Consider the following 144,179-nt stretch of genomic DNA (forward strand, 5'->3'; position numbering starts at 1 on the left):
ATTTTAAAGTAATGCTCCACATAGCTGAGACAGATCAAGACTATCTGAGACCAGGGATTATATTAAAAACCTTAGTATCTTAGCCAGCACTGTAAAGTATTTATAATGATTTTATCACACATTAGTAACAGAGTTGGAAGGTGATATTTTGCTCTTAAGCTGAAATGAAACTTACTAAGAGATAGAATTAAAGCTGGTAGCTGAATCTAGAGGAAAATAATATCCAAAGTAAGCAGGTTTTTTCCCATTTAGAAACAGCATGTAAGTGTAGCATTTCAGAAAGAAGCCAGTGCAACGTCTCCAGAAAAACCAAGACTTCAAGCCATAAAGCATTGCCTTCAAATCTCAGTACAATTGCTAAATGCATTCTTAAGAGAGGAAGACATTTCCCGGCTTTTCAATTAATGGATTCTGAAAGTGTTGTAGCATACATTTTTCCAGACTCATCCTCACACCACCAACTACACCAACAACCATTGCAAAAAGTCCTACAGAAAAATGCCTTTCCCCTCCATTTCTGATATTGCTTTTTTTCTTTTTTTTAAATTTTTTTTTTTTTTCCCCTATTACAACCCGGAATAGAAAGCCCCATAAGCCCATTGCATGATAAAGCTATTTTCTAGTGCTACCTATATGTATGATTTTAAATGCTCTCTGCCATTATTCTTCTTGCACAGAAATATTTCTAGAAAACTGCCACTTGCTCAGTCTGTATTGCACTTTTTGGGAAATGCCAATAGTATCACTCTCTTCCTGTGGGTTATCCTACATAACAGCATTCCCACAGATCAGCACAAGACCAGGCGACTGAATGTGAATGTTTTCAAAAAGAACTTTAGTGTTATTTCTGTGAGAAGGCTTCAGGAAATGGCTGTAATGACTGAGGTTTATGTTCTCAAACTTTGTTTTGCAATCAGGAGACTGTTCAGAGCAACAGGCTTTGCAAAGAGAGAATTGCATTTAAATAAAAAATCCACAGTGCTGATTAGCAGAACATCAGGTTGATGATCCAATACCTTTTCATTTTAATTAAATGTGTGGCTTATCAATAGCCGATCTTTTCACATCTCACTTAATTGTTCTACTGTAACACACATGCTGTGCTATATCTATTATATGGGAATCTACCATAAAACGGGTCAGTAATTAACAAATACCCCTCTCTTCATAATTAAATGTCTTTATAGAAAACATCAATATGGAGATAACAGAGGCAAATAACAGACTTTATGTCCCTCAAGTTCAAACATAACACGCAGATAGAAATTTTATATACCAAAAGTCTGGAACAAGGCCAAGCTTTTTAATGGTCAAACATAGGTGGATGTAAAAACACATTTGCGCCAGACGCTGCGAATGCCTGGGACATCACAGATCTTGCCATCTGTTTAAGTGGATGAGCCACAGATGTTCAGGCCTTCATGTGAGTTGAATCCAAAAGCCGTATAGAGCATTCAGACACTGAAAAGTAGAAAGATTAAAAATCCAGCCCTTGATTTAATTTAAGAGTGGTTACACATCTAATTTGGATTTTATAGCTTTCCTGCATGTGGTGATTATTTATACATGTAAGGGTCACCGCACCACAGCAGTTTTATGTCCACATACGTATCACAGAAAAAAGAAAGTAGAAAAGGCATTTTCATACAAATTTATTTCCTCTTCTGTATTGCTTTACTCAGGAGGCAGGTAAGAAGAGGCATAAGGATAGAGATTAATACAGATTTGTTGCCTGTAAATTAATGAATCTTCATCTCTTACCACCAAAATCCAAACTTCAAACTGCTTAAGAAGGATCAAATCTCTTCATAGCAAGACAAAAAATAGAAAGACTACATTTACAATTTGCTTAATATACATTTTAAACGCTAATACTAAAAGCATTACAGTGCAAATTGAATGAACTCTTACATCTACAATTTAAAAACAGCACATAAATTTAGCAAAAAAGTAAGATTTTTATCTGTAACTGTGTATTTTTATATGCATACAACACACACATAACTCAAAACTTTGTTTTGAGGTTATATCATTATAAATAATACCTGCAAAAATCCACTTATTTTTATGCTATAGAAATGATGATGCTAGGGAGATTTATGTTAAGTGAAGGCCTATACTTTAGTCTAAGACAGAATAAGCAAAAGGGAAGTACAACTATTGTGATGAACCTCTTGACTCACAGTCTGAAAATCTTGAATAGTAAGAGCAAATGACTTCCTCACTCCTCTTGTCTCAGATATCTACATACAGTGATCAATTGCAATTTAAAAACAAACAAATAAACAAAAACGGTAGAAAGATATAAAGCTTCAGGCAAAGGCATAAGGTATAAAGCTTCTTTCAGGCTCTGCCAGCTCAGTTTATGCATCAAACTGTCCTGCAACTATGCAGGACCTACAGCATCTCCATCTGGAATCTTTTCTGTCAGAGGCCATGGAGTCATCTTACTTTTCATCCTCCACTTCAGATTTTAACTTTCCCTCTGGCAACTTCCAAACACACATCAAGCAGAAAGAATACAGATAATACCAAGACACACATTGCTATTTCTCTCCTTTTATCATCTTTCAAACCTATTACTGAACTGGATTGATTTTAGATTTGACCCTGGTAGGGTTCATACAGTATACTTGCAGCCTTCACTGAGAACCTCTCATGATGAAAATTCAAGAACATTTTTGGTCTTCATGGGCTTAGCAGCACTGGAGAGAAACATGAGATCATATATAGGATATGATGCATCAAACGAAAGCTAACGGACTGTGAGTGTGCTTTAACTCAAATCCCAGGCTAATACAGACGTGAGCTTTGCTGGATCTCTGAGTCACTGAGGCAGGTAAAGTCTCTCAGCAGACTTTTTAATGCAGAAGACAGTATCGTTTCTAATACAGAGAACAGCAAGTTCCAGCGAGACCCTGAAGGAACAGTGAGTTCTCTGCACAGCAGCCAGCAGCTCTGCTACTTGGGGAGAGAATGTGTTACTGCCTGAAAAGCAAAACGCATCTGTATTCTCCTTTGTGCAGCAGCACTTACTTTCACTCAGGCACACAAGAACAGTTTGTAACTTCTTCAGATGTACAAAATGAAACCAAAGCAATCCTATGCTTGACCCTGAGACTGTGAATACATTCAAACAACCTGCACTGTTTTTGCTGGAGATTTCCTTAATGTACACAAACATTAATGCTCACCTGAGATGAATGACAACACGTACAACTTTGAAGTCACTCACCATATTACCTTTCTCAGAAAGTCAGTGTAGCAGCATTACACAAGCATGCCATAGCTGCCTCATTAGTAATGCTACCTGAATATTTTTCTTTTACCCTCAGGGCAAAGATGTGTCACATGCTTTGTTTAAAAGTATAAAACAATATTTTCAAGATGCTTTGAAGATACTCATTTGAACAGATAATTTTAGCTTCAACATTCCCATTTCTTTCCTTTGATTTCCTCCTATTGCCAAATAAAATTGGAACTTTTTTTTTCCCTGCAGACTTTCTTCTCCTCTCCCCTCCTCTCTCTACAAACTCAACAGCTTTGAATCTGATGAGTGCTCTGCCAGAACACATATATCACAGATACATCTATGCTGTCTTAAGAGGATATAATGTGTTATTGTTCTGATGTGGTTACGTTCTTTTTCCAAGGCTGTTTTAACTCCTAACAGTCAGCAAGGAAGAAAGCAACACTTCTCTCATTTAAAAAGAATATTTATTTTTTTTTTTAATTTATCTTCAGCTACTTATTTTCCAACTCTGATATAATCTTTGCATTGCACAGAGCTAATTTAGGAATGTAAACTGATTGCTGTAAAATAATAATAATAATAATAATAATAATAATAATAAATAAGAGAGAGAGAAGTAAAAATTCAGTTCACTTTAGGCAAAGTTCACTTTTTTGCGTGTGTGAACTCTGAATTTCTTGTTATGAGCCCTTTATGCTTTTTGTGAAAGATAGATGGTAACATAAAACCACAGCAACCCAAACGTTTTGATACATTATTCCATGAAGCCAAAGCATTTTGAATTTGTAAAACCAAGGTGCACAAGAAGATTTCCAAGATAAAACAGTGATGTTCTCTAAGTTACTTTCTGCTATAATTCAAGTAATTACATTGCAAAAGCAGTGGAAGACCCTTGCAGGTCCTCTACGTGTTTGAATATGTGCTTAATTCCCAGCACTTGGGACTTAAGTCTGCAGGGCTTGCACCGTTATGTGGCTTTGTAGGACCGCTTTTGGCAGTTGTCTGCATGAAGGGCAGGGCCAAAGATAGGCACATTTTTTTCTGAAGAAGAAGGAGGTGGTTTTGTTTGCCTGTTTGTTGTTTGTCTGCTTTCAGTTTTGGGATGAAAGCTTCTTCCCAGGGCTGACATCTGGCACTATGAAGCACAAACGGAAAAAAAATGTTTTACTGGCTGCAAATGGTTTACAGTTAACTGCCATCAGGAGCCCCTAACACAGACACAAAGCAGGATTCATTGTGTGCTGGACTGAGCAGACAGTTCTGAAAATTCGTAAGCTAAATGTTTACGGAAGAATTTTCCAAAGCACATTGGAGATTTTGCATAAATCGTCTTTCTGGATTGGACACGTGAGCTTACACTGATAACTCAATAGCACAGCAGTGCAGCAAACTTCAGTTTAAAGGGGACTTTAGTTCTTTCCATAAGCTCTTCCAAAAAACATACAAAACCATTTCTTCATCTGTACCTTGCATTCAGTCAGTAGGGCTCAGGGTACTGGTTATACCCAAGCTATAATGAGTATTTTTTCCTTGAATTTACACAGAAAAGTTTCTGGCACGTCCTAAACAAGAACACAAGTCTGAGACTCTCTACTAAGCAACTGGGAAAAACTTTTGGAAGAGTTCTGAAAAACATAGCTCTTTGGGCTTCCTAAAGTGGATGTAAAATGCTCACTTAACAAATCAGGGGACAAAGTTTCCCTCAAGAGCAGAGTGTATAGTCCAGCAGGCACCAAACTCAGAATTAGGAAAACAAATATACATTAAATGGCACAAGATTCATTGCATATAAATTCTGCCTTAGTCCTGAGAAAAGACTTGATTATGTTGCTTACAACATATCCATGCTGCTTCTAGGATTGAGCAGATGCCCTAATGTGGAACACCAATACCCCACTTCTTTTTCTTTTTCTTTATATGTCAAATACAATGTTATTGAGCAGATATATCCCAGGATTTCATTCCTCCTTGAGCTGCTGACCTGCCATGACTTGCCCAAGGTTATGTTTAAACCGTGCGTACTTCCATCCTGTGCCTACCATCATGTTTGGTTTATAATCTCGTAAGGGCAGGGACTGCCTTTTACTACTTGTTTGAACAGCATCCAGCACAAAAGGGCTTTGATCCAGCCTGTAGGCACTGCTTGCAGTATGTTAGATTTCAAATCTTACCTAGAGAATTCTGTATCAGTAAAGGTCTGGTACTGAAACAGTGCATGTACTCAGCTCCATGTACTCAATTTTCCACGCCACCCCTTTTGACATCGCAGCACGCATATTGCCTTAAAAAACTAACCTAAAATATTAATGATTTTTTTCCATAAGTTAGTGTATCTCATTTCTGTTGACCTCAAGTAGCATAGCCCAATTCAGACTTAAATAACACGACTACATTAAATGAATAACATTCATTTAATGGAGAAGTGACATGTGACTTGACTGTTCAGCCCACACCACCACACTGTCCAAGTTTTGCATATGTCACCGAGTAACAATGCTAAAACAAACTTTTCACATCTTATGATTTCTTATTTCAGAAATATTCATAGAAAGAGCAGTTTTTACATCAGCTCACTGATTGCATACCTTCCTAGTATAATGAATTTCTCTATGGCTTAGGTTTTGTAGTACATTTATAAACAGTATAGCTATTTACTATACCCGACCACTAAGGTAAAGCTGACAGAAGTTATCACAAATACTACCTGTGCAAGCAAAACATTTTTTTGTTCAACTTCATGAAGTGATTCAGAGGAATTTGTTTTGCTGAGCCACATCCAATGCTAGTACTTTCAACAGTGTCACTACAGAATTGACTTTCATTCTGTGGCCTGCTAGATTCTCAGAATTGCAATGCAAGATGTGCAACAGCAGCATTGCGTTTGCTGCAGGACGGTGTGACTGACCTTTTGAAGAAATATACACACACATCTTCCTTACAAACAGATCAATAAGCATAAGGCTACCAATACAAAACTGTTCTACTTCAATAGTGATCATAAACTCAAGAGTTAACTAAAATGTAACCAAACACTATGTGAAATTAGAATTGTACAGTAAGGGATAACTGAATTGCCAATGCTGCATTCTTATTCTTCTCTTACAGAAGAGCAAGGTTTGCTTACAAAATGGACTTTACAGAAGTTTTGCAAAAGCATTTTAAGCCCCTGGAAGCTATCATACTCACTACACTGAGTGAGTCAGCTCTCTGAAGAACTTCTGCTGTTTTAGAATTATCTGCTCACACAAATCCAACTGAAAAACTGAAAAGTTACAGCTTCAAGAAGGAAAGCTGATAAGAAATAACGAAGGCTGCTGTCCTGCCAGCAGAAAGTATGCAGTTCTTAGCAGAACCTAAGCTGTTTACCCACAGATGCTGGCTTTACTGCACCGCACAATGAAATGATGTTTCCAGTAGAAAAAACAAGCAGTGTGGAAAGTCCTTTAGGTGAACTAATGCATTTATAGCAATGGATATGACCTCGCAGCATTTACAGGAGAGGTGTAGAGCACTAGATTGGTAGCTTTCTAGTTTCTGATTTCAATCTACTGCTCCATTGTTTTAAGCCCCAGTCACACAGGAAACCAACCAGGGAGTCACTGTGATAACTCCATCAGATTAAACTACAGATCCTGAACAGCATTTCCCACTGGTTTCTAATTCACTGTGCGGAGATTCTGTTTTTAAATGTGTGAACACCAACATGCTGGCATTCAGCTTACTACAGAAACAACCCGAACAGCTTAAGAAAAGCACTACAGCACCACATGAAAAAGAGAAAAGAAAAAAAAAAGGGGGGGGGGAGGCTAATTAAGCTATATAGTTGTTTTAAATACCAGATGTTAACACCACTGCTTTACTGTTTATTTGTTTCTGTTTCACTGTTTTGTTTTTTATCTCTGCTCTTATGTAGAGAAGACGGGGGGGGGGGGGGGGGGGGGGGAGGGGGAGAGGAGGGAAATGTTTGTTCTTTATAATAGAGTACATGAGGAATTTTGTGCATTCCTTCAATAGCTCAACCACAATTACTAGTATACAGTGTACAAACAGTACAAAAGCATAAAACACACCATACGCCTTGATTAGGTACAAGCAAGCTGTAATGCAGCATCACTGTGTTTTACTGTAGAAGCACAAATACTGTGAGGAACAAACACAGCCCGTTTCATAAATGAATGAACCCCAACTGCACTGACCACATGCAACATGTTGAAACAATGTTAACCCTAGCAAGAGGAAAGCTACAAAGATAACTGTACATGAGATGATACAGTACAGAAGTGCAATTCTTAGTTGCTAATGAACTACATTCTAAACACAAGCATTCTTGTTTACAATATATAATTATCGAAGTTGAAAAAGTCAAAATTACTCACAGAGTCCTGAAGATGCAATAGCAAACTATCTAAGACAGGAAATTCCAGGGCAATATTACAAAACAAGTAGGAATAAACACGCATGAAGTCAGGAACTGACAGGCCTCTGGATTACTGCAACTGTAGGAATCATGCTCATGCATGCTGGCTATAATTTATGAAACGGAGCCCAGGAAACAACCAATCGGTTAGCTCCTCCTAACAAGTCCAACTGGCTACGAAAAGCTGGAAGTGCGGCACAGAACAATGTAGAGGAGCTATCCCACGTATTAATCTGCTTATCCGGGATTGCTTTCTGTGTGGAGAAGGAAACACTAAACAAGGAGGGAAAAGGAAAATCACAGCTCCACAGCTGAAATAAACAGGATAAATTTCAATCAACAGGCAGATCTTCCATTGTGTTCAGATACATAGAATTATATTCAAATACTTTGGTATCAGACAAAACATTTCAGAAGAGAACTGCCCTTCTCAGGAGGTGATTTTTATTTTTATTTTTTCTTACATGTTGTTGGCAGAAACATATGCAGACCGGATTTATATTTCCTATGCAATTGTTCCAGTGCTATCCTGCTCTTAATTTAAATGTAACGTTACTGCTAAATGTGAAAAGCCCTTCCATAAAATCTGATGAGAGTGAGATTTTTTTTTTTCCCCTTTTCTGACCACAGGTGGCTGCTCAGTGCATTAATGAGCAGCCCTTACCAAAAAGCCATCTGTATGGTCCATTACATTTCAAAGTAACACAGAGTTTCAGATTTAAAGTACCATTATTTTCCAACGAGATAAGGAAAGGAACAAGAAGATGTCTTCAAAAATAATTAAATAAAGAAACACTTTAATGAGCATTTCTAGGACAGAACAGGATTTATACTCTGAAGCATATGGAACCCAAATTTTCCTTCTTAGGAAATTCCACGGTTTTGAAATGTAGGTTTGACCAGTTTGAAGCAAACACATGCAAGAAACATTTTCTACTAAGTAACTTCTTTCAAGTGTTTCAAATGTATATGAAATGTTTTTAATTCCGATCCTAAAGAAATTATAAAATAAAATTTGTAGTATCACCTAAGAAAAAGTCCATAAGGATCTAACAAGATGAGAATCAGATTTTGGCCTTGCAGAATAATCTCCGTGTACATGAGCCCACTGAATTCTCTAAGTTGATAAATTTCTATTTACTCTTAATGAAGCATGAGACTTTAACACAAGGAAAACTTATGGTTATTGAAAACAGCTGTTAGACTGTTTATGCAGAAATCCTAATAATACTGAAGGAAAACAAAGGTCCTAATTTTGAAAGAACACAAGTCCTGTATGTTTGTTGGTTTTGTTGTTATCTTTTCATTTTGCATGCAGTTATTCTTCAAATTTCTCCCTGTTTCTCCTTCCTCTTGGAATCCATGCTTTACCACAGTTTCAGAAGTTTCCTTGGCAAAGCATCTTTTATAAAATTCACTCTACTCCTTGCAGTCACAACACTCATATTTGACAGCTTCTATGGGTATTTTGCTGCTTTAGGTATTTACTCAGAAAACAGTTAGTAGCCGAGATGACCATCTGGACCACCTTGTCCTGCTGGGCGTCATTACTCGAATTAGAGAAACTGAAGCTTTTAATCTCATGAATAAGGTCTTTTTGCATAACTAAGCAGTCTCCTCCCCAGGTCTCCAGCCTATCACTACATATAATAATCATGAGCCATTTCAGCACTATATTCTTTTCAACTGCTCTTGATGAAAAATTACCGTACAAAAACCAAACTCCAACAAGGTGAAATTTAGCAATTAACTAATGAAGCAAACATTCAAAGTGATTTCCAAGTAATCATTAAAAGGAAAAGCTTTCTGAAAAGATTCAATTCCAGAGAGACTTTGGAGCACCCACTTCCAAAGAAGAGCATATGGAGTATGTAGAAAAGGTGTTTTACAGAAAAATATATTTTAAAGCAGGGGTAATATTAATCAACTGAACCAAGAAAATTGAAAATATTCTAGTTGTAGTAACAGGATAGGTAGAAAATCATCAGTTGTTCATACACACACACACTAGTAAGCTTGTCTCCAGCCTGAAGATGCGAGTACTAGAAAAAGTTACAATAGCTTCTCAGACTTTCAACTTGAGATAACCACTTTTGCAAGCCTCATCTCCAGTTTAAAACAAAAACCAACAGCAACAACAAAACACACGAAAAAGAAACCAATCAACCGACCAACCAACCAAAACAAAACAAAACAAAACAAAACAAAACAAAACAAAAACAAAAACAAAAAAAAACCCTATAAATTTCAATTTTACCTTTCTGGTGCCACAGCAAGAGCAAAATATAACAATTATGGGCTGGTTTCTTTTCACAGTGCCTGAGGAACAGCTTCCACTGAAGAAAAACATTTGTTAACCAAAGAGATAGGTGAATATATTTATACAAATATACAAATGCTATGCATTTGTATACTAACTCAAACAGCTCTACTTTTCCACTACATACCCTAGGTATAAGCTCTGCAGTCCTCCCACAACAGCCTCCAAGTCTGTGGTAGGCTCTGAAGGTAGGAAGGGCAATGCTTTCCCCACCTCTCGGCCAAAAGCATCCCTCTTAAACCTTCTGATTTTATTATGGCTCTAGCAGATTCAAAATCAAAGGCACTATCTCTAGTTCTCTAAGTGAAGAAATCAAAAGCACGTTTTCACTTATACCTCCAGAGAGTGGCATCTTTGTCTTCTCTTCTCAAGGTCACAAAAGGTATTAATTCCATCTGTTTCCACCAGTGCAGGAGATGTACAACCTGACATCCGCACTTGGTGTTTTGAAAACAAAATCCACTGCAGTACTAAAATAAATTGGTGCTGATCCCTTATTTACTGTATAACTCTGGATAGCATCCCATTGCTAGTTTATTGGAGTTACATTTGTAACCAAATAATTTACTGAAATGAAATCCACATTAAAGAAAAAATTCCACTGAATAACTGGAATGTATGAGCTAAGGCAGTAAAGTTAATCCTTCAGTACTTAAGATATCATATCCACAGCATTTCATTTTTTCCTATCTTGTTAAATTATTCACCTTCATAATAGGAGCTTTCTGTGCATAATTCTTTCTCTCTGTCAGAACTCCCTGACTTACTGGGCTTCTGGGCCTGCTATAGAGATATCAATGTCATATCTGCTCAGAAAATCAGCAGCCTTAGCAGTAATGCGTTCCTCCGCCAATTTTTGTGTGGTTTTCTATGTTGCTTTTTGGGGGGGGGAGGGGAGAGGAGAGAAAAGACAGTTAATGGTTCACCCACAAAACATTTATCTTTGTCAACATTCTAAATTCTCCTGTTAGTTGAAAGCCTTGTAGGCATAACTGCTTACAGCCTAGAAGGAAAGCATATCATGTAGAAGCTTCCACTCTTATCTGCCTGGAGGTTATTCTTTCTGGCAGACTGAAGGGTAATCTTATTTTCATATGTGGAATCATCCAGGCACCGTAGACTCTGAACATTTAACTGACTGGAAAAGTCAGGCACACCTAGGTATGAGTGAGGCAGCTTGGCACTGGCAGTTGGCTCTACAGGAAAGTGCTAACAGAGTATGCATCTCTCCTCCGCTAAGTCAGAACCCATGAAAAAAAGGCTACTCATGTCAGTGGCAATTGGGTTGTCCAGACTGCAAAACTGTATTCCAAAATATTTTAATTTTCTGAGCAAGCTTTCAACCCCAGTGTGGATTGTGCTGCTTATCTCTTAGGTTTCGTGTTTCTTTATTTCTGCAGTAGTAAGCGTGTATTACATGACCAGATATACAGAAACTGAAATATTCACAGTATTTGCTTGGTCCCACAGAAACTATTTGTGCTTAGCTTTACTAGGATTACTTGCAATTCATGAAGTTCATACAGAAGTAATGGTTATCATTTCTCTGTATAGACTAGCTATATAAACATGAAGTATATATAAAGAGTGACTATAAAATCATCCCTTGCCTTTCAAATTCACAAAATACATTGAAAGAAATACACAATGCTATTACACCCAGTTCTAATAATGGCAAGGAAACAGACTAGGACAGGATTGGAAATTGAAGTTTGGAACAATAAAGGCAAAGAATTACAGCAAATTTACAAAGTAAATTCTGTTTACTCATCTGATTAATCAGCAGGTATAATCCACTAGAGAATGTTTCATGAAGAATAATATTTCTCTGACAGTATTAGGGAATAGAGGGTCTTCAGTGACTTGAGATATACAGACATACAACAGTTTAACAAGAGTTTTTCACGTCTCCAGATGCTTGTTTTACTTCATACAGTAACAATGCCAACAAATATTAGACCATGAAAGATAATTGTACTCTATATGGTAGTTTTGTGAGGAAATCTTTTGAACAGCACAAAATAAACATGGAAAATATGCAAGGAATGGAACATATGATCCATGAATACACTTCCTACGTCAGAAGCAGAAGGACTTCATCCAACATGTAATGGTGATGATTTAGTAAAACATTATGTAAAAGAATTTGAACCTCATGCTTACAGTAAACAAAAGTAACCTCTAGTTAAGGTTACAGTGTAGCTACCAAAACAAGCAAAAGAAACAGAGAATACACAGAGCAGATATTTTTGAAAAAATTCCTGTGTACACACAATCACTCAGTATCCCAGGGAATCATTTGTATTAGCAGTTCAGACAAACATGGACAGACTTGGTCTGTACTGACTTCGCCATTGAATTCATAGTTAACTGACAGCTTCAGTACAGAAATAATACAAGAAGTTTTCTTAGCTAATCATCTCTCCGTGTGGGGCACAATAGTGCTGTATGTCTGTACAGCTTGCAGACCTTAGTACAGGGGTTGATCCGAAACTACTGCCTCCAATTTTGTTACATTGGCCCACAGATTCAGAGGGCAATGTTGATGGTTTGGCCATAGAGGCTGAAGCTTCTTGCCAGTATTCCATTACTCTGTGTTGCCATGTGACAGATGGCAGCAGAGGGGCAGTCTGGCAGAATGGCAACTGATGTGGAAGCATGTATGAAGTTAAGGTGTATCACTACACAGCTCCGTGAGGAGAAAATTACAGCACTCCAACAGTGGTGACAGTGATGTGAAGGACATGCCATACTCTAGATGGTTGTGCACAACTGTCACCACAGAATGAAGAAAGTGTCCCTCCATTAATTGGCAGCTTATGACCAGAGAATTGTGAATGGAGCTGAATATCTGTTTCAGTGCACTGGAAAAAAATGATGCAACTTTAGAATGTTGCACACTGCACACCAGGTGGGTCACATCAGTGTTCAGACATCGTAGACAAGTTTGTCAGAACCCACTGAACCCATACAAGGCTGAAGGTGGCAGTTTCCTGGATCACATTATTACTATTGACAAGATGTTGTCATCACTATGAGGCAGAGTCAAAACAGGGGTGCACGGAGTGGTGACATGTGGATTTCCTATTGAAGAAAAAGCTCAAGATGCAGCCTTGAGTGAGTAAAGTGATGTGCACTGTCATATGGGATGGGAAAGAGGTGATCCTTCTGGACTTCCTGGAATTTGGACAAACTATCAACCCTGACAACTACATTGGGAGTGATGGTTGATGCTCAGCTGAGCATGAGCCGACAGTGTGCACAGGTGGCCAAGAAGGCCAACAGCATCCTGGCCTCCACTAGAAATAGTGTGGCCAGCAGGAGCAGAGAGGTAACCATCCCTCTGTACTCAGCTCTGGTGAGGCTGCATCTTGAGTGCTGTGTTCAGTTTTGGGCCCCTCACTACAAGAAAGACACTGAGGCCTGAAACATGTCCAGAGAAGGGCAACAAAACTTGTGAAGGGTCTGGAGCACAAGTCTTATGAGGAGAGGCTCGAGGTGCTGGGATTGCTTAGCCTGGAGAGGAGGGGGCTTAGGGGAGATCTCATTGCACTCAACAACTTCTTGAATTGAGGTTGTGACGAGGAGTGGCTTGGCCTCTTCTCCCAGGCAACAAACAGGACCTGAGGAAATGACCACAAGTTGTATCAGATGAGGTTTAGACTGGAAATAAGAAGGAACTTTTTCTCACAGAAAGCGGTCAGGCACTGGAATGGCTGCCCAGGGAGGTGGTGGAGTTGCCATCCCTGGCAGTGTTCAAGAGGCATCTGGATAAGGAGCTAGGAGATATGGTTTAGTGGTTTTCTGTAGGTATAGTAAAGGGAGGGTGGTTGGACTAGATGATCTTGTAGGCCATTTCCAACCTTGAGATTCTATGATTCTACGATTTGATGATTGTGACAGTGGCTGAGATGAAGACTGGAACTTCCAGAGTCAGGCCAGAGAAGAAGACAACAAGAGAAATCTTGCAACATGATAACAACTGTTCCCATACCAGCTGAAAACCACTGAGCACACTGCCAGTCTTAGCTAGACTGTCCTACAACACCTGCCGCATAGTCCAGATTCAGTGCCTTCTGACTTCTATCTGTCAAGCTGTTGAAAGATGGACTGCATGGACAACATTTTTCTAGCAATGATGCCATTGTAGAAGCTGTGAAACAATGGTTTAGTTCCACTAGCGCAGATTATTGGAAGTGTGGCATGCAGGTTATTGTTCATTGCTGGATAAATGCATAGTTAATGGTGGTGACTGTGTTGAAAGAGTGTTGTGTAGCTGAGAATTTTCTCTATCAAGTAGTGTTATTGTGTTCTTTGTATCTATTGCATTTTCCATGTAGATAAATAAAGGCATTACTTTCAGAGCAATCTTTTAGGTAAGCTTGCATACCATTACGCTGTCTGACATGGAATTTCTTGTACTGTGCTGATGCAGGTGCTTCAAGAAACCAACAAACTTCTAAAGCACTTTGATATTTAGTTGATTTTTATTTTTTTTAACTCTTAGAATACCTATCTAACAGTTATTTTTTTTAATAGAACTCTTGTATCTGGTCAGGCTAAAAATTAATTCAGCCCAGTATCCCAGATTTTGAGATATTTGGGATATTGGATGCTCAGTGAAAAACACACCCAGTACTACCACAAAAACAAAGGGGAAAAAAAGAGAAGAGTGTAAAGCTTCCTTATTATAATCTTTTATCTACTTGTAACATCAAAACTTTGACACAGATTTGAGATATTTTTGTATACAAAGAAAGCAGACCTCTTTATGGCACTTATTAATAAACATGGAAGTATAGAATTGCTCTTTGTTTCCCACATACCAAGGGATAAACAATATTGAGCAACTTTCCTAAGACCACTGACAATGGACTGGAATCCATTTCTTCTATGTCTCATCCCAATTAAAGCCACAAGAGGTTCATTTCCATCATTATTACTGTAGTAAGTTGCAGCTTATGAACTACCTGTGAGGCTGTGAAGTTACTTAAGCTGCTACAGTATGACTGAGCATCCTACATCTGTACTATCAACTTAATGCAAAGTTGTACTGCCTACTTCCCAGACTAGTAATGAGGGAGAATTGTTAAATCTCACTGGTCCTCTAGAAAGAAGAGTCACGTTCAGACTAAGGAATGGATGAAGCCAGGGGAAATCAGTCCACCCACACTGGCTGGTCCATGAAAAGAGAAATGCATTATAATTATTCCAGAAACAGAGCAAGATGGTAGGAGTTTCAATAAAAAAAGATACATACACAGGAAACTTGTTCCAGGGGAGAGGATCACAGGTGGCAAACTTATCAAAAATGCTTTTCTTGTACATCTTCTCTCTCCCAGAGGAGTAAGACACACAGGTGAATAGTGGAAAGAGAGACTCCTTGATCTGGAGAAGAGGTTTTCATAAGGGGCACCTTTTCTCCATAGGAACTACTGGATCTGGTCAGGAATAATGAGATCTTAAGAAATAGAATCTTTAAAACAACGACAAACCTGATGCCTAAGACACATGCCAGATAAGCTAAAAAGAAGCCCAGAAGTTCGGCTAGAAAACTCAATGCATTCAAAATCTAATCAATAAACCTTTCCTTAAAGTTGGGTAAGTCTTAAAAAAAACTCTCAGTTTCCTTCCTAGAAAAATCTGATTGTATTAATAAAAACAAACAAGTAAACAAAGCAAAACAAAAAAACCCTAAAGAATTAGAGATTTTAAAATGCTGGCTCAATAGTTGCAGACAGAAGTGATGCATTCAGTCTCAGCAGTAAGAAAGTTTACAGTTCTTTGAGAATAGATAGCAACTGTGTTAGAAACTAGCTATAAAACAAGGCATTTCCAACATAAGAGTACTACATTTCAGAGCTGCTATAATATTTTGCAGAGGATCTGTGGAGGTGGCTTTTCCAGGGGGAGAAAATGGTGACAGAGGTGAATATTGAGGAGAAATAATAATAATAATAATAATAATAATAATAATAATAATAATAATAATAATAATAATATTTACAACTCTAAACTTTAATATCTACAACTCTAAACTTTAGGTGTCATGGGGGGAAACTGATACATGTTGGTCTACAGAATAGACTAACCACAACATCATAATTACCATTTAAATACATTACTGACAAGCCCATGATCTTGGTGTGGATCACTGTAGCCAAGCACTGGCCCACAGTGAGCAAGAATGAGTGTTGAAGACATGGATCCTCCTTTTACCTCTCTCTCCATCCTGACTTGGGAACATCAGGCCCTTCCTTTGCTGCTCCCATTTAGGAAAAATAGAAATGTTCTAAGTATTTATTGGAACTTGGTCTCTTATAAATAGAATCAGGTACAAAACAGAGTGGGAAAGAATAAACATGTTTCCTACCTAGTGTAATTCCCAGAGGTTCTGTTAGTCAAGAGATCCAAGCATAGTGATATTAACAGCAGGAAAAATAAAAGCACTTTGTGAGACCCCCACCAAGTCACTGGGAAAGGGAGAAACACAAGGCAGCTAGGAAGAAAATTAAAGTTAAAACAGAGGAAAAGGAGAAAGGAGAGAGGGGGGTGGGAACCAGAGCCTACACTTTACCTTTTTTGGGGAGCCCTATAAGTTTAATGGTAGTGATGGATCTGTGTGGGGCTGGACTCCTGCCACGATCTTTCCTCTCACCCCCTCTGGCAGTCTCAGATGTTCTTAGCAAAGCAGCAGCTGTCACTCTGGCAGCAGCAGTGTGAGCCCAGCTGAGTTCATATGTGCAGCTATTTTAGCACATTGCCATTTTCTTTCTTCTCAGGAAAAAAATAAAAAATAATTTAAAAAAAAAAATAAATTGCAATTTAATACTTTGGATAGCTCAGCCAGACCTAGGAAGGATTTCACCCAGTAGAGAAAAAAAAAAAACAAAAAGCCCTGAACAAGACAGTACTTTCAGCTCTGGTATTCTTTTTCTCAAACTACTGTTGCAAACAAAGGTGCAAGAGATTTAAGAGGAAGACTCTTCTTTCTGGTGGAAATGTTAAGCAACCAAGTTAGAGCAGAACTGGTCACAATTTTGATTGCAAAAGGCCAACTGAAATAGTTTTATGAACATGAAATAGTTTTTCGAGAACTATCAGCTCTGTCAGTGTCATCTGTAGACCACAATCAACTTTTATAAAGCTGAAAAAGGGAAAACTGCTGGATCTTCCTCTCACCCTCTATTCTTCATTTCTCTGCTCATACCAGCAATAGCCTGGAAGATGAGCTATTGTCTGAGTCATATTTCTGTCCAGTTCTCCCTTTTTTAATGTCACAGTCTATTGCAACTAGTAATACAGTAAGCACTGCACCTCCTAGACACAGGCTGCTCACAGCTTTTCCTGTTCAAAGGTTTTCAAATCTTGATGGAATACAAACAACTTCAAGTGGGCACTTGAATGTTTCATGTATTCTTTCCTCTGTTCCAAACAGGGACCATACCTTTCTGTCTTCATGAGTCAGAAAAAAATCATAAATATCATTGTGCTGCACTGAAACATCACCAGCAACAGGCAACCACATGGTTAGGAATGACCACACAAATTAAGCATCACAAAGTCTAGGACACTGTCTCACACTGACAAGCAGTGGGTGAAAATCAAAGAGCAAATACATAAAAAGTGCCTCTCCAGAATGCAATTGCAAACTTCAGTGAGACACATATTGGCAGCATACTGTGACTAAGTTGTCACCTTTTTTATAACAACTCCCAGCTAATTATTTTCTTCCGTTAATTTCTCCAGTCACTTTTCAACCTGTATAAGCCTTCAGTATTGGTAGAAATGTGCTAGAAAGAAATCCACAGCTCAACAATAGAGCCTGTAAAAAACACATCCTTATTTCCAAACTTGAAAACTCCCCTAGGTCCATATGAACATTTTTAATGAGAAAATACAACAGATAACTGTTCCCCATTCTTTTCTCTCATTACATTCAAGACATTAGTTTTATCATCCATCACATTTTCTCCAAGCTTTACATTCCTAGTCTATATAATAATCAATTTAATGTGGAAGCCCTTCCAGTATTCTCTATATGGCTACAATACCAATTCCTACACTGGTATAAAAATGTTACCTTTATAATAAGTTGCTATATATCCCATAGTGTCAGCAAGAGCCCTACCTGTCAGACAACTGTCACTTCTTGTACTTGGACCTACTCTGTGCAGAACTGGAAATGTTCCTTGCCCTGGTCAGTCTTCTTTTCCATCTCACTGCAGAGGCAGGTAGCCTCAAGCTCCTTCTAATGTACTGTAATAATGGAAAAACCTCTTGTTGCATTGTATGACTGAAAGGTTTTTTTCTGCAGTAGAAGACAAAAAATATGAAACACGGATGCAAGGACTTTTCCAGTTCAACTGACGATCACTTTCAATAATTTCTTTTATTGTTTGATTTGCTCGTTTTAAGCTGGCATTTGTTAAGTCATTTAAAAACTACATCATGTTGTCAATACTGTTGCTGAATCTGATCTTCTAGTAGTTACTAATTTCCAGAATTTTTATTATTTTTTTTCCTATTAGCAAAAGTTGTTCTGGCAGGCAAGGCAGTGGACATAATAATTATCTTCCTTGTGCTATCTGTCTTCTCAACAAATCGTGCACAGTTTTGTTTGTGTTATTGAAGTTATCAAAGGTTATTAGCTCTTGGCTCCAGTATTCTTCATTCTGAGAGATATTGCACTTGCTAAACTCCTAAAAAAGTGTTATATTCTCTGAGATTTACTTACCTCACTGTTGGAAATGAAATTTGTTCATGCCATTTGAGACACAGAGTAATGACCAGTTTTGTTTTATTGTCACGTACAATGAAAATTGACCTTTGCTTTGAAGCACCTGTTGAGCGGGAGAAATTATTCTTCAGGGCACCTGTGTAATCAAGACCTTCATTAAACCTAAAGCTTTAGAAGGAAGGGAGTCTATTGTCCAAATCTAGTGCTAAACATTTAACCCCATTTCACATCCATTTGCATGATAAGTCCTTTGGCAACAGGCATTAAATGAACAATGGTTTGACTTTTACAGGGTGGGACAAATGAAAGAATTACTAGTTTTCTCTTTACATTCCAGTAACAGACTCTAAACAGATTGAGACGATGGAAACTAAGATAATTTATGAAAACACCAAAAACCCATACACATTCATTTAAAAAACTAAGGTGGTTTTTAAGAACAAATTATCACTTAAATAGTTTTTTGCTCTTTAAGAAGGTTGACATTTTTTATATGGCATCTCTCCGTTGCAAGTTCTCTCCTGTGGGTAACATGCTTAAATTGTTTTTGTTCCTCAAGAAAATGATGACACTTTTGCAATTGGTACAATTTCCTCACGCACATCTTTTAGCTTCATGCAATAAAAGTGCTTGAGAAATTCCTCTGAGATTGCTTTTCATTAAGCTCTAACAGATCTGTGAAGCAGATCAAAGTGATCAAAAACACTGGAATACCAGTACAAGACAAAAGTAGGCATCTGAATTTAATCATGTCATGTTTGCCTGCTATATTGTTATAGCTGGAGAAAATTAAATTTATTATCATGTATTATCATGATACTAATATGTGTATTTTTAAAATGATTTCATAATGGGGCAGTCCTTTCAACATGATTCTTATCTAAAGAACAGAGGATGAAAACAATAAATACTGTATTGGAAAAGTATAACGGCCTGAATTTCTAGGCAGAAACTACATTTCAGAGTCAAATCAAGCATCTAAGATTTAAAAGCAGCTCCACAGAGTCCTGCATATGTCATTTACATATAGCTATTTAGTCAGTGAATGTGGAGAAGCCATCAGCTGAAATCCGACCCAGTGTGAAGCTGCAAAGTAGGCTAAAGTGGTCTTTAAGTGAAGAAAAGTTTCTGGAGAACTATATAAAGCAACAAAGGGGGAAGATTATGCACATGAGCTGAAAAACAGCCTTAGGGTCTTGCTACAAAAGACTGGTTCCTATTCTTCCCTCCTAAGAGAGACACCACTGTGCCACAACCACACAGACACAGAAATATTAAAAGTCACTGTAATTTCTATCTTAATATGAGCAGAAATATTCATACTGTTTTATTAATGTTATCATGTTCTACTAAAACATCAATTCAAGTAATCACCAAAGCGATAAAACATCTTTCTATGGCTTCTTTATATCATAACAAGAGAAAACAGAAGAGCATTACTACAGTTTCCTTAAAAATAAATGAGTGCAGTATGTGGAATGGCACCCGGCTACCCCTGGGCAGTACCTCAAGCACTTCAGCTACAATATCTACAATATCTCTGTGACTACATAAAAAAGTAAGAGCTCTTCCTAGCCTGACTACTCAAAATAAAAAACTTAAATTAAATACAGAATTTGTAACAGTTTTTACTCAGTGTCTACAACAATTAAAGCTACTGAAATTTGGAGCATGAGTTCAAAAGCCCAAGCAGTATTTTCTTCCTGTTTCCAGGCACTCATATTTTTGTATCTATGAATCAAACAGGTTCAACTTGCTCCTAAGAAATGGATTTCTGTCATCTGGTAATTATTTATTCATCTTTCTTTCTTTCCATCAACCTGTTTGTGCAACATAGTGCAGATATAGCACACCACTTGCAAACAGCTAGAGGATTATTTACATTGACTATATGCATCGGGCTGCATAAAGTCTGGTGTCTTTTACACCACTAGCAAACAGTATCTAGATTCTGGGGAAGAAGGTCACTGGGGAGGGCTGGAGTGGAAAAATGTAAGAGAAGAGTCAGACTATGAAAGTTTAGTATCCAAAAAAATAAAAAATTAAAAAATTAAAAAATTGCAGGTTCTAGAATTCTAAGCAGATTCACGTCATGCAGATTTGTTTGAATAGCCAAGAAGTGATAAATTGATAGCCTTAACAACCAGTTTCCATCAAAGCCATATATTTAAAATAATAAAAAAAAAATATTAAGGGTGGTTAAGAAATGCAGTCTCCCATTAAAGAAAATGAATTCACTGATGTGTGTTTCTAAGAAAGCTGTATTTCCACAGCACCAAAATGGTATAAATGGAACACTGCAAGCCAGATTAGGTTTTGCATGTTTGTCTGTAAATAAACTATCACACACACACACATAACAACAACAAAAATGGGATTCAAGTAGTCTGATGAATTTCATGTTAAGAGTTAAAATGGTTCACACTTCACTCAGGTTCACGTTGTACATGCAGTACACTACAAGCTACAGGTGAGAACCTGCAAAACAGCCACAGAGATGTCCCAGCTTATTTTCCCAGCATGGAAAGTTAGCAAGATCACCTCATCCCAGTGGAGAACAGTATGTTACTATGCCAGCTACATTCACACGCTCAAATTGTCATGAACCAAAAAAAGCTCACGGTCACACCTGTGTATAGTCAAAAGCTAACATTGTGAGAGCTTAATGAAGTAATTGGCAAAAACTGTGTAAGCTGTCAAGTGTCAGAAAGAATGTTAAGTTGCTTTTGGAAAAGAGTAAGAACTGAAAATGCTGTTGACGTTATGTTTACTCATCTCCTCGATTCTGTTCACCTCATATCCAAGCGGGTACAATAAGGATAGGAAATAGGAAAGGCTTGTTAAAGTGTTCAGAACTGAAAAACATGTCTATAAAAAGTGATACAAAGAAATCACAGCAGCTCTTTTTAGGAAAACAAAAGGCATACTTTCTGTCTCAAAAAAAAATCCCGAACAAATCCAAAATATGTATGATATGTAGCATTGGGTTTCTCACTGGTGCTACCGATTCTCTTAAAAAAAAATAAATAAATAAATAAAGTGTACACAGGAGCAGCAACATTTAATCTCTGTCTGGGTATTTACTTGAAATGAATACTGTAACCTTCTCAGGTGTTGCAATGAAACAGCACTAACTCTTTTCCTCTTAAAAATAAATAAATAAGTAAATAAAATGTTCAAGTTACTTGACCAAAAAAATAAAAAAGCTGGACAGTCTGTATTTCAGCCAGCTGACCTTTATAACGTATTTGTTTGACAATCAAGCAGTTTTTAAATAGTGTGGATCTGGCACTAGTCACATTCTTGCATAGTTCCTGTTTTCGTAATACAAATGATGGAGTTCAAAGAGCTATTGAGGAGGAAAAAAAAAAAAAAAACAATAAAGAAAATTAAAAAAAAAAAAAAAGAAAGAAAGAAAGAAAGAAAGAAACCCTTACAGAGTAGCTTTTGTTAGTAGCTGAACCATACCCTTCCAGGTACAGAGTTTCCTGCACCTCATCTTAGTGCCAGCAAATATCAGCACAAAGGAGTCCTTTATTTTCTCAGGCTAACAATGAGCTAGTACCACCCTTCTGGTCCTGCTATGTTTTTGCCCTCAAATGGATTTAAAAGCTCAAACTTGTCTTGCCTTACAAATCCAGTGTGAGAATATGTGTTGGATAGAGACTCTGGGAAACTAGTAACAAAGAGATTAATACTGTAGGTGGTCTAAATAAGGAGCTACTTACTTAATCCTTTTCCTAAATAAAAACATTCTCTGAAAATGATTACCCGCAAACTTTGTAAACACAAATAAATGCTTACATCAAGTATACTTATCTATGTACCTATTACTGCAGAGTCTAATGAGCCTAATATGGAATATCTCTCATACTGGATCTTTGATTGCTAATGATCCATGCAAAATGCTACAAGATAGATAGTCCTGTACAGAAATCATTACATGGGGTAAAGTGAAACATTTCTCACTTTAAATGAAGATTTACAATTGTAAACCACCTTCTGAGTAAGACGAGCTTCAGGATTGAAGACTGTAAGTTTACAGAATTTTCAGATACTATTCAATGCTCATTTAAAGATTCTGACTGAAAATGCAAGACCTTTGTAAGTCATTTTTATATTTTTCTAGTATAATAAATAATTGCTCCTGATTTCTATTCCTTCTTTGTCTGAATTCATTTTCTAGTTGCTTTTGTTAGCTGTGTTTTATCGAATGAAGTTTCTACTAATAACATTTCTCTCTTCATACTGACAGAGCAAGCTTTTAAATCCATCTTAATGTTATGCAGATCTTTTGTTAGGGAAACCAGTTCTACCTGTAACAGTAAATTAAAATATGCTTCCAATAGGAAGCTGTGACAATTAAGTATAGGAAATGAAAATTCACAATACTTATATTATACCAGAAAAAAAGTTATTTTTGATTTTTCTGTTGAAAGAACTCTGAGAGATTCTGGACAAGACATTAAGGTTGAAATCATAGAACCTGAAACACCATAAATATGAGAGTTGAGATTTGTAAGGCTGCTTGCCAAAAAAAAAAAAAAAAAAAAAAAAAAAAAAAAAAAAAAAAAAAAAAAAAAAAAAAAGAGCTAAACAAGGCAACAGTTAGGAAACAGCTATCATGAAATACAGTTGCTGTCTTTACAGGAAAACAGGAAGGATGAAATAATTCAGAAGTTGCAGTCACAACAGTAAAGATGTTCTTGGCTTTTAAGATTAGGGAGTCAATGTATTCGTAGGCTCGCAAATGAATGGTAGACTTGTGAGGAAAGTCATTTGGCACACAAAAGTTGATACTGAATAGCTGCACCTGATACAATTTACGATGCCTAAATATTAAGCTTGAATAAGTTCAGACCTTACTGAATTTAAGGCTCAGGTGCAAAGTTCACCTACTAACTCAAGGAGTTATAGGGGAAAATAGAAACAGGAAGCATGTCCTAGTGGTTTTCAAGAGGTGTGGCTAATTGGCAATCTTGTCACATACTGGAGTGTTGGCAGCCCTGCAAAGGTGATTGCAGCTTGTAGCACTGTGCCAATTTAGTAAGATTCATGGCAACTGCTGCAAGCAAAGAAAAACTAATTTCTCAGTGGAAATCCAAAGGATGATTAACATGAGGCTTTTCAAGCCTTACTAGTAATATGTATTAGATAAAAACATTGTTCTTTACTACCTGGGGTAATACCTATGAAGAACTTCCTGCAGCATAACAACAGTTTGCAGTGCAGCAAAGTAGTATTTTCCCTAGCCCTATCTCCAGGCTTTCTAGATGCAGTATAGTATCTTCAAAGCTACCATAATAGAAGACAGAGCAAAAGGGAATACCAAACATAGTCTGTTCCAGCTGCATCAAAGAAACTAGAACTGCACCAGACATCACAAGCTTCTATGATTCTCCTTCAGAGCGCAGATGGTGAAATCGACTCACTGATAGAAGCAATATCATAGTCTGAGAGGGAAAGAGTAGGTGCAGAAGGGTTTGCTTAAGAAAAAAAAGAAAGTACAACACTAACAGATTACACTAATGTTAATGCAGCATGCTTTAGAAAAATGAAAGAAGTACTCAAGTATATATACAGTAAACATACAATTTATTATACATTTGCAGACTGCTCTAGTGATACTTTTTCCATTGAAAAATAATAATAATTACAATATAGTGTGAACTCATAACTGTAAATAACATCTTTCTCATGTTAACTTCAAAGGAATGTCAGTCAGGGATTCATTTATATATATCTGCATATATATACTTTTCTTTTTCATCTGTAATCATCAGTGACAATTAGAGGTCTCAACACCTTAAAACTTTTTGAACTATAATGCATTTGATTAGAAATCAGGAAAGTGCTTTGTGCTGTCTGCACTGCTGGAGGATCTGGGCTTCATATTTTTGAAGCTCTATGCAATAACAACAAAATAAGCCCATCAGCATGCTCTCCATAGACACCAATGGAGAAACATGAGTAGTTATGCAAATAATGAAGAAGATTCTAATTTAACCTGCTATTTGTTACCAACCAAGGATATAATCAAAAAATAAACATACTAAACATTAAGATTCACTAAATAAATAACCCTAAGATTACATTAACAGCTGTTAAGTTTTTGAGGCAATCTAAAGAGAGATCAGTACTACTAGACAGTCCTTTGTTTATCAGGGACTGAGATAAAAGAGTATTTCTGCCTGTGGAGGCATTACAGATGTAGAATTTCATTGATTAGACTCTTTCTTGAAACCCATCACAGTTAACCACAATCTAAACGACAGCATATTAGCGTGAAGCATGCATGTATATGGAAAAAAATGTTGTCTGGAACACACTGCACAGGAAAAACTAACAAGGCTACAAATATTCTTGATGACTGTGCCACTGGTGAGATCAAAGCAAGGCTGCAATAGTAGAGATATACCTCTCATTCTAAGAGACAGTACAGAACCATTCACAGTTTTGTCTTTGCTCCTAAAGCTGCTCAGTGGTATTTCTATTTCTCTCTTCCAGTGAACTTGAAAGGAGTTTTCTGAATACAAGAATACCATGGTTTTGTTACTGCTTGTTGCGAATTAACAGTCTTCTAAAAAGCTGTCTGAAAGATCCAATCCTGACTCCTGAGCATACACAAGCTTTCAACATTTTTTCTCAGAGAACTGTGGAACATCATTTTCCTCCCATGGGTTTATATTTCATTTTAATGAAGACAGAAAAATGTTCTCAATGGAAAACAACTCAGACAACTACAAGTCTCCAGACTGGTCTATGGAAAGTACAAAGGAGGGGTTTTTCTTTTCCCTTGTAAATCCCTGTCTACTAAAATGCAACCATTTCTAGTTTCTAAGTTTCCTCTTAGTTCAATTTTCCAAAGTGAGTATCAGATTAACCCTAGACTCATTACTGAATCCTTTTGTTTACACTTTTCTGCGTTACTTTAATTTCTGTTGTTAATTTTTTTGTGTGCATAAATCTGAATGGCACCATATTAATGCATGCATTCATAGATACAGTAAGCATCTTGATAGCCAGAGAAGGTTCCACCTCATTCCAATAACATCACTGCACAGATTATGTCCAAACAGTGTCTTATATCATGGCTCACCTTTCCTAATTTACCTACTCTTTGCAACATCCTGTAATTGTTCTACACTCTACAGATCAACTTTTCTTGTTTTGCCAAACTTGCATACTTCTCTTGCATAGTGTTTCAGGCTAACAATAGTAAAGTCGTGCTACTTTTGTATGTAATTACAAGTACTGTCATGACTGTTACTGGAGATCAGGCTTCACTCACAAAAGCTAGACTCATAGGGTTCACATGGAAAATCTGATCCTTTGGTAACAGAGCACATCTAAATGATATTTAATAGATCAGAAAAATATGCTCAAAAAAGATGATATTCTGAGTGTGCTAAAACAAAGATAAAAGATACCCGAATCTGAAGGCTGTGACATTTTCTTGCTTAATGTTTTCATTCTCATAGAAAATTAACTGGCAGAATCTTGTATTAATAGTGGCTGTTCTTCCCTGAATAAAAGTAGTTACATATATATATATACAGAAAAGCCTTTGTCACTGTAAGCAAATATTTTGGACAACAAGTATATAAATAAAACCACCTTTCATAAAGTGGGATTATTCACAGTATACAATTTCTTCTCCATCTGATGGAGGTGAGATCTAAATGTGCATGGCATTAATTCTCAAGTTTGCTCAACGCTTATCTCAAAACAGACTCTACTTTGTGCAGTAGAAGAGTCTTCAGAATGGTGTTATGGGGCAACTTAAGCACACTCCTACCTTGCCATCAAGACAACTTTCCAGTGCTGACACTGATAAGCCCATGACATGCTGCAGTGTCATTATCAAAACAACATACCCCACAGGCATTAGGCTATTCATTTATCCAGGCTGGATGGCAGTGGACTTTACTTTCTAAATAAAACAAAGTATGACAAAAATTCCTCGATAATACACCAGAGTAAATGCTAGCAACATATACATGTCATTTTCTTATCCATTTAATGCCTATAAGTGGCATTAAAAATTGAAGTTCTTACCACGTCATTGTCTTCTTGGAGTAATTTATCCCTGTGCTCTCAGGGTAACTTGTCTGTCTTTGACCTGCAGATTGATTCATCATTCAAACACCTTCAAACAGATGTCTCTTCTGTCTTTCTGACTATTTAATGCCTACTATTTGAACAGTGAGATAATATATTTATCCTCTTCTTTTAAATTACTTTTTGAACCTCCTTTGATTGGAATTTCTTGGCTGTGTACCTCTCTGGTTATTCTGTGCCAAGTTGTTTTCTCCATACTTATCCTACAGAAAATACATGTTTGTCATAGCCACCTTTTCGTAGATAAATATTGATAATCAGGAAAGAAAAACTAGCTTACATGACTGCTTTTCAAGCTTTTCATTTTCTCTGGTTACATTTTTAAGGCTATCACTCTCTGTATCTTTTGTAATTTCCATGGATGTAAAAGGGATGCATTTCTTTCAGAGTGATCTATGCTTATCCCAAACATCTAGGATGAGAACAGTCACAGCTTTGTGCTACGCTGACACTAATAACAATTCTAAGGTAGGGCACGAGACCAAAGACTTCTGAGTAGGCCAGAAATCTGAGTACACAACAGCTACTGGCAGGTTTTTAAGATACGCTACAAGCTCCTTTCCATGAAAGTAGTAATAAAAGCGATCAAGTTGGGATTTATCCTTTATTTGGCTGAAATTACACATAACGACTTTGTCTTACAAAATAATAAGCCTGCAAAGCTTACTTAATCACTCTCCATCTTTGAATGTGAATTTCACTTTCAGCTCTGAAGCAACAATTTATTTCACCATCAGGACTCTGAAAAAATTATTGTCAAAATCTGGTGAATAATACAAAAATTAAATAAATAAATAAATAAATGCAATATTTGTTATTGAATCTGGTCTGATGTGGAAAGTTTGACTTCCAACCAAATCTTGAGGTAGGGAAAAAAATAAATTTAAAAAGAAAAAAAAAAAAATTTTTGGTGACAATATTACAGAATTGATTTTATACCTAAAAATGTGTTATTCCAACTGAAATTGAAGTGTCCAAACAAAAGTGTTTTCCTAATGGAAGACAGATAATCAGTGTCTCAATCCTGCAGTGTTTTTCAAAACAAAATTTTTTAAAAGTTGGATGAAATAAAGCTTTCTAGATAGGAAATAAAACCTCTTCACAGGTTATAAATCAAATTTATTCTTGCCTTTCCTTGCAAATTTAGCACTGAAGGCTACAAAACTTTCTCACTTTCCTGCCTACAGGAAGCTACTACAACAATCAAAACTTATTAAAAAATATATATTTATAGTTTTAGATGCCTTTATGGGATAAACAAATATCTTCTTTACAATAAACAACTAGTTATTTCATATCACTTCATATTTTGCAAATATTTTGTGTTCAAATACAAGACCAATGATACATTCAGAACAGCTCAGGAAATCATGTAGTAAAATAGGGTGCCCAGAACAAATCTTGACTCCTTTCTTTGCAAGAAAGTTGAGCTATGAAAATTTGAGCCTTTTTTACTCTTAAGCAAGAAAAAAATCTTCCTGGTTGCCTGTTCTGTAGGCCTTAATTAAAGTAACGAACATGTCTGTTTCCCAGATGATCCTGTTCAGAGATTTCAGAGGAATTTAACCCTGATTTGCCTAGTCCATTCTATTTACCTAGTAATTTGTTTTTTGGGTTGCTTTTTTTTTTTTTTTTTAATAAATAAAAAATAAAATTCCAGAGCTTTTATAAAATTTCAAATGTACACTAGTTATATATCACAGAGTATTCTTCCAGTCAGAGCAGAATGAATATTTACTGTCTTTTGCTTAAATGCACACAGTACAACTTTTTCCATGCGGATTTATATACTTATGCAGTTTCTGAAGCTACGTAAGCCTCTCTACACCCCTACTTTGGAAAAAGAGAAAATAAATCTTTACAGAATTTATTATGTTGTTTTTTGTTTTTTATATTCATTTTTTTCCGTTTGCTTCATAATCTACCATCCCTAGTTTGAAAGGACAGAAATTGATTGTTTATTCCTGTTTAATCTTGATGTTTAGGATTTCAGGGGTAGTACACACTGGGTAAAAACATTTACATCAACTGAAGACATATGAGAAACTTTGTATACAACATCCCAGAAGAACCCATGAATTCAACCAAATTACTAGACTGAAATAAGTTTATTCATGAGGTAAACCAACAGATGCACAGGTCTAACATTTGAAGAGGGTAACTGAGTACCTGTGTGAGATCTTGAAATGCAAGCTTCTCTGGCAAAATCAGAATCAGATCAGGCTTTTCTGTGCTGTTTTCTCAAAGCAGGAATTGTGCAGAGCACAGTACAAACATCCCAATGATTTTCCATTTAAGATAGTCTACATTCAGTTTGATTTATTAATTTCAGCACACACTGACCCAAGCTGATTCAATCCAGAGAACCTGTTTTTTTGCATCTACTTTTGTTTTTCTGAGCTTAAGAAAGACTAAATTGAATAGAATAGTTGTTTACAAATCTGCATTTTCTACATAACAAAGTGCCTGGCAAAAGCTGATGCACTGAGGTCAAAATAGGCTTTCAAATGAAAGATTCTTAAGACAGTAGAGTCAAGAAGTACTCAAGAGCTGGAAAGCACTATATAATGGTAGTTACTCATGCACATTAACAATATACTTCCATTAGGTTAGAGCCTAATTACATAAGCACATACTACCCAAGGCATCCAATACTGTTTCATTTCCATGGAATGAGTGGACAGGAACAACAGCAACATCGTACATTGCTGCTCATAAACAATAAAGAGGGTTCTTCACCTTAAGATCTTGGCTTTGCTATTTTCGAGCAAATAATAAACATTAAGTTGTTCTCAGTAATAAGTACAAAAAGGGCACGCTGTGACATTTCCTTAACAGCATATGAGCAAAACGCTTTGATTTCAGGAAATCTTCCATTTTAACAATATTCTTATTTTATTTGTCTAATTGGATATTTTTATAAGATTATGTTCTCTGGAGGCCAGAATTAGGGTTGTTTTTTTTTGTTTGTTTGTTTGTCTGTCTTGGTTTTTTGTTGTTGTTGTTTTGCTTTTTGGATGTTTGTAATCATCTCTTGCAAAAGGTAAACTTAATAGCTGCTGTTGCTTCAAGCTTATTTTGCCTCCTTTAAGGGAAATAGAAATAAATAAATAAAGAACATCAGGGGGAGAAATGGAAAGCATTAAAAACCAGTCTCTGTTTCTGAGGCGGATTTTTGCCTTGCAGACCTGCAGTTGAAAAGAGGCACAAAATATATTTCTATTATCTACTCCAAAACCTCAGAATACTGTTCTCATCTCAGTCTTCTTAATGTTTAAAAGACATATTCGCAGTATCTGCAGTCTCCTGTTTCATAGACAGAAAAACAAACTAACAGTAAGGGAGTGAAATGATTTTGTGAAGTTTAGAAAACAAACTGGCTGAATGAAAAAGACAGTATCTTCTTCTCAGTTTCAAGTGTCATCCTTTAGTCACTCATGCAAGCACCATAGCAGAAGACTCAGTAGAAGATTTGACAGTGTTATTATTGAATATTCACATCTCCTGTCTAAGTTGATAGAACTACTAGGGGGCTGGTTATTATTACACAGAAAATTGTGTTCAAACAAGGCAAATACAATAAACAATCCTACTACGTAGAGAGAAGTGACACTGAGATATTTAAGAAATCATACCTATCTTCAACACAATATTTCCCAACTCTAATTAGCAGAAACATATCTTATAAAATAAAATTTCAAGGGCTTTAAAAAGAACTTTACTCCTGTGATCATGTGCCTTGAAAAATGTCACAAGGCTGACCTCTGCTGGGTCATACATTACCAAGCATCTAAAGGTTAGTAACTCTAAATAGTTAACAAACAGAAGGAAAGAATTTTTCACAGATTCCCTGTGAAAATACTTTGCATATATGCCAGCATCTAAAGGCCATTTACTGCACACAGTTTCTTGGAACAATAAAGCTAATATTCTGAGTGTCATTGTAGTAGATGAGAAACTGGTAAACCCACTACTCATTATCTCACAACTGTCTCAGTGCAAAATCAGTTTCAGAATATAACAACTGCTTTTGGTGAGATCAAATTTATAAACTAGTGCTGCACATCAGATTTGAAATCACATAGCATATCTCAGTTATGCACAAGGCCATATCCTCGTGCAAATAAGCACTTAAGAGTCTTAAGTTAGACAGGGAAACATAAACAAATTTGCAAATATATAAATATATTACATATATTATTACATATTATGCCTTTTATTCACCTTCAGAGTCTGTCTAGAAGTGCCAAGGTCAGTCCTTCCTCTCTTCAGCAGGCAAGCTCAGGAAACACTGCTTCTCTCACAGTCATTATTAGTTTTAGAAAGCTTTGCAGTTATTTCAAACCATAATCATAGAAAAAAAAAAAAAAAACATTCACAAGAACTAGCTATAGACAGTTTTATGTTAGTGCTAAGACAAGAAACACTTCTAGTTGTTTTGGATGTTACGACCTGTATTTCCTAGATGTGAACTTGATCAATTCAGCATCACATAATTCCAGGCTGAAAAATACAAGACTAAGATGTAAATTTTAGAATGCTCACATAGATAACAAAGCAACTCTTACTAGAATTCATACCAGCCATCAGATCATATTTTGATGGATTCTATCCTCTCTCTAATTCCCAGGCAGAACATCTGCAGTACATATAGACATACCTCACCCTCCCTGACCAGAGTGTTGGGTTTTCATTATCCCCAGATGCAGCTGTGCCATCACAATATAGGAGGCGATCCCACTTTGCCTATATTCATTAGTTTTGTCTGGAAAAGGAAAAAAAAAAAAAAGAAAGAAAGAAAAGAAAGAAAAGAAAGAAAAGAAAGAAAAGAAAGAAAGAAAAGAAAGAAAAGAAAGAAAAGAAAGAAAAGAAAGAAAAGAAAGAAAAGAAAGAAAAGAAAGAAAGAAAGAAAGAAAGAAAGAAAGAAAGAAAGAAAGAAAGAAAGAAAGAAAGAAAGAAAAAAGTTAAAGATACTATTTTCTTTAATTGCTTTAAATAAAATTAATAAATCCACAGAGAAATGACAAATAAGTCTTTCACATCACCTACAGAATATAAAATATCTTAGTAAAGCCAATCTATATGAACAGATGGGCAACTTTTGTTAAAATCCAGAGCGTGCAGACTGAGGAGATTTTGTCCAGTCTCTTGTACCTCAAGTCATCATGCTGCTTCTCTGCTCACTCTGCTCTGAGCTCAGTGACCTTGGTTTCAGCAAACATCCAAATATCCGCCAGAAAAAAAGACGCTTCTGAAGACATCAAGAAAAGATAAAATTCACAACATTCCCATCAATGACATTTAAAAAAAACAACAAACCTCTATATTTAAACATATCCAGCTCCACCTTCCAGCTACAGCGTAATACTCCCATCTCAACTCACATCGTTATTGCTTACCAAAATAAGTACTTCTTTATGTAAACGTACTTCCACGAGCTAATCAAGTGACTTTCTGTTCTTGTTTCTCATAAATGAAAAGACTGAAGTAATGCAAACCCTGAGTTTAAGGAATGTAATTTTGAATTCTCATATTCCATCATCCATAGTTTTATAAAAATCTGCAAATCCTGCAATGTTTCAGTATAAGTCACTGAGTACTGAACACAGAGGTCACACAAGAGATGAGTCAGCTGATTTTATGTAACCACCTCCAATTTAGACCTTCAAGAATCACATTAGCCCTCTGCCTCAGCATAATATTGGGAAACCTTGTTCACAGTAGGAGAAAACTCTTACAACTGTAGTTTTCCAGAGCACAGTCTTTCCTCCTCTCTTTCCTTTTTTGAAATGACCTACTTTCCCCACTCTCTGATGTAAGTTTTGATGTGACCATGTTTGAATTCATTTTTAACCTGCACAGTTCCTTTTTTATGTCTTGATTATTACTTAGTATTCTGAAAAACAAGAAGGCAACCGAATCATACCGACAGTCATGATTTTGTTTTAAATATTCATTTTCACATCCTCAGTGGAAATGTTGACAGGAAAATGCAGCACAGAATTTCTGGGAAAATCCATAAAGTGCATCTCCATCAGTTACAGTGCCCTTGTACTTACATTTATGCAGTACTTAATCACTTAACCATTACTGACTAATGCCTATATTCTGTCAGATCCACTAAAAGTAATACCATAAAAAGCCTAATATAGCCACAATTTTCAACCATACATGTTACATATAAGCTAAGTACATTATTAGTTTATCTAAACATACCACACAGCTGTCTTTTCCACGGCAAAACTTTCAGGGTTAAAAACTAAAACACACTTTGAAATACAATTATAATCTTCATCACTAACAAAACCATGTTTACCATACAAGTGTACATTCAATGAGAAAATAAAACCAATGTACTGAATAATAATTAGCTATGTTATTTTTCATCACTTTTTTCCCATTAAATTCTGCACCAGGTTTTCTACCCTTCTGCAAGGGTTTGCAATTAGAATCATATGTTATTACTTAATTGGTATTAACATACACACACAAGACAAAATGACAGAGATTTCTACTAAAAGTTTCTGATTCTTTTCCAAAAAGCCCAAGAGCTACAAATAATGGCATTGCAATAGAAACTTCAGTAGTAAGGAATTAAATTTAGACTATGATGTTGAGAAATAGCTTCTGCTTACATATGAGCTTGAAGTTAGATATCTAAGATATAACTCATCTGCCTTCATTGAGTTTTACACCTGCTGTGTTTAAAAACAATGTCAGCTAACTCTTAAATTAGTTAACACCTTCAGTAACAACTACTTGCATAAGCAGAGGAATATCACAGTTCACAGGAAATAAAGCCCAACTGATTCAAGGTTGTTCATTTCTGGCAATATCAAGACACTACACAGTATTCATAGAGGAGTTAAATTCCTGAGAAAGTTAATAAGAAAACTGAGGTTTCTATTGATTACATGTTAGGAAAACAGAAACATTTTTATTCTTTACCAAGACCACACTCTTCTCTATACTATTTTCCTAGCAATCTTCTTTTTCCAGCCTCCATTATGAAAGAATACCACATTTGCTTTGTATGTGCACAATTAGTACAGTTATGAGACAAGGAAGAGCTGTAATAGCAGCTATAGCTAAATATCCTCTATTTCCAAGATAGTTTTTGTCAGCCTTAAAGATGAGACAACAGTTAAAATTCAGTCTCGCAAAACTATGATTTCAGCTTCAGTTCTCTTCCTATAGTCCCCCTGAGGTTTTGGAGAATTTTTTATGACAGCATTTTTTGGCAGACTAGGGAATTGTCAGTAAATGGATTTGCTTGGTTTGTTTTTATTGCAGACAAAAAAGAATTATTTGTAACATGACTGTAATTGACCCACAGAAACACTGTGTCTTCAACTGCTACTACCAGAAACTAACGAGGAAATACAAACTGCTGTTAAAAACTGGCTACATGAACAGAAGAAACTGAGGAAACAATTCAATGCGATGCTAGAAGGCTCATATATTAGTATTGATATTATTTTCAGTGCCTAATAGATTGAATTCAACCTCTCCTCTGCAGTTAAGAACAAATGTCAGAGGTGAGTTCAGGTGGGTTTCCTCATTTCTATGGAAAATACTAGCCTTATTAGCTCTTACACATTATAGATCACTGCTGCAAGCAAATGTTTATATTATGAGTAATCAGTCTGAATGTACATAAGAATATGCAGAATACTATGACAAAAGTGAGAGGACACATCACCACCAGAGACCTAGTAAAAAAGTTAAGCGGCCTCAGACTACTTTAATATTAATTTTAATGTGTTCTTAATATTTGATAAGTGTATCTTTAGCACCACATTTACTTACACAATGATTACTGATAAGAAGTGCAAGGGTGAAGACAGACCATGAAAATATATACTGTTCATAAAAAGCACAATACCTGAGAAATATTCCAGTCGGTTAAACCAACAGCCTCACAACACAGATCTTCAAGCTTATTGACATGTTAGGGAGTTAGCAAAGTCAGTGTTGCAGATGAGTCAGCATGTTGTTTATTAGAATCTCAGACAAACAGGTTGAGATACCTGCTGCCTTCCCTTCCTGCATAGCCTTCGACATTCAGTGACATATGAAAAACCTTTCTTTAAAATGCTGATTGATAAACTAAAAGTACCACCAGTACCAAAGCAGTAAAAGTCTGCAAACAGTGTTTTAATAGATCAAAAAAGTTGCCAGAATCAAGTTATTCTCCCAGTCAAGTTACATGTACAGTAGTTTTCATTATGCAAAACAAACAAAATCATTAAAGGTACTCAATAATTAAAATCAAGTCAATATTTGTATTTCCAGAAGAAAAGCAAGGCTTCAAATTTTCCTGATAAAATGAGTTCTCGAAGACAGGTATCCCATTTTGTACAGCACTATTTCATAACAGATTTTGGAAAAGGCTTTTAAGTCCAGATTGCTTGAAAGACCGAGTCTATACTAAAGAAAGAAATGGCTCTTCAACAGTTGTAATGCATCATCAAAATCAAAGTTAAGAATGAGTTTTTACAGTATTACGAAATAAATTTTATATAAGAACAGCACACACAATAGGAAAACAAAATCCAGTGTTACATACTTGTTCATGCACTTACAGATTAAGAATTACTCAAGCTACACATGAACAAATGGTCTAGTTTATACAATAGGAAAAAAATGCTCTTGATTAACTAACAGTACATTGCACACAAGTTTTGACCTTAAAATGATGGTCAATTACAGCAAGTGTGCCTTATCCCCAATGCAAGTTAATCATCTTGCTTTTAAAAACTACAAAAAAAGACATTAAAAAATTATGATTTATAAAAATACTGATATTGGTTCACATTTCTATGCCCTCAACACTTCACTTTTGACATTCTTTACAGTCTGCAGTATTTTTTCTGAGCAAATCACACGCTGCTCAGACTCCTTTTGTATAAGATCCATTGAAAGTCTGCTTTGACTCAGTTTGTTGATGTATTACATGCAAACTCTTTACATCCGAAAGCTTCTGGTCCTGTGAAATGGTTGAAAAGGCTTTCTTAAAGCCCACATCAGAAGTGGTTGCTTCTGTTTCGATTTTTCTGGAAATAGCACTGCTTCAGTTTCAGGGGTAGGAAATCGTACTCTATACACTTCAGGGTAAGATTTCTGAAACTAGAAAAATAAATCAGTTTAAGTGAAGAATTCACTCATATTTAGCATTTTAAAATATGAATTGTCATATCCATGAACAGAGCAAGAAAATTCTTCGAACACTCTCTACATCTCTGTATAGAAAATTAAGTGATGTTTTCCAGTATGGCTTATCCACCACAGCACCTCTATCCAAAATGATTAAAAGTTATAAATGACCAATATTATCTATTGCTTTAAGAGTCATTGTTTTCTTAGAGGACCATACATGTAAAAACTCATACAGCTTTTAAAAATTAAATAAATACTAGAGAAATTTTTACTTACTTGTTTAAGCTTCTTTTTCTTGTCTTTCATAGATATTTCTTTATTCATTGCGATTTCTTCCAATAAAGCCACCAGCGGTTCCTGAGAGCCAGTTACCCTTTGGTATTCAAATTCATCTGTGCTGATTTGATGGCAAAATGACGGAGCAGGAAAAACTGCATCAGTGTCAGCTCCAGCATATTTTATCTGAAGAAAGAATAAAAAGAAAAGTTATTCTCTGCAACAAATTTGAGGGGAAAAAAAAAAAATACAACTTCACCAAGTTGACTACCATGTCGTTAAAATCATTAAATGTTACTCAATGTCATTCAACAGAAAAAGAGAGAAAACCATAAATTCTACCTCCTACTTCTTGCACAAATAGATTGAAGTTCCAGTAAGTCAAGAAGCATGAAACAAACGAAGCTTGTATAATTCTTGGAAAAAGAAATGACTAAGTACTTCAGTGGAAATCAGTAAATGTTGAACTAAAAATGAAAAATACAATATTGGAAAAAGGAAATAAAGTTCTGAAAAGGTTGAGTACATATGGATGCCTCTAAAACATTGTGACCCCATTCCTGGAAAAGATGGAGTTGACCAAGATGGGAACATGTTTGTCTCTGAGCCATCCAAGATTTGTTTAGTTTCATTTCATATAGTTATGATTAAATATCAGTAGCCGAAATAAATTAGCTTTTAATATGCTAGCAGAGACAGACCAAAGTCTAAGATTTGTCAATCTCAGGAACAGAAAGCATGGTTTTGCTAGTGAAGCAGAGTGACACAAAGTATTTTTTTTCCCACTAGACACCTACCTGAACTCTTTGGACATGTACAACATGTTCCTCTATAGAAGATTTTAAGGAAGACGGAACACTTAGTATCTCCTGATAATTGTCCATCAGGAAAGATACTAACTTAGCAGCAAGCAGTTCATCCAAGTCCATTTCATCCTTAGAGCAGAGAATACAACGGGAAAATGCTTGAACCATCTGAGGAAAAAAAAAATAAAATAAGGTTATTTTCTACTTACAGAGAAAAAATAGTCTGTATTAAAATCTTTCCTAAAAGATCCCTTAACAACAAAAAACTCACCATACTTTCAAAGCATCATTAAAAAAAAAAATAAATGGAAGAGCGTTGTGTACCATGACACTGAATGGACTGAAGATGGCTCTTGTTTCAAACAATCTGATGCTGACCTAAGGCATAGAATGGCTACACTTCATTTTACTTTCAGAACCTCCACAAACAAGCCTTTCCAATTGGACTTTCCAGTCAAATAGGTCATAAATGTTTCAAAGCTTTTAAAAACAACACAGCAATTGAATAGAAGTCAAGCGGCAGAAGGAAAACTTAATGCCATTACTTTCTAATCCTTCAAATAAAATTTCAGGTGCAGCTCACTACATGTAACTGAACATTTGAAACGAGACTATAATTTTTCTAGCTGTGTACCAGTCACTATTAACAGCTCTAGCACAGGGAGCAAACAAGATTTTCTGCTTTGTGTTGTAAATTACTCAGCTGAAACAAAACATAATGCAAAGTATTTGGATTGTATAGGATTCACTTCAAAAAGATAACATTTATCTTATAACTACTTTATGTTATTTTTGTAAAAAAATATATCATTTATAGTTAATTAGATTATAAGTATCAGCCAATAAATTAATTACTTTAATAAAATATCATTCATAGTTAATTAAAATGTTCATTGTTATGCAACAAATTTAGATACAGACATCCTAGGATTTCTATGGAATGGCTGTAGAGCTGAGCTTTCCAATGCTCTAGTCCTTGCAGAGAACTTGAATGTTAACAAAAAGAAATAGTCAGCCGGAATATCTAAATTTCACCTAACAAAACCAATACAAATATGACTGCGATAACATGTCATTGATAACAATGATAAATATATAAATAGCCCTACAAAATGATATTAGCATACACCAGGGGTTTGTCAAAATATGAATAAAAATGATATGTAGAGTGTTTCTGTAGTTAAGTGAAGAACAAAAATGAGCACAGAAATAATCTGGCAAGATTTCTAAAAACAAGCAGACAAAAATTCAGATACATATTTTTAACTGTAATTGAATCAGGCAGTCTGTTTTTCTCACACTTTTTGTAATGACAAAGACCAGAGACCTCATCTTTTATTATTCTGGGTTTTTTATTCCCACTCAATAGTCAGTCTATTTAAGCCTGTGTGGTAACTTAAATTTAAGTTTGTGGTGGTGACTTAAATTTAAGATGGGGGAAACCTTCAAGTCCTGAGCAAGTTCTGAATTTGCTCACAAGTTCAAAAGCAACTTGTTCAAATTCAGAGTTGTTTTTGCACAGTAGGAATACAAAAACTATACATCAAATAAGTAAGCCTATTTTACATAAGCTCTCCAGTAAGAATCTTATCTGTCCTACTCCAAAAGGCCTGTGAGATCTTCTACCTTATTACTATACATACCAAGACTCTGGTCCTCACTGATTCAGAAAGAGGTGGCAAATCCTTGTTAAAGCTAATTCTTGCCATCATTCTCACCAACAGCTGTAGTTTTCTCCGATTTTCTGGTGGCAGCAGGAGGCAAGATATTTGAAGAGCTTCTATAGCCTCACTGTGTTTTTGCAGCAGACCTGGTTTATTATTAAAACAAAAATTTAAAAAAATCAAGAAACGTAGAAATATTTCTTAATTGTATATTTCCACAAATATTTTAAATATCTTAAGAATCCATCTCCCCAGATTTCTTTTCTGGGAAGGAACTGTATTCTTCTCATTTTATCTGTCCTGACTTGTATCATCTGTAGGTTTTCTTTTTGTGTTTCAGTTTGGCCAGGAGTTCCTTGTTCACTCCTACAAGATTCCTGATATTTTTGTCACTTTCTCTGTGCTGAGATACATTGCTCCTGAGCTTGGAGGTGATCTTTGAATGTGCCTTCTTCCCAGCAGGGCTTTATCCCACTCTGCTGAAAAGATGCTAAAGTCTGCTCTCCTGGGGTTGAAAGCCTGTTGTGAACCTGTCTGATTCCATTCCACCATTTCAAGGTCATTTCAGCCAAGACTTCCCTGGACCTTCACATTACCCACAGGCCCCTTCTTGCTTATGAATTACATAGCACATTTCCTCATTTGCTTTTCTGTCCTTTGGAGAAGGAAGTCATGATACATTTGTTTCAGGAATCTTCCAGATTATTTAGGTCCTGCTGTGTTGTCCCTCCAATAGATATCATGGTGCCCAAAGGCCCTCCAAAGAACAAGCCTTGTGAAAGTGAAACTTCTCCTGAGTAGAAAGCCTCATATACATATTCTTCCTATTCAGACAGGCTACAGAAAATCACCATCATGTGACCTCTCCTTTCCCTCCTTTAATCCATAGAGTTATCTGCTCCTCATCTACTCCTAGGCAGAGCTCCATGCTCCATCTGGTCACTGACCAGAGAGTGACGTCACCTCACCTATACATTGCTCTTAAAGAACCTGTGCCATCCCATCTATGATACCAGTAAGATCCTAGACCTACAGGCATACACAATTAGTTCTTCATTTATTCCCCAGGTCATTTGCATGTGCATAGTTACGCCCCTTACTTGCTTTCTTACTGTTAGTAAGAACTATTGTTTTTGTACAAAAAGGAGAGTCAGGCATCACAACAGGAACATGAGTTGTTTTCATAAACTTCTTAAACTAGCTAAATAAGGAAACTAATCATTGAATCATAAAGTAAAACAGTGTGGAAAAAACACCTGGGAATGCTCTAGTCCAACCACGCTCATCCTTACTGAAGTAACTGAATGTACCTAAATCAAGTATCCCAAGACATTCCATTACAGACAAGTGCAACTTTTTAGACATTTTAATGTTTGTAAATTGGTGCCCAGAGTAGGATGTCTAAATAAACCTAGAACGATCCGACATTTCCAAACATATACTGAGGGTATTTTTAAGCAAACTGGCAAAGTAGGAAAATTGAAAACAAAGTAGTTCTTAAAAGTCTACATTCTCATGACTTGTTGTATATAAGCATTTTTGTTTTAAGGAAAAATTCCGTATGGAATACATCATTTTTTGTGAAGTGAGTGGCTTCACACTTATTTGAAACGCTGCAGAATTTCTTTTCACTTGCACATAACTGTTGATATGAACACCTAAATCTCATTTTTACATCTGAAATACTGTGAAATAAAACTCAGTCCTGAAAGATACTAAATATAATAGAAAAAAAAAAAAAAAAGAAAAAAAAAAGCACAAAAGGGTAGGAAGGACTTAAAGATATTGTCAAGAACACTTGTTGCATCAGAAGAAAAATTCAACAAAGGAATTTTATTCAATTTGAAGTAAGACAGTGAACTAGATACTGACAAAGTAGAAAAATACTAGATTCCTAAAAAATGTCAGTAACTGATAGGTCCCTTTACTAGCTGAAGAACAGCTATACAACCTTGGAAATTACTGAATGTAATTGTTCTGAAATCTTTTTTCAGTTCCAAAAACTATAAAATGTAATGTTACATCTTTTAACAAAAGGGGTCAAAAAACAGCATGCCGCAAAGCAAGTTTACTATTAAACCCAGAATTCTTTCTTTCACTATGTGTTCATATTTTCAATCTCTATAATTTCAGTCTCTGTAATTGCTATCTATACCTGCGTGGTAAGTTAATTTGTTTTTGTCAACACTTTAAAAACTATAGATAAAAATTAAACTACTATTTCTTTAAAGCACTAGGAATACCTTTCTTGTTACATCCCAGACCACTTACCTAACACACTAACAAAAACATCAAAAAAATTAAATGTAAGAAGTGGCTCTTTCATCTGGCCAAAGTAGTCCACTATCGTTTTGAAGACATCTCTTTCAAATCCTGAATATGTAGGCTGCTTCAAATCTGAGCAGATGGGCCCTACAAAAAAAAAAAAAAAATAGAGAAAAAGTTAATTTGCAGCTAATCAACTTGATCAGTGTTTGCTGTTCCAGCCAATATAAGTGCAAATTCATGAAGGTTAGATACACTATTAAAAACATTTTATTTGTATTTCCAACAGATTCAGTGAAAACAAACATAACTGAGGGAAAAATATAAATAACTTAACCTTACTAAACTGCAGTGGCAGAAGAACATATGCTGACTGACTGATCTTTTTCAACATTGTTTTCAAAGCCATAATCAGGAAAAATATAGACTATGATTACCACTGGTATTCGGTGAAATGTTGATGCAGTTGTTAAAGGCATAGTCAATTTAGGTGATTTTTTTTCTTAGGTGAAGTTTTAGGTTTTATTCCAAGTTTACTTACAGTTTGCTAGGCATTTCATTGCTGACAATATCCAGTGAGGTAAGTCCTCTGCGCAAGGGAAAAGTAAAAAATGAATAAATAGATAAATAAATGAAAAGAGTAACTCAGATGTTTTTTCTTTCTTGTTTTTGTTGTTGTTGTTGTTGTTGTTGTTGTTGTTTTAATAACAAATTCTAAGATTATAGGGAGCTAAAAATTCTTAAAGAAGTTCCTCTCATAAAGTAGACTGAAAGAAAAACATCAGATTACTTACTGTAAAAACAAATAACTTCTGTAAGATTAAAATTATAGTATATTCAGTGCTTCAGTATCAACCAATTACAATTCCTGCAGCTTAATGGATAGTAGATCCTTACTCTGCCTTGTAAAATTTAACCAAAATTATTCAAATTTTTGTAAAGGAGTTGTGACTATACAAAATGGTTACTTTGTAATGATGATGAAAAGCATTCATACGTTCAGTTCTGTCATTTCTGAAAAGAACGCAATATCCTGAAGTCTTCCAGCTGACTGGAGAAAGAACACGTACATGCTCTAAAGGTAGTTACTTTCATAAACCAAATCAGATTCCTACTTGATGTTTCACTTCTCTATAGATCTTGTGGAAAACATTGTTACAATATTAAATAATCTCTCAGATCATACTTAATGTTTCCCTAGTGAGAAAAGCAATTTTACATGGTGCTTCTTTCAAACTATAGACTAAAAATACAAAAGTGAAAAGTTCTAAGCCTTTCGGTCTATATTTTGATCCTTTCTTGTTTTGTTTTTTTTTTTACTACATGTTGCTCTCATATATATGCTCCAGGCCCAGATACACTGACCAAGGCAGCTTCAAAAGAAATATATCGCCGCCGTTTTAACTGAAAAATGTCAGTTCTTTCACCTTTGTTCAGTACTGCTTTGATGGTTTCACACTAGTTAGTAGGCTAAGCTTCACCACAAAGTTCTCATTCCCTTTCAGTCTCCCAGGGAGTTAAAATACAATGAAAAAAATTTGCAAGTTGAGATGGGACAGATCACTCACCAAACACTGTTACAGACAAAACAAACTCAACATAAAGGAAATTAATATGTATTGCCTACTGACAATAATAAACTAAAGCAGTGAAACTAAAAGCAAACTACAAACATCCCTCCAATTCCCAGTCATCTAGAATGGGACGCCTAGTACCTAGATGTGGTTTTGTGTGGGCTTCCCACAGGTTACATCTCTCTAATAACTGCTCCAATGTGAGTCAATATCACAGGATCCACCCTTTCAGGAGTTAAATGTTGAAGTATGGGTTCTCCGTAGCTCCAACACAGGGCCTGCTCCAACAAAGGCATTCCATGAACTGCAGCATCCTCCAGGCCACACCTACTGCTGCACCATGGACTCATCCACAGAATGCAAGTGGAGATACGCTCTGTGCCTGGAGTGCCTCCTAGACTCTGCCCTCCTCTTACACTGAGCTTGGTGTCTGTGTCATTTCTCCCATTTTTCTTCTCACTCCCTCTCTCCCACCTGCAGCTGTGAAGCATTTTTTCCCCTTTCTTAAATATGCTCTCACAGGATCATTCACTGGATTAGATTTGGCTAGCATTGGGTCTTTTTTGGAGCCAGCTGGCACTGGCTCTGCTCTGACATGGGGCAGCTGCTGGGCTCTTCCTACAGAGAATATCGCAGCATCCTTCTTGCTGCCTAAGCTTTCTCATGTATACTTAATACATGTGCTGAAGCAGGGATACTAAAATGTAAGTATGGAAAAAAGAACACTGATTCTTGCTGTTGGGGTGCACAACAATAGTACATTCCATAAAAATTCTAGTATAATGTGGTTATACAAGTATGAAGTTACGATGTTTCTATAGATTAGTTAACGTTGCTTTTCTTTTTTAAAAATAATAAAATACAAGAAGTTAAACAAGAACTTCTAAAATACTCACTTGATTTGTCTTCTAAAGTGACAATGCCTTGCTTATTGACATTGTATGCATTTTGGACAATATGCTTTGAATTCACAAGCTTTGTATCTATCACTTCATCCAGGCAATCCAAACCCAAGACTTTTTGTAGTCTGCATAAATATGTAAAACACAATAAATACATCATCTAATTTGCAAGTAAATACATAGCATTAGGACAGATACAGTTCTGAAAGAGACCCTTTATATTTAATGTTTAAGTCATAAGCATGCAAAGGAGGATTAGAGCAGACTGACACTACTCTCTCATCATACAAATTCCTATGCTAAACTGCACTAGATCATAAAGATAGTAAGCCAGGCTTAGATGAAAAGAAATCATAATGTTAAATTATCTAAAGCATATTTTTGCAGGACAAAAAAAATGCTCTAAAATAAGGTACTTAGTTTTGCATAGGATATTCCTTATGAAAAATGTAAGGAATTTCTCAAAGCCTTCTGGACATAGCTATTTCTTCCCTTATATTAAGTTCTGTACTTCTCATTAAAAGGCTTAGTTGTATCATACTTCTACATGACTTCTATGATTTCATAACAGGAAAAAAGAAAGACTGAGGGAAAAATGTGATTAAACAAAACAAGGCCCAACACAATAGATTTATATAGTACAAGAGAAAAAAGTTAAAAAGAACTGAAGTTTTCTTGTAAACTCGATCTGCTGATTTTGCAGGATAGTTAGTATCACTGATATGGCAACACTGCCAGAGAAAACAGGCAAGATTGTTGTCTATTATATAGTTTTACTATGCCAGAAGAAGCCTACTAACATGCACACTCACCGTGACAAAGTCATTGATTTCCATATCTCTTCTATATTTTCTTGTGTTAACTCTCTGCGGAAAACAAGTTTGCATGCCGGTACTTCCCCTATAGCTATACTGTGACGCTTGTACCACATTTCAGAATTCTAAAATCAGGAAAAAGAAAGCAGCACTGCTCATTAACAAGTGATTTTTCAAATACTAAACAGCGTAACACATTTGTGGTACATGCAAAGGTTTTAAGATGTCTTAAAATCTAGCTAAATATCCAAGACGTAATAATTTTTAGCTTTCATATGCAGAGCATATTTTCTCTGTTACTTAACATCTCCAGAGCTGAAAAATGATGTGAGAAGATGTGATAATTCAATAGTAGACTCCTTAGCAAGTTAAAAACAGCAATAAAAAGAAAGCACACAGTTACAGATAAGGACATCCACCATATCTAATCTACCATTATAAAAGAGGAGTAAAGAGAGAATACAAGTTTATGTGACTATTATCCTTTACTCAGTCTTCACATCCCAGTTCGGTACTTGAAAACTATCATCATTGTGCTGATGTGTGCACATACAATACAGGTTGTGTTCACAGTGTACTAAAGCAAAGTTCTGGATCATTTCCAGTTACTGTGCAATGATTTGCACCGCAGCAGTCCTAGATCACATTAACAGCATTCCTTGTGGTCACCTAAACCATGAAATGCACTTCAGGAATGCACCCAATCACTCCAGCAGCTGTCACTTCATGACACTAGACTGGAGTTAATTTAAAATTAAAAAAAAAAATCCTCTGCAATTAATATCTGACTTTCCACATCAGTATTTCACTACCCAGATCCATGTCTATCAATTCACACATAGCCAATAAGTGCTCTATTTGATGCTGTAGCAATTTAAGCTTTGGTTAAACCACTTTAAGTTACCTGTCCACTTCACTCTTCCAATAGAAGCTACAACATTTTTTTTAAAAGGCAGCTAGCCTTAAAGAAAAACAAAAAAAACAAAAAAATTAAACCAAACCAAACAAAGAAAAAACCCACCACTTTCTTCCTTTGCATCATTTGTTTCAAGTTATTAACCATGTCAATGAACATGTTTTTCAGTTATGCCAGACTGCATACTGGCACATCTGAGACAGTTGTACATAAACAGACCTTTGATAATATTTTTCAGGGCAGGATGCTTGGATGGAAGTTTAGAGCATACAGCTAGAAGCTGTAATGTATTAAAACTAAAATGCTCTATTTTTACATGCCTTTTGTACTACCTTTTCTTTCCTCCTTATATATCTTTCACCTACAATTGCAGTTCTAAGGACTGTGCCTCCCCCCAGAGCCTGCTACACATGAAAGGAACATTCAGCCTTCATGTAAATAAATGCATTAGAAATGTGGAATAGCTGTTTGTTCAGATTCTTTTGATGTTCAGCAGAACAGTAGGAACTGCTTTTCCAAACAGACTATTATTCGCCAAGAAACCCAAAGCAAAACTCCTGCACTGAACAGCATTAATAAAAAGGCTAAAGTTCTAAAAGAAGTCCCAGCAGTATATAAAAAGGATGAGAACACAATTTAAACTGAAGGAAAGGTTTAAAACAAAGGAAACTCAAAAGGCCTAGGCTTTTACAATATAAAATTGGAGATAAGTGACAGAAATTTTTTTAATAATAAAAGCCGTATTTTTTCTGAACTTTGTAAAAGCTGGAGCACAGAGCAGGATGATTCTCTAAGCTCACCAAGCATAGCAACAGAAGGAGGACAAGTTCTTCTTCACCACAATGTACTCCTTGTAGAAAAAGAAATGTAATAACCAGCAACTTTACAGTATATAGCATGTTCTGTATATATGCATGTTCTGCAACATGAAGAGCCTGGATAGAAGTTATGTTGTAAGCAACAATAACTATTCTGACAAATATGATAAGAAATGTGTCATTGTAAACAGAGTACAATGAAATACAAATATACTGGCAGATACATCCATGCTGAACTTAGGATGCTAAGTACAATACAGTCTGTAACAGGAAGAATACCCAGAGCCAAAAGCTTCAGCAAACCATTAACTTTGCTCCACACAATTAGAAGTATTTTACATTTAATTCTCTAACCAAGTAATCTGTGGCACAGTGAAGAATTCCTGACTGAATCTTGCTTTCCAAATGTGTATAGGTCTGGAGAAAGTAACTGGATATCTTACCATCACGATTGATTTCACAGGAATGTGTTCTTGGGAAGTGCCAGCCTTTGGATCATTCCAATCTGGAAATTTAATTACTTCCTTTCCATACATAGGTTTCTTTGGATATGGCTTCAGTGGCGAGGAAGGAGGAAATCTATAATTGGAAAACACTTTTAAAGCTTCTGAATTTCACACTATTCCATATTTATCAAAGGAAAACTATGCAAGTAAGCCTTCACATGCATAAGTACAGCAAAAGACTTGGACATTCACGAAGCACCTTAGTTGGCTGAAGTTAGGTGTTAAGTAAAAGGTCACACATTCTAAGATGTGTCATTTGGCCTTCATAAGATGTTCTAGACCAGCTTAAGTCCTTTGCATATCCTATGACGTAACTGAAAGCCTTGGGTGGATGTTCTTGATACTCTCGTGCATCTCAAGGAGCGCCACCTGGCTTTCCTTCTCTAGAAGATGGTGCTTTTGCTGAAAAAGCTGTAGGTATGTTTTTCCCTATGTGTGCAACTGCTAGCATGCATCTCCTAAAGCAAAGATACATAATTAAGTCACATGACCAACAGTTGCATTCAATTAGCATGCATACAAGTCAGTGACTGCATAACGTCCTCTCCACATTACTGTATTATTTTTGTCTACATACTTTCTACACTAAGATCATATCTTGCAGTTTTGGAGTCTTTTTTCCAGCTGGTTATGAAGGAAACTTTCATCTTTTAAGGCATTTCAAGAAGTGCCTTGAAGAAATTGTTAGAAATAAACCCTAAGCTAGACCTTGTATGTATTGGAAACCAAACAATCCTCACCTAGCTAGAAGTATATATAAAGAAATTAATGACAGCACATTAGAAAGAAATCTGTTTGATGATAATCTTCCATCAGTCTGGCTCAGATCAAATCTCATTTACCCACACTTCCAGTTTTAGATGCTAAGATTCCTAATGCTCCAAGAAATTGCTTCTGCCTCCCTCATCCCCTTTATGAGCATGTGAAGGTCATTTATAGCTGTGCCTAAGCAACAAGAATTTGTACACGACTAGATATCACTCCCAGAAAGCCCCTCATGCTCAGGAATTGCTCAAGTTCTCTAAAATTTGTCCATCTTTTCAATCCCAACATCTAATTAGCTTTCGTCTTACTTTTATTTTCTAGTTTTATTGGGTTAAACATCTTATTTTTCTTTTGTTTTACTATATTCTCAGTAGTTTCCCATTTCCCTTCCAGCTCATCCTAACATCTAAATTTGTCAGTTTCCTGATTCTCAACCCAAGCAGAAAAGGAGTTCTTGAAACCAGAAGTAGGTGCATTCCCCTCTCTTCAAGTAACATGTCATGGTTTTATGACTTTTTTTAATCAGTATATCAGATAGATATAGATAGATAGATAGATAGATAGATAGATAGATAGATAGATAGATAGATAGATAGATAGATAGAGATATATCTGTGATAGCACTACAGCAAGATTCAGATAGTCAAACTTTTGGACAGACAGCGAAAAGCCTCTGTTTTGTGTACAAAAATAACCCAAGAGTTAAATTGAAACTGAGGAGCATTCCGAAGTTGGTATGTCAAGATTTACATTGTTTTCTACAAACAGCACTAGTTTTAACAGTTTAGACAAGCAGGTAGTAAAGATACGTTTTTGTGTCAATTAACACTGGATCAATGGTGTAACAAATGGCACAGATGAATTCCCAGACATTTGAAGTCAACAGGGAGGCTGAAGGCAATCACTTGAAGGTAATTAAGTTATCCTGCAAGAAGACAGCAAGGCCAGTTGCACAGCTGAAGTGCCTCCACACCAATACATGCAGCTTGGGAAACAAACAGGAGATGGAAGCCACCATGCTACTGGAAAACAGCTACATAGTTGCCATCACTGAAACCTTGTGGGATGATTCCCATGACTGGAATGTGGATACTGACGCAAGCTGTTCAGAAAGGACAGGTGAAGAAGGAAGGGAGGAGACATTTCCCCCTACAACAAGGAATAAGTAGTGCATGAAGAGCTGTCCCTGAAAAATGGCCATGAGGAAGTTAAAAGCCTACAGGTGAGAGACAGAGGCAACAAAAGAAGCCTTGTGGTTGGCGTCTGCTGCAGGAAACCTGATTAAGCAGAGCCTGTTGATGAAACTTTTCTCCAGCTACAGGAGACATCACAATCACAGGTTCTCACCTTGCTGAGAGACTTCAGCTACCCTGACAACTGCTGGAAAAGTAGCACAGTGAGCTACAGGCAGTCCAGGGGGCTCCTGAATTGCATCAAGGGTAATTTCCTGAGCAAAGTAATAGATAGCCCCACCAGCAGGATGCAGTACTGGACCTGTTGCTCACCAACACAACTGGAGACTACCTGAGCTGCAGTGATAATGCAGTGGTGGAATTCACACACTCTTGAGGGATGCTGGATAGGCAGAGAGTAAAATCAGGAAGCTTAACATTAGGAAAGCCAAATTCCAGCTCTTCGGGGAGCTAGATAACAAAACTGCAATAGAAACAGCACACAAGGACAAGACTGTGGAGCAGAGCTGAAAGATATTTAAGGAACCTTTCCTTAGTTCTCAAGAGCTCTTCATCCCCAGGTTGAGGAAGTTAGGGAAAAGGAAGACGTGAGACAGTCATGTCTGAACCAGGAAACCTTCATCAGCTACATCAAAAGTGGGACTGAATGCAAACTCAGCAAGTCTGGGGACAGCAACAAGTTGTGTGTTGCAATTGACATGCCTGAGGAATAGGGTGCTATTCAGAGAGACCTAGATAGACTAAAGCAGCAGATCCAGGTGAACTTCGCAAGGTCCAACAAAGCCAAGTGCAAGGTCTTGCACCTGGCTCACAGCAACTCCCACTGCCAGTACAAACTAAGGGACAAAGCATAGCCCTGCCGAAAAGGTCTTGGAGGTATTGGTGGATGTTAAGATGGACGTGTGCTCTCACAGCCCAGGAATCTTATCATGTCCCAGGCTGCAATAAAATAAGCAGGGCCAGCAGAGTGAGGGAGGTGATCCTGCCCCCTCTGCTCTGCACTGGTGAGACCTCTCCTTGAATACTGCATCCAGATGAGGAGTCCTCAGTGCAGGAGAAGCATGGAGCTGTTGGAGCACATTCAGAGGAGGGCCGCAAAAATAATCCAGAAGATGAAATACCTCTCCTACGAGGACAGGCTGAGTGAGCTGGAGCTGCTCTGCTTAGAGAAGAAAAGGTCTGCAATTAGGTCATCTTGCATCTTTGTTTTTAGAGTGGAGCTTTAAGAAGAAAGGAGATTCTTCATTGGGGCCTGTTGTGACGGGACAAGGGGAAATGGTTTTGTACTAAAAAAAAGGGACATTTAGACTGAATATAAGGAAAAAGGGTTTTTCGTTGGTGGTGGCAGTTTTTTGTTTGTATTTTAAATAAGAGTGGTATGGCACTAGAAAAGATTGCCCAAAGAGATGGTAAAAGCCTCACCCCTGGCAAAGATCACAGGTTCAACCAGGTTCTGAGCAACCTGATCTAGCTGTAGGTGTCCCTGTTCATTGCAAGAAGCTGGACTCGTTGACCTTTTAAGGGTCCCATCCAATTGAAAAGATCCTATGATTCTATACTAGTAGTTCATGTGCCCTTTTAATACAATTGCTCAGGTTCCAAGAAGCATAAAGCCTGAAAGCTTCAAACACTGGAACACGTCATTTATTGTTTTAGATTACATTGAGCTACTAGGTCAGGAATCACAGACACAGTCATCACTCTTTTGCAAAAAGCATACTATTTTTCATACTCGCAATTAACATTTTCAGGCAAAACAACACTTGACAGCACATGTTCTATATGCTTTATAGAATTAATAGGAGTACCACAGTCATACAAAAAATTAAGGAAATATCTAACTGCCAACTCTGCATCAGAGTATTCAGTTGCACTTACAGTCCAATAACATGGGCATTTATAGGCAAGATACGAGGCAAGTCAAGATTTCCAGAGTAAGTATTATCAATGGAAGTAAAAGCGACTTGTGTTTCAATTTATATTAGCATTGTAAGACATGTACCTAAAATTGTTAAGTCCACCAGAGGGAGCTGCCAGGACATTAAATATGTGAGCAAAGGCAGGCCAGAAAACTAATGATTGTCAGCACCCTATAAGTGTGGGAAAAAAAGGGAATCAAACATTAAAATTCTGTGCTACCATTTCTACACCCAAAGTTGCTTTAACACAAGCACTCCACAGTTCTTCAAAAGTATTTTGTAAAACCTGCATCTTACACTCTACCCCCTCATCTTCTCCTGTTTCTCCAAGATCCCCACCTCCCTCTGTGTTGCTCCTGAAATATATGCATGAAATTATCCCTAAAACCAAGTACATAGCCCTTCCATTCCAGTCATTAACATAACCCCTAGAAACATCAAACTAGGAGTACACTTGTTAGGATTATTAATTATTCTGTCTTCTGTCATTCTCAGTATATTTTTATGCCAGAATCCTCTGGTAGCCTTCCCCATAGAAGGTAATTTTCAGCTGTATAAACCAGCTCAAACCACATCATTCCAATTATACTTAACGTTTTACTCAGTTTAAAATTGAGATGCAAGAGCCCCTCATCTTCCCCCATGAACTACCCAATGATTCAGCAAGCTATCTCAGTATCTGCTCCCTTCTCCCACCCCACACAGCAGCCATAAGCAGATGGCCAGAAAAGTTTAAGAACAGGACAACAAATTCAACTTCTTAGAATTCTTTCCCAGACTTCAGTCATTCCCAGCTAATAGACTGCATGAGCCATATATTGCATGCAGCTATTTAGCAAGAGACTTTCTTCAGTGAAGTCTTCAAAATATCTTCTTTCTACAAGACCCTGTGTCCTTAGAATTTGACTCTCAAGTTTCAGAAATTGACATTTCCTTGCTTAATGATTGCATGAAATTCCCCCTGTGAGGCTAAATTTGGAGAATACATTCAATTTATTTAAAGTTTCTTCTAGAAAGATGGATTAAGATTCGTTCAAATATTTAACTTACTTGGCTAAGAAGTCATAACACTCAGGTATGATTTTTTGTTGTTGTTGTTTTGTTTTTTCTTCAGAATATTAAGCCAAGAACTTGCAGCCACTAGCTGAAAGATGGCATGCAGCAGCAAAGAAATTTGAGTCAGTATTAATTTGTTAGTTGAATTGATTACAAATCCAATTGATTACAAATCATCTGCACAAGTTTATAGACAAAAAATGTGATTATCTTCTGAGAAAAATATCTCAGCTGTATTCTGAAACACACCACAAATACCTTTTACTTAAATACTTAGAATACTTAAAGTATTCTAAGTTAATAGATAAAATGAGGAGTAGTGAAAAGCAGCACTTAGAGCATAGATGTATGGATTAGACAGCCAAAAAAAGCTAAGACATCAGTTTAGAGACCATGAAAAATTATTCAGCAAATTGAAAAAACTAACTTCATATCAAGTGGAAATTCAACATTACACTTGTAATGATTACTTAGTATTTTCCACGGAAAAACAAAAATAAAAATACAAAAAAAAAAATAATGCTTTATGAAAAATACTCAGAAGCAGAAATGTGTTATTACTGTTTCCATTTCATCACAATGTAAGGTCCCAATTCATGCTCAGGATAATGCTTACTTTTACATTATTAAACTGGACAATAAAGAACGTAAGAATTCAGAACCGGCAACTTCTTGATACCCAAGCCTTAACTGATGCCACAAGAGGTGAAATAACCTCTCCAAAGATGCTAAGCTTTTGACTCAAATAGAGTTGCTTATCTCTCTTAAAAAGTACAAGAGGTTAAGCAAGGATAAACAAACAATTATCCTTGATGTACATAAGAATTTCTTCCTTTCAGGAAACTTTCTTAACTAGAGGATATATCTATTGATGATCCAGGGTGTAAAGAAAAGTGTTGTTACAGGCAATACTTGAATTCAAACAGCCTCTCTTTTCTGAGAAGGAATGGAAACATCACCCAAGGCAATTGGGAGTGGAGTCAGAAGAGAATTGGACCTGGATGCTCAACATCATACCTACTTTCATCATCACTTTTCAGTACACTTTCAGCTATGGACAAGCCTGAGGTCTTGTCAGTAGAGCAACATAAAGACTCTGCTACCTTGTAAAATCTAAAAAAGACTTCATTTCTAATTGTAGCTTGAAATCAAGTAAAAAGTTCTTCTAAAATATATTTTAAAATAATAAAAATCAAGCATTAAGTCATGCTACATGACGCTAGGAGAAGTGCCTTTAACAGGAAGGAAAGGAGAAAATGCACACTGATACCTCTGCAACAGAATTTTTCAGAAATATCTGTAAGACCAGTACATAAAAGCCAATAATGTTTACATAAAACTTATGTTTTCCACAGTTATGGTACATAGCATTACCTATACAAATGGCCATCATCTTGAAAGTCCTCTTTGCCCCATCTTCCTTTAATATCTTCAATAACGTGATTTTTCAGGAATTTTTTAAGCAGCTTAACCGTCTGACTGCGAGTCACCTCTGGGCCAAAGTTTTGGTTAGAGCCAAGTAGTTCATGCAAACAGTCCACTGCCTCCGAAGCTTTGAAGCAACGCTCATAGCTTTTGAAGCGGCATCGATGCTTCCGTAGAGGCATTCCAGCACGGAAGAGTTCGATTATCTCATTCCACTAGGAAGGAGACACAAATCAAACTGTTATGAGAAATATTCCACGGGAAATGTTTTAGTTACATGGAATCAGTTCAGCGTTCATGCAAGTCTGAAGAGATTGGGTTAGATTTCTCTCACCTGTGCAACACGCACACTGAAACACGAGACTGGCATTTAAACATTAGAGATGCGAGGACACACGAGTGTGGCAACAAGACCCCCACAGCCCCCTGAACTCCTGACGGCTCAGCGGCTCCATAGGGAAGCTCGGCCGCCCCTCGGCTGTTAATAAAGCAGAGGATCGGTCCACGGGGGCCGACTGCCCTGCATAGGCTCACCTGAGGTATTGCCAGCACCTGGAAGGTGCGCGCCTCACGTCTCTGCCACCGGGAAACAGCCGCCCGGACAGGCCGAGGCCCAGAGCAGCAGCACTCGGCCCTCAAAGACTCAGGTCTACAGACCCCCCGTGAGGAAGAAGCTCCCCACCAGGACTAGGTAAGGGCACACAGGGCCCCCAGGAGGGATAGGGGCGCTCACTCACCAGCCTTGTGGCGCGGTACGGCCCAGGCCCCACGATCCCCGGCTCCATGGCGGCGGCCAGGCCTCCCCGTCTCCACGGAAACCAGCAGCCGCACGCGCCGCGCCCGCCGACCGTTTGAATCAGAGCCCGCGAGGCGTCGCCTTCACCCATTGGGCGCGAACCACAGCACGTAATGGGCCCATCGCAGGTTTTGATTGGTGGAGGGAACAGCTGTCCCGCCCCCTGCATGACGCCATTGGTTCGGGGCGGGCCACGGCTCTGTCCATCATCCGCGCGGAGGGGCCCCGCCGCCATAAGCCTACAGAGGGCGCAGCCCCAACCCTTGTCCCCTCATTACCATCGCATGTTCATGAAATGGCTCCAGGAGCACTCAGGTCTACCATGCAATGACAGAGGATTGTGAGATAGGAAACAAAAACATAACTGTCCATGTGCAGACTGTATGATTCTCACAGGGAACAGCCCATTATGATTAATGACATTTTGTAATGAAGCACTTAACTGTTCTGAATGCAGCTTCTGATAGAATTCCCATACAACACACAGGAACGAGAACAGTCTGCAAGGAAATACGTAGCAGGACGCCAAAGTGGCCTTTGCAGACAACCTGTGGACTGACCAGTATCTCCTGCTTAATTAAATCTTAATTAAGCAACTGGCTGCAGAGGCTGCTGTGCAACTGCTGGACTTGGGAGATTTCCCTGGCTCCTTACAGGAATCTAGAGACGCTTGGTTTTGAGCTCAGTTTTGACCATGCATAGTCACAGACTCAGTGTGTAGAAGGAATCGGGTACTGGTGTAGGCTGCAGACCAACAAAACAGCACACAGCCCCTCACAGTCAGCTGTAGGCCACATTCCACTTAAACTGCAACTGTGTGTGCCATCTCTTTCTTCTGGTAAAACTTCCAGCTGGTTATGATCCCTGCACATTTATGCATTTGTATTTTGTAACACACTAGGTCCCAGTTCTGAGGAGATAACCCCCTGCTTCAGAAGCCGAGGGAACATATACAGTCCGGTATGGTTTGAGACTTGGTGTCAGCGATGGTGTTTCCCCACTCAGCACCCTGGCTAGTAAGAGTTCTGTGCAAAATCTCTGTGTTCTGCCAGCGAAATGAAACTCAGCAGTAAGGATTCCAGGATTAAACACCTAAATGAAGGTCATGATATACAACACGCACCAACCAAATCCTAATCTAACTCTAATCTGCCATGAGAGTTGAGAGCTGCAGAAAATAAGTCACAAATGTAAAATATAAATTATTTTTATTTGTTTTATAAAGAAGACTCATAGGCAATTTTGTAAGAAATTATTTGCAACATATGTCCAAGATAAACTCTTTTCGCATTAACAGTACATCAATGTTGCTATCCCCATAAAAGTATCTAGGTTACAAAACTTATTTTCTTGGAATTGTACAACAGGGAGGCAATTAAAACCTGCACCAATGTTTTGTGTATTTGAAAACTCCACAGATCAGATACAGCACAAAGCAAAAACAAATTAAAAAAATCACAAGCTTATTTTTTGTTAGCAGTGATCATAATAGAAAACAGTACATTGAAAGGTAACACTAATTTAAACATATCCATCTCCTCATTTACAGGCCTGTTGCATGAGCCATTTCTTTAATGAACTCACACACTACAAATGCAACTTGAATACAAGTAGGAATGTCCTTTAATTTCTGTGTACGTGTGGACCTAACAACCTGCCTAGTCATGGAAAACACCATACCAGTCAATCCCATATCTGGACTGAAGGCATGTCCTACCACCTCTGCCTGCCCTACCCTCAGGAATTCAGAAAATGGCTCACAGTCTGTTTTCCCAGTCTGAGGGAACAGAGACAAGGTAACCAGTCCTGTTAATACAGAAACTTTAACCTTGAGATGTTAAGCACAAACAGTAGTAACAAAAAATAGTAATAAAACGCCAGAAAGACTTCCAAGGGAGGTATTTCTATAGATAATGAGAATGGGAGAAAATACAGCATATTACAATCATGGTTGCTGACATTCAAGCTTCAATCAAAAATCAGTTTCTTTAAAACTTATTTGTGGACTAAGATTTTTATTACTGGATTACAGGATTCCCTCCTCCCTACACAGTGTAGCCTACCTATATCAAAATATATTCCTAGACACAGTGACTAATAAGAATATGATAATACTACGGTGAATAAATCAGTAGTTTGTTTTGATCATTACACTGCAAGACAGTTTAGATAATCCCCGTATTAGTAGTTTTCTTACATCGTGAATAATGTTTAAACGAGTACAAGTTTCCTACATGAAATGAATTCTCTGTAAAAGAATCCAAAAATCTCTTTTCAAATTAAGTGCCATATTTTAACAGATTAATAAGCTTTCCTTTCTTCCAAGTAATATAGCTTGTGAGCATATTTTTATGTATTAGCTATACTCATAATATGCTTTAGGTTCAAGGATGATATTTACCAATTTCTTTAACAAAATGCAGCTAAGTGTCTCAGCAACTTGTAACCACTAAGGTGAAGTAACTTTTCCCTTAATGTTCAAAGTACTTTGTACTTGTCATACACATTTTAATTTTCTCATCAAATACCTTTATTTTCCTGCATCTTCTAGATAGATATCATCCATCTATTCATTTCTTGCAGGAAAAAAAAAAAAAAAAAAAAAAGCCTTTCTCCTCCCCCCACTATTTATTTATTTTTAACCAAATCCACACTGTTCTCTTTTACCTCCCAAATTTTGAAAACCAAATAACTTATGGCAAAAATACAAGGTCTGCTTTGGAAGAAAACATACAAAATATACAGAGTGTAGTGTGTGCACCCTATTATCTTGATTGTCTAGTAGTGCAAGTTTTTACTTTGACGTATACTTTTTTCTTTTTTTTGTAGGCAAGAGTTTGTTTGTTTTTTTTCACTGATCTTTGTTGATGCCATTTCTTGTCATCTTTGGTAGTCTCTGTCCCTTTGTGTAGGCATGGTACCAGAAGTGGAGAAACAAGACTAAGAACATAGAGCCATATAGCCAAATAATAAACATGAAAATTGGATACTGGTACGGACAATCATCCATGATATAGATTTGTCCTATATGAGCTGTAATCATAATAAATTGAACCTGGGGGAAAAAAAAAAAAAAAAAAAAAAAAAAGAAAGAAAGAAAGAAAGAAAGAAAGACAATCAATACTTTAGCTTAAAAGACAAACTTTCTACTGACATTTAAAAAAGATTTAGCATAACTTACATCTATAAAACATTGGGGCTTTTTCAGATACTGAGATGTAGCATTAGATGTTCCCCAATTGTTACTGCATTGAGAGCAAAGGCGGAAGTGTCAGGACAACATTAATTACACTCAGAACTGTGAAACCCACACTACAGGAAAAAGAGTCCAGGCTGGTCAACCCAGAAATTAGTAATTTGACACTGACCAGTAACAAATGGGACATTCCTCCAGAAAAACTAGCCAGATGAACAAAAAACACATTAGGATTTGTGAAAATTAATTTTCCTCCAGCTCTGACCACATATTGTCATGTGACACAACAGGCTGCAGATTCCAAAAGAGAATTTAACAGAGGGCTAAAAGAAAGTTTCCACATGACCACCATGTTAATAATCCACAGGTAATACTGCCAAGACAAAAGGTCTCTAAATAACTTATAAATATTCAAGCTAAATCATTCCCAGTTACACAGAGGTGTGCTTGCAGGCAGTAATTGTTTAGCCAGAAGCTAAATTAATTTTGAATTAGCTCAGAATTTTTTAAAATTCAGCCACTAGACCAACTGTATGCTATTTACATGAATATAGAAAGCATAAATGTATTGCATTGTCTGCACCAGCCACAGTCAGCTTTCTGAGAGATTTTCAAGTCAAATGGAAAACTACTCACAAGCTGGATAGTCGTCATGTACTTCTTCCACCACAAGTATTTATGATAGGCTGGTCCCAAAGAACAGATTCCATAGTAAGTGTACATGATAACATGTACAATGCAGTTCAACAGAGCATGAAATGTTCCTAAGCCACCTGTAGAAAAACAAAATAGGATAGCAGAATTGCATCGTGTACTAAAAAAGACATCTCAGGTCTCAGTAGTATGAGACAAGAAAAAGAAAAAACACCATAAAGCCTATAGAAGCATGTAGACACTGATTAGGTCTCCAAGTATTTGACCAGAATAGGGCTGACACCAGTTCTGAGGTATCTCATCACAAAGTTTATCCAAGCTGTTCCAAAACACCAATAAAACTGTGGTGACCTAATTACCTTGAATAAAATGAAAATCACTAACATCTTGAAATGAAACATAGATGTGAAGAGCAGTTGGTGTAAGCAGTGTCCCACCTGCTTTACACCTATATTATGAACTTCACAAATCTCTGGAGGATAAGTAATAAATCCCCAACAGAAATCTCCAGGGACGGAATCACAGTTTCAGACAGAACATTTCTGGAATCATGATGTAAATGAAGGCCTCACAAATCCATGTCCCATCTCAAAAACATACATACAGAGAAAATGAAATTTAAGGCCAAGTTACAATGCTCTCTGAGGCAAGCTCATGACTGTAACTGGGAAGATAAAAACATTTCATAAAGCACGTGAGGAAATGTTTCTTTTTCCATTGGATCAACAAAGGATTAAGATGACTTGGCAAAGGTAATTTTATTTTAAATAATTAAATAAATTTTATAATACAAATTAAGAAGTGGCAAGGTAATATTAAGAGAACTGCGAACATGAAAATGTTGAGCCATCAGGAAGGAAGCAAAACATCATGAAGAGCAGACATCTGTTGAGAAACATTTGTATCCAAAAGCCAATTTGCCATTAAAAGTCTCTTCAGCTAAAAATAAGTTTTATCATGTGATTTTAGTAGCTCACACTACCTCCAGCTAGATAGATCATAACTGCTCCAGCTGTGACTGCAAGCTGTCTTTGAAACTAAGCTATTTGTGTTTTTCAAAAATAATTTGAGTGTTCTCGTAGTCCAAAAGGACATACTTTTCTTGGCCTGCACAGTGAATACGCTAAAGAAAAAATAAATAGAGCAGAGGGGAAAAAACACCAGTACAAAAACATGGTGCAAAAACCACCACCACTAATGTATGCAGTACTCCTAGTGTTTTCTGTTTAAATCACATCAGAGGAAAAAATAAAAATAATTAAAAAAAAAATAAATCAGCATCTCTTTTCACAAATGTGCTGAATTTTAAACTCAGGTACCAAAGCCTGGTGAGTAGAGACCACTACCCACACTACTTAGAAGCAAGGACAAAACAGTGATGAAACTGAATGCAAGATGCTCATCATCAGGACTGAAATTCTTGGAAAAAATAAATAAATAAATAAACTGTTAAACAGAACAATATTTTTTAAAAAATATAAAGATTAGCAATAGAGTAGAAATAAACACAGCTCTTCATGACTGAGCTGAGGAGAAAGGAGACATTCCACAGTTTGCTGAAAGTATTGCTGAAATTATCACATGGGAAACTTGAATCTGATGCAAAATCAGAAACCTGTATCTGGCATAATGATCCAACATCCAGATAAAAGGCAGAAAATCACTTATAAATGGGAACTTTTCAAAGTTGAAGAGGAGAGGCTGTTAGTTGCTGCGATCCTTTGCAGCTCTATAGATATACTAAGTTTTATGGCTGAAGAAACTAATCACAATTTCCTTATTAATTTAAATTCCAGTTGTTCATCAACATTTGAAAAAGATGCAACCAAGCTTCCTAATAATAGAAATTCAGCAAATACAGTAGAATTATATCCTTCCTATACACAAGGAAGATCTGCACACTGGGCTTGTTCAAAAGACCTCTGTGTAAATCTACTGGACTGCTTTTGCAGCTGATTATCACACTCATAAAACAAGAACTAACATAACAGATGCTATCAGTATAGTTATATTATCAGTTTGACACTGTTTTTTCTGGGAGAAAAAAAAAAGCACATCAGAAAACATGAGTAAAGAAACATGTGCAAAAAATATATATATTTCTTGGTAAAAACTCGTAAAAAAAAAAACAAAAACAAAACAAAAAACCCCACACCCTCCTACAAATGTACTGCTAAAGGAGTATATATTTCTCTACTATGCAACTACCAAGCTATTCCCATGGCATTCTTTATTTATTAGTGATTACTGATGCACACTAATCTTGTAGTGTGCACTTAAGCAGGGAAGGAGGAGAGGTAATCTAAAGAGGACAAAAAAAAAAATCAGTTCAGTTGAAATATAAGCATAGCCTAAGTTTTTGTAATAATTAAGCTCTATACTTTCATGAAAGCTGAAGTATTCAATGTAAATAAGCCTCAGTTATGATACCTAACAACAGTAAAAATAAAAATGCTAAGGATGACAAGAACACAGTACTCCCCTCTGATTCAGCTTTTACATGCCAAGGGACTAACGTCTTCAAAGTAGTGCTGAGTTCTCTTATACTTCTTCCCTACCACTTTTAATGTCAGTCACACCTCTTTTTTACATAATTGTGCTCTTTGCTCAGCTCTCTCTCTTCTGCACTTTCTCCCCTCAACACTAAACACAATGATGTCAAATATAAATGAGTACTGTCCCATTTAAATAGTTGCCATATATAGTGATCTCAGATCAAAGATCCTGAAGGCATACAAATGTTAAAAGACTAATGCTTCCAAAAGTCTTTTAATCTGTTCTTCAAATATTTGTCTAGCTTGTTTAAATTTTTCTACTAGAAGATATTTAAAAGTTAAACTGTCTCTCTGCTACCTGCAGCAAATTTGACTCCAAACCACCAGGTCCATGGCATGATGGAATGATGAAAGACATGCAGGAATGTAACTTGGTTGTTTTTCTTACGCAGCACAAAAAATATCTGAAACAGATTTTAACAAGCAGAATGTTATGGAAGATATTCAAGCCCAATATACTTACAGAAAACTGTATGTGTTGGTAGCTGGTTGCTCCCTACTATACATTTAAAAATTCCTCACTGTTGCAGTTTCAGGAGAAGGTGGGAAACCTGATGCTCTGGACATGTCTGATTAATTTTCAAAAGAAATTAAACTAGCATTAAAATCCACCTATGGAGTCTCAGTAACCAGAGCAAGCTTCGAAAGCAAGCATCAAAGGCTGAGCTACATTCTAAGTGCAGCGGACAGTGCAAGATGGACTTGCTTGGACTGATAAGTTATCTATAAGCATCAGATGTTTTAAGTGCCCTGAACTACAAGAACAAAAGAAAAGACATTTGAGAAAATGAATTGAGGGACTAGAAATAGATAGAGGCAAAAGAAGTGAGTTAGATAAAGAGCACTTGATTTTGAACACCCAGTTAACTACTGTTGGAAAAAGGCAACATAGGTAAGAATATACGCAGGCATTTTTATAGACATTGATAGGCTGCATTTAAAAGGTCAAACACTGAGATACGTGTTAAGGCGTAACAGCAAGAAAACTGTAAGAAGTCAGGTCACAAGAAAGATGGTATCAGATAGCAAGAAAAGAAACAAAAAAACCTAGTCTGGCATGCCAGGAAAAATATTTGGAAACGGCTGACTTACATACAGCTAAGAAATAACTTTTTCAACAACAACAAAAAAAGGCTGCTGAGAAATAAGTACCTGATTGGGTGGATTCAAATAAAACAAATTTTTTTATTTTTTTTTTTTTTTCCCCCAAACCCAGGTCTAATTAAAAAGTAGCAATCTTAACAAGATTATTGAAGAAAACTAAGCCATTCAGGCTTTTCCAGTTTTGGCATTCCTGTCATTTCCATTACCATTCCATTTGTCCCAGTCAGTACGAGTGTTCTAAAATGACTGTTGGTAGATGAAAATCAGCTGGCTAACTTTGCTTGCAGGGTGTAGAACATCCAAGCTACTTGTGAGTCAGCCCCTGAATCATCACTGTTGCACCCAACACCATAAGACAATGAAATCGCAGCTGACTCCAGCATCCAGAAGCTGTCTTGAGAACAACTTCACCAACCCTTCAAAAAGAAGGGAAGGCAGACAGCTGGTAGTGGTGACCAAGGTCTGCAGTGTGCTTTAACACACTGCAGCCCAGGTTTTCTACTAAGCAGTTTAGAGTACAGGCCTACTACTACATACATCTCTGGTTACAACCATGTAAGCACACATAGGTATTTAGAGAAGGCAGGTATGGCAACTAATTCAGTGCTGTTGATGTAAATATTCCATAATAAAATTTTGAAGATGACATGAAAAATATTTTAACATCAACACCATGTTTTATCCACTGTGTTGAGATGATCATTGCTACAGCACAGTGGGTTAGTGTAATCAGCTGTAAGCAGCCAAGCTACCAGGGCTTCTGAATTTTTGAGAAGTACGTTTTGTAACTAGTATTTTCCTTGGTAGTTAAGGAATGACAGCATAACTGGAGAATATGATGAAAGAAAGTACAGGTTAACACTTTCATGGTATTCCAGTAATGAAGGTTGCAGCCAATGAAAAAGGCAACAGCCCCAACAGCAGCAGTTCTTTTACTGAGAAAAAGAAGCGTCAATGCATAATTTCTAGGCTACAAATACTTACGGTGTCTAATAATTCAATGAACTTGGAGAAGTAGTATAGCCAACAAGTTCGTACCATCTGCAAAAATGAAAAGCACTGTTAAATTCTAATAATCACGAATAAAACCAAGAAATGGCATTAGGTGTATGAAAGGAAAACAGGAGAACAGAAGAAGAAAACAGTGTCTTGGTGATGTTCAGTTTGTTTTGTGGCTTTGCTTCAATTTTTTTCTTAAAAAAATTGTTTCGTTTTAAGATTATCTAAGGATGAAAAGGAAGAAGCCAACAAATGTATTGCCCATATCACTCACAACCAACCCCAGCAGTTAACCCCATAATATGCAGGAAGGCATTATCCTTCAGAGCACTCTACTCCAAAGCAACGCATTTGGTTGTTTGGAAAAAATAAAAAAATAAAGTCAGAGTAGCATAACAACTTGGCCTTGCATTTGGCAACTTACTCTTAAGGCTGTAGGTGACCTTGAGTAGTCAACAATATCACATCGGAATGAGTAGCCAGTTGCCCAACCTGACATAAGAAACTGGAGCAAATAAAAGAAGAGCATAGGTTTACATTGTGTCTTATGGAAAAAATAATTCATGTCAGATTACTTTTGCAATAACTAAGCAAGAGAGCAAAACAATGTTATAAACTTGCTGGATCAGCAAGCTTGTCAAAAACCTACCTCTGTGTGGGCTAGCTACCATTTACTGCTGCAAGATTAACAAATTCATAATTCTAGGACCACACCTACCGACAAGAACCTTCTTTCTACAACCATTATCTCACAGCATTACTAACAGGAGGAGAAACAACATCTCAAAACACATGCTAGCTAAACAACTGAGTGTATAAATCAGTCCACAAAAACAATGTTTTCAAAGTTTTTGGAAGTTGCTATCACAGCCAAAAATCTTACTATTCAAGAAAATCAGTACAGCTGAGAAGTATAGCTTACTACCTATAATGAGAAGGAACAAATCAATGTACACTACAGTTTCAGTACCCTAGTTCCTAAAATCTTGCTTAGTTAATTGCATGATTCAATTACCTTTCACTAATATAATGGGTCAGAAGCTAATGTTTTTACAGTCAAAAGCAGGTGTACAAGGCAGACCTTCATGTATCATGAGTAATTTCTCTCAATCATTTGATCATTTGTCTTGGACTGCATTAGAACTCAAGACAAGAGCCACATCATTAATATTGCACTTGCTCACTCTCCTGCCAGCCACTGAGTCTACTGTATCTTGTATCACTTTAAAAAAATACTTCTCATCATAATCCTCTTATGCATTATATGAGGTTCAGCTCTGTAACAGATGAAATGGTTTAGTCTACGACTGCAATTGATGTGTTAACTTCCTAAAGAATCAGTTGTTTAAATAAAGCAAGATTTAGAACACCAACACAGCATAATATTTTAACACCCACAAAATGGCTTGGATCCAAAGAGGGAAAGAATCAGCTTTTTGCTGAGGGTCAGACAATAGCAGAGATTCAGCCTGTCATACTGTATCTATGCATCCTTTCATGAAATTTTAAAATACAAGTCTTGACAGCAGATTAATTGAATGCTGTGTTAAAATTCTGTACCTACAACTAACTTCATTTTATTTAAGTTTGAGGTCTTATAATCAAGATTATCACCAAACCATGAACAGACATTTGATGACTTTCCAAAACAAAAAGAAAAAAAACAAAAATCTGCATCTTGACCCAACATTTACAGCGTTCAAAAGAACAGCCATTGCATCACGTAACTACTGCTGCACTGTTGTTAAAGGGCTGGTAAAAGAAATGTCAGGCGTTTCAATGTAACTCATGGTGAAATTTTTGCAATTGATCTAGCAGAATCATTGCCAGCTTGGCAGGATTACCTGGCACCTTTTCATCAGTAATTTGACAAACCATAAAACCACATGAACAGGTTTTTGTGTAAAAAGCATCAGTATTAGTTTCTACCATAATGATGTTTCACCGGGCTTTTCTTTAAAAAGAAATAAATAAAACCTTAAGCAGATATCTGTCTTAAGGTTTAAAAATCTTCTAGATTAAAGTTCCTATATAGTCTATACTATTCATTCTTAAGGATCTTTTGGTCAACCAACACTAGCTCTATACAGCACCAGGCTTTGTTCTTTTAAAAGTCTACTACTTGCTTGAGCTATAAAGTACAGCAAAATCTCAATGTTCCTTCTCTGAAAAAACATCCATCTTGTTCAAAGATCCAAAAAACCAATAATTTTAGAAGACAAGGAACCCAACATTAGGTAGTGTTAGCATTTGTAATTCAAAAGGTACACGTAACAGAAGATTATTCCTTAGCAGACATATTCTATATCGTAATGAAACATCGTTGCTAACTGTGGCACTGGAACTAGAAACAGCTACATCAGACTAAGAACAACTAAGAAAACAATGGCCAATGGATATCAAATACATTGCAAGGATTTTTCAATCAGTAAATTTTATATAGTGGCATATTAAATATTTTATTGTCTTTCTAGGTATGAGTTACTCTCCTATACCAAATCATGCTCAACCCATTTAGCATACTGCTTGGAGAAATATAATTAAAACAATCAGGATAATTGTTTTGAGAATTGAAGAGCAAGAGTTGTATTTATAAGCTTATCAATAAGTTTATTCAAATTTATTAGGGTTTTTAGAGACAAGAAATATATAACTACATTGTAAATAAAAGTAGTACTTACTTCATAAGTCATATACAAGGAAAGTACTACCACACTAAAGTTATAAAATGCCATTATCTGCCTGAGTTCAAAAGGTTTTTTATTTTCCATGAGCTTGGGTCCCAGTGAAGTGACAAAATAGATGTAGGTTCCAATGATAAAGGTTGTTGGAAAAGGTGAAGACATGAGTGGCCAGCCTTCCAATCTCGGATCTAGAAGAATAAAAGAAATCAGATCTTTCTTGTACTCATTAAATCCTAAAAAGGCTACTGAAAAGTATTTAATTCTTAATGGCATAGGTTTTACTTTCACTGATCAAGATTCAGACACCATCAAATCTATTCCAACTGGATAACAAGAGTTAGCACCTGCTGGATTCTGCGCTTCTTCCTGTGTCTCAGAATCACGTAGGTTGAAAGACACCTTTAAAATCACCAAGTCCAAACAGTAGCCTGACCTACTGAATCCCACTTCTAAATTATGTCCCCATAGTTCTAAGCCCACACATCTCTTAAATGCCTCCACTGATGGGGACTCCACCACCTCCCTGGGCAGGCCATTACAGTGCTCAACCACCCCCTCCATAAAGAAGTTCTTCCTGACATCCAATCTAAACCTCCTCTGATGTAACTTGAGGCCATTCCCCACTGCTCCTCTTGACAGCTGAGGAAAGGGACCAACACCCTCCTCACTGCAAGCACCTTTCAGGCAGTTGTAGAGAACAGAAAGTCTCTCCTTAGCTTCATCTTCTGACTAAACTTCCCAGTTCTCTCAGCAGCTCCTCATAAGTCACCAGTTCTTCACAGCACACAATGAGGAAAACACATGGAATCACAATTAATGTTCTTTTCAGTCTACAGCTCTCCCCCATGAAAAGCCAGCATTTTCATACATTGATGAGGCTCAGAAGCCTCATAAGAAGGCAGTGCACAAGCAGATTACTGAGGCTGCATTTGCAAATGAGACTACAATCCTCTGGAAAAGCACAAACCTTGTCTCACAAGTTCAAGGTACAGACAGGGAGTAGCTCCACCTTTTAAGATCCTCAAGTGTTATGTTGTTAGAGGTAATAACATGGGGATTTCAAAGTTAGAAAACATTCCATCCCATCAGTTGGTATTCATAGTTTGTGCCTAACAAGTCCCAACACGTCACCACTTTCATAGTACCACTAAACACACCACCATTTCATATTACAATCTTCTAAACAGTAAAAATATTACAAGTTCCTCTCCAGATACCACATACAGACTTTAATTACTGCAGTCTCCTCCTACACACATTGCCATCCCTTTTAAACTTCATCTTTATCCTACTGCACCTATTTGCAATTCTTCACCAAGTCCCAGCTAAAAGAGACTTACATTTTTCAACTATCAGGAATCTTCATTACAAAATACATCTTTATGCATAGCATTGCAAGAGAATCACCTGCTCTTCACAACTGATTACTCTTCTGCATTCCCCCTTCACACTGGTACTTCCAAAACATTCCCAGTTAGGTTCAAAAGAAACCACAATATACTATGAGATGCCAAATACAAGCACTAGTAGGCAGAGAGATGAGAAACTCAAATTGTGACATTACGGACAGTGCAGCAGAAATACTCTGTCAACCATCTCAATCCATTTCACCCACATCATCATGATAAAACTCCCTGTTCATAGGCAAGCTGTGATGCTACTGAACAAGACAAATGGTTCCTAGCTATACTGGAAGCCATACTGGAAAAATATAAGTATTCATCAAACCTTCACTGCTTCTCGAGTCTCCCTAAGAATCAGCTAATGCCATTTACTACACGGCTACCCCAATGAGGAACAATAACATTATGCTAAAGCAAAGCACATTTAATATTCTCATATTTGGTGCATCAAGAGACTAATCTTTAAAATAGGGTTGTGAGAGTGAATTACTCTGAGGCTAATTTGAATATACTGTACCTTATCAGGGCTTGTATTTTTCAAAGACAAAATACAGTAACGTTACACACTTGCATTATCAATAACCTACCATTGTTTGGTAAGGAAAAAGTTAGAGCTTTGCATTCAGTAGCATAAAAATAAAAAAAATTTTTTAAAAAGCCCTAAATTTTATACTTAAGCAAACCAGAAACTCCTGTAGAGTAACCACTGCTGGCACTTTGTTAGTCTGGGATTATAGCTGTAAGTGAGCCAAGTTTTGTTTCTCCCTACCCCTCAAACTCCCCACTCTTTTTTCTTAACTTCAAAAACTAATTTATTCTTCACAGTTAAAAATGTCAGTAGCCATCCTGACAAATCTATGAAACAAGTACAGGAAGATAAAACTACTTAAAGCTGGAATCAGCACACCCACAATATCTACACACTGAGCTTCAAAATTATTCAAAGTTAACTTTTAGATTTAAATGACTCACCGGCATCTTTGATCCATTCATCATAGAGCAGCACAGCCTTTGAGGTCAGATTGCTAAGGGCCATTTTCACCTGATTAAGATTTTATGATGCTGCCTGCAGGAAGAAAAAAAAAAAAAGAAAAAAGAAAAAAGAAAAAGAAAAAAAAAAGAAACAAAACATAAATACGGATTTCTGTAATTAATAAAACAAAGCCCAGTAAAACATTTTGGAAAATATTTTCAGCAAACAGAATGGAAACAAACAAAAAAAATAGGTTAAAAGAGCACCACACAAGAAATACAGATTAGGGAGCATTATTGGCTGGCCACATTGCACTGTACTTGATGCCGACTTATATCTGAGCTGTTATACACAACAATATGATTTCATAATCTCTGCATACTAAACAAGGTGCTTCCATGCCAAAAAGCGTTATCTCAAGAAACCACACTGTGGTTAACCATTACAGTGAAGGGGAAAATATAAATAAAGAGCAGCTGCATAGTTTGCTTTTATTGCCATCTCCTTTAGAAGTAATGATAATGTGATGAACTGGTCACTGGCAATGTGAAGTTCCTCCTTGCAACACTTACTATTGAAAAGTGTCATTTTCTGACTAAAGAGGGTTTCTGAGACAGTGGGAGGGAGAAGAGACTCCAATGTCTGCACACTGGTTTTAAATACAGTAATCAACTACATTATAATTAGCATGCAAATCACACTCTTGGGAATCAACTCTTTCTACAACAGCATTATAAAGCATTATAGTACCACTGGCAATAGCATTAACTCAAAGAAATTTCCAGCACATCCAGCTTGCACATAGCACCATCCACACGTATAAAATGAAGAACATTTGCATGGATACTGATTTCCACTCCAAAAATCAAATACCTACCATCCCCTACCTTAGGTCATTTTCCCCAGAATATTTATTTTTTAATCCCAGCACATCTGAACGGTGCCACTCCTACTCCCACTCAGTGTCACTTTCAGCACGTCAGCATAATCTTCACACAACATTCACCTCTCTGTCCAGGCTGAAATACACCTTAATAACCAGCTCCTTTGTTCTGGCCTCCAGTCTCAGCCTCCTCCAGTAAAAGTCAGTTGCAGCTTTTGAGAGCCAATTCTACCCCCCTGGATGGTATAACATCTCCCTGCTCACTCCTCAGATCTCCCTACCATCATCTCATTTGTCCTCTCATTTTCAAAGCTAGGCTGGATGGAGCCCTGGGCAGCCTGGTCTAATATTAAGTGTGGAGGTTGGCAGCCCTGCCTGCAGCAAGAGTGGGCTGGGGTTTGATGATCCTTGAGGCCCCTTCCAACCCAAGCCATTCTATGATGTCGCAATTTTATAGCAAGCCTATAAAATAATTTCCCCCTTATCTCTAGTTCTAAAAGCATTTCATGTTCCCTGGAATTCCCTCATATTCAATCACCTCAAAGCACACTACACCCACCCTTCATCACAAAACACAACTGACGAGCCTGCCTTCATTAGGGTTCACCTGATCTAGCTCTTACCAACTCCCACTTTTGCTACTCACGTTTTCCTGCTTACACTTCTGCCCTGTGTCTATACACCTTAAACCACCCTCTCTTGTTCAGAAATTGTTCCCTCCGCTGACATCTTCCAGAACCACCATCTTCTGGCATCATCATTTCCTAGCAAATTATCACTGCCCTTATGCTGACCATCTTCACATGCCCTATACTGCCCTGATTTAGACAGTGTAGACAGATGATTTAGACAATCATCACACAACATAACGTTCTACATAAATGCAAAATTACTCCCTAATGCACAACAAAAACAGACATATACACAGCCACTAAAAAGTAGAGAATAACCCCCCATTCAGCTGCAATGCTCACTTCACAGAACTTCTGTTTTTGCTATTATGCTGTACTGAACTCTTTACATTAAGACTCTCCACTTCATGCCCAGTGGTACAGTGCGCTGCTGAGACAGTTTTAAACATACCTTGTAATTCAAAGCTTTATTAAATCAGAAATAGCCTGATCACTTTCAGTATGCAAGTACACAATAGCTAATTTCTACCAACATGGATTAATTTGATTGCCTTAAGTTACTAACACGCAGTTCTAACATCCTAAGTGCAGATCACAAACGTGGACACTATAACCTTCAATTCCTTTTTAATGAACCTTACTTTTAAATCCAGTGATGTCTTGCTCCAGCAATCTCACACTAACTGTGATAAATGGCATTCAGCATAACTAATAAGCCACTATCTATACATCCCTCAGCAATAGCTGTGCCCATAAATCCACAGCAATTATTTTTACTCCCCCACACCTGTACAGTCACACTGGAGTTCAATGAGCAGACATAGGCCCATACATGCTTGTAGCAAAACTCAACATGAAAGAAGTCTATGTCCATTCTTACACAATTATTGTGATGTTTTCTACAAAAGGCACCACGGTGTTACAAAACTGTGTTTATAAAGGTGCTGGCAAAATTAGCAAAAGCAGGAAATATCTCCTTCCTTTTCTATTGTAAATTTCAATGACCCTCATCTTTTTGGCAAATTATAAATAACCCTGTCATCTTCCTCCATAGATCCAAGTACGGATGACAATGAAACTACGTAAACTCCACCCAGTCTTGAACACAAGGTATTTCAGACTATATAACAGTGACAACCAAGCTGAAGGTTGTGTTGGGGGAAAGTATTGAAAATCAGTACTTTATTAGTAATTATTAAGTAGATTGATTACAGTAAGTTAGCCTTACAATACAGAAATCTTCCTATTTCAATCACCTTAGAATATCCAGTCAAAACTAAATCAGCCAGTATGTTTGATATGCCTTGACACATGACACCTTGTTCAAGATACTCTACCAAAACCTACAGAACAGCTGTAAAAAAAAACAAAAACAAAACAAACAAACATATGTTCACTCAACACAGATTACCACATAACATTTAATTAGTACTTCAATGTAAAGCAATAGCTCATTGAATTCACTGCCATTCGGTCCTCCTCCTGTCAGCCTGGTGATGATCTAAATGAAGCTCAGACTGGCCAGTTCTATATGCTGACCAAGACCTATGCTAAATGAGGAATCAACTGCCTCCAAACACACTCTCAAAAGTTCAGAAACTGTGTGGACGCTGGCTCAGAACAAATTGCCACTTATTACACTTTGTAGTGTTGATAAACTTTTCCTCCTCCTCATGGCTGAAACATCTAAGCCTGCAAGTGCAATCTCACCGATGCACAACTCCTTGCTTTTATCTGTTTGACACGTCAACACCACTTCAGTTTTGTATTAGGAATCAGATAAATGTGCTGTCAGTGTATAAACAGCAACTCTGATGCCAGCTGGCCACTGACACCAAATACAAACTTTTTATCTGGAACCAGACTATTTCTAATCTTCTGCTTCTGCTCATGGTAAAAACGCAGCAGACAAAAATACTCTCTTTCCACAGTGCTGCATAAACACTTACCCTACCTCTCCCGACCCCAGCACTCAGCTCTTCTTCCCTAAAAACATTTCACAGGAACTGATACAAAGGCCCTCACCCTTCCAAGTTTTGTTTCTGTTTGCAGCTGCTGCTGAACTTATTCTGGGACTTTTGCAACTTGCTGCCTGACAGAAGATAAGGCTGCAGCAGCCAGAGCAGCCCACCTCACCTTAGCTCTGCCTTGCAGATGCTAAGAAAATTACTCTGCATCTGCAAGTAAGCAAAGAACAAAAAGACACAAGCAGGTACTGCAAGAGCAGGAATAATGTCTGTGAGGAAGACAATGCTGCTCATAACTTTGCTACAGCTAAAAGATTGAAAAATCAACTTTCGCAAACAACACTACTACTTTATTTTCAAAGCATTTTACAATTCTACTTGTTTTCTCAACTAACAATCTACTTCTCCTTTGTAAATCCATTTCCATGAGCAATTAATTACACTTACACTAGGAGGTACATTTTGTATTGTCATCTTAAACTTCACACACAAGCTCATACATACTGGGAAATACCACAGCAAGGCCTTTTGCTGTTATTTTCTTGTTTGTTTTAAGAACACCCCCCAAAAAACCCACATAGCCACACAAAAGAGAAACAATTAGACTGCATTTTTCAATAAAAAACAATTCTGAAAGGCTGATTTTTCACAATACATTTTTGTCAATAGGAAGAAACCCAATGAAGCTCTGGCACGGGTGGCATTCCAGTGTTTGCCACTTTCAAAGCCTGTAGAACTTATCCTCTAAACATGAAACTGGAAGTATTTGGCCTGAAGGGACAAAGACCTCGGGGCAAAGAAAATCATTTCTTAAATACACAGATTTAGCTCTTCACACTATGAACCCACTCACACATTAAGCATTCGTTTAGTCACAGTTCAGTTGGTTTGACATACATGTGGTTCACATACCACTTAACACAGCATACCTGCAGAATCAGCACTTCTATTTCCAATGTTCCACCTCCTGCTTATAACAACATCACAGGAAGCAACTACAACATGCTAGAAGCAGGGGATTTTCTTTTAAAGACAGCCTAGACCAGAGTGAACTTTCTCAAAATTAGTGATAGTAATGGACTAATTTTCAGAATTCAGTTATTTTGAATGATGTATCAGAAAGTGGGTTTTTTTTTGTTTTGTTGTCATTTGTTTTAAAAATCCATTAATTCAAGTTCAGTTTGCTGACTGAAAAGTTTCTAAGAACATGCATGCAGTCCTCTGAAGCTCTGGAAAACAAATGAAATCATCTGTGAAACCCATTGCAAAGGTATTAGGCTCTTAGAAATGAGTGCTTTTTATATAGATAGATATATTTTAAAATAGCAATGAAATTCATCCTGTGCACTGCAGTTCAAGCCAGCTGGACTAATAACATTTTTGAAGAGACCTTTAAATAAATATGCCTCATCATTATAAAGATGGGGCATAAGTGAACCAAATGATGGAACAGGCTGCATCAAAAGAGCAATGCCATTTGTTGCTCTCCAGTTCCCCATGGCTCAGCAGACAGCTGAAATAGCTGCAGTTGAATTAAGGCATACAGTTTTGCAGAAGGGATTTCAAATCTGACCATTAACTCTACTGGAGAGGAGGTACATAATAAAGTAATTTAAGCCAGACAAGAAGGTGCAGAAATGCCACAGTGACCATTTCAGAACGCCCCATGATGACAAGCAGTAGTCATTAAGGTGCTGGAAGTGCTCAAGTTCTGTTAGTCCAAAAAAACTGTTTCCTCTAACGGGAATTACTGGTATGCCTCAAACATTCTTTAATTTTAAATGAGAACAACAAGCTTCTAGCATTCTTCAGCTTAACCCACATGAGAGATATTTGCCATTCCTCACACTTATTTATTCCCCCTACAGACTTTTTAATATTAAAATATACTTTTACTACTTAAAAGCAAATCTTGATATCAAGTAAAAAAATTGTATTCTACCATTAAACTTCAACCTCCTCTCTTTTAGTTCAAAACCATTCCTCCTTGTCATATCTTTACAAATGCTGGGAGGGAGGGAGGGTCTTACTTCTATAGGCATCTTTCAGCAAGATAGAAAATATGACAGCAAAGTACAAACTTCAGAGGGGTAACTTCCACCCAAGGCAGATGTTAGAAGCACATTTTCTGTAACGTTACCCCTCTGACACATCCAGCAGGTAATGATGGCAGAGTCCCCTCCCACCCCACAGACCCTGCAGGAACATGGGAGAGCACTGATCCACACAGGTCTGATTTCACAACAGAATCTTAAGAAATTACAGTAATACTAGCTGGCACATTCAGTCACAGTTATGAAACTTCAATGTTTCAGAATCATTTAATATACAATTGTTAATTCTGCTCTTGAAGTTCACATGGTAATTAAATTGAGAAAGTTTCACAGATCGTATCTTTTGCATTACCTGGAGAATATCAGCTCTGCCCTTCCTATTTCCCAAGGGCGCATGATTACGTAAACACAGTTATTTTAACTACATTACTCCCTTATGCCACACTGCAAACAAATACAGAATAGCTATTATGTTAGATTGATTAGTCACCTACGTTCTGCAATGAAGTTGGATATCTCCTGGCATAACAGATTTCCCTGAGAGAAGTTTCCGTGTCCTTCCCAATCCTTTATGACCTCCCTCAACTACACTGCCCACTTTTTGAAAGGCTCATCTCACAGGTAAGCTGGCTACATCCTCCTTGGCATTGTGTGGTGGTTTTGTTTGTTTTTGTGTGTTTATGTGTGTGTGTGGGGAGGGGGGGGGGGGGGGGGGGGGGGGGGGGAGGGGAGAGGGGGGTATTGAGCTGTATTAGTTGTTACCCTCATTTAATTTCAAGCTCTATCTCTGAAGCCACTCCATTAACATAAATATACATATATGATGAGTACATCAGCCACCTCTCTGAGTATGTTTAGCAGTAGGCATCAGTAATGGGATACCTTTCAGAGTAAGTGTAAATCCCCTTACAAAGAATGGAGACATCTTAAAAAACAAAGAAAGAGGCTTAGAAATTCTATTAGAATATGTGCCTGTAAAATCCCAGTCTGGCAGAAGTCAGTAAGAGATCTAATACTTAACCTCTGTTGTCACCTTTATTGCATTATTCATATGTTATGTCTGTACTTAAAGCTTTGCTTTTTAAACTAACATCAAATCTGTCATTTACCTACATGAACAGAGTAGCTTATAAGCAGCAGAACTAGTGAAAACACTATTTCAATAATGCTTCATATCGGTTTTCTGCCAGCCAAGTGGATTTCCCATCCTGATACAATACCGACAATTTGTATTCCTTCCCACACCCACTTAAAAGTTGTTAACTGAGACTGCAGACTTCAGTCAAGGCTGAAGATTCATAATGGACACAGACAGCTCCATTTTGTGCCCAGCTTTCAGCTGGTATCAAACTATCATCCTTCTCTCTGTGCACTACCATCCAACTACCAGCAACTCCATCATGTAGTCCCACGGCATCCCTGCTGATGTGTCTGGTTCTCAGGCAGCTGCAGGATAAAGCACTGCAGTTCAGCAATCCAACTGGAACCTTCGTCTTTTGGGTTAAGCAGTGGCTGCACCAAAGGAAGCTCATGCAAGGGAAGCAGAGAGACACATGTATTGGGATGTCACAGGAAAGTGGAAAAGTGGGATAAGCAGCCTTGTCATAGATGCTTAAGCTGATGGTGAAATCACATAGGGTGGGTACATCATCATGCCCAGTCCTGCATAACCATAGACAATTGTGTTATATATTCATTCAAGAAAACACATTACTCCAGCAAGCCCTCAGTCTTTCCATCACATGCACGAGGGACGCTTCACAAGACAAGAACTAAAGCCACACAAACTACACTGTGTTAAGATCTGGTAGCAAAAGACTAAGGATAACATAAATGCAATTGTAAGCAATCCTAGGAACTAATTCCATAGAAAGGCCCATCAAGTCCAAACAGTCTCTGCAAACCTGGCCTGGAAGGAAGATTCTCTGCAAGTCTTAATTCAATCACCAGTTTATCTCAAGGATGAGAGAGATACTGGGCTGGTCCCCAAGAGGATTTCCAGTTCCACTTGCAAACAACAACCAGAAACAGCAGTGTCTCTTTCCACTCCACCCCCTATCCCCATTACATTCCTAATGTTTCAGAGAAAAGCAAAAACATAAGGGAGAACAGCTCCTTGAGATAGGAACTGTTATCAGTGCTCCCCTGTCTTTATTTGAGCACTTGCAGGTCAGCCACACTGCCATGAGCTAGTCTCATTTGTCTCTTCACCTTCTGTTGCAGGCCACTCTGCACCCAGCCTACAGGAACTCCTTGGCTCCCACACATTTCATTCCAGCTGGGTGATACCAGCTCCCTAAGCCACACGCTGCTGCTGGCACAGCAAGCCTTATGACACCTTGTGTGACAACTTTCACCTGGAAGTCAAAATAAGATTCACTTATGATGTAATATTTGTAGCAATGAAACCTCATTTCCATTAGCTACTGATACACCATTACTCCTGTCAAAAACCTCTGGCAAAGTATTCATTTAGTATTTGGGACAGATCTGATTCCAGTTAATCTCCTCTTTATCCAAAGGACTTAACAACACCTCCTTTTTCCTCCTTCTTATTTATGTAACCAGAAAACCTTCCGAAGTGTTTTTATTCTAAGATCAGATCAGCTGGCTTAAGTCACTTTAAACAGGCTTTCACTGAACAAGAGCCATGGGCTACAGAGTGGCGATGCAATCTAGTATGCTCAACAGCACAGCCACATTCACATGTACCCTATGCCACCCATTCATTCCTCTACAAGTGAGCATGTAGAGCTCATACTCATCTGGACTTCTTCCTTCTACTGTAAACTCTATATGGTCTAGAGGGATAAAGAGTGATATTTAAGCTACAAGATTTGTTTTTGTTTTGTTGTTGTTGTTTGTTTGTTTTAAGGTTTTTGGGGTTTCTTTGCATGTACAGGAAGTAATTTAAGAAATAACTTGTACATGAGCTCTGAGGAGGTAGGGGGAAGAGGAAGTGCTAACTAAATAAAATGAATGAAAGGGACCAAAGACATCTGATGTTAAAGGTTCACATTTTAGAAGACTAAGCATGAATGTAATTTATGGATGTGTCCACAATATAGCATTGATGCTGATGCTGATGACAAAAGTAGCTCATTTCAAGAAAACTTGTGGTTTGTACTCAAATACTTTGTTAAGACACTTTTTAATCTTTCTACCATGCAGGCCTCCTAGTGCAAAACACACAGGATGCAGGTAGAGCATGCCCATAACAGTTCTGAGAGCAGGTGGGACACAAGCAGAACAGATTCAGCTAACATCAGATTTACAATCCATCTAAGATTCCCCCTATTTCTACCCTGTAATACTCATACACAAAGTATGTGTATGCCTCATTCTTGAACCTGCATGTAAGATGGCTTAGAACTGACTCCTGTTATGACTTCTCCACTGCTCTTACCTACATAGCTTGCTCCAAAAGCAATGCTTCCTACTTGCTTCCATGGAAACTACAACAGATACAAACAGTATTATTACACTGTTTGATGCAGCAAGTTCTCAGCTACAAAACACTCTTTATAACACAGCCACCACCATTAGCTGTGCATTTTCATCAGTGATAAAAAAGAGTCTGCATGCTTTGCATGTAACAATCAGCACCATCTGAGGTGACCCGCTGTCATCACTGCTGAAATGCACCACCCACCTCTCCCTGTGCTCACATCCACTGTCTGGTCTCCATCAATGTTCAGTAAGCATCAATGAATGTCAATGGGTGCCATTTTCTCCACATGGAGGAGTCCAACGACACACCTTTGCTTCATATGCACTTCCTTGTCAGGCACCATCTGCCACATTGCAACAGAATGTAAGGGAATATTGGCAGGAAGGTTCAATCTCTACTGCCATACCACCAACATCCACCTCTGACATCATAAACCAACATAATGAAATAGGAGGCATTACTTTTGGAGCAGCCTTCATACCTCCCTGATTGAAGTTACTTGTGCAAATATGAAGTGCGATAAGAGTGACACCATCCCCTTTCTTCAGCTGTAAGCTGTAGCTGCAACACATTATCTCCTCATTAACAGTCAAGAGGGGAACTGTATATGAGGATCTCATATGTCAAATTAATTAAAACATAAATAGTTTGCTACCAGGAACCGGTAAACAACTTAGTTTGTGTCCACTCATTTGGCAGAAAAGCAACATCAATAAATTGTCATTAAATAGTCGCTGTGGGGGCGATCCATGGAACCTGAACAAAAAGAAATAAAGAGACAAAGAGCTAGGCTATGGTTTCCAGAAAAGACCCCTTAAAACAAGTAGGAACAAGACTTGTTACATGCTTGGGGAGCATCTTGCTGATCTAGCTATTAACAGTGGAAAATAAAAGTAGAGAAGCTACAATAACATTTTTTTAACCAAATAATCAATGACAACATACCCGTAGCTATTCAACAATGATTAAGTATAAACGGAAAAAACAAACTTCAGATTTCCTCCTGCAGAAGAGAGGAAGACTGTAATGTCATTTAACACGACAACTCAGCAAAGCACAGTTTAATGGAAAGGAGAGACAAACACATAAACAGTTACCTTAAGGATGTAACATTCACCTTAAAAATAAATAACCTTAAAAAAGGTGAACAAATAAAGTGTGGAGTATTCATCAGTACTGAAGGATGAAGGATTTTCCTACAATCATTTCTTGCCTACAGCAAGATTACAGCAATTGACAGCTCAGATACTGTCACCCCAGAAACCATGATGCAAGGTCAATGTCATTTTACGGAACTTTTATTACAACAGCTGCAATATTGCTGGGTTCAGAATGTGAGTAAGCAGGAACACTGATAACACCGGTGTGGAGTTGTGACACCTTATTTTGCTCACTGTTTAATGCAGCAATTTACAAGAGCTGAGCTGCTCCCACACTACTTGCTCATGCTGACATGGGCTAATTTCCTTCACCATTGTTTCCCACTGCCTTGCACTTGCTCAGCCTCCCCAGCCTTGGATCCTGGGCTGATACTCTCAATAGCAAAATAATGCATTCCTTCTACTCCAACATTACTTGCATTGCATTAAGCAGCCATAAATTTTAAGGGCAGCTGACCCAGAACTGACACCCTCCCCATCCACCCACCATCCAGCATAATGGACATGCTGTTGCACACTGTAAACATTGGCAACTGCATCTTCCCTAGGAGGCTCTTCCAAAATAAAACTGGGACCAGCTGTGTCCACAACTTTCTGCCGTGATGCACGCTGTGCAGTGATCAGCTCTGGGGAGAGCAACACAGGCTGCTGAGCTTCGAAGGGAGATGGCAAGGGCAGCAGTGAGATGACTTGTTTTAAAGGAAGTCTGTGCTCAGCACATTTTGAAACTCAGCTATCAGAAAGAGGAAGTCCATTGTCATTAAAAAAAAGCTGCTGCTCACAAGTTCAATCTTGGAACAACAGGTGATGTGATGTGCTCCCTAAAGCGTTCCAGGAAGTAACTACACATCCACATCCTAAACCTTTCCAGTCCAGAGCTGAAGATTTATAGAGACACAGTTGGAATTCCCAGATCACTGAGGAACATGAAATTAAAGGTGTTCTGCTTTGTTCGTATTTTAAAAACAACATTCTTCAGCGTGGCAAAAGGTCATGTTAATCTGTAAAAATCCACTCAGTAGTATTAGTGTCAGCCAACCCACAAACATATTCTATACCATCACTTCGAGATTCAGGCCTGTTGGACAGAACAACAAAATGAGAGATATGAATACAAGAGTAAAGTTCTAACTTGTTCTAACAGTCTAGCTTTCCTCCTGCATCCCAAAGAACATCCCCACCTGGAAAAATGAAGGAATAGTCTTGCACTTGACCAGAATTACTGCAGAAGTGAAAGAGATTCAGAAATCAACATAAGATTGAAACTCCTTAAGAAAAAGACAGATGTTTCCCAGCCAGCACCAGTGGCATTCTATCCTCAAGGTAGGAACCACAGAAGGATGGAGAAGGTGAAAAGGTGCCCAAACATTAAGGACAGATGGAGAAAGTGACCCTGCAGACTCATCCCCAGTCAAGACAGACACTGTCAAGACTGCACTGTCTTGATACTGCACTTATACTTCAAGTCTAGGCATGAAAAGACCAAAGTAGGTATATTACAAATCCCTACTTGATTATGCTTCAAATTTGGTTGTCCTTGTGTTCCACCCAAGAAGCCTTGGGTGCTGCTTAAGAGTACAGCTTGATGAGTAGCCTTCTATAGTGTCCTTTCCTTTTGAGATGACTGCACCCCTTGCAGGATGATCCAGTTTTCCAGAGGTTGGAAACATTGTGAACAAAAGGAAGAATGCACCTCTGCTTTAATTTGGCATTAACAGAAATTCCAGAAACACTCCTTTCCACTTGCTCTGCAGATACCCTCCAGAGGGCTGTAAGGGTATCAGGAACCCTTTGGATGCCCACAAAAGCCTGGTTGGTCAGGAGTCAATAAACAGATGGGACACTCACAGCTGCCTACAAGCATTATAGAGAGGAAACATCTGATCCAGGTGACTCAGAGTAGTCAAAGGCCCATGGAAACAAAAGAAAAAGGCTGCTCCAAGGGCAAAACAATATCACATGGGACAGGAGCCAGATGATAACCTACCCTCAAAAACTCACTTGGAAATAAAATTCCCTACCAGCTAAAAATATTACCTGGTTTCATTAGCAAAGAAGTGTCAAACCATTTTTAAATCAGTTTGCTTTTTTTTTTTTTTTTAATAAAAATTGATGTTTAGAAGGTTATCAGCTCTTTGTTTTCCCTTACAAGCAACATGCAGCAGTTTGCATAACACCAAGTGCCAAGTGGATGCCAGTGTTATGGGCAAAATATATTAATGACATGACACAGCTGTTAAGGTTGACATCTGCCCAAGATCTTGTTACTAAGATCTCAGCTCCTGCGCTAACCAGAATACTAAAACATTGTCAGTATTTTACACAATCAGGAAGCTCAGAAAGAGTACATAAAGCTGTACTGTGCAGGTTAGATCTTCTTTAAAGTAGCTTAACACTGAATAATACCTTCACAGAAGAACAGGATGAAACATTAGTGGACAGGCTTATCACAGGTATGCCGTGAAGCAGAATTCCACCTGAGAGAACTACTGAATATTTTCCATCTTCTATCAGAATTTTCCACAACCACTGTGGTTCCCAGGCACCAGGAGACCACCCAGGACCACAAGACATGGTTGCAATTTAATATAGATAAGCTGAGCTGACAGTGTGAAGGGATCAACCAGTTCATATCAACTGCACTTATTTCTCCCATTTCTGCTCCTGAAAGATTGCCAAATACAAATAGCCAAATAAATAAATAAATAATCCCATCAACAAAGTACATTAGGCAGCCAGTGTGCCACATTAGAACAACGCAGGAGACAATAATACTTCCAATGCAGAAGGTTGGCAAGAAGCAGAGCACTCAGCCTAATGCTGATGCTCCCATATAACAGTACACGAGAAGCACTCAGCATACAACATCAGGGAAGGAGAACAAAACTGGAAAGTCTCCAAATCAAAGAAGGATTAAGCTTATATCTAACTGTGTACTTCAGTTACCAAGAGAAGTCTTAGATGGCCTTCTTTGTATGAATGTGTCAGTGCTCTGCAGTACAGGTCAGAACGTTTGTTTTTTTCTCTTCAAGGAGTCACTAAAGAAAAAGTGTATCTTTTCCCACCTGTCAGCACAGCAAAGCAATGAACAAAACTAAAGCATTGGTGTAAGCTCCATATTCCAGGTACCATCCAAAACTACCAGGCCACATATCATTATCTGAACGTAGAGCAACACCATCATCCTCCTAGCAGGCAGCCACTTTTCTATCTCCACTCTAGAGGATTCCACTGCTCACAGTCAAACCAAGGAATCTGCTTTCACCCACACTCATATACATATATATATATATATATATATATATATATATATATATATATATATACATATGAACCAGCTGCAGGTTCACCCAGATGACAACATCCATACAGTGAGATGCTTGCCCACTGCCTGGACCACTTCTCTCTGCCCTTGTCTCAACAGATGTGTCAAGGTCACATAATGCCACCATCTATAAAAACAGCTCCCTTTCCTATCACAGAAGCCTGTCTCAATTCAATTACAATTTGTCCAATGCTCTGGTACCTGGGATGAAGGCAAGTGATGACATGCAAGCACACTCTACAAGGATACAAGCATACCAAGTAGTACAACTTCCACAGATCCCAAGATAGTTTCCTATTCAGTAATTTAAAATGCAGGTCAAATGGGGCATATGAGCTGTTCAGTTCTAAAATACATTAGCAGCCTCATTTCAACAGATCTGTCCAGATCAAACCAGAACTGAGTATTTCCCAACCAGTGTTCAGGAAGCTTGCTGCTGTAACCCTCAGATAAGCCCTACTCAGAGCAACCGACCGTGCCATTTTTTGGGGACCTGTTTCAAGATAATGTGAAACTCAGCTGGCGGATTTCCTATTCCGTAACATTTGAGACATTCATCAAAGGACTCGCTGAAAGGAGACAATGAGAGCTCCAACAGCTTAGAACTTCTGCACTCCCCAACTTTCTCCCTCTCCAAAATGGTCATGGTTAGAACTGAAACAAGATTTCCTGAGAAGCAGAACTATCCATAAAGTGACTTACAGCCTTTCTTTACAGTTTTATTACTTTTTCATGGAAAAAAAACCAACCCGTGAGTAGACTCCTGCAATCTAAGTACAGAAGTGCTAATGAAACAATGTTGCTGGAGTTGCAGTACTAATACAAATGATGGAAGGAATTAGCATCTGCAATAATGTCCCATGGAACAGGGCTCAAAAATAGCTTTTCTAAAGCTTTAATTTCAAACCTGATGGTGAACACCTCCCTTATTGCATTAGCCTTCTGGCTTTTGTACACAAGCTTCTTCCATACATCTTCTGTGACCAAGATGAAGGAGGATAGGGCACTTCCTAAGTACATTACAGTAATTTAATTAAGCCTGTCAGACCCATTCTGTACAGCTAAAAGTCTCAAAAATGAGCCTTTTATTTCAGTACAAAGAAGACAAGCCACAGAACTCTGACTACAAAAACGATTAAAGAATATAATTCAATTCAGATATTTCCAACTACACATCTAAGTAAACAGAAAATGTTCTGTAGAGCGATGATATAAATGTAAACATTGTAAAATATATATATCCAAAATTAAGTGATTTTCACCTGTACAGTAAAAGGTAGCATTACCAGCTACCACTCTGACCAGGGTACAGACTTTTCTGTGCAGTCCATCCCTATCTGTTCATAACACCATATGGCAAATACCACAGTATTTGTTTAACAGAAGGAACAGGCACACCTGACCTATAAACCCTGATACTCTCAAAGGTTCAGCCAATAACTTTAATTAATAAGACCAAAACCAATTTACTGAAAGACAAGAAAACGAAAATATTGCCTATTAAACCCTGACCAGAAAAACACAAAAAGCCTGATACATTGAAACATTTCTGTATCAGTGTTGTTTCACTGCAAAGATGATTTTTTCCCCCTATAAGAGGTATTTTCTTCTCCATCAGCAATAACAGCTCTAGACCAAGAAGTTCCTCCCCTCCACTCACCTTGCACTCTGCTCAGCACGTATCACAAAACAGCAGCTTCAATCATCAACTTTTCAGACAAAATGCAATTAAAAAATTAAAAACTAAAAAATTAAAACACTAGCATGAAACATTCCCATACCATACAGGCTTACGGAGAGGCACTGAATCGGGTCACTGTGACTTTGTTTTAAATCATTTCAGGACTGATGATAGAATGCAAATTATCTCCACATCAACAAGACTATATCTGTGTTTCAGGCTCCAGCAGGAGTTGTACTTTCTTTTGTTAGGAGACAAATAATAGAAGGAATGGAGTTATTCTTAGCAAGCTCTGTTTTTAACTCAGACGTATTTATAAATCCAAAATACAGTCCCTGGAATAGCAGGGCTCTCCTAAGTCCCATTCAGGAGGTGCCCATAAGAAGTTACCAGCATTTTGCACTTACTGGCAACTATTTGTTTTCATGCATTTTTAAAGTGCACAGTACAAACTTATATTCATAGACATTTGGTGATGTTATTCTTTAAAAAGAAGGGGAAAAAAAGTAGTTTGAATGGAGACTCCAGGCACAAGCCCCAGTGGGCAAGGCACAGTATCTATACAAAACATAATGCAAATTGCGAAACTTCACAATACAATTCAACACACACAGAACACACAGGAACCCACAAAGACATGACATGACAAGAAAACCATCAAGTTGTTTATGGAACATGTTTGCAACTGGGAGAACCCCTTTAATGGGACTTAATGATGAATTAAATGTCATCTTAATATCACCTTCCCCACCCCCCATCCCCCAGTATTCATCCCACTACTCCAACACAGCTCCTTGCTTGTGAAACCTTTTGTGGCCTCATAGAAGCCGACTGTGAAATGCAAGGGGGGATGTGGGGGGGAAGAGAGGGAAACAGACAACCCACAGGAAAAGTTAAGAAAGAGCATCTTCATCCAGGAGGGCACTGGCCCACGCCCAGCACCCAACCACAGCAACAGGAACAGCACTGACAAAGGACAGGAGAAGTGTTGTGAAACTGCAGCAGCAGGCAGAGGTGGGATCAGGTGAGGGGAGTCAGCAACCACAGCTCTAACAGTGGTGACACAGCCCTTGCACAGAGGAAGGGGGCAATCCAAATACCACTGCTTCTGGCAAACACGGTGAGTCACTGCACTTATTTGCTGCCACCTGAATTCAGCCTCCTTCTGACATCTGTGCTACTCTGCGACGGCACCCAGCGTGCTCAGGGCTGGCAGGCAGTGCAAGGGGCAGTCCCAGAGGTCAGCTGCGTGCCAGCTGATGTCAGAGCGAGGACTCAGGTCCTGACATCCTCATAGAGCACCAAGGTAACAACACAACCTCTGTGCACAGAAGTGCTGCTCTGAATTTAGCATTGTTCTCCCATGTCCATTACCTGCATATAGGTCTTCTTACTCAACATCCTAAAGTTCCTCAGAAAAGAAATATTTTGTGTAACCATCATAAGCAAACAAAGTGAAAGTACAGAGAGATACACCAAAGGAAAAAAAAAAAAAACAAAACAAAACATAACAAGCACACAGAGGGCATTTTACTACATTATAAGAGCAAAGAAAAACACTGCTCCACATTTCCTGCTCAATATTCAGCATTAGACACAGAAACCAAAGGCATTAAAAAAATACCTGAGCTGCTCTGGTTTCTATCATCAGGCAGAACTCACATTTAGTATCAGCTGAAACAATTACTTCTGGGATTTCACTTCAGTCTTGGAGGACAGAAAAATTCTTATCTGCCACATCACCTGCAACTGCACAATCTTCTGGAAACCAAACACATGAAGCACTCTAGAAAATCAGCCTGCACTGCGTGTCCCTTTAGCTTCCATTTTCTCCCCTTTAAAAAGAGCTACACTGAAAGACAAGTAAAACCAGGTATACAAAATGTACTGTCAGTGGTTTCGTCCAAGCATTTCAATAAGTCTCCCAGCGCTGAGTTCCCAAGCACAGTTCAGCCCCCTCCTTAACACTCAGAGCTGCCACTGGAGGCATCAACAAATGGCAGTGGAAAGGCAAGCAGGTCTGCCAGCCCTCAAGCCTTGGGTGGAGTTGGGAGGGGGGGTAGAGACTGGAGCGCACCTGTGTGCATCGCCCACTGTGACCTCCAGGAAAGAAAACCAGGACAAAAGCAGCTGAGAGACGGAGCAGTTCCTGGCCGCACACGGTCTGGGAAAGCTTAATGCTTAATGCTTCCGACATCCCTCCCACCCTGTAGCAGCCGTGGGAGCCCCGCGCAGGCACTGCTGTGCCGCAGATCAGGCTCAGCAGCCAGGCGGGCAGCAGAGATAAGAGAAGCCTTAAATCAGGACTAAGAGCAAAAGTACAAGGTAAAGAGAGGGAAAAAAAAAAAGAAAAAAAAGTTTCACAGTTTTCCGCTTTACTGCGGCAGGGAGAAACAATACCAGGAAGGGCACGGCACAGCCAGCAAAGGCAGCCGAGTCACGTCAGGATACAGACACGTACCTGATTAGCTCTTTCGGCAGCGCGCAATTAGCTGATACCTCACGATATTCGGAGAGCGCTCCCTGTAACTAGTCAAACCCTACGCGGCGCGCATTTTCCTTGCCTAACGCCGCGCCGTCTCTCCCCAGCACATTCCATGAATATCGCTTCCTGCACCACAGCCTGCCTCCCGCCGCTCCTACACGCTACTTAGATGAAAGTTGACTGACGCGCCGCAAGGAAACCTGCGCTACTTCCCGCACCAGCGACAGAGCCGCCGACAAGGAAGACTCTCGGCTGGATCCCGCCCAGGTTCCCCCAGCGCTGTGTTACCTCCGGGAGAGGCGCAGCCCCGAGCTCCGCTCCCACGCGGCCCCCCACGGTCGGGCGGGGCAGCCCGCAGACAGAGCCGCACTACGTCTGGGGGAGCAACGGGCAAGGGAAAGAGTTCCCGATCTGTTCCGACAGCGTGAAACAACTTCTCTCCATCTGCCACACACTCAAAGCGATGGGTCGGAGCCGACCCGCAGCTCCCCGCTCGCAGTGCATCCTCCAGGCCCTAACGGGGTCGCACCCCGCCGCTCGCCCCGCACCGTCCCGCACACAGCTCGGGCCGCGCCGGCGGGCAAGACGGGAGGGAGGCGGCGGCGCCCAAAGAGCGCCCAACCCGCCCGACGGCCCCGTGCGAGACAGCACCCTGCAGCGCTGCCTTCGAACATCTCCACCACGTGTGCCACGCCTCTCCCGGCCGCCGCCAGCACCTGCAGCCCTCCGCCTCTCGGCGTGCGCGACCACTCTTCGTTCCGAGGACTGATAAAAGGCGCCTCTGTTAAGAACGCCCTCAGCACCCCGGCATCGCCGGAGGGACGGTCCCTCCGCGAGGGGATCGGAGGTGAACGATGGGGAGAGGACCGCGGCCGGGGGATGAGCGCTGCGGGGGGCAACGTGGTGGCAACGTGGTGGCAAAGGGCAAAGCGGGGAGATCCGCGTGTTGAGAGGAAGCCGGGTTCGGGGGCCGGGAGCGGCCGGGGAGCAATGACGGAGACAGGAGAGAGGAAGGGGAACCTCACAACCGCGAACTCGTGGCAGGGGTCGCGGGAGGGTCGCGGAAACCTAGGAACCCGTCCCGTCCCGTCCCGTCCCGTCCCATCCCATCCCATCCCATCCCATCCCCAGAGTGGAACCCGGGGGTCACTCACGCACCTCCCGCTCTCCCCGCGGTCCGGCGCTACTCACGCGGCAGCTGCACAGCCTCACCTGTCCCCACCGCGCCGGGCAATAACTGCGGGGCCACCGCGGCCGCCCCCGACTCGGAGCGCGGATGGACACGCCCACCGCCAAACACGCCCACCGGGCACGCCCCGCGCTCCATCCCCTCCCCTGGCGCGGCACTGAGTCAGCGCCCGCCGCCCCCGGGCCGGGGCGGGCAGGTCGTGCGGGACGGGGGAGGTAAACGGGGCTGTGCTGTCGGAGCGACGCCGCGGTGTGAGAGCCTGCCTCGGAGAGATGAGGTTCGTGAGTCACAGTGGCTGCGCCAGCCCTTTGTGCTCACGGAGCGGCGACACGAAGGCAAAACGTGGTAGATGGAGTTGTTCCTCGCATAACAAAAAAGAGGATAAAATAAAGCTAAACTGCTCGGCTTTAGTTCAATACCACATCCCCTTAGGACTGTGGGTAGCACAGATCTCTCGCAGAAGTCATTTTGAATGAAGATGAAGCTCCCAGTGACCTCATCTACAGGTGTAAAGGGCAAAATGGGGGCGATGGGAGATTCCCGAGGTGTAAGTGGGTGCTCCTTTGGTCTTTCTGTCACTTCAGCCCACAGAAAGCCACAAACAATGTTTCTAATTATTAGCAAGGAGGTGATAGCTGGGGTCTGAAACCAAGGAACAGGGAGAGGGTCTGAGGGCAAAACTGAAGAAAATGTCCAAATGCATTTTACAGTATGCAAAAGAGGGTGTGTGGGCTGGTGGTGTGAACTAAGTGGTGTGCAAGTGACGCTGTCCTGGTGTCACCGAGGAACTCAAATGCAGAGACAGAGGCGGCAAAAGGCAGCACAGAAAGCTGCGTGTTGTGAGTGTAGAGATGCCAGAGAAGTTGGAAAGCAGGTGGGGAGATGGGGATGGAGAAACACAGCTCATAACAGAACCTATAGAAACTCAGATCACTGAGAAGCTGATTAGGATGGAGATCAGCAGGGAGGAGGGTATGAGACTGGGGTTTACTTCATGCTGCCTTTGCGATTATGCTGAGTGAGGAAATCCTGGCACTTTTGGGAAGGCACCATAATGAGATTATTGGGTTTGGCCATAAGGGTTATGTAGAAATCTGACAGTCCATTGAGCAATACCACTTGTCTCAGTTAGGACAGGAAAATCACAAAACAGAATTAAACAATCCCATTCCTCCCTCCACCCTTTAATGTTCAGAAGCTGGAAACTTTATTTGATTTCTCTGTTCAAAATGGTTTTTGCAAGATATCAGCCAAGAAGAACAACAAGCAGACAGTAGGAATCAGCGTATCCCTGCTCATGCAGGGAACCTCACACCTCCTTAGTCCTGACTTGTCCAAGGGATGCAGCCATACAGCTCAGCAAGCCACTAATATTGTGCATATGTTGTAATATCCATGTGTTGTGTTTTCCCATGCCTGATAGGGCTGCACTGGCTAAGACAAAATGGGGCACCGTGGAACATAACAATAAAAGTAAGTAGGTCACCTGGAGACTTCCATGCAGAAGGCATTTCAAGTCATTAGTGAGGAAAAAAAGTATTGGTGACAATTGCCAGATGCAAGCTGGCAGCTCCAACAGATGCCACTGCTTCTCCCTTTAGAGCCCCACCAAAGGAGAACACAGCCTAGCCTTCGGCATGCTTGGAGAGCAAAGGTAGTGCCATGCGTTGGGTGGATGGGACAGCAGTAATGGCCAACATGCAGGCAGCAGGTAAATGATTAACGCCCAGCTGTATGTAGTGGGGACATACAGCAGGAGGAGGCAGCTGTTCCCTGCACAGGAGGAAAACCAGGCATGCAGGAGGTCAGGCACACTGAAATTGTAGGAGAGAGAGCTTGTAGCAGCTCAGCTTTCTCAGCGGCCAGGTCAAGCAGCTCTTTGAGCCCCCTCTGCATTCATCACTCAGGAGTGAGGAGATGTGGATTGCACTGGTGCAGCATGGGGTGCCTTGGGTATTTCCCTGCTCTGGGTGAGGCCATGCCTCAAAAGCCTTCAGAGGTGGACACTATCCAGGGCCATACTAAGCAAAAAGGCAGCAGCAGGATGCAGGCAGGAGCTGCTCCCCAAGGCACCCTCTGTACTGGGAACCTGCTGAGGTTGCATGCTGTAAGCAGAGCGGGAGTCACCCAGCGAGCACTGGCAGCTATCTGCATACCAATCTCACAGAGCAGACACAACCCAGCACTGCTTTCCTTTACATCGCAGTGAGGCTCTGCTGCCACGACCAGTGTTGAGCAGCTGCAGCAAGCTCAGGCCACGCTGGGTGTGCCTGTGGCACTGGCAACAAAAGTACTCTCGTTGGTTTGCACTTTCAGGTTCTGATTACCGCAGAAATGTGCAATGCTGATGGTAACCCTGCTGGAGCAGCTGATCCTCCATGGGGTCCCTACACATTCGCTATGACGCCTGGTGAGAGGAAGGCAGTGTCCTGCATATGCACTGGGCATGGAAATGTCCCGGTGTCCTTATCTCTCCATGGACATCTGCTGAGGAGTTGCACAGAGTACAGAAGTTTGTGCCAACTGCTGAGCTGCTGAGGTACTGCAACAAAGATTTACCTGTTTTATAAATACTTCCCAAATGTATTCAGATGGGTGAAGTTCCCCATCTGAAGTAACAGTAATAAAGGCATCAGGTCATTGCCATGGAAAGCTGTTCTGTGCAGCTGACATTGGTGCTAAGCAAGGTTGAAGGAAGCTGCTCCAAAAATAAGGCAAAAAATGGTTGGGGCAAAAGCAGAAGCTGTGATTGTGAATATGAAAAATTAGCTTAATAACATTTAATAAAGGCAGGGCCATGGCTTTATTTATATACATACACATTAAAAATATGCATATGTTAATATACATGTATGCACTTGCATGATAAGTATACATTTGAAATATTTATAATGTGGATATAGTATATGTACACTTATATACACATATAACGTATGAATATGTGAAGTGTGTATGTGTCCATAACACAATATATACACCCTTATTCATACATAAGTAATAAACTATATCTTTAAAAATACACATACAATGTTACGGACAATCCTGTATTATATAAAATCTATTTCTTCTGCGCTTCTCAAATGAAAACTGCTAGTGACACACCTTCCCAGAGTGTATCACTTACATGCAGGTTGGTCTCCATGCAATCCATACCAGGAAGGAGAATTCAACTACCTTCAAAAAAGTGTATTACATCATTATAGTCATTAACTAAAACAAACAAAGAAGCGGCCTTAATGAACATAGTGAGAAAAACAGCCGACACACTTAGCCAGCCTATTCCCAAATATCATGATGTTACATCACCTGACATTTTCCTTTTGATCTGTCCCATTGCTGAAAACAGTATGTTAAAAAAAAAAAACAAAAAACAAAAAAAACCAGTCTCACTAACAGCATAATAAAATCTCCAATTTAAAAATATACAGTAATGGAAATTTAAATGACCATTGCCTAGAATGTGTATACACTAAGTGAAGACTACAAGCACGTGCCATTGCACTGCTTACAGCTTTTCACAGCTGAGAATTTGAATTTGGATACTGTCTGTGAACTGTTTTCTATACAAAATTGGTAGCTACATCTTCTGTAAATCAAACTTTATTCATGTGTTATTACTGACAGTGATGGCAGCAAATGTTTTATTCCACAGGAGATAACATAGAGTAAATTAAAGGGACATCTGGGTAACCTGTAGGATGTCAGGGTTTGTATTTGGTGACAATGTCGTGCCATAACTACAGTTCCAGCCCTGTGCTGGGAGTGAAAACACATCAGTAAAAATAACTTCATTTTGGAGAGCAGTGCTCCATGACAGATGTCAGAATCTAACAAATACTATAAAAACAAAAAAACCCTCAACAAAGAGCACCTGTCCTGTGCTTAGTAGGCTTTGGCTGGCCAAAACTTGCATGTGCAAGAACATCACTTTGGAATCACAAAATCACTGAATCTTTAACATTGGAAAAGACCACTAAGATCACCTAGTCCAACCATCCTCCCAACATGGCCATGCCCACTACCATGTCCCTCAGTGCTACACCTGCATATTTCTGAAGCACCTCAAGGGACAGTGACACCACCATTTCCTTGTGCAGCCTGTTCCAATGCCTCAACACTATTTCGGAGAAGGAATTGATACCCAACTTGAATCTTCCCCAGAGCAACTTAAGCCTCTCATCCTAGAAATATGCCAGAAGAGTGCTAGGAAGATCAATAATGAAGCGCTTGCTAGTCTGGACTGTGCTCCAAATTAGAGCAATCAGTGAGGATTTTTACCTGATTCAAGAGTTATGTTATGCTGTTAAAAGCAAGTGAGTTAACTAGGCAGCATGAATATAAACCAGGCCAGCCTAGAGATGCTCTTGGTACTGGTGAGGATCTAGCTTTGCACATGGTTGTGGCATGCCATGTTGTACACATTCCTTTCTGCAAGCACAAGAGCACAATCATTGCCAGGAGTGGATGTGGGTAATTGCTGGTTTGCATTTTATCTGAAGATGAAAGGGAAAGTTTCACCCATGTCCAAGCAGAACATGATAACATAGGTATGTGCAAGGAGCTACACAACTCTGTGGGCGTCTTGGCCAATAGACCATGCTCCAGAAGCTGGTGGTCTGCTGTGATCCCTGAACAGCAGAGGCAGGAATGTTGCTGATGAACATTTCCTTTGTCATTTGGTGTCCTTGCAAAAACTCCAACTGATTTTGCCTGTTTCCAGGCATTTTGCTGAGTCACGTGTGCATTACGCAGATGTATACCATGGTTCAGCAGCAAGACAAGCGACATTTGGGCCAGAGCCCCTGGGTTGTCGTATCTGTGCCATGCTCAGAAACCCACGGCCCAGGAGATATCAGGAAGCTGAGGAACACCATGAGCAGTGGACATCCACAGTGCTTTTGGGGGAACCAATAAAAGTTCACCTCCAGTAACCAACCATTTATTTTTACTGTCCTCATATCTCTCCTGCAGTGCTCACCCATGACTGCTGCTAAGTGTCAGAGCTTTATTAGCGGCAGAGCAGCTTCCCTTTCATTTCTCTGCCATTCTCTGAGATAAGAACAAAAACAAAGGACAAGAGAAAGGAGCTTTAGAATTCATTGCAACGAACCCTCAGTCTGTTGGCCTTGACAAGTATGCTAGTACTAACAGGGTACAAAGCGACTATAAAGTCAGACCACGAAATTATTCTTCAAAGCTAAGGCTTGGTTAGAGTAATGTTATTAAAAATGCACTGCAGAAAATGGCTTTTTCCTTTTTTCCTTTTTTGATTTTTTTTTTTTTTTTTTTTTTTTTTTGTAGACAGAGGGTTGGAAGGAAGAATAAGAAAACAAAATCAGAGAAATGGATAATAAAAACAGAAAGAAATATTCAGCCAATTCTGTGAACACTCAGTACCTTCCCCTGGCTGGAGGTCCCATTGATTTCAGACAAAGGCAATCCTCATCCCCATTCTCCTTACCACAGTATTATTACCTGTGCTGGGTACATAGGCCACAGATTAATACATTATTCTGAAGCTGAAGGTACCCATTCACTGCTAGTGGGAAAATGAGCCATGGAAAAATGTACTTCATGCTTTACAATCCATGCAGAAAGGAAGCCATAGGCAAAATATGTTTGAAATGTGTTAAAACCGCTACCACTGATTTCCTAATAAAGGGCTTCCAATTAATTCAGAAGAAACAAATATCGAGAACTTCAGTGTCTGGTCTCGTTGCACAGTAGAGGAGTCTTCATAGTTTCTGTGACATTGTCATATCTAGGTTACACAAATAAACAAAGCTGTTTTTGAAATGGAGCTTTCACTGGCCATGTAATACCCGTGGAAACAGTAATTCCCCAAAACTGAATCTCATAACCTAGTTAGCAATCATTGTTTTCTTTGTGTGACTCTTGCATCTCATACCATCAGGTTGCAATCAGTTATACCACATGGGTCTCTACAACTGCTGATGCCGGTCAGGTAACAGGAGTCAACAAATAGAAATCTGTATTATGTTACATATCTAATTACACCTCTTCTGTGGTCTCTCACACCTTTACTACTATAAATTAAGCAACTGAAATTAAGACAAAAGAACAGCTGGAAAAACACCACCCAAACACAGCAAAGCCCGATCTTCTCTTATGCATGTATTTTTCCAGAAATATTTGGAAAAGGTATTAATGACATCTTTCAAGATCATGCTCCTACATGCAGGATTGTGGACACTCAAAGTCTTTATTTTATGAAAGTATGTATTCTCCTCCTTTCTTCCAACCCCTCTCTTTCGTACCTTTTATACTTCCTCCAGTTTGTAGTAGAAAGACTCATAGAATCATCCAAGTTGGAAAAGATCACCGAGTTCAACCATCAGCCTGACCTACCGAGTCCCATCTCTTAACCATGTCCCACAGTACCATATCCACAAGCCTCTTAAACATCTCTAGGAATGGGGACTACACCACCTGCACAGCCTACTCCAGTGCTTGGAAACCCTTTCCATGAAGAAATTTGTACTGATGTCTGATCTAAACCTCCCTGGTCCAACTAAATAGCCTGCAGCATGAGCTTTAAGACCATAACAAAACAAACTGAAAATAAAATTACATGTGCAGATAGATAGGCTGCATTTGTTACTTCCCATTCACTTACAGAAGTCTATTCTTTGTTCTCTCCAAACAAGTCTGATCCTTTATACACACTCCTATTGGACACATATATATCTGTCACCATCATTTCCTCCATTAGAAAGGCAGATAATCTTGGATTATCGCAGAATTTTATTCACATAATTACTCATTGTACACCTTTCTTCTCCAACCTTTACAGTCTAATATGAGATTTTTACAGGTAGTGCCTGCTTTGCAGTACAGCACCCCTCAGTCACTCACTTATTCTTCCCAGATGTAATAGAGGAGAGAATCAGAAAGGTAAAAGTGCAAGAACTCGTGGGCTGAGGTAAAGACAGCTTACTAGGCAAAGCAAAAGCTGCTTTCACAAGCAAAGCAAAGCTATTTCCCATCGGCAGGCAGGTGTTCAGCCACTCCCAGTAAAGCAGGGCTCATCACACATAGTGGTTTCTCATGAAGACAGACATTCATTCTGAATATCCCCCTTCCTCCCTGTTTTCACCAGCATTTATTGTTGAGCATGACGCCATGAAGTATGAGTTACCACTTCAGTCCCCCTGTGTCAGGCATGTTATCACCATTATTTTCATCCTCAGTCCAAAACAAAGCATCACAGCAGCATCTATGAAGAAAATTAACTCTATCCCAGCCAGAACGAAGACAACCACCACTACACACCAAGACAATATATGCCTTCCCCTTGTTATTAAAGATCTTCTTCTAAAGGACTTCAGACTCCTGAATTCCTTATATTCATGCCAGCTCAAGTGTCTGCAATATGAAACCACAGCAACAGCAGGTGCAGAGCAAGTAACTGAAATTTATTCTAGGGCACATCAAACACACTTATAATGGCAAAGGCTGACAAAGTTGGCTGTGTTTGTTTGGCATCATGGCAGAAGTGAAGGAGAGAAGGGGGGAACTGACCCCCTAGCTAATCCAGCAACTGCTCAGACTGTTGCTGGACTGAGTACCATGTCGCTTTGGGCACTTTGCTGGCCTGGCTTTATTAGTACCTCATGGAAAAATCTGGTGGACCACATGATAGACAAGAAGATAATTCAAAATTAACAGCCCGAAACAGATGCATTTCTGCTCCCATAACTGTCACTGATCTTCAAGGCAGCTTCTTCCATAGAGTGATCTTTTAGGCAAACAATACTAGAAGACATCACAGCTTGTCAGATGGGGCATACTTACAGAGATGCACTAAGTGCTCTTTTCCCAAAGTGCTCAAATCCCCGATATTAATAACCAGCAAAAGCATCGCTGCCAACAGTTGCAGAGCAATGTGTTTTTTGGAGAGAAAACTGCCTCCTTCTTGCATTCAGAGAAGTGCAGTGGAGATATTAAACAGCAGGGCTTAAGGCAAGGTTCAAAGATAGGAGCAGAAATATGACTTGAGAAACTCATTCTGCCTTGGAGAATCTGCCTTGAAACCTGGAATACCCTGAAGAGGAGCCTGAGGACAGTGTGGAAGGAGGGCAGGAGAAAGAAGTGAAACTATTAGTCTGAACTGCGTGATACAAATGATATCTTCCAAATCATCATCATCATCATCATCATCATCATCATCATCATAAAGGTCCCAGACTTCCTATTTTAGCTGCAAAATTAGTTGTGTAGTTGTATCAATGGGAGACCTGAAGTGCAGCAGGGAATGTTGTTAAGGCTGGGGCTGCTGTGGTGTTGCTGACACTCTCCCAAGGAGAGAAATGTTCCATCACCCTCAGCAATTGCATCTGGGGACAGGTTGGACAATAGCAATCACCTAATAGAAGGAGCTGATATTCTTCCTCTTCTGCAGTTTCTTCAGTGTTGGGGCAAGTATTAAAATAGGTCAAGAATAACAGGTGGAAGTGGGAATGTGGCTTGTTATCAGATGACAGAGCATTATCTAACTCTTATGTGTAGGTAGGAGCTGAGAAAAAAATCCTTTTAAGAGGACTTGTTTTCAAGTCTCCACCCATTTTGACATGCCTTAACGCTCACTCTAGTGCAGCCACAGGCAAAATGATGAGTTACAAGAACAGCTCAAACAGAGATTAATGCAACCTTTAAAGCGTGTTGAGTCTTATGGAAAAAAACAACAACAAAAAAAGCCAACAACAACAACAACAAAAACCCTGAGAGTTTTAATAAGAAGCTTACACATTTTTAGTTCTTATTTTTTATGGTGCAGGGAACCTGTCACTCCCACATTAGTCAATATAGTGCTACCTTGGAGTAGTGCATAAGACAATGTTCTTCAGGATAAAAATTCAGATTTTAAAATGTTCAGGGAAGTTTGCAATACCCATACTCTTAGCCCAGTTCTGTAGCTGAGGTGCTGTTTTCTCTGTGCGTGTGTTGTTACACACAAATACAAAGGTGACTTTCAGAAACTTTGATGACTTGTATGATCTTATAGTTCCTTGTCAAAGCTTGGTCAATGGACAGCAGAGAACCTTTAAATTAAACCTTGTCATTCTAATGTGGTTTATAAGTATTTCTAGAGAATACAGTGAAGCTTTCTCCTCATATCCTGAGGTTTTACTGTGAATGAAGTAAACTGTTATTGTATTTATTGTGCTCGCTTTTGCTGAGATAGGAAACAGAACAGAAAATCTGAATTTAGACATCTCAGGCTTCTAAGCTGCCCTCAGCTTGATCTCAGACTTTGTAGCTTGTAATGAGTTCTACTTATATGAAAAGTTTCAAAAGCTGCACAAGCACCTGTGAAGGCAGCTGGAATCCCTCTCTCTGCAGATATAATGTCACTGTGACACAGAGGAAGTTCTAAATTACTGTGATTACTGTTCTCCCTTTTTAAGGCTGCTTGTCTCTTTGACAAGTACTCAAGATAAGCAAACAGTGGTTACCCCCAAGCACCTTAGCTGTTTCTGGTGTCAGCTTTTCCATACAAGAAGCTGTACAGGAGTTAGGTCTCTTTGTTAGGACATGCTCTCTAATCCCTCTAAGATCTTGATAAAGGCAAAGAACACTGAAGTAAACCATCCTGCATGCTACCAATAAGTAAATAATAATACAAAAATAAAATAATGATTAAAAATAAATAACAAAGAGAAAACAACATTGCTCCCTTCCCAGCACTGTCTCATTGTCGGTTTGGTTAGTTCTTGTCCCAGCTCTTTGATTCTGCTAGAAGATTCAGGTGATTTACAGAAATAATTGCTTTCTTTCTAAGGCAGAAATTGAAGGGCCACTTGAAATTCCTCTGAAATTCCTGATGGCAAATTGATCTTGCAGTCCAGCCTATCTCATGTTCTTTCTTTAGAAGGGGTTTAAGAATTTCAGGAGAAATGGTTTCTATTGTGCCTTTATGGAGACGGAAGCAAATGTCTCAGTAGCACTAAAGAAGCACAAAGCAAAATGCTGGGCAGGATTTTTTGCTTTTTCTTTTGCTGGTCTCAGACCTACTTTTGATCAGCAATTATAAAGAAATATCTGTATTTCTGTCAATTTTGCCAGTATCTGTCAATTTTGCAAGGGAACCCAGTTAAATTTGTGAAGTTTTGAGCATCTAGATCTTATTTGTCCTTTCATACTCAAAATGAACATTGACATGTCTCATGGTCTCAAGATGAATCAGTTGAGATGTAGACTGGACATTAGGAAGGATTCAAATGCTCAAGGGTGGCCAAGGAACAGGGTGCCAAGAGAAAAGGTGGAGTCTACATTATTGGAGGTACTAAAGAGGCATGCAGACCTGGCACTGAGGGACATGGTTTAGTGGTGGGACCCAGTAAGTCAGGATGGTGCCTGGACTTGGGGATCTTGAAGGTCTGTTACAACAGATAACTCCATGATTCTAACTGCTACCAGTGCCTCAACATTGGGTTTTCTTATCTGAAGCACATAATGTATAAAAAGATCATTTCAGAGCATTACTTCTCCGGACAGATAAGTCCTTTGTTCTCCTTAAAAAGCTATTGTTTTGCTTGAACTTCCTCACTTGGGCCTGATTCACTGTATTCATCTATTTTCCTACATGTACAGGCACATGAGCAGCTCTCCTCCCCTACTCTGCAGCATCAGGCCGCTCTCAAGAAACTCAACAGAAAGCATCACAGAAATACAGATCTCCAACAAAACTGCACCCCTGTAAAACAGCATTACACACAAGACTGTTAGTGGTCAGAGGCTTTGTTCCTCCTCAGTCAGGAAAATCACTTTACCTTGCATTTATGAATATTCATCATCAGATTAGAGCTCATCTCCCTGTCAGCCTGCTAAATGTGAGTGGGCTACTGAACTATTACCAATAGCCAAGTTACAGAATGTGGCAGGCAAGAGTCAAGTGTCAGGAAAATGTGTGCTTTTCCATAAATGCTTTAATGGTTAATCTTTAACAGTTAAAAGGCTTTTAGATTAGAGCTCCTAAGAAAAGACCTTATTTCCCTGCCAGCCCCACCAGGCTACAAAGGTGGTGAGGCTGAGAATGGGCTGAAAATTACAAAGCATGATGGATTAGACAGAGAAAAAAAAGAAAAAGAAGAAGAAAGAAAGAAGAAGAAAGAAAGAAGAAAGAAAGAGAAGAAAGAGAAAGAAAGAAGAAAGGAAAGAAGAACAAGAGGAAGATGAACAGAGAGAAAGAGGCGAAAAGAGAAAAGAGAGAAAGAGAGAAAAAGAAAGGAAGAAGAAAGAAGAGAAAGAAAGAAAGAAGAAGAAAGAAAGAAAGAAAAGAAAGAAAGAAAGAAGAAAGAAAGAAAGAAAGGAGAGAGAAGAGAGAAAGGAGAGAGAAAGAAGAGAGAAGAGAAAGAGAAGAAAGAGAGAAAGAAAGAAAGAAAGAAAGAAGAAAGAAAGAAGAAAGAAAAAGAAAAGAAAGAAAGAAGAAAAAAAGAAAAAAAGAAGAAAGAAAGAGAGAAGAGAGAGAAAGAAAGAGAGGAGAGAGAGAAAGAAAGAGAGGAGAGAGAGAAAGAAAGAGAGGAGAGAGAGAAAGAGAGGAGAGAGAGAAAGAGAAAGAGAGAGAGAAAGAAAGAAAGAAAGAACAGAAAAGAAGAAAGAAAGAAAGAAGAAAGAGAGAAAAAAGAGAGAAGAAAGAAAGAGAGAAGAGAGAAAAGAAGAGAAAGAAAGAGAGAAAGAAAGAAAGAGAGAAAGAAGAAAGAAAGAAAGAAAGAAAGAAAGAAGAAGAAAAGAAAGAAAACAAAAAAGAAAGATAGACAGATAGATAAAGAGAAAAGAAAGAAAGAACGAAAGAAAAGAAAGAAAGAAAGAAGAAAGAAAGAAAGAAACGAAAGAAAGAAAGAAAGAAAGAAAGAAAGAAAGAAGGAAAAAGAGACAAAGCAGGATATTTTCCATACAGATTCTTTCCATTATACTGTTTTGGCTTTTTTAAAAAGACTCTGCCAAGACATGGCAGGATTTTTGAGCATGGAAACTAAAGAAGCAATGCAGCCCTGCACAAAAGCTTTCCACCTTGCCACCTGAGGTGCAGTAAGGCTAATTTAAACGGCTTTGAACTCCCTCACCCAAGCTGCCAGGACATTCCTGTGCCTACTCAGCCTGCCCTGAGCTGCTCACCCTCAAGGAGCCTGAGTGTTGCTGATTCCAGAGGCTGATGGAGCGGGTGGAACTGGGCTCCTACTGGCTCTACCTGGCCTTGCCCACCCTGACCCCGACTTGGTGTCCTGCAGAAGGTGGTAGCTCAAAGTGGGATAATGTTGGTTGCATCTGGGATCATGGAATCCTAAAATGGCTTAGTTGGAAGGGACATTAAAGACCACTGAGCCCCAACCCCATACCACTGGCAGGGTTGCTGCCCCCAGATCAGGCTGCCAGGGAACATCTATGCATCCTCAGATTTCTACAGAGTCCCATCAGAGACGTCTTCTCAGATGCTTTGTGCACCATGTGCTCAGATTTTATCAGGTCTGGGACAGCTATCATTTTCTTCAAACTGCTTTTAATAACACCAGACATCTCTGTCGAGGAATGGAGTGAAAGTTCTCTGTAGATATCCTTTCTATTTCCTTGCTGTTGAACCTAGAATACACCTGTGGGTGGGATCAAACTCTACTTAGTTTCAACACAAAAACAAGATGAAAATTTGTCCATTATATTAAATCATTAATATATTTACTCACACTCTGGGGCTGAGAAGATATGAGTCCTGATATAACATATGGGTAAAAAGTTTCAGACAGGACAATAGTGTGGATGGTGTGGTCACGCAGGAGAAGCAAGGCATGAGGCTTGTCAGCTGCAGTCAGTTCTCCATGTTTAGGTTAATGAGGGTTTTGGATATCCAGGATGGTGTGAGAGCCTGTGATGCAGCTCAGAGCACAGTGCAGAAATGTCTCATGAATATTTAAAAGGTAACCAAAAACAAATGTCTGACTCATTTTCTAAGGGCCTAATGACAGAAGTGGGTCTTGAGATCTGATAAGAATGAGAAGCTATAACCTAGGTAGACCAGCTTGGAGTAAGGTCATAAAAAGGGTGGAGATATTTGCTGAAAGAGCAAGTGAGCAAAGATTACTCGCATAGGCTAGGTCAGAATCATGAATAGAGCTGAAGCAAGAAAAAAGTGATTTACAAGGGAAGTGACATTGTGATAGAGTAAAAGCAAAGGTTAAAAAAGAACAAAAGCAACCAAAGTAAACAGCAGTTAGCTAGATCTCAGCACAGGAACTTAAAACTTGTGACACCTTTCATTAAATGGGTGACAGACACGGTAGTAAGTGAGGAGGAAGTCATCTAGAAGGGTGATTAGGGAATAAAAGTTAATCAACACTGAGCATGCACCAAAAAAAGATTAGACCAGCCTTGGTGAATAGCTATGGAGGCAAAAAGAGGTGACATCTCAGTGCTGAATGGAGCAGAGCTTACAGCTCTGTGTCGTGGAGGCTGCTGTTCTTCACTGTGCTGAGGGGAGAACAAGTCAGTCCTCCTGACAAGGAGAACATGTTAAAAGAAATTGTGTAACTCCAATCAGAGCGGCTAAATCTTAAGGCAAAATGGGATTTAGAAAATGACTGGAGGAAAGGCAGATATGTGAAGTTGAGTAAAGAAAGATTATGGAGAAGTACCATCTACAAACCCGGATAAAGAACAAAGGTGGCAACAGTTTTATGTTGTGCGAGGTTATAGAATTGGGAAATACGTTATTATGGCAGTGAGTAATGCTGCTGGTTATCTACAACACTTCAATCACACTTCTGTTTAACTAATCCTCTTTTAGATAAACTAGGCTTAGAGCTTTTGCATGATAATTTTTCTCAATGAGAGTGAGATTTTAAGAAGCTGTAGGTGGCTGGACTAAAAAATAATGAAAATGGGACGATCATAAAGCAAAAATAGTATGTAAATGTCAGGTTTTCGGGACAACTATTTTCTAGTGACTTAACAAACAAAACTGCAGGTGTGGGAACTAATGATCTATTTCTTCATTGAAGAGTATTGCACTGAATCCAAGTGAGTTAAAAAGCAGCTAATGTTATTCTGGAAACTGCTTGTATATGTTAATGCAGGGTTACGAAAAAGCTAATGAACTCTCCTCCCATCTGCTTTATCCTGTGGGTGCAGTTCAGCTCTCACATGGCCAAATGGCTGTCAGAGCTAAGCACATGTGTTCTGCTGCCCTGAACGCAGCCTGAGCACCCGGAGTGGGGAAGGATGTCATGGAGGCTGCCTGGAAAGGTGGGAGACATCTTCAAAGCAAGGAACCACCAGCTCTGAGTTAACAAGCTTGGTGAATAATATCCAGTGAGTGGAAGGCTGAGGGTTTGAATGTGCAGATGGGCCAGAACCGAGCCTGACTCTGTGAGCTGTGTGTGTGCAGCAGAAAGGAGATGTAAATTAAAGCAGTGGTGAGAGGAGGCTGTAGACGTAGAGCAGGAATGACCTGAGATGAGCTCTTACAGGGAGGCAGTGGAGACAGAGGGATAATGATAGAGCTGTGCGCACCCACACAGGTGCCCCAAGCCAGACCCTCACCCCACTGAGGCCCGTGGGCAGGGTCCAGCAGCAGGCCTGGCCCTGCTAGTGCTCAGGGGTGCTGGGTGTGCTCACCCCATGTGCTCTGGGGCTATACCATCCCTTCTGCAAGCTGACACAGCTCCTTTGTCTCCTCTCACTCCATCTTTCTTGTGGCTGTGAAACTAAGTTCTTGAGCTCTCTGGTGGGATGCCGAACCGCTTTCCATCCTTTGACTTGTTCAGATTTCCCTCTCTTTGGCAGAAAAGAAACTGCTGGCACAGTTCTCAAGGTTACTGGAACACATAAACCTTCCTGCTGATATGCGACATGCCATCAGGATCACCTGACACGTACTTAGGGTACGCAGGGCAAGCCTATGAAACCTGTAATCTGGGACAGGCAGTTCTGGTACAGAGCAGCACAGCTCCTGAATCCCAGAGGCCTGCGTGTCTCACAGCTGTCTGCATTCTACAGAGCAGCCCATCACAGAGTGCTATTTAAATTGCTTTGATATACTCCATTAGTCAACCTGAACTTTAATAGGTATCTGCAGTGGCAGAACAGGATGAAGCAGCTGTCTCACACATTCACTGAGGCCCTCAGGTGTAGTAGCTGTGTGCAAAACAATTAAACGTTCTGGAAACTTTCCTTATAAACAATGATGAATAGCATTCAGATGGCAGAGTTCTGTGCAACTTGAGAGATGCAGGTTTGTTCTTTTTTTTTTCCCTGGGAAACAATTTGTGCACTACTCCAAGAATGTGCAAAACACTTTGAGTGGGTGCCAAATGGGTCCAATTCCCACAGGAGGTGTGCATAAGTTCTGCATGGTGGAGTCTCCTGGTGCACAGCCACACTGCAAAACTACGGGCTGAGCAGGGACTTGAGATGCTGCGCTTCAATTCAGGGGGCAATGATGCATGCTCCAGGTGGAAAGGTGTGTTCTCTGAGCCATGTAGTCCACCCAGAAGCATTAGTGATGGGCAAAAATAAGGAGCTTCGTTCACATTTGTTTTGCGGAGTCCAAAACTTTTTTTTTTCTCATGTTTGCTAGCATGAGAATCACAATCAGCTGATTTCCTTAGGAGTTACAGCACAGTGTAGGAGGTGATAGCAACAGTAATTATCTGTTGAGCAATGCAAGACACTCCCTACTGAGTGCCAGAAAACATGGGAACTCAGGATTCTTACCCTACACCTCCTCTTTGGTGTATCCTTAATTACAACAAACATGGGCTCCCCACAGCTGCGCTCATTCTGCTGGTTTGACAGAGAGCACGAAAGAAGCATGCTAACACAGTAGCACGGCAAGCAGCCCAGCCCTGCAGCACAGAGCTCCACACAGGTGAGCTGTGCAGCACTGTGTGGGGTACATGGGTCAGGCTGCTCATGAGAGGCAGAGTTAACATGTCTGGATAGTGCTGCTGCCAGCAGAAAATGCATACACTGCCCTGGAAGGAAGGATTCCCATTTATCTCAGACTTTCTCTCTGTTCCACTCTCTCTCTCTTTTTTTAAAGCTCCTCTGTCTTAAAATAGCAGCAACAGATTAAAGTTTCGCCACGCAGACTGAGATGCATTTTTGTGGATGAAAGTTACGCACTGTGGGCAAGCAATAATAGCTACGGTTCCTTCAGAGGCCACCCTGAGCTATGAGCAGAGAGGATTATGAGTCAACTTCAAGTTTTAAATACAAATGGAACTGGCTGGCTACCAATGTGAGTCTGTTCTTCCCAGCAATTTCCAACATGAGCGTAACATCTTCCTTCGTCTAATACGATTTCACTTTTTGAATCTAACTTTTCTAAAAGTCTGATGACAAATTGTTTTAGAATATTTTAGTGATGTCACTGGATGCTGAGGCTTTTGCCTTAGGAGTCTTATTATGACTGACACAAAACAAGGGTGCTGAGACCTGTAACTGGTACAACACAGATATCTTGTCAAATAAATGCTTTACAGTCCATAGAAAAGTAAAATGCTTTGTATCTTTAAGACCACCACTGAAAACAGTCAAAATACCTTAACAGCCCCCTTTCACTCTGCCCCCTGCACTGCTCTGTTCTGCATGCTACAAAGGCATATTACTGTTGCCGAGTTGATTACCCCACTCATGCTTAAACATGTTACTGTGGATTACAAATATATGGCTGTAAAAATAACTGGTTGGGCTGATTTAAACTGTTGATGTTAATCTCCAATTTGGCATGAGGAAATTTACTATAAAACGTTTTTGGGATCACCCCTGCTGTTTGGTCCCACAGAAGAAAGTGCAGATTTGTAGAGTTTGGAGAGGACAGGAACACTCTCCTGTGAGGAGAATCTGGGAGAACTGGGGCTGTTCACGCTGGAGAAAAGAAGGCTTAGGAGAAGTCTCTATGTCCATAAATACCTGAAGGCAGGTTGTGGTTTCCAAGAGAAAGGATAGAGTTGAGCTCTGTCAGTGGTGCTTAGTGCCAAGACAAGAGGCAGTGAGCATAAATTGGAGCACAGGAGGTTCCCTCTGAGCACCAGGAGCACTTCTGTGCTGTGCAAGTAATGGAGCACTGGCACAGGTTGACTGTAGAGGTTATGGGGTCTCCTCCTTGGAGATGTCCAGAAGCCACCTGGATGTGGGCTGTGTGTGTTCCAGCTGGAGCAGGAGTTGGGCCAAATGGACCTGGAGGGCCTTGTCAGCTGCAGCTCTTCCAGAATTCTGGAGCTATTAATTTAGCATAAAGATAATGTGTAACCCAAGATATCATTTTTTTTTTTTTCTTCTTCCTTAATTTTAAATCACATGGTAACAAAATGAAAACTAAGAACAACTAACTCTGTGTGCCTATGCAATTAAAAAGACATTTCATATGTAAATAGAAAGCTCTTCTTTTACTGTCTCAAACATTCATTCTCATCTCCTAAGCTTAGTGAAATTTGGCCAAGCTAGGGGTGTCTGTGCACTGCCAGCTTTGTAGATGGCATTGGGCAGCTGTCATCTGGGCAGGCATGTAGGCTGGCAGGTGTAGCTGACCATATGGCACATGGATATGGTTTGAAGGGATGAAGCTGCAGGTAGCAGTTTTGCACCTGCCTGAATTCCTGGTCGCTAAGTCATGCCTATTTATCCTTCATTCCCATTATCTTCATAAAATAGACTAAAAGAAAACAAAAACAAGGGGAGGAAGGAAGAAGGCACGTCCATTACATAACTCATCTTTGAGCACACCAAAGGACTTCAATGATACGTTTTACGTGTTTCTGATAATTTGGATGTAACAAGCACTTAGTTACTCTCCACTGAAACCGATACTAAGCAGCTAAATACTCAGACTCACCCTCTTCATGGACTACTATAACCATGTTAGTTCCTGTGTGTTTCATGTTAGAATTATATAGCAGGACATTTTCCATGTCTTAACTGGTAAGCCCATTACTGGACTATCTCAAACTTTATTGGTACTGATGCTCAGCTTACACATTCATTGTTCTGGGCTCTTCAGTTCAAGACAGACAGGGAACTTCTGGAGAGAGCCCAGTGGAAGGCCACAAAGACAATGAGGGGCCTGGAGCATCTCCCATGTGAGGAAAAGCTGTTCAGAATGGGGAAGAGAAGTCTGAGGAGAGATCTTATCAATCCATACAAAGACCTAAAGGGCAGGAGTCAGGTGAATGGGGTCAGGCTCTTTTCAGTGGAACTGGACAAGGGGCAATGAGCACAAACTAGGATGCAGGAAGTTCCATCAGAACACAAGAAAAAGGCTTTTATTCCACAAGCAACAGAGTACTGGAAGAAGATAAGAGTTCTCTTCAACCCCTGTCATTCTGTGATTCTGTGATGCAGTGATTAATCATGACAGAACCTAGCCCAGTATTCAGCAAAGAGCTCACAATTCTCAGCTGTATGCAGTAGATATTTACCTGTGTTAAAAATTAGGTAACAAGCAAGAACTTTTCTCCTATGGTTCCAAAGGAGTGGCATTTATATTCTATACATACATACATATATATATATATATATATACACACACCACATATATATACACATATATATAAAACGCATACATGTAGACATACAAGGTAGGATAAGGACTCTAACACAAAGTTAAACACAGGGGAGAAAAGACAGTTCTGTTAATGCTCCCAGATTTAATAATTCTTCAGCTTTGTGATGCCAGGGGTCTTAGGGCTGGCTGAATATGAGAGGAACTTATTTATCACTAGAAAAAAAGTGCCTTGCACAGTAGAAACCTGGCTTGATTGTAAAGCCAAACAGCAAAATCCCTACACCTCCTCTTGTGAGCACATGTATAAGAGTGTATATATATATACTGGGCATAAGAGGTGTGGGGGAGGGCAGTAGTGTTTACCTATTTTGTTTTTGCTTGTTTGTTTGTTTTTCCCCAGTATTTGAGAGTTAACCGTCTTTGTCTTGGTGCCTGACTCTTTGCAAGCATCATAATCTGAACATGAATAATCAAGGAGACTTACCTGACTGCCTCTACAGAGCTCAGCTTTCACTCAGGCTGAAGGAGCCTTTTCTTATACTCAGCCAGCTCAGACTGGCTCCCACCTCCATTGTTTCCCTAGGCTAAAAGGGAAACTAACTTCTTTGATCTCTTGTGAGAAAAAATATTCTTTTCCCCCTCTTCTGTACCTTCTGTATCAAACTGAAATAAAACTCTTCTCAGCTTCCTTGGCAGGCAAAGCAAGTCTTAAAAGCAATAGTAAATTCTTGGAATGGCCTTACAGGATGCAAACATTTCTGTATGTGTTCTAACATGGTTTGACTGCTCAGTCCCAGCACTCACTACTGTGATGGAGTGCTCTCAGCTCAGCTCAGCTCAAACTCTCTTCAAACTCTGAACTTTCTCACTGTTTTTCATAGGGACTTAGCATTCAGATATCAGCTAGCTGCCTCTCAAGTGCATGACTTCAACACAAAAACAGTGCTCCTAACGCCCGGCTGGACCTTAAGATGTTTGGTGTTTTTGCTGGTTGACACAAGAAGTTCAAGTAATCCTACACTTCCTGAGTTTCTGACTCTGGAAGAGCTCAAGTAGCACAAAAAGACATTAGCATGGAAACAAAATATTTTTTAAAAGGGGGGAAATTCAGATTTAGTCAGCACATTTTAAAAAAAAATCTGGAAAAAAAAATAATAAATTCACTACATCTAGAATGTTTACATAGAAATTCCAGCAGAATATTCACAGAAAGCTGCATAGTGCTGAGCCGTTCAAAAACTGGGAAACTAGTATAACCTATCAGCTACTGTCATTACATGGAAGGTCTGCAGAATGGGCCCAGATTCTTGCCCAGATGAGACAGAGATGCTTCTCATTTCCTTCTCCAGAAACACCTCTGCTTCCACTAGTGGATAACAGTGAAGAGTGAGAATATCATCAACTGATGTCAGAAGATAATTTGGGAAGATTCCTGTGCAGAAGATAATAACTCTTAATAGGAGTAATAAACACGAGGCAAAAAAATAAATAAATAATAATAATCCTATTTTTAGCTGTCTGGGACAACTTCAAACACCAGTCTGATAGGAATGTGAGTAGAGAAATACTTGGGCAGATAATCCCCAGCCCACCTCTTCCTGAGCTGAATCCCATATTGTATTCATGGCACAGCTTATGCAAAACTGGTATGATGCAAAAAGTTATACTGCAACAATATGAAAATGAACCCTGCAAGAGCGTAAGAGGATAGAATGGAATGGAATAGAATGGAACAGAACAGTTGGAAGAGATCTACACTGAGTACAGCCGCCTGATCACCTCAGGGCTAAACAGAGTTTACAGCACATTACTGAGGGTAATGCCCAACGCCTCTTAAGCACTGACAGCACAGGGCTCAGCCACCTCTCCGTGCAGCCATCAGTGCCAAGATCTGACACCCCACAGCACAGAGATGTTTCCTAATACCTCTCCTGACCCTCCCCTGGCAGCTCTGTACCATTCCCGTCCTGCCCTTGGCTCCCAGCAGCAGAGCCGGGTGCCTCCCTTTGCCACCCCTCCTCAGGGAGCTGCAGAAAGCAGTGAAGTCACCTCTCAGCCTCCTCCAGACTGGACCACCCGAGTGCCCTCTACCTTCCCTTGCAAGACATGGCTTCAAGCTTTGTCACCAGCTTTGTTGTCCCCCTTTAGACACATTCAAGGACCATAAACTTTCTACATTGTGAAGCCCAAAACCGCATCCAATATTCATAGTGAGGCTGCACCAATACTAAGTACTGTGGGAGAACCACTTCTTTTGCATGAAAAATTTCCACATTTTCAAATAGGTCCCTACTCAAGATTTTATTAGGAATAATCTCATGGAGTTTGGCCCAGGAGAAGAATGCAGGAGAGCTGGTTTGTTTTCAAGGATCACCTCCTCCAAGTTCAAGAATTATTCATTCCATCTTGCAGAAAATCAAGCAAAGGTGAAAGGATATCTGCATAGTTGAAAAACAAGAACCTGACAAAACTCAAAATGCAAAAAGGAAGCATGCAAGATGTGGGAGCATGGAAGAACAGTTAATAAAAACAAACAAGTCCAAGCATGGATGGGTTTCAGAAACCAAAACTCATCTGGAATTAAATCTGATGATGGTCCTCAACAACTGTGCACTCAAAGCACAGGAAAGTAAGGAAAATCAAACTGATATGTTTTTTAAACTGTTGTCACAGGATTAAGGCCCCAGAAAGCATTTGTGTAAGTGGGAAAATACACAGTTGTCCACAGTAGGACAACTGCATTATACCGTATTAGGTGCAGGAAATGTATTTTGGCACTGATAAGTAGAGCTACTGGTCCAAAAAGGAAGGCTACAAGATTTCTGATTGTTCTCATCTTCTAACAGAATTGTGTAATTGTGAGTGAGCAAAGCAGCTTTGCTCATCAAGCCTGTCGCTGGCTGTAGTTGTCACAACACTGGGGAACAGCGGAGCACTTCGGCACTCTCTTGCTGCATCAGCAGCACAATCCTTCTAGAACATACTAGGTACTTCTAGGTACGGTAGCTGCCTTACCAGGCTTGTCATGTTTGCACCTGAACACCTTATGAGAAAAAAACAAACCTGAAGAAACTGCAAGCTTATGAAAGGGAACCTGGAGAGAGAAAGGCCGTTCAAAAAAAAAACAACAAACAACAACCAAACAACAACAAAATATAATACAACACTCGCTTATGGGTTTTGCTTCACAGTTTACCTTATTAAATAAATTCAAATTTCTATATCTCCCCCACTCTATACACCATTACAACACCCCCACAGGCCTGTCTTCTTGCTTGTTTGATTGAGTATGCATTTTTGTGAGCTATTTATTTTCTTAATTCAACATAATGCATGGTCACGTTACAGACAACAGAAAACTCGTTGAAAAAATAATGAATTTATTCTTTGCCAACTAGCTCTGCTATCATGTACTGAGCAACATTTCAGAAATGCAAATACCAAATACATGAAGTGCATTTGACATATGTAAACTACAAGCTCCTCACTTTAAATTATTCTACACTGCTAGCTTCTAGATTGATACAGAAATTGACCAGTTGTTACCTAGTATAAATATAAAATGCAAAAGGACGGTGAATTAATTATAATATGCATAATAATCACAATAACAATACACATTACAAAGAAATTATCTTATTTTCTTTCATTTATATATACAACATTTTTTTCCTTCTGAGTTTGTTGTCCTACCATTACCTCTGGTTTGGAAAGGCTTTCCTTTTCCTGAATAATCTGCATGTCTATCTGCTCTAACTCAAGTCCCCAGCTGGTGATTATCCTATGATTCCACACAACTCCTCCTTTCCAAAAGAGACCAGCTTTAGGAGGAGCTTTTCAGAAGAAAGCAGTTTTGAAGGACTATGTTTTCTTGTGCCTACCTTGAAATGTGATCCTTTATTTTCCTTGCACTGTACATAATGTCTGTTTCTGTCCAGCAACTCTCCACATTGGCTAGGGATGTGAGAGTTATTTGTAGAAGGCTGATCTTAAAAACCTCTTAACAGCAGCAATAAAAACCCTAATGAAAACATAGTCCCTATTCTTAATTTTACAGTACAGATTAGAACAGTAGTGATGGGGTCACCACACAAATACTAGAATTAATGATCCCAGCTATGTCTCTTTCTGAATTGAATGCTGCATTTATAGAGAAACTTTTGCAAAACCAATAAAAATTTAAAAAAAAAAACAAAACAGCACAAAATTCTGTTAGCTCCCAAAGTCAAGAGCAGTTGAAAATGGACCCCGTTTCCTCCATCTCAATGTTGTAAAAGACGTATCCCTGAGCTAGTCCTTAAGGCAAAATCCTCCGTACCATCTCTCTGAAATGATTACCTATGATATCAGTGATACTAGAAACAATGTAATGCTAACTGGTCCCAAGGGATTTTAATTTTCCTTTATCAGTTGTTCAATTCTGAATAAAGAAGACCAATGGATAAAGGAAAGTATTTAAAAAATAGGTATAAAACCTAAATCTTTAGATGTAAAGGTAACAATGAAGAATAAAGACAGGAAAGAATCTTGTTTCTGTCTCCGCTTTAACGTAACAGTATCAGGAATTCCATCACAATAAATCTACCAATATCCACTTCTGCAGATAAAGTCCTTGAATGCAGCGCCTGAATGTCAATTTTGTATCAGCATATAATTGAAATTCAGTCTTCGTCATCACTGCTGCTCCACGCATCTTCATACGCTGGATTTATGTGCTGCCGACGGAGAGACTAAAGAAAATAAAAATTCTCTCAGTTGTTGGCTTAATTAAAAATCAAATCAAATAAGTTCAGTGCTAAGGGCAATTCTTAAATTGTTATCTATCTGCAGACTATCTTGTCTCTCTCATGGGTAATGGATTTCTTTAAACACTTATTTGGCCATTCTGCTGATTAGAGACAAGACAATAGAGACAAGACAAACTGCAAGAAGAAACAGTACTCTGTTTAGTTTCCACTTTAGCCAAACGATCTGGAGGACTGAAAATTAACATATATCCAAATTTAAATTGTGACACATAGATATTACTTTGTTTATTTTGTGTCACTAGCTTTTAAGTCAGAAATTCACTGGCCTAGCATAACCTAGCAGTATGGACTCAAGTAATTTTGGCCTCTGTTTATATCTAATAACTGGTTCTCAATTCAGCTTGAGAGTTTGTGCAGCCATGCATTGCACTGAATCATAGTTCTGACTCTAGGTTAAACTGTTTTCCTTGCTTATTTCCATCCTGGGTTCTGATGTTGGCCGTAGAGGAAATTCAGTGTCTGTTCTAGAATTAATCTTCCCTGGAACAGCCCAAATGTCTTCCTTCAGTTATTAAAGTTTGCTTGTTTAGACTATAGTTTTGTTTGTTTGTTTGTTTTAATTATTTTTCTGCATCAAAAATATTTGGTGTGAAAGTAAGGAACCTGAAGTGGAAATTTTAAGACAGATAACCAAATGACAAATACTACTTTTAATGCAATGTGAAGCCAGAAGTCTACAAAATGGTCATACGTGACTATGAAAGAAAAAGCCCTCTCAAAACCTCACAGCAACTGGTAGACTGTACCGAAACAATAAGCGATTCTCCTCTAAATCAGCAGCTGGTGAAAAGTCTGATAATAGAACAATTATTTCATATGTAACTATTTCCCACCCAAGTATAACAGCCATAAAAAGCATAGTTCAAATTGATAAAATATTGATTACCTTATCCGAAACATCATCAAGAACTGGTTCTCGAAGAGCTGGTATCCAGGCAAGGATATTGCAATCCCTGCTACCACTGTAAAGTTCCTTTAAGAAAGCAAGTAAAAATTACTCGTATACAAATATACTGGATAGTGAATGATGTTGGGGAAAAAAGTGCACGAAATACTCATTTTTAAGTACAGAGAAATGCATTATTTCTAGTTTATAATATAATCTTGATAAATAGTATTTTTAAAAAATATGCTAAACAAAAAGAATCTTCATGTAATTTTCCCAGACTACTCGGCAAAATACTACTGCCCCTGTTTAAATACACTTTATTGCCTAAAAGCAATTTTCTTCTTCCCTCTTTCATGTGTCCTGAAGAGAAAACTATTTTAAAACTCAGAAAGCTTGTAAGATTGTCAATGGAGATGGAAGAAAGAAAAAAAAAAAGATTAATTAAAAAATATGAATCAGGCCACAATCATCCTTACTCAGACACATGTTAGAGGAGAGCCTAAGTATGGAGTAAAGAAATATTAAGTAAACACAGTTTTAGTATGCCTGGGGTAAAGGAAAAGAACAAATAAAGAACTATTTGAAATGCGTATCCTGCTGGGAAGACAGAGATCAGAAAGACTGATTCATTATTTTTAATAAAAATAGCTTTATTTATTATGGTAATGACTAAGAACTGAGATTCCATTGTGCAAGGTATCCTGCAAACACATGGAACCAACAGCCTCAGCACTGAGCAGTTAACAGTTTCATCTTCTTAGTTAGTAATTAAGGAAATACAGAGTTTTCTGCCATTTTAAACTGAGGATGTTTTGTTAATGAGAAATAATGCACAAATTTCACAGTAAATTTTGTAATAGTAATATTTCTCTTTTCCAAATGAACAAATATGAAGATACTCTCATATGCCTTAAATCTTGAAACATACTCCTGCTTCTTATCTGAAATATCTGACAACGCTCAAATACTGCCCATGTGTTTAAACTTCACAAGTGAGACATGCTCAAGGTGACAGTATAAAAGCCTTTAAATGTGCTGACTTAAACTGGTAACTGTGCATATGCACATAACTATAATAAATTGATTCAATGTAAGTTCAAAGGATTATTACTGATCCGCCTTCGCAGAAAGTTTCCATCTGCATTATGTATACATAATTCTAGAACCACATGAAAATGCACTGATGGTGCAGAAACTTAATGCATAATAGGCGCTTAGAGGAATAGATACCCACTTTGGTGGGTAATCTTCAAGTGAACTGATACACTTCTCAAAGTATCAGAGAAGAACTCGGGTTGGAAGAGACCTTAAAGCTCACCCAAGTTCCAACTCCCTGCAATGGGCAGGGCTGCTCCCCACCAGCTCAGGCTATCCAGGGCCCCATCCAACCTTGCCTTGAACACCTCCAGGGAAGGGGCATCCACAGCTTCTCTGGGCAGCTGTGCTGGTGCTTCACTGCCTTCTGAGTAAAGAAATTCCTCCAAATATCTAATCTACGTCTCCACTCTTTTAGTTGAAAGTCTCTTCTCCTTATCCTATGCACATAATAAGTCAGTCCACCTCTTTTCATAAGCTCCCTGCTACCATAAAACTGCTCCCAATTACTCATGCATAAAAGACACGCCAGATTAGAGTTTATAGTTCTATGACAGATAAACATTCTAATTATCTCACTTAAAAGAAGATGACAGATCTAAGTTACACCAAGGCATGGGTCAAACCGCCAGACCTCACTTCATCCTGTCAGCAGTACTCTACTCAAGCATCCTGTCACTGGCAGGATGCGGACTATCATTTGAGCTTTAAAGCAAGCAACTCCTCACAACCCCAAATTCCTCCTTGTAAGGAATGTAATGGGGACATCAGCATACTTCCACTTCCACTAATATTTGTTCCATTATTTTTTATCCTGGGATTGCAAGATCTTCAGTTAATACACTGCACTGGACTAACATTTACTACTAATTATTACAACCTGAAATGGTAACTTACATGAAAAGCCAGTCAAAAGAAGACACAATGGGTAAGGCTCCTGAATTGTTTATGTTGCAATATGGTATAATATTTACATAGTATGCTTTCAAACAAATATAGTAGATAAGACCTAACCTAAATTTTAGTTATATTTATGTGTTGCTTACAACTATATTTGTCAAATTCCTTTGCTAGTGTCATTGGCATTTCCTGTAAAATAGAAATAGCTTTAATTTCAAGCAACACTAGCTCCTGAGGTGTGGCTAATATTTTATGACATGTTATTTGTGTGTGGGGGTTAATTTCATTTCTTTTTCTGAAAGGAAAACGTAGGTCTTGTTTGTTTACATAGATTATTTTAAGCAGTTAACGTCACACAATGATATCCAGTATATTCAATTCAACAGTAAACAGCATCTTAAAGATTTCACAATGAGTATTTCCTTTTCCACACCACCCTTGAAATTACCTAACTCTCATAAGATTAATGGCTCTTTTAATAAGCCAAATTCTACAGTTCTTATTACTCAAGCAGACTAACATCTTATTAACTTCACAGAGAGATTTACGTAAGAAAAATTTAGGCCAACAATAATATGGATTTTATGGCTCTATTCCCAAGATCTCAAAAGGGATATATACATACATTAACTAAATCTCATACCACTCTGTGAAGACAGCTCCCCATGGTATCTCAAACACAAAGCTGCTAATTAATTTGGATCTAATAAGAACAGACAAAGAGTAACACCACTGGATTCCAAACAGCTGCATAGGTATCTGGAATCACATTTTTACATGGTTCTGAACAAACAGAAGACACTTCTCACCTCAAAAACAAAACTGGTGTAAAGTAGAAGTTCCTTTTAGTGCCTATGCCAGTTATGAATGCAAGAAGGATAGTGATTAAAATACAGCTAATAGTTAGGAGGAAAGGAAAGGACTGACAACTAGTAATATCAATGAGAAATTTTAAACAGGAAAACTATTAAGAAAAACTGAAGATCAGACTTAGTGGTGGGTATGAGAAATCATCAGAAAAGTTTAAAGACAGCAAAAAAGCTTGAAAGAATATTAATATGAAGAAAATGCTAACAAGGACAGATCCAATAATAGGAAACTGTAGAAACTACACTGGGAACACCCATTTCAGATGTGCTAAAAAGTAAGAAAAATGTTGGTCACCAGCTGCGCTTTTCACCTGTAAATGAGTCACAAAAAGGTAACAGTTGCTCTTTCTGACTCAAGTATTTCTACTGGTTGTTCTAGAAACCTAAGACTAGAAAGGAGGAGCTGGAACATAAGGTGCTGTGTTCAACACATGAAGGCAAGTATGTGACAGACTTCTACGCCATCTACGCTATCTCTGTACTGTGCAAGTCACACCAGCATAAACCACAAGGACAATTTGTTGTAAAATATAATATAACAGCTTAGGCTTTGGGACTCATAAGTCTTTAATGATGAGGGGATAATATAGAAGGAAAGGAAAAGCGTGCAAGGAAAAATGTTTGCTGAAGCCACAAATCCTTGTAATTCTACGCTATTTCTTAGGTGAAACATGCTCAGATTAATTTCCTAAGCTCATCATGTTCTCAGCAAGTTCATCTAAACTGTTTATAGATCCAGTTATGGTTATAACTATAGGTATTTGAGCAATATTATTCTAGCCACGTATTTGAGAGGTTGCTCAGTAGTACAAGCAATGCTAATGCAGTTCATTTCAGTGCACTACAAGGTGTATTCTTTCTTACTGTGATTATTCTGAGCTGTTCCAAAGAAAGACAAACGCCATCTTCACTCTTAGAGAAAACAGGGAAAAGCCTTAATGCAAATGATTCATTAATGACAATACAATGACAAAAATTATCCTAGGTATATTGAGAAGTAACCTGTGTGAAAGGAAATGAGTAGCTGAAGGAATCCAACGTACAAAGCAATAGCAGAAGAATTTTACTAAACTCATTTCACTTGGCACACAGGCCACAGAACTACCTGTTCTGTCAAGCTCTTTGATTAAAGTACTTCCCTGAAAAAAAAATCTCTTTTTATGCATATGGTTTGGTAATCATAGAACAGCTTTGGTTGGAAGGTATCTTAAAGATCATTGAGTTCAAAACCCTGTGCTGTGGACAGCATGGCCACCCATCAGCTCAGGCTGCCCAGGGCTCCATCCAACCTGGCCCTGAACACCTCCAGGAATGTGACATCCACAGCTTCTCTGGGCAGCTGTGCCAGGACCTCATCACCTTCTTAGTAAAAAAATATCCACTTAAATACTTCAGTGTTGTCATCAATACTTTACTTACCTGAAAGTTAGGTTGAAATACACAGCAGTCAACAGTATTATAATGACCTCGAAGCATAGTTATCAGTTCTCCTGAGAAAATTGTATAAACAGCAATGGTACTTTTACATGGGACAAAGGCAAACTCTGGACTACAGCCACAGGATACGCTGAATTTGAGTCCTTTTCTACTTTCATTACTGACTTTGCCATAGTTCACCTGTAAAATAAAAGTTTATGTTGTTAGTTCTTAACTAAAAAGTCAGGAAATAATTTACATAAATAGCACAATTTTATTTCTTCATTAATCTGGTAAAATTCACAAAGCTAACTGATGCTAACACAGCTCTTGGGATTTGCAGTTACTGGTATGTATCAAGAGAATTGCTTCTTCCTATTCATTAATTTTCATACTTTCCTCAATAAGAACTATAAATCAGCATTTCAGCTCTTGGAGGCAGAATCTGCAAAGGTTATATGCCAGATCTACATCGAGTAGCCAGACCATCACCAAAATTAGAATTGGTTCAGGAGTTACCTCCTTAAACATTTTCCTAGATGATCTGACGTAATTGTTTTCTGTCATATATGCACATTACTTTTTGGTGGTTCCAACAAATGTAAATTTAACATTTACAGCTTTAAGAACCTACTATAAGACATGGCAATTATGTTTTCCTACCGAGTTCTTAAAATATGCCATGCACAGGTGACAAGATATCAATTCATCATTTCTAAATACTAGTTTTCAAATAGGAACAGAAAGAAGAGGTAACAATGTTTCCTGCCGTCCACAGTGAGTGCAGGCCTTGACAGCATTTCATTCACAATTTTAAGAGGAAGGATAAAGAGAACTGGTGATGAATTCATGTCAGAATTATACTTAGTAAGGACAGGGCAAGGGGAATACATTTCTGAAGTGTATATTCCAATACCACAGCAATTACCACACCCTCTGGGCCAGAGCTGCAGCCTGTTGGGAACAGCCTGTGATGAAGTAGGAGGGCTGGGGAAGTGACTGCCCATAAGGTCTGTGCTGAAGCAGTTCCTGAAGGGTGGGCCTTGTGGTACGGGGCAATGATGGAGCACTGCTTGGAGAGCTGCAGACCAAGGGAGGGACTCCAAGGAAAGTGTGAGCAGAAAGTGGCCATAAATGAGTCAAAGACATGAAGCACTATGGGCTCTTCGCACTGCTCAGGAAGGAGGAGTAGGAGAGTGGATGAAGAAGGTGTTTTCATCAGTTTGCTTTTAGTTCTTCTTTTCTACTATTAGCAATAGACACTAAATTACAGTAATCTCCCCATGCTGAGTGAGTTGTACCCATGATGGCAACTGGTGAGTGATATACCCGTCCTTATCACAGCACATGAGCCTTTTCTGACTGCATTTTTGCCTCTTTTGAGGAGCAGGAATATGAAAACTGTCTGGTGGAGCACAAGTGGAGCACAACTATCAATGTGAAGCCACTGTAACTGTATAGCTTAGATCCGAATTTTCTTTAAAAACTAAGAATTTTAATTCTGGTAAAACATACATATAGTACACACATATATACACACACTCATGAAGAATAAGTCAGATTGAATGTCCTTTGTTGATATTATTGCTCATTATGTAAAGATACTGTTGGTAAACACATTACATTGCTGATGAAGAGTAATTAATGCCCTTTTCACAGCACGTCAGCTGTAGCAACAATTCCTAAGCCATCTCACTGGTCATAACACAGGCACATAATAAAAAACAGAAGAGTGAAGGCTGGGGGAAAAAAAATGTTTGGATATATATATATAATTTAAATGCTCCTGTTTGGTTGAGATAAAGTGGGGGAAAAAAAGGATGCTGTTAATTGTCTTTTGTGTAAACTTTCCCCCAGGGTGGCTGCAGTCTCAATGTAATCATCAGTTTTTAGAGCAGGCTTCTCTACATGATTCTTTGGACAGCCAAGGAGAAGAGGACGGGTGGTATTAGCAAAAACAGGAAAAAAAAAAAAGGAAATAAAGGAGATCAAATGGACTAGGAGGAGAAATAACAGGACTGTGGTATGAGCCTGAATTACCTACATACTAAAGACCAGCGAGTCTCACCTCTGGAAGATCATCAAGTGGATTCTCCTGGAAGCTATATTAAGGCACATGCAAGACTCAGAGGTAATCTGAGACTGCCAGCACAGCTTCACCAAGGGCATAGTCTGACCAATCCAGCAGCCTTCTTGGAATGATAGCATTCATGGACAAGGGGAAACCAACCGATGTCATTTTCCTAGACTTTTGGAGGGCCTTCACCACAGCTTTATCTCTTTATTAGAGAGATGAGGATTTAAAGACTGGATAGAGAATTTGCTGGATGGCTGAAGGCAGGGTGCTATAGAAGCAGGTCATGAGAGGCATTTTGCCCCAGAGGTCTATTTTGGGACAAGTGTCTTCAACATCTTTATCAAAGGCACAAACAGTAGGATTGAGTGCACTCTCAGCAGGCTTGCAGAGGACACTCAAGTGAGTGATGGATTTGATAAAATAAAAAGAAGGGATGCCATCCAAAGGACCTAGACAAGCTTGAAAGTGGGCCTGGGTGAACTTAATGAAGTTCAATAATTGCAAGGTGCTGCATATGTGTGGAACTGTTGGAGTGAGTCCAGAGGAGAGCCATGACGATGATCAAAGGGCTGGATTGCCTCTCCTACAAATAAGGCCAAGGGAGCCTGAAGAAGAGAAGGCCTTTCAGTATTTAAAGGGAGCTTATAGAAAAAAATTGAGACTTACTTTTCATGTGGTCTGATAGTGATAAGACAAGGAGTAAGAACTTTAAACAAAAAGAAAGGAGATTTAGATTAGGCATTAGGGTGAAATTCTTTACACTGAGAATGAAGAGGCACTGGAACAGGTTGCCTAAAGAATCTGTGGATGTACCATCCCCACAGATGTTCAAGGTCAGGTTGGATGGGAGCTGGGTAGCCTGAACTTGTGGGTGTCAATTCTACTCATGGCAGTGGGTTTGGAACGTGATGATCTTTCAGGTCCCTTCCAATCCATGCTATTCAACAATTCACATTTGTTTGCTGGTTCCTTTCAAGAACATCCCTGGGTAGTGTACAAAAACACAGTAATCTAGACAATATAGATCACAAGATAATTGAATCAAATCTGGACTTACATAGCAGGATCATGCTAATCGATGGCAAATAAAGGAAGTAGAAGAGCCTATGAAACAAGTCAATGTACTAACAGGCACAGAAAAACAAAAAACAGTGACCCAGCTGGTGGCAGAAGAGCGAACAAACTCTATAATCTTCTTTGGTGATGGTTATTTGAAGACAGAAAGATGTTTGTATATTAAGTGCTGAGAACAAGCTGGCAAACATGGGGAACATGGGGGTAGATACACAACTGTTTTCATTTAAATGTCTATAGGGAATACTTTTTGCCATGTTCTGTAACTAAGCAGCCAAAGTAAAAGATCTTTAGGGCAGGGATAAAATTTCTTTATTTCCTAATAGCAATGACAGAGCACATCAACATGACTAGCTAAAATCCCATGCAAACTCTACTATCTGCTATTTCTTTCTTTCAGAATAGATATAGGAAACAGTTTTCTTTCCAGTTTTAATTTTCTGTTCACCATTAAAAGAAACAAAACAAACAAACAAACAAACAAAATCAACCAACCTCATCATAAAAAAAACATAAACAAAGCAAAACAAAAAAACAGGCTATAGAAAGGATTAGTGGAAAAAAGATGTTTTTTTCCGTTTGGTTTCAATGCACATGATTAAAGGGACAGAAAATTTTGACACTGATGAAGAACTCCAGAAAGCCAGGAAGTTAATCAGTGAAATGCTGTACTTTTTACAGGACAGATGTCTATACCTCAATGATGACTAAAAGTTTAAAAAACTCTGTACCGGTAGTCAGTGCACATTATGATTTTCTTTACTGTTTGAAGCATTTTCATCTGTGCTTACAGATAATGATTTTACAGTTAATATACTTCATTGTATAATAGATCCTGGCTTCTTCATATACTTTTTTTTAGTAAAAAATAAAAAATAAAATAAAAAGGCTCAGAACGCACTAAATAGGATTAATATGTTATTTCCCTTATGACAACAAATAAACAGCTAAATTAGCTGTAATGACTACTACAAAAGTTAAAAGTAATCTTTTAGATCAAAGCAAAACCTAGCTGGAGATTCTCAATAACTTACCAATGTATTTTCTCCAGTGGAGCTGTTCCAGAGTCTCATCCGATCATCTGTACCAACAGTCAACAGATGAAGACCATCACTTGTATAGCACAAACCATTAACTCTCCCATTGTGAGCTGTGTTTACTGTCAGGAGAAAGAATATTTTTCAGATTTTGTACACACACTTCCATTTAGGTGTACGGTACTTAAAGAAACTGCTTAAACAGTAATGTATAAATAAATTAATAATTTAACTCTTGGTTTATGACAGCATGACTCTCCTTGGATTACTTATTTTAAAAGAAAAACAATTGTAGAAATCTGACATATACAACAGTTCATTGCACATATTGCACATAGCTTAATAGAAACAAATTTCACAGATTTTACCTGATAAAACTGTACATTTTAAAGAACGATAAGGAGCTAAAATCCAGCTCCATTCTACCACAGCACACAAATAAGCTCACTGAGATAAGGTATTTCTGCACTATACAGCTGTACACACTTCAGACACAACTTCATTTAGGATTAGAAAAACAATAATAATAATAAAGATAATAAATAATAATAAAGAAAATCTATCTGCTTTCAGAACCACAATATACAAAGTTAACACCCCCTGATTTAATTCCGCATTACTATATATTTCTTAAAGCAGTGACAGAAGTAACTGTTTGGCTCAAACAATCAGAACAGACACAATGCTGTTGTCAAAGAGATTTCTTGACGAAAGGGTCCTGACCACACGCAAAATCTCTTTCAGAGAAGTATCTGAAAAAACATTGAATAGCCTGTGTTATGCAGCAGGTAACAAATGGGTGATCACAACTGTCCTTGTTAGCCTTGGTATTGAACACATTCATAGAATATAAGAAAGCTTCTAGTTAGACATGAATTACAATCAGTTATATTCTGTATTACCTGCCTCAGAAGATGCTTTGGACTTTTCTCCATTGTGCTGATCAAGTGTAGTCAGACATCCAGACGCTCTTCTCACATCCCATAATTTTACTTTACTGTCAGCACTAAGAAAAACAAATTTGTACTAACATATGCATTAGGAAAATTACATCCACTCAAGTCAATAACTGCCTTTAGCCAACCCACCTGGCACTTACAGTGGTCCAATAACTATTCTGAACCACTCATCATGCAGTCACAGTCAATTTTGCTAAAGGATGGACTTCAGATTTTTGCTCACATGAATTAATAATTACATCTGGTAAACACAAGGCATCTATGTGAAGTATGAATCTTTGTATACAACATAACAATTTTTCATATATATGCAAACTAGGAATAAACTTGCTAATAATTAAATTGTAGCTACAGGTTTTAGCATTATCTATAATGGTTGCCTAGGAGCAGCTGGCTTCTGCCAGAACTCTGATTGTCTACATTACCAGAGGCATAAGGAGGAAAAAACCAAGGCACAGGCTGCTGCAGTTCATTCTGGTTCCCAAACCACACACTCATGTTATATCTTCACCAGCCACAAAACCTACGGTAGTTGCTGGTACTTGATTCAAGCTGTGTGCATTTAAAAAGCAGCACTGCAGGCAGTGAACTTTGCATGGCACCTTGATTTGAGCACTTCATACATACTACAAGACTCCTAAGCACAGATATGAGGTAGACTCACATAAAAGGCCATTTCTCATGCACCCGTGTAAATGCATTTAGATGATTTGGATTTAGTATTAACAATACTTTAGAACTAAAACAAACAAACAACCCACCCCCAGACAGCAACACAGGTCAGTTTTTACCCCAGACATCTGTATCTCCTTTATCCACAGCTGGACTGTATACTCAAACTTCTCCTTACATAAACTGTCTTCTAATTGAAATACAACATGCTTTTTTCCTATGCATTTTCATGTTAGATCAATACATTAACAGTGTATACTAAAAATGTACTGACTGACAAAAGCAGAAACAACCACAAAGGACATTATTCCATACCTGTTCTGCACCTGACAAAGCTAATAACTAGTTCATTCTTTTGTGCTCACCTTCGCTATTGCTATTGATTCTGTTTATTGCCAATTGAGATCTCAACTGAATATGCTGACACTTTGCTACAAACAGATGAGACCATAAATAGAGGTATCAGTGAGGCTTGTGCTTGTCATAAAGCGAGCAATGAAATGCAAGCAGGTCATTGAACTCTTCTTGGCAAGAGCTTATCCAGACCTTCCTTACTATAAAAGCCTACTGTCACAGTCTTTGATAATGTAGTTTCCATTGGTAAATCTTTTCAAGTCAATTCTAATGAGCACAAAAGCATTTATCATCATCTTCTCTAATGCCTGGCATTGAAGGGAACACAAAATATTCAGAAGACATCTCTCCCATGACTGTTCTGATCTCATGACAGAACTATGGAAAGTGCTTATCACCATATAATAGAGAAATGTAACTTTTCACCTCCAAACCACATAAAAAAAATCAAACATCTATTTTCCTTCTCTGATGCAATCACAAGCAAATAAACAATTGTCTTGGGAAGCAGATCATCTGATAAAATAAGATCAGTCTAGATTTTTATTTTTATTTTTTCCAGGGCTAGTCAATTCTCCCACCCTACCTTTTCTTTACCTCAGAGTTGTCAATTCTTACTGATATTTGCATTAGCAGAATGAGACAACATTATGTTATCAGGAAATAGCAGTCCAGCTAATGTACTGAGTCATGAAATGGAAACAGAACTAGGAGAAACATGAGAAACATGCAATTATCATAAAACCAATGTAGTAACACAGGTAGATGGAGTTGACAATTACATGACTTCGAGGCAGACTGTTTCAAGAGACTTCAGCAAACCAGTAATCAATAAAGGTCAATTTGCTACTATTTCTGTGAAAGACAACAGTTTTTCATTTGCTGAAATGAAGCTGTGCTGTTAAAAAATTTCCCAAAAAGGTTGCCAATTAAGAAATTGAGAATTGCCACATAAAGTCAAAAATTTCAAAAGCTACAGGGAAAGCCTAAGTTTTACACTGTAAATGCCTCGAGTGAAAAAAATAGCATCCGATGCATACTGACTGAATTATTGCTGTAAATTACATGAATCATTTGAATAGCTCTTGTCCTAAAAAAGCGGTCTGAAGAGCTACAAAAATGGCGCATACAATAAAGATTAACTTCTAAAACACAGGTTAAATGTAAAAAACAGGTACAATAAATACAATAAATTTTCCCATTGTTTTTATTTCACATAACAACATCTCTACCTTGCTGTTGCCAAAATATATTCATGACGTGGGGACCAAGATACTGCCAGTACTTCTTGCCTGTGACCTAGGAACAGCACAAGAAGGCTTACATAATAAATTAAGAAAACACTTAAACACATATAAAAATCATGTAAGCACTTAATTCTGCAGGACACACCAATCCAGAACAATAATCCAAAATTTTTAAATCGTAATATAAATTTGGATATTGTGAAAACAAAAGGTTTTGAGAGAGGTTATTCCTCTTTCTATGCCTTGTTCATTTGGAACTGCAAAAAAACAAACAACCAAAAAAAACCAAAAAAAACCCCCAGCAGTTCTTCAGCAAGTCTTTTTAAAAATGTTTTTAAAATTTTAAAATATATGTAATCTTAGCAGTGATACACCCAATGCAGTTTAGCAATAAAACTATATATATACTTACACACACAAGTAAGTATATATAAGGGCTGCTCCAAAAGTAATGCCACCTATTTTATGACATTGGCCCTCAACGCCTGAGGCAGACAGATGTTGGTAGTTTGGCAGTATAGGCTGAACCTTACCACCAATATTCCATTACATTTTGTTGCTGTGAAACATATAGCAGTAGAGGGGCAGTCTGACAAAATGGTATCTAACACAGAAGTGCATATGAAGCAAAAGGCGTGGGTCTCAGGTCCTCCATATGGAAAATCCACTGATGTTCATCGACACTAGCTGAACATTTATAGAGATCAAACAGACTGATATGGACAAAATGAGCCAGTGGTGGTGCATTTCGACAGTGATAATAACAACATGGAAGACATGCCATGTTTCAAATGACCATGCACATTTTTATAAGCATAGCATGCATGTTTTTGTTTATCACTAGCAAAAATGTAGAGCTAATGGTGGTGACTATGCTGAAAAAGTATTTTGTAGCTGAGAATTCATGCTATTAAACAGTGTTATTGTTTTCTTGCTATCTGTTGTGCTTGCCAAGCAAATATATAGGAAACATTACTTTTGAAGCAACATACATACACTTACATGTACATATGCATGTACATAAAAAACTTTAAACAAATTTAGAAAATAGGAAGCCTGAGTAAACATAAATGCAAAGACTGTAACCATGCTTCATGTAACAACAGAAACACATTGATGCAAAACAGGCTAAGTCATATAAATATATTCCTGTTATGCAGTTTAGATTTAGGTGAACCACTTTGCTTGTTATATAATAATTGCCTTTCTATTACCTGGTCATATGTCATATTCATTTCCGAACAGTAAACACTAGCCAGATTTGCCCTGAATACATTTTTCCTAAGTGCAAAAACTAATGGGTTACAGAATAATAAAATCCTACTGCTTACTGAATTAAGTCAATGCAAAGAATTAGATATGATTATTCCAAAAATAGTACTATCTTGCTTTCTACAGAGAAACCTCTAAAAATAACTACTTAAAAAAAAATAAAACCCATGCAACAACCTTCACAGTTTATCATGTTAAAAACGGAAGATTTTTCTTATTAAAAATACACAAATTCAAAAACACCCTCCTCCTGTACTGAATTTACATAAGCACAAAAACAAGATCAATACTTAACCGTGTAATAAACAGTAATTACTATTGATTAGATCATGAAAATGTCCTAACATCTGTAGTAACTGTTCATTAATGTTTGTGTTCTCCAATTCATCAGCACTAGGACTAACACCCAGAAGAATCTTTAACACTGTGTAACTTTCACAACTGACACTAAATACATTAGTCATGTTACTTACAAAGAATACATTGTATATAGTGTTTCTTTATAGGGCCTGGTTTACTCAAAGTAGTTATTGTTAAGCATTTTATGTCTCAGACTAAAAAGTACCCTGCAGAATGTGAGAACAGGATCCAGACTTCAAGTCACAGAGCTGTACTTTGGGGCTTTTGGTACCAACTGTAAACAAGAGAAACAAAGACAAATGAAAAAAAAACAAAACAAAACAAAACAAAACAAAACAAAAAAACCCTCAACACAACCATCATTTGAAAGAACAACAACCTCATCTTAGCAATGACAAAGAAACAGAAGAAAAATGTCAGCTGCCTAACTGTTCATCTGGTGAAAGCAACAAACCCTGCAACAGAATTACATTTTCAAGTAAATTTACCCTGTAACCAACAAGAAGTAGGAACTAGGGGCAAATAAGACAGTACTCAAGTATCTTGAGAATTAAAAATGTGATTTTTTCTTTAAATATTTTTGGCTAATCATAGTAACATCCTGCAATTGTAAGCAATGCTGTGCAATACAATGTAAGCACATCACCACTAACACTGCAGACCTGAGTCATGGGATTGACTGCACACTCACTAAGTTTGCAGATGACACCAAAATGGGAGACTCAATGTGCCTCGAAGTAGGAAGGCCCTTCAGAGGGATCTGAACAGGCTGGATGTTAAAAGGAGGTTGTGGCCAGCCTCTTCTCCAGCGTAACAAGTGATAGGATGAGAGGGAAGGGCCAGAAGCTGCATGAGAGAAGGTTTGGGTTGGATATTAGAAAAAATTTCAAGTGTGGACAGGTAGTGGAGCAGGCTGCCCAGGGAGGTGGTTGAGTCACTGTTCCTGGAGGTGTTAAAGAAACATGCAGATGAGGTACTAAGGAATACAGTTTAGTGGGGAAACATTGGCCGTGGGTGGGCAGTTGGACTGGATGACCTTGGAGGTCTTTTCCAAACTTGGTGATTCTATGAATGCTTTCCTGTGTAACCTATTCTAGGGAACCTGCTTTATTGGGGGAGGTTAGACTATATTATCTCCATAGGTCCCTTCCAACTCCTACAATTCTGCAACACTGTGTATGATTGAGTCTGTGACATTACTTAAGCAGATACAGGTAATCTAGCTAGGAATTTTCACCTAGAACATGAATGAAATTATGCATTATTTCATTAGACTAAATGTGATACTCTCATGAATATCATCCAAACAACTGAAAATATGTTAATGATGTCTTTTTAATGAAGATTGAAATTAAGTAAGAAGGGCAGGGGAGAAACAAGAAATTTGAGTATTATTTGCTTTTTGGTACGAGTGCCTAAATACATAATGAAATTCTTATAACACCCACATACCTGCTATTAAACAATGTTTTGTAGCAACTGGAGACATGTGATGGCTATAGACTGTTCCCTCAAATTGAAATACATCTGCAGGCTAATGATAAAAACATCAGATTAATCAGAGTACAAATGCATAATCAGAATGTACATCTTCGTTATTGTTTTTTCAAGTGATGGCTACAAATAAAACTAATATAAATATTCCTATTTGCACACTAACAATAGCTCACTTGGTTAGAAAGCTGATCACACAAACACTGCAGAGTCAGTAAGTCTGCTTACAACAGTAGACAATTACACCAGTGCTGAGAGGTGATCCACAAGAAAACCCAAAGAAGCTCATCAGAAACATCATTGGAAATGATGTAAGGATTATCAAAGATTAAAAGAGAGCAACCAAGAAAGTTGCAGCACAAAGACAAAAGCCAGCAAGAAAGTGAGCTTAGCCTAAACCTAGAGGCTCATCGTCAGCTCACAAACCTGACGTGCTAAGTTTCGTGCTGAAAAGTAATATGTGTATCTACACAGATCTATACTGATATATAAAACAAACAAACAACACAGAAAACAAAAAAGCCCAGACCCAGTGATGAGCTGCCTTATCGGTGTTAAAAATATTGAAACATAAGACTGGCTTTAATAATCATTACAATGACTTCCTGGTACAACTGCTTTGTCATCCCAGTCTAAAATACTCTGTAGAGTGAAGTTCTTTTTTAAGTTATACGTATTCTGTGGAAGAACAAGTCTATCAGTAACCTTCACACAAACACTGTGTTTTCTAAGTAAGTGATGCTCACAGAGACACCTGAAATATGAACATAACTTTCCATTTAAGAGAAGATCTAGTGATTGCAAACACAGCTTCTTATCCCATAAAAAGAGATCAAAAGTTATAGTATTACGTGCTTCTAGGATGACAGATTTATTTATTAACTTTTAATTCTTTCACCATGCATTGAAACAACATTCAAATACCAACAGTGTAAATGAATTAACATATATGCACACTGGAAACAATAAATGCATAACTCAGCAGTCAGATGCTAAGAGTAGTGAGTCTGAAAAGCCTAAAAGCCTGCAAAATCTGTTAACCTTAAGTCAGTTACATCAGCTAACATTTTCTCACCCATTTCTCTCATTTACCAGCAATTCACTATGAGAAAGAGTGTTTATAGGGGTCAGAACAACAGAACTGCAGATATAGTGACCCAGAATGTTTTCTACAATCTCATTTGACTACTGTTCTGCATATAAAACACTTTGTCCTCTTTAACTCAAATGTCAAGAAGACTAGTCCTTCTAACACATTATTTACACTTAGTTAACAGAAATAATTAGCTCTGCTGCACAGTACTGTTCCTACACAGCTCAACTCAAACAAACAAAACTCAAACAAAACAAACTGAGAGCAAAGAACACAATTTGTAAGAATGAATAAGAGCTTCAGACAGTTCTTGGCGGACAAATAAATAATTTATGTAGTATAAAATAAACCAGCTACATTCCTGCTCACAGCAAAAGCAGAAGGGAACTGTCTTAAGAGCTCCAGGCTTCATATAGTTCAGGCAATCAGGTTCCCTGATACAGACAGATGCACACCAATGCCACGCTACTGCTGTTCTCACAACTGGCTTGATTTTGTCCTCCTAATTGCCCAGTTCTGTCTGGCTCAAGGTGAACTGCAGATGCAGAATAAATGGCATGTATTAAAAAAGCCTAGGAAGCAAAGAAATTCTCTTACTTGTAAAGTATTAGTATCCCATATTTTCAGGGTTTTATCAAATGAGCTCGATGTAAACATGCCAGTATCATGAGGATACCACTGGACTGTCTCCACACTGAATTTATGTGCATCAGGATGGCTCCTAAAATCAAAGAGTTTCAACTGGTTAGTGTCTTGATAGTTGGCTTAGAATTGTCTTGATACTCAATGACAACTTGAATAAGTAACTGGGGTTATTTTTTTTGTTTGTTTGTTTGTTTTAATTATAGTAAGTTTTCAAGATGAACTAGATATCCTGGTACCTCGATTTCCAAACAATCAAAGTAATTTACTTCGCAGTCCCCTTATTTCAGGAAAGAACAAATCATTTACCCCATAAAAATACAGTATTTATAGAATGTCACAAGTTAAGACTCTGAATCTGGGACACAAAAGACAGTCATATCTTTTGAAATTTTTCAATTCTTATGCTTAAAGTTATGATGTTTAAAGTTAAGATCTAACACTACAGAACTATTTACATTTGTGGAATCTCACTGTCTTAGAACCAGACCCCCTGAAATATAGTCACACAAACAGATCAAAAGTTCCATAATTGGCTAATAATTACAGCTACACAATTACTGGAATTTCAACTAACTGAAGCTATCAGACAGCAGTAGACTGAGTTAATGAGAGGTTTTTTTTGTTCGTTTCCTTTCTGCATTTTTAAATGAAACACTCAATTCAACTGTATGTGTAATAAAAGGTAGCATAAGTAATAATATATGGATACCACTTGGAAGAGTGGACACCAGAGCCAACCTTTACAGCTCCAGGACACGATTCAACCCGACTCTAAATGATATAGGCAGCTCTGTATATCTGCTAGGCCACATGTATGTGAGCTGGATCCACATGGATTCAGCTTGAGGGCGCAGTACCACTCTGCCAGATTAAGAATCTTCATGCTGTTAGTTAACCCTGGTAGGCAGAAAAACTCCACCAGAGCTTCTCTTTCAATCATTCTCTCCCTCCAGGCGGAATGGGAGAGAGGACTGTAAACAGAGAACTGAGAAAACCTACTGGCTGAGCTTAAGACAGTTAAATAAATAAAAGGGAAATAGCCAACTACACAGAACAATAATCATAAAATAAATAAATAAATATAATAAAAGCAACTGCTCACAACCAACTGACTGAATTCCAGCCAGTCCCAAAGCAACAGCAAGCCCTTGAAAACTTACCTTTCCCCCACTCCACCCACCACCTTCCCCTTACCATCCCAAGTTCAATATCTCCTTGGTTAATTCAGATCAAGCATCTGGGCTGTGCTCCCTCCCAATCTATTGTCTATTCCCAGTTTATTTACTGAGGGGTCAGAGTGAAAAATAGTGAAAACCTTGATGACCTTAAACACTATTCAAAAACAGCTAAGATACCGGTGTATTATCACCTTTCTTAAGACCGCAAATTCAAAACACAGCACCACACAAGCTACTGTGAAGAGAAGTAACTCCACCCCAGCCAGACACAGCATACATACTAAGGCAGTCCAACTGGCTTCATCTCAAGCTAGAGAAGAGCTCACAGGATTTCTTCACTACTATTCTTATCGTTGCATTGTTCTTTCAGGCCTCCTGGCCTCCAAAGTTACAACTATTGCAAGGGAATCATTGTGTAAATACTGATCCTGATCTTCTGCATAGATCTGGCACTACACCTCAGCTAATCCTGTTTACTTGGGTTGCTAGAAAGCACAGAAGATAAGTTATGTCTTTAAAAAGAGCGAGCCTAAAGCCAGCAGTGACAATACTAGTAACTACTGAGCAACTACTGAGTTTAATAACTTCTCCTTGGTTATTTCTAAGTGATTACCCTGTGACTGCCTGTTACCTTGCCACAATGCTTAGCATACCCTGATATTGAGCACACTTCCACAGCAGACAGAAAGTGACTGCCTCATGGGTGAAGAATTCTGACATGGAAGATTTTAATTTTTTTCTCCTAACATTAAAATATGAGATTGGAGTCCTAACTCCAACTTTCTGTGAGATCTACAGACATACAAAGCTTTCTACTTTAATTTCTATATAAATACTCATCTTTTTAACTTTCAAACTGCCAGAGACCTGCTCAAACAATATTAATAAATACTCATTGCACAGCTGTAACAAGTGACTTTTGCTTTGTAGCAAATGACATATCTCTGCAGAGTTTCTACAGTTATTCTCTTTATGCCAGAAACATAATCTGTAATGCTTGCCATCACCAAATATTTCTGGCACTATTTATAAGTTTCTTTATCCTACACATAAGCATGCATATTAATCTGTTAATTTGGTGCTAGTCCTACAATGGATATCAATATTAACTTTTAATAAGTTTTTTCTTTGAGTACTTACCTTCCCACTGAACAAAGTGCTTTACATGTGTAATTTGGTTTTCTGCTCAGATTTTCAAGGTCATAAAGAACAATAACACCATCTGAGCCACCTGATAACATGCTGAAAGTATAAACAAAACACATGGGTTACAAAAGGTAAGACCTCAACCTGCTAAATATAACTAAGGATTTGGCTATAAAATAATGGCTAAGTCATAGAGAAGTGATTTGTGCCAGACTTAAGGATATACTTACTATCTTCCCTCAACAGGCTCAATATCAAGGGTGTTAATACCACTGCCATGTATTCTTTCCACATCTCTATCTTTATTTAATTCTAAACTTAAAACCCTGAAGAAAAAAAAATAGAAGAAAAATGAAAAGTGAGATTAAAAATATAAACAACAGATTTTTAAAGATATCACTACATAACTCTACACAGTGCAAAGTATGGTTTCATCTCAGTGCATCTAACACCCATCTATTTATTTATTCTTGCAAAGTATACAAAGACACAAAACAAGATTAAAAATCAACCAGAAAAATTATTTTAGCATCGGTATCGTTGGAAGGTAAGAGGCAAGAAAATACGTAAGACAAGCTCAAAGGACTATCAAAGCTGCATTTGAGGTCAATACATGAAGCATCAAAACAAGAAAGTAGTTTGAAAAAACACAGATAGGGTAAGCATTAAGAAGTATTTGTCATCTTTGTGACAAATATTAGTGACTTGCAAGCTTCATTATGGACCATCACTCCTACTTGGAACTACAGACACCTAGTGGACAAATGTATTTAGTTTAATAAATCACAATATTTTCTTTTGCTACCTCTGTGTCTTATGCTTTCTGCACTATTAAGCTATATTAAACTATTAAACTATACTATCTACACAGTGAAGCTTCCAATAGTTTTTTGATCTTGTGATGATCACAAAATGAAAAAAAATTTAAAATCCTAATACCATGTGATGCATTCTGCGAGAAGCTTGAACTGTTAGAGGGAGAATGCTCAACAGTATACACAGACATGCTTCAAAAGCATGTACGTCATTCAAGCTAGTTCAAAATATAGAATTACGTGAATATTTTCATTTTCACAAAATACTTAAAATTCCTGAGCTCAAGAATTAACTTTGGTAAAGTAATATGTTGCCTTAAATAAACATTTTAAAGCACATGACTTGAAATGTAGTTCCAAATCTTCTGAAGATGATGCATGATTCCTATTAATTCAAAACAAAAATGCATAGGAGGGAAAAACGTTAGGTACGTGGGTTTTTTTAGTAATGTAAACTGTGCCCACTTTGCTTCTTTCTCAACATTAAATGCTACTCAGAAGCTGAAGGGACACAAAGTACCTATTCTGATAAAACGTAAACTAGAAATGGGCTTCCTGAATTAGTGCAATTTCACCAATTACACAGAATCACAGAATGACCGGTTGGAAGGGACCTCAAGGATCATTTATTCCAACCCCCTGCCGCTGCAGGGCCACAAATACACGAATTTACTAGATCAAGGTTGCCCAGGGCCCCGTCGCAACCTGCGTCTCTGAACACTCCAAAGGACGGGGCATCACAGACCTCCCTGGGCAAGCCTGTTCAGGGCCTAGACAACTCCTCCTAGTGAAGAAGCTTCCCCCTAACATCCAACCTAAATCTTCCCTCTTGTTAACTTAAAAACCTTTTTTTTTATTTCCCCTAGATCCTTGCTATTATCAGCTTTTCGGAAGAGTTCCTCCTCCTGGGAGTAATTCCTTCAGTACTGAAAGCTGCAGATTGAGGTCACCCCGCACCTTCTCTTCTCCAGGCTGAACAACCAAACTCCCTCAGCCTGTCCCTATAGGGAGGCGATGCTCCAGCCCCTGCATCATATTCGTTGATTACACTATCTTCATGATTACCTATACTTTGTGATTACACTATACTTCGTGATTACACAATTACAACTATAAACTGCATATTTTATTTATAATCTACTTATTTGGTAGATTCTTTCTCTATACAGCCACAAAATCCCAACTGAAGGCAAATACACAGGTAGCACCCTCGGTTTGTGGATGCAACACAAATCCTTTCAGCTGACGGATGCAGTCCTGTGAACAACTACACAGAGACTGGCTTTACCTCATTTACCACGAAGAACAGCTGCAAAATAACGATCAAATCCTTAATAATGATCAAATATCATCACTTTACTGTTTTTGAGCCGGAAGAAGGGGACGGCCACGGGCCCCACCTCAGGACAGCCCCCAAGCATGAAGCAGCCCCACTCAGCCCCGCCTCAGTCTTTCCCCCCAGACCCCGCTACCTGCGGGTGGACTCAGCCCGGCGCAGCCGCAACGGATCGTCGAGCCCGGCCTGACGAGCCGAAATAAACCCCAACATGGTCGTACGGCACCACCGCTTCACACCGCTCCGCCATCTTGGGCCTGTGCTAGCCGGGATTGGATGGAGGTAGGAAGGATTTGGCTAATCGCGAGCGGCGTTGCTGGTATGTCCAGCACTGAGCGGGGCGGGGCTGTTTGCGGGTTGGGGGTCGCACGCTGCGCCTTGCCGGGATGGGCCGCGGCTGGCAGGCACTGCAGGCACTGCGGGCACTGCGGCTGAGGCTCCTGGGGCCACAGAAGGAGCTGGTGGGCACCGACCAGTTCGGCAATAAGTACTACCGTGTGCCGCAGTACCAGACCAGCGCAGGTAGGAGCGGGGTCTCCACTCAGGTTCTTTCCGGGACCCGGCTTGAGCGTGTTTTTGACGGCTGGGTGCCGGGTTATGAAGGGATTCTAGCTTCATCTGGGGCCAAGAATGGAGTATGTGAACAGTATTGACTTGCGGAATCAAACTCTATAATCCAGAGATGGGTTATAAAGCAGGTCTGTTTATTCCAGCGTTGCGCAGCGCCTGGTGCAAGGGGGATAGCTCCTCCAAACTTGCACCCCAACTTGTAAAATCATGACACAGATATAGGTACATCTCATACACAGTCATCATTTCTTGGAATTCTGATACATATTCAATGATTTCTTAGACTTCTAATACATAGTTCTAGGAATTCTGATACGTATTCAATAGTTCTTTAGCATACAGACCCCCTCTTGTCTTTAGCATGCAGACCGCCTCTTGTTCTTATCAGGGGGAATGCAACTGCTCTTCTGGTCGTCCGTGAGGTCTCACTCCTTAGCTGCATCCTCTTTGCTCTCCTATGCCCCTTGTTTCTTTTACTTGTAAAATTTAACTATCCTTTACTTGTTTCTATAAACTAGCTTTAAGTTTCCTTTACTTATTTCTATAAACTACCTTTAAGTTTCCTTTACTTGTTTCTATAAACTACCTTTAACTATCCCCATTTTAGCCCCACTTTATTCCAAATTCCAGCAGAGCATCTGTTTCGTGCTTCACTGTTCAGTATCGATCTCTTCATGTATTTTAAGCAGATGCTGTCTGCCAGTTTTCTTTTGGTCTGTGCTGATCTTTGATGGAGGTTAGAATAGAATTACATGGAAATTGTGATACAAATGATTGATGCCCTGTGTCCTTCAGTTGTTATTTTCTATACTCAGTCCTGGTTCTACAGCTCCCTTGAATGCTGGGGCCTTGTCTGCGTTAGTGAGGAGCAATACAAGCAGATCAATGGGTCTGTGTGGTCAGCTTTGAGTTTTCCTGAAGTTTTCCAATGCCTGATTCAGAGTTTGCTTCTTATTAAATTCTGTCTGATTCCCTGAACTAAAGGTCTGCAGTCCATGTAGTTCAGAGTTTGCAAGGGGAAGGGTGGGATGGGGAAGAAGTGTAAATGATGCACACTTGGCCACCGTACTGTCTGGTACCCAGTATCTTGTTGGGTTTTTAAGTGTTTCAAAAGGGAGGATTCCATCTTTAAAACAAACAAACAGCAAAACAAACAAACAATAATTAAAAAAAACTGATCAAAACAATGGCAACAGTTTGTATATGTAATCTACTTTGAGATCCAAATCAACATGTGATAAATAGAAACAAGTGCCTTGAATTGAGTCACTGCTGTCAGTAGAATCTCACAAGTATGCTAAAATCTGAGATGTCTCAGTCAAGAACAGGATGTGGTCAGTTTACATGGGGACATCCTCTGCTGGTTTCCAGTTAAATGTCTTGCATTCCTAATTTTGACAGTATTTGAATACTTAGGTTATTATACTGTTTTTAGTAACTTGAATTTATTTGTGATATAGGGAATCACCGTGGTTTCCAGACTCAGTGGCATGTAAAGATTCTAACTTTGTCAGCTATTTGTATTACTTTGTAAAGGTCTGGAAGTAATGGCAAAAATACATGCATGAAGAGGGCTTCTTAGTTTTCCAGAGTGAACAGAGAAACACTTGACAGTTTGGAATGGCAAGTAAGGAAAACGTAAGACTGAGTAGTTTTGAGACTGGCTGTGTTAATTCCTGTGAAAGATATAAGTGTTGAAAATCTCTGCACTGGAAGAATGAGGAGTTAGTAGATTCAGTAGCAGAAGGCGATGCTAGAGATAGAAAAGTCGAAAAAAAATTATGAGCTTCAGTACAGGGGAAGGACTCTGAAGAAGAGATGGTTCTGCCCACAGAAATATGAAATAATCAGTGAGGTTTAGAGTACTTTTGTATTAAGGGGCACATGTTGCCTGAGCCTATGGTATGATCTGAGCTTTAAGATTGAAGCTGGTGTGAAAGACACGCTTCTCAGTATTTTTGTCAATACTGTGAGGCTGAAGTGGCAGAGTTTCTGTGGAAAACCTTTTCATGTGGAATGCCTGCTTGTGTTCACATAAAGAAATCTTTATCTGGGAAATTACTTATCACAACAAGCCAGAAATGTGCAAATAAGGGAGAATCTGCTTAAGGAGAAGATCGTTATTAATTATGGGAACTGTGTAGCTTGTCTTGACTTTAATAGAAACATGTACATCTATTTCCTGAATAAAAATACTATTCTGCTGGGATTAAAGAAATTCTGATGGATCTGTTTTACATAGTCTGTTACCTTCCTGTGCATCAGAAGTATAGAGCAGAATTTCTACTGTCTTTCAAAATTTGTTGTAAAATACCAAAGTATATAAAATATGATTTGCTGAAGACTAGGTTGAAACGTTCTTGTAATGCTTTGGGGAAGGAAAACATCTCTCTAAAGCTTATCTTCTGAGGTTAAAGCTAACACTTTCCATTTGACAATTACATTCCGCGCTAACACACATGAAACCCGAGGAAGAAGCAGAAACAGATTCTGATGGTATGAAGCATATGTACAGTGATTATAAAGCAATGCAGATAACTATACAGATTATTGGTGCATATTAAAAAAAAAATAAAAAAATGTTCAAACTATGCTTTTTAAGTGTTGGTGGAAAGCTCATGTGTTTCAGTTAGAGATGTCTAATTTCCAGATAAAGAAATTCAGATTTTTGAATTTTGATTAATGTCTTTGTTACCAAATGTTGTAGCTTAATTATGTTGGGACTTAATTATTTTGAATACTAAAATAAAGTGCTGAGAAGGTGTTTTCTGTTTTGGGAGTATTTATAATATAACATCCAGTAGTAGCTGGCAGGTTCAGGTTTGTCCAGATGGTGGCAACACAGTTTTAGAAACAACTCCTAATCAGAACTCATGAAATTGAGCTTTCCTTTTCCTTACGTAGGTAAGGGAAACTGAGCTCTAAAAAAATGGTATGTGTATTTATATAGAAATTAAACTGGCATTGCAGACTACCAGCTTTGAGAAGAGCAATTCTAGAGTGACAAAACAGCTTTTCAGTATGCCTGGTACGTTATATAGCAAAGCAATTACACTGCAAAGAACTTACTGTGGATTATAAAAGCATTAATATTTGAAAAACAGTGTTTGAGTGCACTGATGTATTTTTTTCCTTCAGCTTCCAGAAGTGAGTTGACAACAGGCATGGTACATTCAGCTTGCCAGCTTTAAAACCACAAATAGCAATAAGTAATCATAGGCATATGCAGTGCAACTTGGTTGTTGTCTATTGCCATGCCTGGCTATGATTTCCAGTGCGTACACTGATACTGTACAAAGATGCTGACCATGTTGATTTTGCCTGCCAGCATTAAGTTCTGTATGCTGTTCATTTGTTACTTTTAATTATTCAGGTGGTGGTTTGAGAGCCTGTATTCATTCATGTTCTGTGTGTGTTGTTATTTTTGTTTGGTCTTTTTGGTCCTGTCATTCCAGAAGATTAGAAAAGAAAAACCCACAAAATGGTGAGAACGAGATAGGTTTGCTACTTTGAGTAGTAGTTCTAGCTCAGATGTTGGCTGAACTGCTTGCTAGTCCATATTCACCTTGGAATGATTCTAATAACTCAGGGTTGCACTGTCCATTTTTGCCTGCTTGTGAAAGTGGATATTTGCAAGGAACTCATTTTCTTTTTCTTTGCTTGTGTTTGTAAAAGCATTGAGAATGGCTACCTTATTGCACAAAGCAAAATTCTGATTTGAACCTCTTGTAATGACTACAAAGGAGTAAAAGCAGTAGTTTAGAAATAAGTTGTGGATATTGTCTCATCTCTGAGATAATGTTTTAAAAATTCAGCGTAGTATCAGTTCTGTATCTTGGTAAGAATTGCTTCAGATGAAATAGAAATACCTGTTTATGCTATTAAAATATATTTGGTATTGTAATGTGGATATTTCATCATTTTTAAAAAAAGAAAGTTTCATTCCTGATTGGAGAAACATGAATACAGGACCAACAGCAATTTATAGTAATAAACAAATCATGACATTACTTCACTGTGATGTACAGTGATTTCCTGGGTTGTTCTTGCAATAGTTAACTGGGAATGTGATATTTTATGTAATCAGCTGTTTCTGTGAAGTTTCTGTTATTTCCTATAGAAGACTGCATGTTGTACTATGGAAAGGAAGACAGAGATACCTAAGATAATGTCCTAAAGATACATTTTAAGAATGATCTTGGTTCTGTCTGGAGGCCCGCTGCCATGAAAATCATAGTGCAGTGAACTGGGAACTGTATCATGAAGATCAGTTGGAGCCTACAGTTGCGCTTAACTGAATTCACTTCCCACCTTTCACCCATTTTGATAAGGGGAAGAATCAATCTAATGGTGGGTGAAAAAAGAAACTACTAGGGATTTTTGTTTTTTGCCCTTGGTTGGCTTTATCAGTCTCTTCTGATGGAAAAGCCATTATTCTGAATTTTTGTTTTTCCTATCAAAACACTTCAGGAAATCATACTCAATTTGAAAAAGTTCATTGGAATTACTCTGGCCTAAAAGTTTGGAATTTTAAAATGTTTAGGTATGTGTTAATTGATCATTTCAGGCTCTGCTTTCAAACATTCATGTACTTGCCATGCAAGCGGAATACATTCAGTAGTCCCTGGCTTGTAGAAAACTATTACAGCTTGCTTGCTTATCTTTAAGCACAAACACTGTAGAAATGCTTTCACGAAGCTACACTACCTGATACTTGAAATAAAGGACCTGTTGATTAAAATACATATACTTGCATGTTCTGGCCGCTTTTGAAATGAAAGGGATTGTGTTCCCTTCCTCATTTGTTCCGGGATTATTGTAGATGTATTACCCTTGGTGCAGAGATTTCATGAAGGAAATCTTTCTGTAATGGTAAGAAATGGCATAACTTGACGTACTAAAACAGCTTACTAAAGATATTTGGGGAATTAATTGTAATTGAATCATGAACTAGAAGTTAAATTCATTATTATAATTGGAGTACGGTGGAATCCAAAGGCAAATTCTATGCAATGCATTGTTCTGTGTTGATGCATACAGTGCAAATTCATGCGCTGTTGGGTGTGGAGAGGAAATAATCCTTCTTTCTTTTCTTTGAAACGTTTTTGTTATTCCTCAGTTGGAAGGCAAGTCCTGAAACTAGCCATAGCTTCACAGGCTGGCTTCCTGGCTGTGCAGGCAGAATAGATTTACTGAACTGTTTAGACAAAACATTGTTAGGTATCACATAATGCTGAAGTTACAGTTGCGAGGTCATTTGTTCTGTATTGATCAGGTGTGGATTTATACAGGATGCTAAGTGGATTATAGACGTCTGTGCTGTTACACTGACATTCCTCCATGCAATACAGATTTAGTGATAAGTTCTTCTCATTGTTTCTGCCAGCCCTGTTTACTGTGACTGTTCCTGGTGCATCTTCCTTGGAGTATTAATGGAGTTAGGAAATCTCAAACAATTTTTTCTTCCATATTGTGGTTTCATTATCTGTAGAGAGCTTTTTCTGTTTCTCACTCTACCAAATACTAAATGGGAGACCAAGTGCTGGGTTCTGTGCTTTGGTTGCAAATCCAGGCAGTGCTACAGTCTTGGAGCTGTGTATTGGAGAGCAGCTATTAGAAAAATTCCCACAAATCCTGCTCAGTTAGCACTGGAGCTTTCTAGCTCACCTTGCTGTTCAGAATGCTGACACAGCAGAAAAAGCTGAAAGTCAATGAGGTAGCACGAGAGAGAAATGTAACCATAGCAAGAAAGATTTGTGATTTTTCTGTTGTTTGTTTTGAGCACAGTGTTGTTGACATATTTTAGGGTAAGTGTCATGAAAGACTAGTTGTAGGTTGGAAATGAGGTGACAGAAGACAAAGACTTGGATCAGAGATTTTCTTTTGTAATGATTATAGTTAGAAATAAGTGTTTTGGAGAGAATGAAAAGTAATATTCAATGGTAGCTTAAATGTTGGGCAGCGATAGGATTTTAGGGTACAATCAACTTATAACTGCCATTTAAAGCAATCTAATTTAAAGCAATCTAAGAGAGAGAAAAAGAACAGAACTGTACTTGCCATAGGGATTATGGAGAGCCTTAACCCTTAAGAGATGTTCAACCCAACTCATCCCTGAAGGTGGAACTATTTTTTTCTAACATTATTCTGTGTGTGATAATGTCTGTTGTTTTTTTTTTTCCAACATTCAATTTGAAGTGTTTCATAAACGTATAATGGGATATAATAATGTCATCTTAGTCTCTGCAGAATTATTTTCATTGTTTTGGGAATGGCTTATCTGTTTCTTGAGAGGGGGGTAGCTCTCATTCTGAAGTATCAGTCTAGTTCAAAAATGAGAATTTCCATCTGTTTAATTATGGTACATAATATTTTTTAATCTCTGAAACACTTTATCATATCTAAAATTGACAGAGTGATCTGTTCATTTTTTTGTTTTCTTGCACACCTCCTGGTATCTCTTGATACAGTTCAGATTGAAAAGAAATTATTCTACATTATAATTTGGGTACCTCTCAGTAGTGAGGAATGGTAACACATTACGTTCAGAATAGGAATGAAAACTTTTAAGTTGTGACTGAAGAAGCCTAGCAGTAGTTGACAGTAGGATGACTAAGTGTTTCAAAGGTATGTAAGTTACTTTCAGGAAGACCTGTAGATGGTTCATGATGCTTCAGAAGCTTTTGGATGCTGTTTTAGAATTTAGAAAAAATATGTGTACTGTTGAAAAGTGAGTGAAGGTGGACAGCCACAGAGGCTTATACATTTGGAAGCTGTGTCTGAGTGGAGATAACATGAATACAGTTCTGTCTGCAAATATTAGCATTTACTATAGGAGTTTACTACCTGGAGGATGTTGTAGTGAGGTGAAGGTATGCTTCTTCTCCTGCTTAACTAGTGATAGGATGAGAGGGAATGGTCTCAGGTTGCAGCATGGGAGGTTCAGATTGGATGTTAGGAAAACGTTCATCTTCAAAATATCAGTCTGGTGCTGGAACAGGCTGCCTAGAGAGGTGGTTAAGTCACTGTCCATGAGGGCAATGTAGACATGATTCTAAGGCAGGTAGTTCAGTGGTGGTGAGTGGGTGGTTGGGCTGGATGATCTTGGAGATCTTTTCTTAGCTTGGTGATTCTGTGATTCAAAGCTACCTCAGAAGGAGTGAGGGAAGGAGAAGATTCTACTTAAGTGCAGTGAGATGTTGTTTATTCTTGATTCTGACAGTGACACAGTCATAGTTGGCTGGCTTGATGTTTGCACCCTTATTGAAAAAGTGCCTATATTTTAAGTGTTACCTTATGTTAAGCACCTAAGCTTGAGTATTATCATATATGTCTATATTGCTAGGTTATTTAACTCATTTAATTGTAATCATGTAATCATAGAATGTCTTGGGTTGGAATGGACTTTAAAGGTTATCTGTTTCCAACCCCTCAGCATATAAAAGCATTTTATTTAGTCTGCAATGGCCTTGATTTTAGGAATTCTGTATGATATTGGAGAATTGCGTATATGAAATGTATCTGTGTACTACATTCCAAGTTATGTAATATAAAACTAAATCTAAGCTGAGTGATTAAAAAAAAAAAAGCAAATTACAGTGGGTAAATACACATAGAATGGATTCCTGGTGCCTATGCTTTGTAAATATTGTAGATAGCACTTTTGGTGGTGTTTATCCAAATACTTTGTCAAATATACACAGATTTTCTTGCTATGTCTTCCACTTCTAGCTTGTTCTCATTCTGAAAATTAACTTTAAATTTTGTGTATACAAAAGCAGGTGCCCTATTGAATGATTGTGTGAACTGAATAACAGACCTTTGTTTTGGGAGATCAATATTTTTATTGAAACATCGGAAACAGAATCATGATTTCCAGTGTTGGTGATGTACAGTGGTTTGGTACTTCCTCCCAGCCTCTGGCCTCAGCACATGCATTCATCCCAGTAGAGGAGAAAACAAATAGAAGACATCTAGTCCTTAGCAGATAAATGTATACGTTGTTTTTGCTATGGAATTTCTTATTGGGAATGGTATTCCTTTATGTGAAAAGGCGATGAGAAGGGTATGTAATAAATGGATTATTTAGTCTGTTTCCAAATTGGTGGAGTAGTATTTTACATATTTCATGATAATGTCTGCAGAAGAGAGAAGAAAATATTCTTCTGAAGCAACATACTTGGGTTGCTGTTTTACAGTGCATAGACTGTGTGTGCTTTTTAAACTACCGTAATAGAATGAGAAATCTTATTTTACTTTGCAGCATTAAAAGAAGACTCTTCAAAACTGTACTGACAGTTTCAGTCCTGGATATTTAATATGTATTTTCCTTTTTCCTTCAGCAGTTAATGTGAAGATTTACAAGAAGCAACCTTTCACTGCAGAGTTTTTCCTCCTTAGATATTTGACAATTTTGACACTATGGAAAATTGTTTTAAGTTTGATTGCAGCCAATTTCTGATATATATCAATGCAAAATACTCAAAAATGAATAGAGTTCATGGAGCTGATTTGAGAAGCCTTTGGAATACACTGAAGGCCTTGCTATTTTATGCTTTAATTAAAAGGAATAGAAAAAATGATCTAATTTTTTTATGCAAAAGGTTTTTTAAACATACCACTTTCCATGGGTCATTATTTAACTCTTTCAATGACAGTGAAAATGAGGAGAAAAATGACCTGTCTCAAGCTTGTAGGCTCCATATCTGGGCTGGCTCTATTTTAGTGCAGCTCAAATTCTAACACGAGAAAATTGCAGAAATTTACAATTCAAAATATGCTTCATCAGGAAGAAATCCACAGATTGTTTTGACACTCAACTGGAAATTCAGCATGAAGATGGACGTCTCATGAAATTTGCAGCTGCTGATTGAATTTCTATTTCCATAAAGGCCATCAACAATAGCAGCCTGCAGGGGAAGTGAAGGAAAAATGACAGAAATTGTGAGGCTAGCATTTTTTTTCCTTAGCCTTATAGTAGCAAATTACGTGTAATAAGGTCCTGCACTGACCAAGATTAAAGAAAAATATAGGCAGCCAGAAGGAAATTATATCTTAGTTTAATTGATTTGAACTAAAAATGTCCAAATTTGATACTTAAATATACATTTAGTAATCTGTATGGTATGTAACATTCTGCTACAAATCAAAAGTGTCCTTAAGCGGAAAAATAAGACTACTGCTGGTAATTACAGGAGGTGTCATATAGGCATTTGATTTTTATAATAAATTCCCAGGATTGAGAATGAATGCTAACAGAATGTGCAGAAGTAGATCATCTCTGTTAGGGGTAAAAATCTCATCTCTTCAACACGCATTTGCTCCATCGCATTCATAGGCACACACTTAGATGTTATGAGAGGCTATGCAAGACCTGCATTTCTTTTTGAGTAAGAAGTCTTGTTACGTTGGTCTTTTAAAAAAGGAAGTTTGCATTCACAAATACAGGATGAGGTTGTCAAAACAATTAGTAAGAGATGATGTTGAGACAAATGTCATAATATAATTAAACAGACATATCTATTGTAAATGAATTTTTGTGTCTTGCTTTCCTTTTGTGTTTCCATTGAAGTAGATGAGTGGGGAGAATTTTTAAATGTTGAAGTATATCCTTTTTAGTAGAAACATTATTATAATTATCACCATATTATCACCATATAAGTTGTATTCAGAATCCTTTTCCTCATAATTAGTGATCTGTATTCGCTGCAGTTTCATCATGTCTTGCAAGCTAAACAGTGTCAACAAAAATAATTCTGAGATCAGTAGACATGTGAATGTTCCTGAAACCAATAAAGGAGTTTTTGTAGCTGGTGTCATTTCTTGACAAATGCAAGTCAAGATGTGGCCTGGAGAGTCTTATGCTATTGTGTGACCTTTAGTGGGAAGGTTGTTTGTGTTTGCTTGTTTTTTATATTAGTTGATTTAAAGCATCTTCAAGCTTTATTCAGTGCTTCTTGCACGCCATGTCTCACTTGAACATGCTGAGAAAGTGATTTTTCACTTGCTCTCCTCAAGAGCTGTGTGGTTTCTCTTGTTTCACAGCAGAATTATGCTTTAGTATGTTGAAACACAGGTTGTGTGTAGTCATAACACCAGTACAGCTTAGCCTGTTGAGATATTTAAGAGTATAAGTGTTATGTGGCATCTCAGTATAAAGACATGAGAATCATATATCTTAGCTTCTCAAATCAGAAAGGAGTGTGTTGGAATTCTAATGAGATTAATTTGATAACTTTGCCTTAATAAGAATCTCTATGAACATCATCATTTCTATGAGTTTACATTTTAGATATTAAGTTAGGAAAGTGTAATAACACAATTTTATTTCTAGTCTTGTGAAAATTAAAATACAGTTTAGGAAATTAGGAGTCTTTGAAAAGTACCTGAAAAGGTCCTGAACTGTCAAGTGCTTCTTTAAAGATTTTTAGCAGCTATGTGAGTATGAAGTTTGCAATTCAGTCTCATAGTTTTTTTTCATTGGCATCAACATAAATGCTCTCAAGTAGAAGCTTCTACATATACTTAGTGGCTTCAGTTGTTGCAATTACTGCTTTAGCATTTAATAACAGCAAAATATTTGAAAATCACAAGGCATACCGTTGAGTAGGTACTTGGTTAGGTATTTACATACTTTGAAAGTTCATGGACATCTGTATTTGCTGGTTAGCCCAAAATTTATTTAGTGAGTCAAACTGGGACAGTAGAAAAACTGACCAGAGAGGACTGCATGGTGCTTTTTTTTGTACATTTATTTTATAAACATGCCACATGACCATGGAAACTCCCAAATTTGAGGAGACGAATTCCTGGGTTGAATCATGTAAAAACATTCTCTGGTTTTCAGTTAGATTTTCCCTATTCCACTCCTTTCTTCTGGTGTTCTAAATAAAGGGACGTTGTTGCAGTACCTTGTTTTTGTGAAAGTTTTTTTCCTTCTTCACTGCCTGCACCACTTTGGTCTGACCAGAATCAGCTCAAATGTTCTTGTGATTTGTTTTGTTTATTCCCTTCTGTATGAACATTATTGGAAAACACGTTCAGTAATGGGCGTTCACATGCCAGCCAGCATAGAGATGCGAACTTCTGAAGCAGGGGTTAAAAAGTAGTCAGCAGTATACAATAAGAGTTAATTCAGGCAATTTTTTAAAGCTGTTGAAAGATTCTGTGCTATCAGTCTCAGTACACTAAGTGATTGTACTTTTTAGGAAGTATTATTTGATCTAATTTAAAAGCAAAAAAATAGAAAAGGAAAAAAAAAGTGCCAAAATGGTAACACTTGGAAACACTTGCTTTTCTTATTTCTCTAACCAAGTAAAGATTTTTTTTTTTAATTTTTATTTTTGTCGATTTAAAAATATATTGTTTAGCATACTTTTGACTTTAAATACTAAAAGCTATCGAAATATATCCAAATATGAACAACGATAATTAAGCTCCTATAACTGTTTATTTTGTTATTTTGAAGCATGTGGCAATACCTGAAGAATGCTACTTCACCTACTGGATGAGCAGGGAGAGGTTTTTTGTTGTTGTTTTTAACAGAATAGTCACATTCAGCACGTGTCGGGTTTACATCAGTGTTTGCAGATAGGGCCTGTTAAAAAATAAATAAATTACAGAGCACACCACCAACTTCAGAGTCACATTGGTGTGCTTAGGTGGAGTCTGTCTCCTGTCTTAAATGTTAGGAACTCTGCATCTAGCTGAGATGCTGCTAAGAGTTGTGTAATTGCTTTGCAGATGAGAATGAGCAACTGAACCATAGTGGGAGTTTATTTTTTGTGGTATGTTGATATATCTGTGTATTCCCCCCTGTGGTGCAAGTGGTAGAAGTGCCGCTCTGCTACACAGGAGGCTCGAGTCCCGGGGGGCTGGACTCGATGATCTCTAAGGTCCCTTCCAACCCGCACGAGACTATGATACTATGATCTGCATCTTTGTTTTGTTTTCCTGACTGGATGGTGGGCTTAACTGATTGCTTTTGTCTGCTCTCAAATATTCTGTCTTGGGCTATACCAGATAGTACAAACACAGCTGTGAAGCATAATTTCATAACTTTCATGATAGAATGAATAACATATAACTCTTACCCTTTATTTCAGAAGTTGTGCTCTTGTTTTTACTTCTCCATGCTCTGCAGTGAAAAGCAAACAAAATAGCATACTAATATTCTCTAATCCTTCGAGTACAGTGCATAATATTAGCTGTAACTGTGTTCAGGTCTTGTATATTACTGAATGTTCTTGGCAAATC

At 38.4% G+C, this 144,179-nt stretch overlaps 5 protein-coding genes, 1 long non-coding RNA gene and 1 pseudogene across 13 annotated transcripts in view; 3 read left to right on the top strand and 4 right to left on the bottom strand.

Annotated features, from left to right (window-relative positions):
* PDE4D (phosphodiesterase 4D) overlaps positions 1-7,787 on the bottom strand; it is a 559,900-nt gene extending 552,113 nt beyond the window's left edge. The window contains exon 1 of the mRNA XM_015848747.2: positions 7,630-7,787. The gene's annotated coding sequence lies outside the window, so the exon portion shown is untranslated. The remainder of the gene's footprint in view (positions 1-7,629) is intronic.
* Positions 7,788-12,051: 4,264 nt separating this feature from the next.
* LOC116652494 lies at positions 12,052-13,787 on the top strand (annotated as a pseudogene).
* A 21,200-nt stretch (positions 13,788-34,987) lies between these two features.
* Positions 34,988-53,777, bottom strand: DEPDC1B (DEP domain containing 1B). Its single transcript, XM_015848785.2, has 11 exons — positions 53,648-53,777; positions 52,860-53,125; positions 46,490-46,625; positions 44,310-44,437; positions 43,492-43,622; positions 41,563-41,610; positions 41,028-41,168; positions 38,736-38,902; positions 37,084-37,260; positions 36,287-36,472; positions 34,988-35,980 (listed from the first exon to the last, which is right to left on the bottom strand). Exons 1-11 carry the CDS (start codon positions 53,693-53,695, stop codon positions 35,819-35,821), a joined length of 1,590 nt encoding a protein of 529 aa, XP_015704271.1. The 5' UTR covers positions 53,696-53,777; the 3' UTR covers positions 34,988-35,818.
* On the top strand, positions 46,886-48,276 carry LOC107306027. Its single transcript, XR_001551965.2, has 3 exons — positions 46,886-46,969; positions 47,711-47,783; positions 48,175-48,276. It is a non-coding gene; the product is annotated as an uncharacterized LOC107306027 (long non-coding RNA).
* A 1,120-nt stretch (positions 53,778-54,897) lies between the features above and the next one.
* ELOVL7 (ELOVL fatty acid elongase 7) lies at positions 54,898-86,202 on the bottom strand. Of its 6 annotated transcripts, none has more exons than XM_015848781.2 (8): positions 86,125-86,202; positions 67,274-67,367; positions 64,896-65,086; positions 62,639-62,719; positions 62,200-62,256; positions 60,410-60,515; positions 57,539-57,675; positions 54,898-56,761 (listed from the first exon to the last, which is right to left on the bottom strand). In XM_015848781.2, the coding sequence occupies exons 2-8, from the start codon at positions 67,335-67,337 to the stop codon at positions 56,558-56,560; spliced, it is 840 nt and encodes a 279-aa protein (XP_015704267.1). In that variant the 5' UTR covers positions 67,338-67,367; positions 86,125-86,202; the 3' UTR covers positions 54,898-56,557. The 6 variants fall into 6 exon arrangements, with proteins under 6 accessions (XP_015704267.1, XP_015704265.1, XP_032297209.1 ...); XM_015848779.2 differs by having other exon boundaries at positions 86,071-86,178; XM_032441318.1 differs by having other exon boundaries at positions 86,104-86,140.
* A 21,776-nt stretch (positions 86,203-107,978) lies between these two features.
* On the bottom strand, positions 107,979-131,638 carry ERCC8 (ERCC excision repair 8, CSA ubiquitin ligase complex subunit). Of its 3 annotated transcripts, XM_015848765.2 has the most exons (13): positions 131,491-131,637; positions 129,434-129,529; positions 129,198-129,299; positions 126,832-126,955; positions 125,100-125,181; positions 123,853-123,921; positions 122,001-122,067; positions 119,686-119,789; positions 118,781-118,905; positions 114,599-114,796; positions 114,044-114,091; positions 110,313-110,399; positions 107,979-109,348 (listed from the first exon to the last, which is right to left on the bottom strand). In XM_015848765.2, the coding sequence occupies exons 1-13, from the start codon at positions 131,565-131,567 to the stop codon at positions 109,280-109,282; spliced, it is 1,248 nt and encodes a 415-aa protein (XP_015704251.1). In that variant the 5' UTR covers positions 131,568-131,637; the 3' UTR covers positions 107,979-109,279. The 3 variants fall into 3 exon arrangements, with proteins under 3 accessions (XP_015704251.1, XP_015704253.1, XP_015704252.1); XM_015848767.2 differs by lacking the exon at positions 129,434-129,529 and having other exon boundaries at positions 131,491-131,638; XM_015848766.2 differs by lacking the exon at positions 114,044-114,091 and having other exon boundaries at positions 131,491-131,636.
* Positions 131,639-131,682: 44 nt separating this feature from the next.
* NDUFAF2 (NADH:ubiquinone oxidoreductase complex assembly factor 2) overlaps positions 131,683-144,179 on the top strand; it is a 30,274-nt gene continuing 17,777 nt past the window's right edge. The window contains exon 1 of the mRNA XM_015848768.2: positions 131,683-131,876. Coding sequence (XP_015704254.1) covers positions 131,741-131,876 — 136 coding nt within the window. The 5' untranslated portion in view covers positions 131,683-131,740. The remainder of the gene's footprint in view (positions 131,877-144,179) is intronic.

The sequence above is a fragment of the Coturnix japonica genome, chromosome Z (assembly GCF_001577835.2).
Source record: "Coturnix japonica isolate 7356 chromosome Z, Coturnix japonica 2.1, whole genome shotgun sequence".
Lineage (NCBI taxonomy): Eukaryota > Metazoa > Chordata > Aves > Galliformes > Phasianidae > Coturnix > Coturnix japonica.

Coding starts and splice junctions, on each gene's coding strand:
- ELOVL7 (XM_015848781.2), bottom strand. CDS start 67,337: ATGGCCCTTAGCAATCTGACCTCAAAGGCTGTGCTGCTCTATGATGAA. Junction 60,516..62,199: donor TCATTGAATTATTAGACACC/GTAAGTATTTGT, acceptor AATCTGTTTCAG/ATATTTTTTGTGCTGCGTAA. Junction 57,676..60,409: donor TGGAGTCAAATTTGCTGCAG/GTAGCAGAGAGA, acceptor GTTTTTCTACAG/GTGGCTTAGGAACATTTCAT.
- ERCC8 (XM_015848765.2), bottom strand. CDS start 131,567: ATGTTGGGGTTTATTTCGGCTCGTCAGGCCGGGCTCGACGATCCGTTG. Junction 129,300..129,433: donor GAGCCTGTTGAGGGAAGATA/GTAAGTATATCC, acceptor TTATACTTTCAG/CATGTTATCAGGTGGCTCAG. Junction 123,922..125,099: donor AAAACATTGTTTAATAGCAG/GTATGTGGGTGT, acceptor TCTTGTTTACAG/TTGGTACCAAAAGCCCCAAA.
- DEPDC1B (XM_015848785.2), bottom strand. CDS start 53,695: ATGGAGCCGGGGATCGTGGGGCCTGGGCCGTACCGCGCCACAAGGCTG. Junction 53,126..53,647: donor CGTACCGCGCCACAAGGCTG/GTGAGTGAGCGC, acceptor TCTCCTTCCTAG/TGGAATGAGATAATCGAACT. Junction 38,903..41,027: donor TGTTTTTGTTAGTGTGTTAG/GTAAGTGGTCTG, acceptor ATAATAAACCAG/GTCTGCTGCAAAAACACAGT.